Source organism: Marmota monax, unplaced genomic scaffold (assembly GCF_021218885.2).
Source record: "Marmota monax isolate L192 unplaced genomic scaffold, Marmota_monax_Labrador192_F-V1.1 WCK01_AAM20220418_F8-fsc00181, whole genome shotgun sequence".
Classification (NCBI taxonomy): domain Eukaryota; kingdom Metazoa; phylum Chordata; class Mammalia; order Rodentia; family Sciuridae; genus Marmota; species Marmota monax.
In genome coordinates this window covers 2,304,497-2,448,675 of record NW_026694276.1, presented here as the reverse complement: position 1 = coordinate 2,448,675, position 144,179 = coordinate 2,304,497, and the positions used below count along the sequence as shown (strand labels likewise).

At 37.3% G+C, this 144,179-nt stretch overlaps 3 protein-coding genes, 1 non-coding gene and 1 pseudogene across 4 annotated transcripts; 4 read left to right on the top strand and 1 right to left on the bottom strand.

Moving 5' to 3' along the window:
- The first annotated feature begins 8,606 nt into the window (after positions 1-8,606).
- Positions 8,607-17,618, top strand: Prpf38b (pre-mRNA processing factor 38B). The gene is made up of 6 exons (XM_046467169.2): positions 8,607-9,176; positions 11,879-11,947; positions 12,236-12,387; positions 12,696-12,756; positions 15,012-15,235; positions 15,575-17,618. Exons 1-6 carry the CDS (start codon positions 8,892-8,894, stop codon positions 16,434-16,436), a joined length of 1,653 nt encoding a protein of 550 aa, XP_046323125.1. The 5' UTR covers positions 8,607-8,891; the 3' UTR covers positions 16,437-17,618.
- A 12,495-nt stretch (positions 17,619-30,113) lies between these two features.
- Positions 30,114-62,485, top strand: Fndc7 (fibronectin type III domain containing 7). The gene is made up of 12 exons (XM_046467110.1): positions 30,114-30,176; positions 30,674-30,692; positions 36,310-36,564; positions 37,519-37,779; positions 45,313-45,570; positions 46,976-47,230; positions 49,573-49,830; positions 51,016-51,270; positions 52,575-52,829; positions 55,073-55,333; positions 58,148-58,177; positions 62,454-62,485. The coding sequence occupies exons 1-12, from the start codon at positions 30,114-30,116 to the stop codon at positions 62,483-62,485; spliced, it is 2,202 nt and encodes a 733-aa protein (XP_046323066.1).
- Positions 62,486-66,758: 4,273 nt separating this feature from the next.
- Trnav-cac (transfer RNA valine (anticodon CAC)) lies at positions 66,759-66,831 on the top strand. Its single transcript has one exon. It is a non-coding gene; the product is annotated as a tRNA-Val (tRNA).
- A 1,843-nt stretch (positions 66,832-68,674) lies between these two features.
- Positions 68,675-137,283, top strand: Stxbp3 (syntaxin binding protein 3). Its single transcript, XM_046467162.2, has 19 exons — positions 68,675-68,846; positions 83,838-83,887; positions 84,429-84,510; positions 88,859-88,935; positions 92,116-92,194; positions 93,502-93,605; positions 98,327-98,481; positions 101,335-101,425; positions 105,000-105,124; positions 109,396-109,491; positions 109,627-109,684; positions 120,944-121,009; positions 122,315-122,395; positions 124,298-124,436; positions 124,767-124,873; positions 126,372-126,464; positions 128,587-128,672; positions 135,100-135,251; positions 136,858-137,283. The coding sequence occupies exons 1-19, from the start codon at positions 68,798-68,800 to the stop codon at positions 136,950-136,952; spliced, it is 1,785 nt and encodes a 594-aa protein (XP_046323118.1). The 5' UTR covers positions 68,675-68,797; the 3' UTR covers positions 136,953-137,283.
- On the bottom strand, positions 118,241-119,368 carry LOC124108656 (eukaryotic initiation factor 4A-I-like; annotated as a pseudogene).
- Positions 137,284-144,179: the final 6,896 nt, after the last annotated feature.

Below are 144,179 nucleotides of genomic sequence, written 5' to 3'. Positions count from 1 at the left end.
AGTCATTCAAGCTGACCTAACTTTCCAACCTCCTGCCTCAGTCTCCTAAATATCTGGTTACAAGAGTGTGCCACCACACCTCAATTCAAATTCCCCCTCTGAATTAGCTTTATAATTGAAAGGAAAGTGACCACAACACTCAGAGTAACCAAGAGATCTTTATTGCAGCAGTGCAACAGAGGAGAAAAGAGAGAAAGAGAGAGAGAGGAAGCCCGCGCAAGAGAGAGACAGAGAAAGCAAGAGAGAGCAAAAGAGATAGAGAAAGCAAGAGAGAGAGGGGCCCGGCAGGAGGGAGTTTTTATAGCCCAAATCTAATGAGGTCTCTGGGTCTGCAAGCTGCCTTGTTGGCACAAGGGGGGTAACGTGTTCGGCCTTGAGCAGGGGGCTGAGTGTTCAGCCTTGAGCGGGGGCTTGGGCGTTTGGGCTTGAAGCAAACAGGTGATAAAGAGCCAGAGGGTTGGAGTGACCAGGTCACCCTGCAGCTAACTTTGTTTGGCATGCCCTGCAGACAACTTACTCAGCTTGTCCTGCACCTAACAATAATATTACTTTAAAAATTGTTTTTTAGTTGTAGAGGGACATAATACTTTTATTTATTTTTATGTGATGCTGCGGATTGAACCCAGCGCCTCTTACATGCTAAGCAAGAGTGCTATCACTGAGGTACCAGCACAGCCCCATGTTACTTTTTCCTTTACTATTAAGCTGAATAGTTGTGACATGTGTTCATTCCCTATTTATGATTAACTTGTTTTGTTTTGATTTGTGTGGGTGTTGGAGATTAAACCCAGGGCTTCATGCATATTAAGCACTTGCTCTATCGCTGAGGTATACCTTCAACCTGAGTTATGCTTTTTAACTTCAAGTGGAAGTTGAAGTTAACAGACATGGCTTAACTTTTCAGCAATAACAGACTTTTTGTTTTCTTGTTGTGATATTGTAGATTGAACCCACCAGTGCTCTATCACTGAGCTACTATATCTTCAGCCCTTTTAAAATTTTGAGACAGGGTCTCACTGAGCTGCTGAGGCTGGCCTGGAACTTGTGATCCTTCTGCCTCAGCCTCCACACCTGCTTGGATTATAATTGCCCACCACCGTGCTCAGATAAAAGCGTATTGTTTATTTTTATTTATTTATTGGTACTGGGGATTGAACCCAAGGGTGCTTAAACTCTAAGACACATCCCAACCCCTTTTTATTTAAAAAAAAATTTTTTTTAGTTTTAGATGGACACGATATCATTATTTATTTATTTATTTATTTATTTATTTATTTATTTTTAATGTGGTGCTCAGGGCCTCATGCATGCAAGGCAAGCACTGAACCACTGAGCTACAACCCCAGCCCCCCCTTTTATTTTTTAACTTTGAGATGGGATCTCACTAGGTTACTTACAGCCTCACTAAATTGCTGATACTGGCTTCTAACCTGAAATCCTCCTGCTTCAGCCTCCAGAGCCACTGGTATGATAGGTGTATGTCACCCCTCCTGGCAAAAGTGCATTTTTAAAAACAATGAATTCTCAAATATGTTGGGGGGGGAATGATGAAAGGCCCAGGTTTGCATTAAAATAAGATATGGCTTGGGGCTCAGTGGTAAAGCATTTGCCCAGAATGCAGGCAAGGCCCTGGGTTTGATCCCCAGCACTAAAAAACAAAACAAAACAAACAAACCTGCAAAACAGAAAAACAACTATCCTTTTTCTCCACCTGAAATCCCATTAACTGTCTCATTACAAGATAATGTCTGTCTTTGATTCATTCAAACTCCAAACAGAATCATTTTAGCCAGGTGTAGTGGTGCTCAACTGTAATCCCAGCTATTTGGGAGGCTGAGGCAGGAAGATCATTTGAGCCCAAGAGTTCAAGATCAGCCTGGGTAACAAAGTGAGACTCCTGTCTCAGGAAAAAAAAAAATAAAAGGCAAACCAACATTACAATGCCTCAAAATTATCTACACTCCCCATTCTGCCCCTCTTCTATAAAAAGGGGGTATAAAAATAGTGAATTATGCTCACTTAGTGGTCATTACACTATGTGATGTTTCCTATGTGTCCTTCTCCAATCAATCTATCTTTGTCAGTTTATTCCAGCAAACCTTCAGAGGATGGCCAGGTGTGGTGGTGCATGCCTATAATCCTAGCTACTAGAGACTGAAAAAGGAGAATCACAAGTTTAAGGCCAGCCTCAGCAATTTAACAAGACCTTGTCCCAAAATAAAAAATAAAAGGGGGTGGGGTGTAGCTCAATGCTGTAGTGCTCCTGGCTTTAATGCCCAGTACCACACAAAAATAAATAAATAAATAAATCATTTGATCTTTGTACTAGGTTTCCAAATCCTCAGAATTTCCTGATTGATAATATTTTTGTTATTCAAATTGGATCCTGAGTGTTTATGCTAATTAGGCAGCTCTTGGTTGGCTTGTAAATAGCAAAAGCTAATAAGATGACTCAGGATGGAGGAAGACCACAGTAAAATAATCAATCCTCTGATTAGAAAGGGTTGGAGCTTTGGGTTGGGATTATGGCTCAGTGGTAGAGTGCTTGCCCAGCATATGGGAAGCACTAGGTTTGATTCTCAGAACCACATAAAAATAAATAAAATAAAGGTGTTGTGTCCATCTACAACTAAAAAAATTTAAAAAATTTTTTTTTTAAAAAAGAAAGGTTGGAGCTCTAAGTCCTGAGATATCATGGAGGGGCTAGAGCAAATGATCCAGTCAATTGTGATTACTTAATGAGACCACAATAAAAACCCTGGTTACCCCAAGCTCAGGTGAGCTTCCATGTTTGGTAACTACACTGATAGGGTGTACTATCCTGAGCACATTTGAGACTCTTGGAGATTTGGCCCTCTCTTCATTTAGCTGGTCCAGATTTGTGTCCTATATGGTAAGTTGTAAGTACTACACTATTGAGTTATGAGTTATTTTTGCAAACTACGGATTTTGAGGGAATTCTAGAAACCCAAAGTGTATAATCATTTCCCCATAAAAGCAAGTAGTCCTATAATCCGAAGGAATCTTGTTTCATCTTTTTATAGTGTCAGAGATTAAACCTAGAGACTTACCTGTGCAAGGCAAAAGCTTTATGGCTCAGTAACATCCCAATCATATCTCATTATTTATTATTATTGTTTGCTATTTTTGCAGTGCTATGGATCAAACCCAGGGCCTAGGATATGCTAGCCAATCACTCTACCAGAAAGCCACACCCCAGCTCCCATTCTCTTTGTTTTAATATGCAATTCCCTAATGACATATGATGAATATCTTTTCACATGGTTATTTTTCACCTGTAAGGTGTCTGTTAGGTACTTAGCCCATTTGGGGAGGGGATACTGGGAATGAACCCAGAGTCACTTTACCACTGAGCTACATCCCCAGAACATTTTATTTTCTATTTTAAGACAGGGTCTCGCTAAGTTGCTTAGAGCCTAAGTTGCTGAGGATGGCCTCAAATTTGCAATCCTCCTGCCTCAGCCTCCTAAACTGCTCAGATTACAGGTGAGCACAGTGGTGCCTGCCTGCCTGTTTAGCCCATTTTTAAATTGGCTTATTAATTTTCTTTTTTGGTACCAGGGAATTGAGCCCAAGGGTGCTTAACCACTGAGCCATATCCCCAGCCCTTTTTATTTTTTGAGATAGGGTCTCGCTAAATTGCTTAGGACCTCACTAAATTGCTGAGGCTGGCTTTGAACTTGTCATCTTTCTGTCTCAGCCTCCTAAATTGCTGGGATTACAGGCATGAGCCACCAAGCCTGGCTAGAGGATGATTTAACCAGAAATTAGAGACTAGTTTATGCCATATAGCAAGACCCCATCTCAAACAAAATTTTAATTAGTTGTAAAGGATCTAATTTGTTATGCATTACAAATATTGACATTTGAAAATAATTTTTTTTTTTTTTTGGTAAGGAAACTTTATTTAGCTTACAGTTTGGGAGGCTGAAAGGTCACATGGCATGGCATGGGCTTTGTGAGAGCCCTCTTGGCTGCATCAGGATTGAGTGGGCCCATTGGTTCAGCTTCTGGTAGTGTTATTCATGCTGACAGAATTCCAGGGTGGCACAAGGCATCATATGGGAAAAGAAGTATATCTGTGTGTATCTGTCTGCTCCACTCTTTTGAAGATATTCAGTGAAGGCTGTTTCCTCTTTTGGAGGTGGCCTGCTCCACATACCTCAGAGCTTTACTTCTATTTCACTGAATAAATCCTTTATGCTCTTTCTTTTTTTTAACTTTTTATTTTTTTAATATTTATTTTTTAGTTGTACTTGGACACAATACCTTTATTTTATTTATTTATAAATAAATAAATAATCGATCATAGGTGCTAAGGATCAAACCTAGGCCTGCATTTGCTAGGCAAGCACTCTACTGCTGACCCACAACTCCAGCCATATTTTTTATTTTTTGATACTGGTGATTGAATTCAGTGGATGCAGTCCTTTTTATTATTTTATTTTGAGACAGGGTCTTGCTAAATTGCTTAGGGCCTCATTAAGTTGCTGAGGCTGGCTTTGAATTTGTGATCCTCCTGCCTTAGCTCCCAAGCCTCTAGGATTACAGTCATGTGCCACCATACCCAGCTCCAGACTGGTCTTGAATTTGCATTCCTCTTGTTTCAGCCTCTCAAGTAGCTGGGATTACATGCTCAGGCCATTGTGCCCCTACACCATTCATTTTAAATGACAACGCCCACCCCCTGCACCCCCAATTTTGTGTTTTGGATTCTGGGGAATCAAACCAAGGGCTTTGACCATGCAAAACATTGCTGTTATCACTGGAGCTACACCCCCAGTCCACAAAAGAAAATTCTGGCTAGTCTTCAGAGTCATTCATTTTTCTGAACACCAATGCCAACACTTAGGAAATGGCATTTTGCCTGGCACAGTGGCACATGCCTGTAATTCCAGGGGCTCAGGAGGCTGAGACAGGAAGATCACAAGTTCAAAGCCAGTCTCAGCAATTTAGCAAGGCCGTAAGCAATTTAGTGAGACATTGTCTCAAAAAGGGCTAGGGAGGCTGGGGATGTGGCTCAAGCGGTAGCGCGCTCACCTGGCATGCGTGTGGCCCTGGTTCAATCCTCAGCACCATATACAAAATAAAGATGTTGTGTCTGCCAAAAAATAAATATTAAAACTCTCTCTTTTTAAAAAAATTTTTTTTTGAAAAATAAAAAAAAAGGGATGGGGATGTAGCTTAGTGGTAAATTGTCCCTAGGTTAAATCCCAGTACCAAAAAAAAAAAAAAAATATTGCATGATGAGTTGCGTACCTTTTTTTTTTTTTTTTCAAAATGGGAGATCTATGGGAAAAGGAGGAGGCAGGAACAGAGAACTAGTATTATACCACTGATCTTAGGCAGACTGATTTTATTTATTGTATTTATTTACTTTTTGCAGTACTGGGGATCAAACCCAGTATCTCACACATGCTAAGCAAGTGCAAATTATATGCAATGTTCTCATAGGCTACATGAAGTACTTTTATTTTTGATATGTGGGTCTTGCTATGTTGCCTAGTCTAGTCTGGAACTTGTGGGCTCAAGTGATCTCCCCATCTGGCTGCCCAAGTAGTTACATACACTCCCTGTTTAAAGAGACTTTTTTCATTTTTATATTTTTGCAGTTATGGGGTTGGAGCCCAGTGCCTCACACATACTAGGCAAGTGCTCTGTTAGCAAGGGACTTTATTTACTTATTGGTACTAAGGATTAAACCAGGGGTCTCATGCATACTGGGCAAGAGTTCTAACACTGAGGTACATGCCCTGCCCTTTTCACTTTTTTAAAAAAATATTTTTTAGTTGTAAATGAACACAATACCTTTATTTATTTATCTTTGTTTAAAAAATATTTTTTAGTTGTAGATGAACACAATATCTTTATTTTATTTTTTATGTTTTGCTGAGGTTTAAAACCAGTGCCTCATGCATGTGAGGCAAGCACTCTACCACTGAGCTACAACCTCAGCCCTTGTTTATCTTAATGTGGTGCTGAGGATTGAATCCAGGGCCTCACACATGCTAGGTGAGAGCTCTACCACTGAACCACAACCCCAGTCCCCCTTTTCACTTAAAAAGAAAAAAATTATTCACTTTTTGTGGTACTGGGGATGGAATGCAAGGTCTCACAGAAGCTGGGCAAGTGCTCTACAACTGAATCACATCCTCAAACGTTCTTTTTTTTTTTTTTTTTTGAGACAGTGTGCCCCCCAGGCCTTGTTCCTTCCCTGTGTATATGCTGTTGAAATTTAAGATTGCTCCCTTGAAACTTCCCAAGTCAAGTTTCTAGTAAAAGCCAGGTGTGGTGGTACATACCTATTATCCCAGGTACTCTGGAGGCTGAGGCAAGATCAAAGTTTGAGGCTAGATGAGCAACTTACAAAGATCCTGCTCAAAATAAAATGAAAAGGGGTGGGGATATAGCTCAGTGATAGAGTATTTGTCTAGCATGTGTGAGGATCTGGTCTCCATCTCCAGTACAACAACAACAAATAAGGGCTAGTGGATTTTGGCAATTAGGATTCCATAGTAAGCCATCCAAGGTTTTTGAGAAGGATGATGATACATTTTTTTAAAATTATTCTGACAATTTATGAAATATGACTATAATCAGAAAACACTGTCAATATTAGTCTTAAAATTAGATTTTGAGATCATGGATGTAATCATGTATATGATTTTCCCCCCCAACACTGGGAATTAAATCCAGGTCTCTTGCATACTAGACAAGCACTCAAGCACTGAGCTGTAGCCCCAGCCCCTGTTCAACAATGACATTTGGGGTAGGGGTGGGGTGCTGGGATTGAACCCAGGACCTAGCAAATGGTAAGCACAAGTTATATCATTAAGTCACACTGCTAGCCTGACTTTTCCTAAAATCCCTAACTGGCCTGTTTTATTGGAAGCATTTAGCAACCCTTTCCAGGCACTTCAGTCATTACTCCCTATTAATATACCTCTTAGCTGCTGTCAGTTGAATATTTATATTTAGCACCTATAAGTCTGATCTTCCCTGCTTCTGTGTATGCTCAGGCTGTTCTCTGCCATTTATAAAACTGCCTGTCTGGATTTCACCTGAGAAACTTCAGTGCTCTCTTTAGCCTTCTTTTTTGCAAATTGACAAATATTCACAATCTGTAGTTACATTCTCCTTATTGCCCCCACTTTGGGAGTAGCCAAGAAATTCAACAAGTCTTTAAAATGTCAAAATGTGGAGCTGGGGTTAGCTCAGTGATAGAGCACTTGCCTCATACATGTGAGACAGTGGGTGTGGGAGGCACTGGGTTCCATCCTCAGCACCACATATAAGTAAATATATTTTTTAAAAAAGGAAAAAGAAACATGCAGAAACAATTTTTTGTTAAATATATTTATTTTCTAGTTATAGGTGGACACAATATATTTATTTTATTTTTACGTGGTGCTGAGGATCGAACCCAGTGCTTTAACGCATGCTAGGCGAGCGCTCTACCTCTGAGCCTCAACTCCAGCCACAGAAACAATTTTTTAAAAATGTGGTAGTCTGCAACATGAACGGTGTACTCCAAGAAATAAACTATTTGACCGGTATCTTTATATCCGTGTGGATTTTTAAAAAATCATTTTCATTCTTCTTACCCTAACCACTAAGTTCTTAACAAAACATACCGTTCGAAGTAAATATTTACAGTCTACAACACAAATCTTTATACCTGCAAGCATGAGAAAGATCTTTTCAGTCTTTTTATGGGTAAAAATAAAACCCAAAGGTATTATTCTGTGTATAACCTTCTCTTAGTTCTCAAACACTAGGAGTCTTCTGTTAGCAGTGGGTTTAAGAGCTGAAACTGATCACTTTTACACCGTTTGTTCACTTCCTCTGCCTCATTCCTTGCCCGAGACAGGGGCAAAGGACAGGTAGTCAGTAAATGATCAGGTCAGAAAGATGAGGGCTTATTTCGAGGACCCGATCCTCCCTAGATACACATCACCCCTATGTCTAGCCCAATACATTCGTTAAAACTGAAAGATCTGGAGAAGAAAGCAATGGCTTGAGCCAGATGCCTGAAACATTCTACTGGTAGCTTCAGGTATGCTAAGTAGTTCCTTTAAAGGTCACAACAGCCCAGCAAAATGTTATCGCAGTCTTATGTTCAGGCTTAAACATTAGACCTCAGGTCATACACTACATCCCTGCAAAGGACAGAAACATCTTTTATGGGAATCACATGGGGAAGTAGAGTCACTGATAATCTTTGAAGAATCTTAAAACAGCGAACTCGGCGAAGACCTCCGACACTTCCCCAGAGCTAGACACTAATTGAAAAGCCCATTGCAGTGATGCAAAACCGTTTCCTGCCCGACTCTCGCGAGAAGAAACTAGGTCCCCAGACGAAACGCTAAAACATACAGATTGGGCCTAGAACGTCCTTCCCCATCGTCCCCAAATCCTCCCGGGAAATCTAACAGTCGGGCAAAGGAGGCCACCTCGATGAGTCCAGCGCGCAGAGAACGCGCGGAACCAGGAAGAGGAATAGCTAGCCCACCCAAGTGTTTCTGATTGGCTGCCGGCTTAGCTTGGAACACTGGGGCGTATGACGTCACATCCGCCGAGCCCGCCATCTTGTTCCCAGGGGCAGTTGGCGGAAGAGATCGCGCTCCCTGGCCACCGGCTTGCCTTCTTCCTTGAGTTCTCGCAGCCCGCATCTCGGTGTCTGCTCTCCGCCCGGGGTCCATTTTCGGGGTCAGGGTTGCCCTCTCTCGCCTTGCTGGGGCACAGCGAGGCGGCCCCCTCTTCTGACGGCATTCCATGGAGTAGGGTCCCGGACCGTTGTCCCGAAGAGCGAGATCGAGCTTCGCCCCCTCCCCCCTCCCTTCTCCCTCCCTCCTTCCTTCCGTCGCAACATGGCTAACAACAGCCCCGCGCTGACAGGCAACTCGCAGCCGCAGCACCAGGCAGCCGCGGCCGCGGCCCAGCAGCAGCAGCAGCAGCAGTGCGGCGGCGGCGGCGGCGCCACGAAGCCGGCGGTCTCGGGCAAGCAGGGCAATGTGCTGCCGCTGTGGGGCAACGAGAAGACCATGAACCTCAACCCCATGATCCTGACCAACATCTTGTCGTCGCCTTACTTCAAAGTGCAGCTCTACGAGCTCAAGACCTACCACGAGGTGGTGGACGAGATCTACTTTAAGGTACGAAGCCTCTAGGCCTTGGGCTTGGGGGTAAGTTCAGAAGAGGTATGGAGGAAACCGGCGGAGGCGGCCCCCGAGATCTGAGGATTTGTGGGTGGGGGAAGGTCGGGCGGAGGGGGAGCTGTCGCCTGTAGCCTGTCAGGGAGGGGTCGGGCTGGGGCCGCCCTCTCGTTTCCTTTTCAGATTTTAGAGCCAGGAGAGCCCGCCACTTTCGATATTTCTCTTCCCCCCAACCTCCTGCCTACCCCTGGGGGATGTTGGGCAAGAGGGATAGGGGAAAGGAGAAATGAGTAACAAAAGTCTCTCCAGTTCACAGCTTTAAATTTGTTCCTTTTGACATGGATCTATTAGGCGCCAACTTGGTGCTTCTCCCGCTCACCCGGGCCAGGGCATGTAGTGACTTCAATATGGGCCTCGTGTTGTTGGTACTGTCCAATCCAGACAGGGACATGGTCAGTGCGTGTGTCGGTTGGGGTGGGAGGGATGGGGGTGGAGAGGTGCCAGTGCAAGATGTGTACAGAAGGCCTGGAAATTTTCCCAGCAGGAAGTCAGGAGTAAGCGGTCTCAGCCACCTGTGCATTGGGCATATTTAGAATTATCTGGGCCCTGGGCTTCTGCGGCAGGGTCGGTGCTGGCTTGGCTGTGCTGGGGAGCTCACCTGGCGCCTCCTCACTGCACTCTTGTCTCAGTTCTTGTTTCGTTAGCAGGATTGACTCAGTCTTGCAGCGAGGCTCGGAGCAGCCCAGGGTCGCAGGTAGAGGTATGCACTATTAATCATGCTCAATCGCCATAAATGCATTTCCCTGGTTAAATGAAAAGCTAATTAGACTTTTTATTTTTTTTTTGGGCCATTGGTTTTGGTCTTCATCAGTAGATAGACTTTTTCCACTTCCCTGCAAATTATGTAGTATTAAAAATACCTTCCAGGCCTCCAAACATGGATTTGTATTTTAAAGAGAATTAATAATAGCCTCAACAGTTTTTACAAACGTTTTAGCTAGAGCATTTACAATCTTTTGTCTGTAAAGTTTGAGACAGATCACGTCTTTTCTGTCATCCGAACATGTGTGGAGATGTTAACAAAAGGACATTTCTCTATTTGTTTTGCTGCCTTTCCCCCCAATAATTGTTTAGATTATTTCAAGATTTTGAGATATTAGTTGCTTTTTTATAGAAAACATTTTGAGGAATACAGTTCAACCCTGGGCATGTAGAGTACAGAAGTAAATTTAATATTCTCTTACAAGAGTCTTGAGAAGGTGTAATTGTTATACTGTGAACTAGCTTTTTTTTAAAAAAAAAAAAACTAGCTTTTTAAAGGTAAGACCTTTTCAACATGGATGCAATATGTCGAATAATATTTAACATACTATTCTATTCAGTAAACTTTGAAAAGCTGTAAATTGGATTTCTGCTCCTTTTGTGGCAGTTTCTGTTTTAAAATCTAGTTTATGTAGTAGGGGGAAAACTTTCATACGTTGTGTTTTGAAGCAATTAAAGATCTACCAGGAATTATTTTTAAGTTTAAAACTAAAGACCCAGATTTTGTCATTAATATGGTTGTATCAAATAATCATTGAAATATGTAGACCTCTAATTTTTGTACTTATTTTTTATTTATTTATTTTTGGTACCAGGGATTGAACCACTTAGCCACATCCTCAGCCCTTTTATTTTTTTTATTTTGAAGTACTTTAATTTTGTTTTGTTTCTATCCCTTGACTAGTCTTTGAGGAATTGAAACATTAACACAGCAAGCTGGGGAAAAGAAATAGTTAAGTACTCCAGGAGTTGAGCAAAACAGTGTAGTACTTGAGTACCACTAAAAAGCAGTATAAAATAATACCATGTGTGGGTGGAAATACACTTTCAGAAAGATAATAGAATGAAAGAACAGAATTTTTTTTTTTTTTAAACAACAAAATGAGATCTTTCCAAAAGACTTCTTGGCTTCTATTTTATAGTTAAAATTCTTTTTATTGCTATTTTAGATAAAGCTATTTTTGTAGGGTGGTCCTTTAGCAAAAAGAATACTGTATCATGTTTGATTTTACTTAGTGTATATTAATGGCTATTCACACTCCATTTCTGATACAGTTTATATTCTTGGGGGGAAAATTAGATTGGTTCACATAATTAGGCTGAAAATGAATTGTAAGTGACTGAAAAATCTCTGTAAAGTGACTTTTGTGGTTTTATCTTTAATCAGGAATAAACTTGATTCTTGTGGAAAAAATGTGCAAATAAAAGTTCTGTTATTTTGCATTTTATTTTATCATGTAAATTTTTTAAAATCATAAAGTAGAAATATTGAGGGCATTTTTTTCAAACTTCATTTTAAAATGAGTTTTTTTTTTATTTTAAGCAATTTATAATTAAAAGGCTGAATAGTATCAAATATATTGTGCAAATTGATGAAGACTGTAGACATTTCCTGACTCCCACATATGTAGAAATTAGCTGTGCATAAAGCTAGTTTAATGGGATTTCTGCTCTGCCAACACATTAAGGTTTTATTAAATCCTGGTAGTTTTATTGGTATTCTTTAACTGTCTAAGCAGTTTTTCCAAAGGTAATTTACACACTTAATGTGAGTAAACAGTATTTTTGGAAGAGTTGCTCTGTTATGGACTTGGGCTTAATCAGAATTTTAAAAAATTCAGAGTATGAATGTTTGTTGTCTTCCTCTTTTCTATTTTCAGGTCACGCATGTTGAACCTTGGGAAAAAGGAAGCAGGAAAACAGCTGGCCAGACCGGGATGTGCGGAGGGGTAAGTAGAAGTACGTGCATTTTTTCAGTTTTTCTGTGTCTGATAATTAAGTTTATTAGAAAACTAAAGTCTGTCACATTCAAGTGACAATTTGTTGGTGGATCTTAGAATTTGTAAAAAATGTAAACTCAAGGGTCCAGTGAATTGGGTTACAAAAAGTGTTACTGTTAATACTTCATTCTTATTCTGGATTATGTCTTGGTTATTAATCCTAACATGACTAGTCAGTGGATGCTAACTGAGCATCTGTTAATTATTATACTTTTTTCTTAACTGTTTCTCCTAAAGGTTCGAGGTGTTGGAACAGGAGGAATTGTTTCTACAGCTTTTTGCCTGTTATACAAATTATTTACTCTGAAATTAACTCGCAAACAAGTGATGGGTCTTATAACACACACAGATTCTCCATATATCAGAGCCCTTGGATTTATGTATATAAGGTGAGCATATATTTATCTGTATTTTTAATAAATATCTCGTTGTAATTCACATAATTTTTTTTGTTGTTGTTATTGTTGTTTTTGTACTGGGGATTGAACCCAGAGGTGCTTTATCACTGATGTATCCCTATCCTTTTTATTTTTCATTTTGAGATGGGTTTTGCTTAGTTGCCTAGGAACTTGCTCAGTTGCTGAGGCTGGCCTTGATTACAGTTCTCCTGCCTTAACCTCCTGAATCATTGGGATTACAGGCATGCACCACCTTGTCTGGCTCACATAAGCTTAATAAATCTTCCTTGCAATTCTAGGTATACGCAGCCCCCTACAGATCTTTGGGACTGGTTTGAATCCTTCCTTGATGATGAAGAGGTATGTCAGCAAGGGTAATAATTAATTTTTTCTAATTACTTTTATTTTTAATATCTTTCCATTGGAGATTTAATGTCTTCAAGAATTTTCTGTAGTTATTTCAGTCATACTTTCAGAATTAAAGTCCTTTCACTAGGACTTGGTGGCTTTTACATATCTTATGTTAAATTTAGTATGTTTTGTTTTTAAATTACTTAAATGTTTTTATAACTATTAGAAAATTTCTCTTCCTAATTAGTTTCTGTATATTGTATTGGTCCTAACTTGTACAGTTGATAGTGACTTTGAGGTGGGCTGTGGTCCAGATTGAGGTGATAAAAGACATGTAACAGAAAATTAAATGTATCCTTTTTTTCTTGTGGAACTTTTAGTTCTTCACTCTAACCTCTAAATACAAATATTCCCACTTGCATAGAAATGCAAAATTGTAGAGCTAGGCTTGACTTAAATAGGCTGAGAGTTTGGATGGTTGGTTGAAGGTGACAAAACAAGAACTTTTAATTCTGAATTTCTCATTTTTTGAGACGGGTCTTGCTGTATTTCCCAGGCTGGCCTCATACTCTCCATTCTCCTGCATCAGCATCTCAGTAGCTGAGATTATAGGCATTTGCCACCACCTTGCCCTGCTAAATCTAGTTTTCTGGCTCCTGGTACAAGACAATGCTATTCTAGATGTTTTTAAAATTCTAAATCCAGTTTGCCATCTTGAGTTTGTTAACATGTTTAGAAATTACTTTAGGAAACTTGACTAAGTTATACTAATTTGCTTACATATTAAAGTCCAGGATATCAAAATGTACCCATGTATTATGCCATGTATCTCTTCTCCCCATTACTTTGTATTTTAAGGTTCATAAAGTAGACTCTGATATAGCAGTAGTCATATTTTAAAAGTTCAAAGAATTTGTTGAATTAAAAGATGGTTCCAATGGAAATATTTTTGTTTGCCATTATATTCACATCAAAAAAATGACACATTTAGACATAGAGGATTTAGTCTTTCTCTACCTTTTTTTTTTTAACCTGTTTACTGAACTGCTTGATAATTGGAAGACACAAAAATTATTTTAGGTGATAATCACAACCTTTTAAAGATTTTTTTTCCTCTTTATAAAAGCTTTTTTTTTTTTTGGTTGTAGATGGACACAATACTTATTATTGTTATTATCATTATTATTTATGTGGTGCTGAGAATCGAACCCAGTGACCCATATGTGCAAGGCAAGAGTTCTACCACTGAGCCACAACCTCGGCCCAATAAAAGCTTTTTAAGACCAAAATGCTTCTCCCTTTTGACTATAAAAAAGCATGTCCTTCTTTTTAATTGTATTAGGTTTGTTTTTTAATGGTTCTATTTAATCTGTTTTTTATTGTGCCTACAAACCTGAGGTCCTCTGTTTAAGCTAACTTATGTTTTCTTCCTTAGATATCTGCAGCGATTATATTTGGAAATACTGTATATCTGAACACTTAAATGTGTGTGAGTGCAAGCAGTTTTACCTTTAGCTCTTGTTTTCCTGTTTAGATAACAAATCTCACTTTCCTTGTGTGCTTGCACTATAGGTTTGGGACTGACAATAGCTGACTAACATGTCCTGAGCTGTGAGAGGGCATAGCAAGAAGGCCTTCATGCGGTAATGACCCTTTTCAGAGACAATGGTCATCATGGATTATGCGTTTCCAATTATTTGTTCATTTATTTATTTTCTACATAACTAAATTAGAAACCTCACTGCTTCATGGCAGTTGGTTTGCTATTGCTTCCAGTTTTATTAGGGCTTCATTTTTATATTACAGCTGTTAAAAAGATAACCTTTAGACAGAAATTGTGTGAAATAGTTCATATGTAGCTAGGTTACAGTGCTAGGTATGATGTGTGCAAATGTATCCACAGAAATATGTACTTAGTAGGTATGTGGAATGTAAATTAAGTCCTTTGTTCCACATAGTTTAGTAGTATAAGGTGCTTTTTCATATTATTACCTGAGTGAGATCAGTTCCCTTTATGCCCGTGAGGCTGCAGGATTTGTTCTCACCTGCATGTATACACTAAGCCCAAATATTTTGCAGTGTGTCATTCATTACCAGGTTAGGATACAAAATTGAAAGTTTTCTGTTAGAATTTTTTTGTATTTGATTCCAAAGATGGTAATGTGTTTTTTTAGTATTCATGTTTGTGTTGAAATGCCTTTTTTTTCTTTTTGCTTTTTTATTTTTTATTTTTTGACCATTAGGGTATCTTTTGTGTTTCATAGGACCTAGATGTGAAGGCTGGTGGAGGCTGTGTGATGACCATTGGAGAAATGCTGCGGTCTTTTCTCACAAAACTGGAGTGGTTTTCTACCCTGTTTCCAAGAATTCCAGTTCCAGTTCAGAAGAATATTGATCAACAGATTAAAACGCGACCTAGAAAAATCAAGAAAGATGGAAAGGAAGGTGCTGAGGAGATAGACAGACATGTTGAACGCAGACGTTCAAGGTAGACGTAACAAATTGTAAATTTATTCCTTTTTATTAGGGATTGAATCCAGGGATGCTCTACTACTAAGCTACATCCCCAGCTTTTGGTATTTTTTTATTTTTAAGTTGCCACGGCTGGCTTGAACTTTTAGTCTTCCTGCCTTAGCTTCCCAAGAAGCTGGGATTGTTGTAGACGTATATCACTACACCCAGAGTTTTGTTTTGTTTTTACGCAGTCTTGGGAATTAAACCTAGGATCTTGACTATGCTAGACAGTGCTGTCCCACTGAATTACATTCTCAGTCCTTATAATACGTTTTATTCATTGGAATTTCCTTCTTCCTTCTCCATTTCTTAGATCTCCAAGGAGATCACTGAGTCCACGGAGGTCCCCAAGAAGATCAAGAAGTAGAAGTCATCATCGTGAGGGCCATGGGTCTTCTAGTTTTGACAGAGAATTAGAAAGAGAAAAAGAGCGCCAACGACTAGAGCGTGAAGCCAAAGAAAGAGAGAAAGAAAGGCGAAGATCCCGAAGTATTGATCGGGGGTTAGATCGAAGGCGTAGTAGTAGGAGTAGGGAAAGACACAGAAGTCGCAGTCGAAGTCGTGATAGAAAAGGGGATAGAAGGGACAGGGATCGGGAAAGAGAGAAAGAAAATGAGAGGGGTAGAAGACGAGATCGAGACTATGATAAGGAAAGAGGGAATGACAGAGAAAAGGAGAGGGAAAGATCAAGAGAACAGTCCAAGGAACAGAGAAGTAGGGGTGAGGTAGAAGAGAAGAAACATAAAGAAGACAAAGATGATAGGCGGCATAGAGATGACAAAAAAGATTCCAAGAAAGAGAAAAAACATAGTAGAAGTAGAAGCAGAGAAAGGAAACATAGAAGTAGAAGTAGAAGTAGAAATGCAGGGAAACGAAGTAGAAGCAGAAGCAAAGAGAAATCAAGTAAACATAAAAATGAAAGTAAAGAAAAATCAAACAAACGAAGTAGAAGTGGCAGTCAAGGAAGAACTGAAAGTGTTGAAAAATCAAAAAAACGGGAACATAGCCCCAGCAAAGAAAAACCTAGAAAACGTAGCAGAAGCAAAGAACGTTCTCACAAACGGGATCATGGCGATAGTAAGGACCAGTCAGAAAAACATGATCATCAGAGGAGCCAAAGTGTAGAACAAGAGAGCCAAGAAAAACAACATAAAAACAAAGAGGAGACTGTGTGAAAAATTTTGTAAAAGTGGATCACATTGAATCCTATAAATGTTTGATTAAATCTGCTTTTTTTTCCCCCCCGAGTTCAGATTGTGCAGTAGTTATGCACTCTTCAAGCTCCCTGTAGGCTGCATTTTCATTTCTTCTTTTGTGTAGGGAAGTGCCTTTGTAATCCCATTTATTGCATTGATGTTTTCACCCAGTTGTTGAGTTTGATACATGATGCACAAGATTGTTCTTGCATTTTTATTGTTTGTTTTTAAAATGTACAGTCTGTACATATGTCCTAAAAATGTTTTAATTCCTTTGGCATGGTTGCCATGTTGGTTAAATTTGTATAAGGCAATAAACTGCCACTAATTCTATTTTTGTTTTGTAGGTGTGGGATTATGGTTTGTGTACTGAAGTTAGCATGGCTGTGCTTTTCGTAATAGGATGCTAAAGACTTTGGGAATGGATCTTGGATATCTTATAGGAGAATTGTGTGCTTTCAATGTACATGAAGGCAGCAGTTGTAGGATTAACATTCTTGTCCACTGTACATTATCTTGGAAGACTTGTTAATATGTTATACTTAATTATTCTCCACAGTTAACTTTAGAGAGAATTTATGAGAGGTTAGTTTCTGATGCAGAGGTTTAAATTAGGCTGTGATTTGATCAAAAGTCCTTTTAGCATTCTACCTCAAAGGGACACTGTTAGTATGCCTAAAATTTCTTCACTTAGTTTTCCTTTTTTATTTGGGGGAAAAAAAAAACAACATGACATGTAATCTTTTTTCCTTGAATTCTTTCTCAGATTTTTAAAGTACTATATTAAAGAAAAAAATAATGTCTAAAGCCTAGCATTCTTGCAGCAACCCTATACTAACTTGTAATTGGGAGAGGGTGGGGCAGATGAGTAGAGAAACAGATTCAAGCTCAAGCTTCCAAAGCATTTTTATAAATGGAAAAATACTTAAGTTATGAAACAGCTTGATATAGTGTCCTTTTTTAAAAATTTAAAACTTTTTTATCAATAATGAAGATTGCTATTTGAGTTTTTAAACAATCTAGAAGGGAGAAGTATTAAAAGTAATGCTGTGCTGCATTATTTAAGACTATCAGCAAATTATTTGATAGATTGTTCTTATGACTTGTATTCTGATTACAAAGAACATCACGAGTGGAATAAATACTGGATTAAATCCTTTATCCTGGGTGTTGGCTTTTCCCCCATTTGTTAACATTTTTTAAAGGTATTTTTGTTGTGGAAATTGATAAAATGTCAATAGAGTTACACTTTGTGCAGAGAGAGATCTTAGTGCCCAGACAACAAGTGGATTTTAAAGAAACTCAGGGACATGTGATAGTTATCCTCATAGTAACGGCAGTTCCCTTTCAGTGGATGTTATGTGTCACTGGGATGATCTTTTGATTGATTAATTTGTTCCACATAAAGTGTTTATTGAAATAATTTCATTTGGATTTTAAGTATCACTTTAAAATATGAACTTAAAGGACATTTTTATAAGACAGCCCATCTACTTCTTTTTAGAACAGAAAATAGAGGCCCAAAGTGATAGGCTTCATCAGTGCCAGGACTAAGAGTATTCCTGACAAGTCTAGTGATCTTTCTGTACACATACCAACATTTTTTATAACCCACTGGTTATATTGGCTAACTGAAGGGTGCTCAGAGCCACCTTGTGATAGTGTTAAGTTGAACGAACAAGTCCGCTTGGAAGAGCCTTCCCTAGCCAGGCATGGTAGTGTTCATATACTTTGGAAGCAGAGGTCGGAGGATCTCGAGTTCAAGGCCGGTGTTGGCAATTATAGGGAAACCCTATCAAAAATGACTGGGGATGTAACTTCGAGAGCACCAATGGGTTCAGTCCCCAGTATTGTGAAACAGAAAAGATGTTCCATATGTGGGTTTGTGCCTAATTTAAGAAAACTAAATGAAGGAATTAGCTATAAAAATCCTGTTTGGGGTCGGGGGTTGGTACTGGAGACTGAACCCAGAGGCATTCTACCTCTGGATCTACATCCCCAGTCAGTTTTGGAGACAAAGAGTTTCACCAAGTTGTGATCCTCCTGAGTAGCTGGGAATATAGGTGTGTGCCACCACTTCCAGCTTTCCCCTTTCCCCCAAGAGTATCAAACATACTAGTATAGATAATCTAGAAATTAGAAAAACCTACTTTTGAGTAATGAAAGCCATTAGGGTTACCTTAAATTGAAAGTTGGTTTTCTAGTATACCTAAATTCCAGTGCTATTCCTTTGGATATAATTTCACTTGAAGTGTTCAGTGGTATATTTTAAGTAAGTAAAACGTGAAAAGTATTTCAAATGAAGATGAAAGTACTACCATAACCTGCATTTTTATTTTGATTTTTAATGTAATTTTGCTTTTGAGGAACATTTTGGTACGTGTAAGATCATCTAAGTACTATTAATGCCAAGCATATGCGTGTTTTGTTTGGAGAGTGGCTTCCTAAGACTGTGAGAGATCTCCATCATTTCTTGCAACATGAGATCAAGTTTGAAAAGATTTTAAAGCTTAGTATAACTAGAAGCCTCCATCCAGTTTTTGTATACACCTGAAATGATTTTACCTTTCCATGTATTAATCTTGGCATCTGTTTTTTAGTGTTCCATTTGCAATTAAGCCCTATACATGGGTTAGAATATTATCAATCAAAATTTTAATATAAAGTGTCCATTTTAATGCCATTTAATTTATAACCATTTGAGTCTGGTTTAGTTTTAGTTTGTTGTAAGGCAATGATTGTGTGTGTGTGTGGGGGGGGGGTTGGGATCAAACTCAGGACCTTGCTGGGCCAGTACTTTCCAACTGAGCTGTATCTCAGCTCCAATTACAGGACCTCTTAATTGGAGCTGATTTTATGGGGAAGGAAATGCTTCCTGAAAGTCTCTGCAATTTCTCCTCCTGGTATTCCATCTTTAAAAATTCCACAGAGCTTTGCAAATACTTCCAAAATGACATTTTTCACTTTAGGATCATTGTCTATCAACATTTGTTATAGTTGGGAACATGACAGCATGAATATAATCAACTGAAAATATTAGCATTGTAGCTAACTTAAAATCCATTTCATTCCTCGGCATCTAGTCACATTGTGGGTCTGGGGTTGTTACTAGGGATTGAATTCGCGTGTCTCACAGTTAAGGCAAATTCTCTTCTATTGAACCACATACCCAGCTTTTTATTTTCTGGGATGGTCTTCCTAAATTGCCCAGACTAGCCTTGAATTTGTAATGCTCCTGCCTCAGCTTCATAAGTACTGAGAATATAGCCATGCACCACCACTCCTAGCAAGAGAAAATCTCCATTAAGTAATATTTACTGTTAAGTAATAATTAAGTTCACAGGTAAAATGTATTTAGATGTATAGGGGAGTGCTATTTCAGCCTATTGCAAAAGTGAGTTGAAAGCATTTTATGTGTCTTAGAAGCTGTGAGATTTTGTCACAAGGATTGAGACACACACATATATACATACATGTATGTATATATTGTAAGGTAATCCTCACATAAACTTCCCTGATCCATAGTTGCCTTTAAATTGTACCAATCTTCAAGTTGATTTTCCATGGTTTGTGTTCTGGCCATCTCCCCCCCCCCGCCCCGACCCCCAACTCTTTCTTTTTAAGTACTGACAATTGAACCCAGGGGTACTTCACCACTGAGCTATATCACCAGCCCTTTATTTTTTGAGACTGTCTTGCTAAGTTGCTTAGGGCCTTGCTAAATTGCTGAGGCTGGCTTTGAACTTGCAATAGCTCTTTCTGCCTCAGTTTCCTGAGCCACTGGGATTACAGGCATTTGCAACTGCATTTAACCTGGCTGACCATATGAGTGCCACCTCATTAGGCTGGATGGTGACCTCTGATTTAGTCGAATAAAGGGATCAACCAAAAAAGTTTGCTGAGAATTATATAAGAGAATTAGTCTGTTCCCTCCAGTTTTTTTTAATTCAACATTTATTATTTATTTTTAAATATTTACTTTTTAGTTTTTTTTTTAAGGTGGATACAATATTTTATTTTTATGTGGTGCTGAGGAGTGAACCCAGTGCCTCACGCATGCCAGGCAAGCATGCTACCACTTGAGCCACATCCCTAACCCCTATGTATTTATTGAGATGCCAAGGATCAAACCCAGTAGCTCACCTATGCTAGGGAAGCGCTTTATCATTGAGCTTCATTCTAAAGCCGAATTATTTATTTCTTGGGTCATTGGAATTAGTCATTTCTACCCCCCACTCCCCCCACACACACAAATGGCATCAGCCCTGACCCCTAATATCTGAAATATAACTAAATGAAAACAATGTTTCAAGTCACCAGTATCCTGAATTTTCAACTACCAATAGAAGATATTTCTGAAGTGCTTGACTTATCCAATCAGTCCAGATAATACTGGTTTGGTGAACTTATTTTTTTCTGAAGTATTCCATATCTGATCCAAGTCCTGGGAATGGAGTTATGCTACAGCTTATTCAGGAACAGTCAGTTATTGGTTTGTGCACAAGTGTTATACTGTTGTATTTTTTATTTTCCTCAGTACTAGGGATTGAACCAACGGCCTCACATACTAAGCAAGCACTCTACCACTGAACTATCAATTTTTATTGGCTTCACCCAAAAAATTTATATCTACTCTTCATGACCCTGCTTTGTGATTCTGGGGCTGAGCCTTTTAAATATTTCTCCTTTGCTAGCTGGCATAATGTTAGGCTTGTTGGCAGAGGATGCTTGAGGGATGCTGCAAAAGGAAGGAGCTCTGGTTCCATGGTTTTATTGCATCTGCATTGTGTAGCGACCAGTATGTCATCCAGTGGTACTCATCCAACAAATTTCAGTGGCATTTCATTGAAGGAAGCAAGGGGAGTTCCTAGCAAATCTACAGGCTGTCCTGCTGGTGCTCCAGTGAATCTAAAGCAGCATTCCAATGAGAAGTGTCGTGTCTAGTTTTATTGACATTCCTGTATCTCCAGTCCCAGCCTTCAGTATCTCAGCAAATGGAAGGCCACAGCTGCACTCTCTCCAGAATTTTCTTTACTCTTAGTAATAAATCTGTTACTGATTAAGAATTCATTATGTCAAATGTCCCTTGTTGGAATTACTGTATTTTCTGAATACTGATCGAACCCTAAAATATATTATTAAGATGATTGGTATTAAGATGATACCAATAATATGAGTACCACCTCATGAGGTTGGATGGTGACCCCTGATTTAGTCTAATATAAAGGGATCAACCAAGAAAGTTTGCTGAGAATTATATAAGAGAATCAGTCTGTTCCCTCCAGTTTTTTTAAATTGATTAATTAGTTAATTAATTTAATGAGGTGCCAAGGATCGAACCCAGTAGCTCACCTTTGCTAGGGAAGCACTCTATCACTGAACTATAATCCAAGCCCTCCCCTTCTGTTTTGACTAAGAATAAGTAAGAATTGACTGGTCCTTAGAAGCCCAAACCAGACTTGCATAGTTGTGGTTTAAGGATGGCCATGTGAAAGAGATACCATGATGCTTAAGTCACTGTACTTGAAGCTGCCTGGCTTCCTGATGGTTTTCTAGTTTAGTCTAGTTTTGTTTTGTTTTCCAGTCTGGTTAAGTGAAAATTCTTACAATTTCTTTATTTTCCTTAAGATGACCTGAGTTTCTCTTCCTTGGAACTAGGAGCCAAACTCTAATTTCTCTATTATAATCATCAGGAATACCTGATCAGTGAGATTCTTCCTGATATTTTCCTGAGACTGAAGGGGCTTTTTGTTGTTGATTGTTTGTTATTGTTTGTTTTTAATTTTCAGACAGGATCTGACAAGGTTGGTCTCCCACTTGTGACCCTCCTGCTTCAGCCGTCCAAGTCACTGTAATTACAGGCATGAACCATGTGACTCTGAGATTGAAATTTTATCTATCTTCAGCACCAGTATCATCCACTTGATTTGACTTAACAAGTCAAAAACAACTTTAGCTGCAATTCCTTTTCCTTGGCAGAAATGATCTGCCCATGGGCAGAAGAGAGATGCAGGAGTGTGATGGAAGACAACAGTATGAATCAGGGCCACTAAAAATCATGTAGTTTTCCATTTTTTTCTTGGACAATCAATCCTACTCCACATTCCTTCTGTATTTTTTAACACACACACACACACACACACACACGCCCCCAACTACCACCATTAGTACTGGGAATCAAATTCAGGGTCTCTAGAATGCAAGGCAAGCACTCTACCACTGAGCTACACCTCCAGCCCCTCTGCATTTGGGTGTGGAGAGGTGGTTCTGGGGACTGAACCATATCCCTGGTCCTTTTCATTTTTAAATCAGGTCTTGCTGAGTTGCTGAAGCTGGCCTCAAACTTATGATTCTCCTGCCTCAGCCTCCCAAACTGGTGAGAATACAGGCATGTGCTGCTGCACCCAGCTGCCATAATTCTCAATGATTTCAATCTTTCTAATACTCAGGCCTCTCAAAGTTTTTTCTGGTGCGAGGGATTGAACCCAGGAGCACTCAACACCTGAGCCACATCCTCAGCTCTTTTTCTATTTTAAGACAGAGTCTCACTAGGTTGCTTACAGCCTCGCTAAGTTGCTGAGTCTGGCTTCAAAACTTCATGCCCCCCAAGCCGCTGGGATTACAGGTGTGTGCCACGGCAGTACCCAGCATGCCTCTGAATTTCTTGATCCTCTGTCCTCCAGTGGTATTTTTTCCTCCACCAACCCTCAGCTGCCAATTCCTATGGTATCATCACAGAATCGGCCATTTTCAATAACTGAAACTTTTCCATATTTTCCATTTTAAACATCCCATTCTCTTATCACCAACTCCTATTTTTCCTGCTTACAATATCTTGTCCAACAATTTTTGGGGTCTTTCAGTCTACTGCCCCTGCTGCTCTCCACTGCAACCCCCTCAGCCTCCACTTACAAGTCTCACTTCCTTGCTAGTTTAGTTTCCACTGTCCAATATTATAAATCACTTCCTTGTAAACATTCTCAACTCCCTCATTGCATTCTCTATCACACTTGTCTAATAATATCCCCAATCCAACTTACATATGACTCTTAGCCTACTCTGTGCTTGCACACAAATGAACATGACTAGAGAAAGGACAATCATGCAGACTGGCATCTTTTTAAATTCTTGACCATAACCTCCATGGTGACCTGTTGAAGGTGCAGCAAAGGTAGCAATGGGAGAGAATACAATGAGTCTAGGATTCTGTCTTTCAGGTTACAGTATATACTATAAGTCAATAAGCATTATGTGGTGTTGTCTCCCTCAAAAAGGGTCCTGGAACAAAGGGTGAATGTGACTGCAGAGGTGGCCCTGTTTACCATCATTCCCAATGACCCACTTAAGAGACCTGAGCTCCCACCTCTCTAACTCTGGACTCCGTGAACGGACATCTTGTATCCTAACGGAATCTTGTATCCTAAGTGTGTTTCTGGCATTTCCTTCATCTCAGCCCTATGGGTACCATGGTACATCACCCAGATATCTCTTCCAGAGTTATCCTGAACTCAGGCAAGGAGCACTGGTATTCTTTCACCCATTAACCACTGGATGTGACTGCCCCAGAGGGGTGTGATTTTGAGCAAGGACCCTCTCATCAGCCAAGGGCAAGTTAGAGAGAGACATTGGCAGTCACCAATGTTCCCTGCAGTTGGGGTGATGAGTGCTCATACTGTTCTAACCTTTCCCTTTGCCCTTCCTCTTCCCTCTACCTGTCATACTCCTTCCTAGATTTTCCAAAGGACTCCCTCCCTGCCTTCCTTAGGGCCTATGTCCTGCTTGCCAGAGAGGTCTTCCCTGCTGATGTATGTAAATTAGCGCACTCTCCCTCCATATTCTCTCCTGTCTTTCTGCTCTATTTTTCTTCATGTCTTTCTGCTCTATTTTTCTTCATGACACTTAGCAACACCTGATAAATTGTATTACTGCAGCTGCTTACTTTGGTCTTCCTCTACTAAAGTTTATGCTCCATTGAGTGTAGGACTCTGGTTTGTTTATTTATTTTTTTTTAAGAGAGAGAGAGAGAGAGAATTTTTAATATTTATTTTTTAGTTTTTTAGTTTTCGGCGGACACAACATCTTTGTATGTGGCGCTGAGGATCGAACCCGGGCCGCACGCATGCCAGGCGAGCGCGCTAACGTTTGAGCCACATCCCCAGCCCATATCTTCCATTCTTAAGAGTTTTCTCTTGCACTTCTACATTCCCTTCTTCCCACCCTTTTCCATTTCCAGGCAACCATTGATTCGCTTTCTGATTTTGAATAGTTTGCATTTTCTAGAAATGTATATAAGTATATCAAGCCATCTGTATTCTTTTTTTGTTTGGCTTCTTTCATTCAGTATAATAGTGCTTTATTTTATTTTATTTATTTTTTTTTTGTACTGTGATTGAGCTCAGGGATGCTTTTTCACTGAGCTACATCCATAGCCCTTTTTATTTATTTATTTATTTGGGGGGATTGAACTCAGGGGCACTCGGCTACTGAGCCACATCCCCAGCCCTATTTTGTATTTTACGTAGAGATGGTCTCACTGAGTTGCTTAGTGCCTTGCTTTTGCTGAGGCTGGCTTTGAACTCAGCAATCCTCCTGCCTTCGCCTCCCAAGCCACTGGGATTACAGGCATGCACACCATGCCCCATAATTTTTTAAGACAAGATCTCTCTAAGTTGCTTAGGGCTTTTCTAAATTGATGGGCTGGCCTCAAATTTAGAACCTCCTGCCTTGGCCTCCTAAATCGCTGGGATTACAGGTGTTCACCACCACAGCTTAGTTCATACCTCCTCCTCCTCTTTCTTCTCCTCCTCCTCCTCCTCCTCCTCCTTCTTCTTCTTTTTTTTTTTTTTTGACAAATATTCCATTTGTTGATCATTTATCTTGATTGTCAAACATTTGGTTTGGTTTTGGTTTGCTTGTAGTTTGGGATTGTTAAAAATAATACTGCTGTGAATATACATGGTTTTCCATTTTGTTTTGTTTTTGCCGATTGAATCTAGGGCCTCAGGCATGCTAGGCAAGTGCTATACCACTTAGCTACACTTCAGCCCTTTTTGTGTTTTTTTTTTTTGAGTCAGGATCTCACCTCTTTGTTCAGGCTAGCCTTGAACTTGTGATCCTCCTGCTTTAGCCTCCTGAGTCACTGGCTTTACATGTGTGCACCACACCTGGCTCAATTTATCAATTTTTAAAGTGAATCAATGCTTTCAGTGTTGTATTTAGGAAATCACTGCTTAACCTGAAGTCACAAAGATTTTCTTCTATTTTTTCTTCTACATTTCATAGTTTTTAGCATTATATTTAGGTTTATGATACACTTTGATTAATTTTTTTTTTTTTGAGACAGGGTTTTCCCTATATTCAGGCTGGTCTCAACTTGTGGGCTCAAATGATCCTGCTCCAGCTGGTACCACAGCATACACCACTACGCCCAACAGTTAATTTTATTTATTTATTTATTAATATTTATTTATTTATTTTAGTTTTTGTCGGACACAACATCCCTGTTTGTATGTGGTGCTGAGGATCGAACCCGAGTGGTACACATGCCAGGCGAGTGCGCCACCACTTGAGTCACATCCCCGCCCATGAGTTAATTTTGTAATATGGGGTGATGTATGGATCAAAATCCATGTTTTGTTTTGTTTTTGTTTTTGTTTCTGGTGATTGAACTCAAGTACTTGAGAATGAAACACCACTATGAGTCAGCCTCCTTATATCAGAGAAAATATTCGGCATTTGTTTTTTTGGGATTGGTTAACTTCACATAGCATTATCTTCTCTAACGCCATCCATTTACCTGCAAATGCTATGATTTTATTCTCTTCTAATGCTGAGTAGAATTCCATTGTGTATATGTGCCACATTTTTTTTATCCATTCATCCACTGAAGGGCATTTAGGTTGGCTCCACAGTTTAGCTATTGTGAATTGTGCTGCTATAAACATTGATGAGGGGGAATATGGTAGGAATAGATAAATTCTAGATAGGGAAGAGGGGTGGGAGGGAAAGGGAGGGGGCAGGAGATTAGCAAAGGTGGTGGAATGTGATGGACATCATTATCCAAAATACATGTATGAAGAATCGAATTGGGTGTCAACATACTTTATATATAAACAGAGATATGAAAAATTGTGGTATATATGTGTAATAAGAATTGTAATGCAAAAAAATAAAGTACATGTATTTGGCATGAACATCCTCTATATACAAAGATATGAGAAATTGTACTCTATATGTGTAATAAGAATTGTAATGCATTCCGCTGTCATGTATTTAAAAAAATAAAATCAATAAAACTAAAAAAAAAATGGTTGTCCAATTTTTCCAGCACCATTTGTTGAAAAAGTGTATATTTCTCCTTTCATTTATGAAGAAAACCAAAATAAACCCTCTAGTTTCACTTGCTCTTTTTTGGGGGGTGGGGGTGGGTGTGGGGGTGGTATTGGGGATTGAATCTAGGGACACTTTACCACTGAGCTACATCCCCACCCCTTTTAAGATTGGGTTTCACTAAGTTGCTTAGGGCCTTGCTAAGTTGCTGAGGTTGGCCTCAAATTTGCAATCCTCCTGCCTCAGCCTCCTGATCCGCTGTGATTACAGGCATTTGCCACTGTGCCCAGCTTCACTTGTTTTTAATTGACTTAAAAATCAGTAATTTTGGAGGTCACATAGCTGGCAATACATTATTAGTCTCCCACTAACTCTGCTGTAGATAACCCTTCTGACGTGGGTATTATGGTAATAACAGTTGCCTAGGTTACTCTCCAGGGACATGAGAATTCTTTTACTGAAAACATGGATCCTTCACTTGGGCCTACAGATATCCCATGTGCGACTGACATGAGGTGGAAAGGCTTGGCATCTCAGTCTTCATATGGAGTCTATCTCCTTTGTTTCTTAAACTTTTGGATCAGATTCTACTCAGTTCTGCCTGTGGACCTGTTGAACATATGAAAAATGTTTTGTCCAAAATTATAACACAGGGTTAACTTGACCTCAGCTTGTCTAGCTCCTCTCAACTACCATAAGCAAAACCACCAGACCGTGAAAGGAGTAAGAAAATGTGGCGCTCCAGTTCCTAGAAGGTCACCATCCTAACTGAGAAGACGAGAATATTTCTTCCTTTTATTAGTCCGTCCCTCTGATTAGTCCGACCCTATATCTATCTGTAACTCCCTCAGTCCCCTGAAGTCAGGAAAATGATTTATGAACAAAGTTCCCTCTCTCCATTCTTAGGTTACTGAATAAAGACTTTCTCCCAAACACTCATCCCTTAGACATTGTTTTTTTCCGTGGGATGAATGAACCTCCAAACCTGAGTTCTGCAACATTTTTGGAATGACTTTGCACCTCTGTTGAAAGTCAGTGTATGGGTCTATTATTGGATTCTCTGTTCCACTGACCAATTTGTCTATCTTAATGCCAATACCATCTTGTCTTAATTACTGGAGCTTTATAATACATCTTGAGGTTAAAGAGGATAAATCCAGTCCCTTTCAACCTATCTTTGTTAGAAGCAGAGATCAGACAGATTACTTTTTGGTTTGTTAGGCATGTGTGGTGCTGAGGATTGAACTCAGGGCTTGTATGTGCTAGGTGAACAAAAGCACTGAGCAACTCTCCCAGTGACGATGAATTTTAATCCCAGCCCAACAATTTAATACTTGTGTGACAGGAAACTCAGTTAATGATGCTTATTATTTATTCATGCACTTGTCTTTTGCTAGAATTAAAAATTACAGTACTTAGATTTAATGCTAATTATTATTAAAAACCCAAATTGAGCTGGTGTTGTAGCTCAGTGGTAGAGTGCTTGCCTGGCACGTGTGAGGCACTGGGTTTGATCCTCAGCACCATATAAAAATAAATAAAATAAAGGTATTGTGTCCATCTACAACTGGAAAGTATTTTTTTAAAAAATTTAACTGGGAAGATGGCTTTGGAAATAAAAGGTACTAGGATGGCAGGATGGCACTGGAGATGGGAAAATTTAATATGCTCAGCCGAGTCCTTTCACTATCTTTTCCAGGACATGCTCCTGCCCTTTCATCTTCTTATTTTATTATTATTATTAAAAAAATTTTGAGACAGGATCTCACTAAGTTGCTGACTTTGAACTTGAGATCCTTCTGTTTCATATTCCTGAGATTACAGGCATGGGTAACCACACCCAGCTATTATTTTATTTTATATTTATTTATTTATATTGATTTTTTAAAAATACACAACAGCAGAATGCATTACAATTCTTATTACACATATATACCACAATTTTTCATATCTCTGTTTGTATATAAAGTAGGTTGACACCCAATCCGTGTCTTCATACATGTACTTTGGATAATGGTGTCCATCACATTCCACCATCCTTGCTAATCCCCTGCCCCCTCCCACCCCTCTGCTCTATCTAGAATTCCTCTATTCCTCCCATGCTCCCCCTCCTTACCCCACTAGAGTCAGCCTCCTTATATCAGAGAAAACATTTGGCATTTGATTTTGGGGATTGGCTAACTTCACTTACTATTATCTTCTCCAATGCCATCCATTTACCTGCAAATGCCATGATTTTATTCTTTTTTATTGCTGAGTAAAATTCCATTGTGTATATATACCCCATTTTTTCTTAATCCATTAATCCACTGAAGGGCATCTAGTTCGACTCCACAGTTTAGCTATTGTGAATTGTGCTGCTGTAAACATTGATGTGGGTGTGTCCCTGTAGTATGCTGTTTTTAAGTCCTTTGGGTATAGTCCAAGAAGAGGAATAGCTGGGTCAAATGGTGGTTCCATTCCCAGATTTCCAAGGAAATTCTATGCTGCTTTCCATATTGGCTGGACCAATTTGCAGTCCCACCAGCAATGTATGAGTGTTCCTTTTCCCCCACATCCTCACCAACACTTATTGTTGTTTGTCTTCATATTTATTTATTTATTATTTATTTATTTTGGTGGTACTAGAGCTTGAACCCAGGGGTGCTATATCTACTGAGCTAGATCCCCGTCCCTTTTTATTTATTTATTTATTTTTAATTTTTGAGACACTGTCCCACTCAATTTTCCCAGGTTGCCTTGAATTTGTGTCAGCATGGTGGCACACACCTATAATCCCAGCTACTCAGGAGTCTGAGGCAGGAAGATCACAAATTTCAGGCCACCCTGGGCAATTTTGCGAGACCTACAAAATAAAAAGACAAAAAAAAAAAAAAGTAAAAGGTCTGGAGGTGTAGTTTAGTGGTAGAGTACCCATGGCTGAGTTCAATCCCCAGTTTAAAATAAAAATAAAATGATCATTCCACCATATCAGTAATTTTCTGTACAATTTGTAAACTTTTACTTAGAAAAAAAAAATTTTTTGAAGAAAAAGGACAGCATTCTACATATTACCTTGAAACTAAGGTTACAAAAGCTATTCGGTCTGCTTGGTGTGGCTTTTTCCAACACTCTTTTTTCAGTCTTTGCAATACTTGTCCCTGCCAGTCTCCAACTGTCCCTGGTTACAGGTGAGTGCCACACTGAAGGGGAGGGGCAGCTTCCCAGGGTCTATTCCCAGCATCACAGCCCCACATCGGAGTGCCTTACTGTGGTGCTGCCCTCCTGGGGGCCAAAAAGGACCCTGATTACTGTGTTTTGTGTCATGTGAGTGCTATGCCCAACAGGATGGCTGGTGGATGGAAGAAATGTTTGTTTTTGATTGGATTCAGTCTCATCTGTCTTAAACCGGTGAGTTCACCTTCCGACTACCTGCAGCTATTCAGAGAAAACAGAAACACATTCATTATCTTTCTCTTTCTTTGAAGGGCCAGGGATTGGGGGAGACAGAAATTGAAACATTTAAGGATCATTCCAAGATTGTATATGTTTGTATATTGGAAACTTAATGTGATACATTGGAGAAAATAAACAAGATTATCATTTTATTTTAAGAACAAAGATTTTTGAAAAATCTGTCATTGACTTCTGACTCAGTTCAATAGGCAGATTCAATGGAAAAAATGAAATAGTAATTCGATATGCTCCCAGCCTCGAAATTCTACTCAGGATTGCTTTGTGGTAGGTTTGAGCGCTGGGAAGAGTTGTGCAGATAAATACTTATGTGGACTGAAAAATGCTCACGTGATGTATAGAAATATGATTAATTTATTTCTGATTTATGTTTTTCATTTCCCAAAATGATGTTTTTTCTTCATGGTTCTAATTTTCTAAAATTTCCTTTTCAGGTTGTTTCAGCCAAAACAGGTAAAATTTTCTGACATGCAAATTTCCCTCCTCATGTTTGATTTTTATTGTCATTATTGATTCGTGGGCTACCGTGAAGTATAAAGGTTATGCTGACAAAAGAATCCAACGTTTTCTGAACATTACATTGGGTGAAAACTATCTCTCAGGTGCTGGGGAGACAATAACTGGTAAGACAAATAAATGGATCAAACTTAAAAGACAAGACCTTATAAGGTATTCTTTTTTGAGTACTGTACTGTGTACAGGCATGTAGCAAAATGCATTTTCTCATAAACAGCCATGAGCAAAATATTACAGTGATCATCATTCTAGCCAAAGAAATAAAAATCTACAATAGAGAAGATCTAATTTATGTACGTTTCTTATTTGTCTTCTGGGAAATTAGAAAAGAAAATTAGAAATGTTGTACTTGATTAAAATTTCAAGATCCCCTACTTTAATCAAAAGGAACTTTATACTTCTAAAATTGCATGTTTAAACATAGACAATGGTAACTCAAAGCTGAAAAAGGGATTTCTTTTGAAAAGATTACATCAAGCTGGTGTGATGGGCCTGCGCCTGAAATCCCAGTGACTTGAGAGTCTGAGGTAGGAGCAAGTTTGAGGCCAGTCTGGGCAACTTGGTGAGACCCTGTCTCAAAAAAATAAAATAAAATAAAAATATTTAATCACCATTTTTCTTAATATTTATTTTTTAGTTTTCGGCGGACACAACATCTTTGTATGTGGTGCTGAGGATCGAACTCGGGCCACACGCATGCCAGGCGAGCGCGCTACCGCTTGAGCCACATCCCCAGCCCAAATAAAAAGATTTAATCACCATTTTTCTTGAATAATTGACGGCAAAAATAATTTCTCTAAAAGCATATCTTGGCTTATCCATTCCAGAAATCTAAGTCCCCAGGGTGGAAACTTACGTTTAGTAAGAGTTAGCTTATCTGTAGGAACAATATAACATCAACTATATGAGCAGTAAATTCTCATAGTGAGGTCCTTAACAACTTAGCAAGACCCTGTCTCAAAATGAAAAATAAAAAGGGATGATGGGCTGGGGTTGTGGCTCCAGAGGCAGAGCACTTGCCTAGCATGAGTGAGGCACTGAGTTCGATCCTCAGTACCACATAAAGAAAAATAAAGACATTGTGTCCACCTATAACTAAAAAATAAATATTAAAAAAAGGGATGAGAGTGTAGCTCAGCAGTAGAGCTACACTCTACTGGGTTCTACCCTGGGTTCACTCCCAGTACCGTTTAAAAAAATTATTATGGCCTGATTTATTATTTCTTACTCACCTTATACTTGAGAAGCATTTAAGATTGATCAGGAAGCCATGGGAAAGACCGGCCACATTCAAAATGATTTTTAAATTTTTTCTACTTATTTCTTTATTTTGTTTGTGATGAGATCTCACAGTATTGTCCAGGCTGGCCTTGAGTTCCTGGTCTCAAGTTATCCCCCTGACTCAGCCTCCTAGGTAACTGGGACTATAGGCATGTGCCACTGGGCTTAGCTTATACGCGAATTTTTTTTTTTTTTTTAAGAAAAACTGGTCTTGTGGATAACAAAATCTAGCTTTGCTGTCTCTTACAAGGTCCCAGCACACCTAGGACATACTGAGTCGTAAGAAATGGCTCACTTTTAGTCATCAAGTATCCACCCTATTCAAGAGAAACAGCGACTCAGACTAAGATACTCATGGTGCTGTTAATCGATCGATTCTGGCTTTTCAATAGATGGGATATGTTTGATTTGTACTGTACAAAAGGCTTCATCTTGGGTATGTGTGTTCTGATTTCATTTGGGTTCTAGGATCAGCTATTTATTTATGTGTGTCTGGGGCCTCTGGGCTAATTTAGATTTCTGAGTTGGTAGAATGAACAGATGATGAGAATCAAAGGGTTTCATTTCTGACTGATCAGAGTGGTTAGATGCACATCTAGGGAACAGAGTTTTCTCTTTCATCCATCCAGTAAAGTAGGCTAAACATAAAAGCAAGAAAGAGCGAGGATTGTTGCTACTTTATAGAGCCCAACAGCTGTCACTCAAGCTCCTCAGCCACCCCACTTAGAATGTGGAAAGGGTTGAAGGGTGGAACTCTCATAATTTCTATCAGCAGTCTTTAATAATAATAAGAATATGAACCTTTTCTCAATCACATGGAAAGTACTCTTAAAAAGGCAGCTTCAATACCAGCTCCCTGCTGGGCTGGAGGTGTGACTCAGGAGTCGAGTCCTTACCTAGCATGTGTCAGGCCCTGGGTTCCATCATGAACTCTAGAAATCTAAAATCCAGGCTGGAAATTTATGTTTAGTGGGATTTAACTTATCTGGAGAACAATATTTATCAACTATATCAGCAATGAGCTCTCAGAGTGACTCAACATAAACTAGAACAGTGCTTACTATTTTTATTACGCCATAGAAAAGGAAGTAGAATTAAGACAGTTGTAAAATTTGATATGAGACTAGAGCTAAGCCATAAAATTTTACAAAGTCCATGCATATAGGTTTTAAAAAAGTATTACCTCCTGATATTATAATTATATAAGCCATGAACTCTGGGACTACAGGCATGTGCCACTTTTCTCAGCTTATAAATGATTTTTTAAAATATCTGTTCTTTGGGTAACAAAGTCTAGCCCTGTTGTCTCTTATAGAAAAAAAAGAAAGAAAGAAAAGACTAGATCTATACAACTGGAATGCCCCCCCAGAGACCCCATCCCTTCTGCCAAACAAATGTCCCCAGAGGCTGGACCCATCTCACCAGGACTTGCCACACCAGGACTGGGCACTCAGACTCATTCCCTCCACAGCTGGTGTTCTCTCCACTTGCTCCTTGCGTCAGGCGAACCAGCCACTGAGATACTTGAGTTCTCCCACTCAGATTGTTTAAAAAATTTTTTTTAATTGTAGATGGCACAATGCCATTTTTTTTTAATATGATGCTGAGGGTCAAACCCAGTGCCTCACATGTGGTAGGCAAGAGCTCCACCACTGAGCCACAACCTCACCCCCAGGTTCAGAGTTGTTTTTTTTGTTGTTGTTGTTGTTTTTTGGGGGGGGATTCAGAAGTTTTGATCTGCTCTCATGGATAGTGCTGCTCAGAGTCTGTTGAGCACCAACTGTAAAACAGGCAACCAATGTCCAGCCTTTGCTTGTCCCAGACTACCTAGAATCTCAGTGTCTATGGCACCCTCACTGTGTGTCAGTGTCATGGTCTGGCTTTTCCAAATGCATCACAACATCCCTAATCTTTTTATTATTATTATTATTTATTTATTTATTTTGAGACAAAATCTCCCTAAATTGCTGAGGGTCTTTCTCTGTTGCAGAGGCTGACCTCATACTTGTGATCCTCCTGCCTCAACCTCCTAAATCACTTGGATTACAGGTGTGCGCAACCGCACCCAGTTCTTAATTTAACAGGGCGAGTTGTGTAGAGTCCTCAGATCCCACAGTAGTCTCTGACATGCTAGCCTTTTATATCCACTCTATGAATTCACTGTCAGGCCTCCTATGTCTGTGGCTGGTTTGATCATCATTTTCCCAGGAAATTGAGTCCATTCCAATGGGAGGACTGGCTGCCATAAGAGAGAAGATAAACTGTGGGGACAGGGGCAACAAGAATTGAGAGACACCAGAAAATCAGAGAAAAGGAGGCATAGACCACAGGAAAAATGACTGGAGGAGGAGAAGTGGGATGTGTGGGGGATTGAGTGAAAGGAGGACCCCCTAATGGGGCTTCTTACTTTTCAGGATTGGGAGGGGACAGAGGTCCTTCCTACAGAATCAGCTTCTACTGGCAAATGGCTATGAGGTCTCCATCTTCTGCCAGCATATTTAACTGTCATGATTTTCTTTCAATGGCAGAAGAGACAGCCCTGGGTGATGTCCCAGGAATGTCTGGCTAGTGCACAGTGGAGACTTTGTTCGTTTTCAACATGGTTATTTCTGAGGTGCTGCCAAAACCGACTCTGGGTCATTGGTAAAGAAAGAAAGGTTGTCTGTATCACGCACATAGAGATTTGGCTGGAGGGAAAGGGGAAGAGTTGATACCGGCTATCACTTGTCTGTATTTATTCTTTCTCCTTGCCCTTTAGTTTTGCTTGTTTATTTTGCCATTTGGTTTTGAATTTGACATATTGTGACGTTGTATATCAAATGGAGTATATTAAACATAAAAAGCCAAGAGTCGGCTTCAAAGGGAAAGCCCAGCTATGGCCAGGTATAATGGCATACACCTGTAATCCCAGCAATAGGTGAGGCTGAGGCAAGTTAGAGTCTAGCCTGGACCACTTAGTGAGACTGTCTCAAAAAGAAAAAGGAGGAGGAGGAGGAAGAAGAGGAGGAGGAGGAGAAAGAGGAGGAAGGGGGACTGGGCACTCTGTGGTAGAGTGGCCCTGGGTTCAACCCTCAATACTACAATTAACTAGTTAATTAAAATCCAGTTAATGTTCTTATTTATGACTTTATTTCCACTTGGATCTCCTATATCCCAAACGTTTTTGCGTCTGTGGATTTGGTAAAGGGGTAAGTATGGTTACTGTTCTATGTCTCCTATCCCATACCCAAAATATAGGAATGCCTTGTGTAAGCTCAGGATGCAAACATTTACATCCCATGGCAAACCATGGCCAGGCCCACAGAAGAAGGGGCCACAGCATCACATTTTTATGCTGAGACAGATTTTTTTTAATTAATTAATTAATTAATTAATTTTATGGTGCTGAAGATTGAACCCAGTGCCTCACACATGCTAGGCAAGAACTGTACCATGGAACCACTACCCCAGCCCAAGACAAATGTTTTCATAGAGAAAAGGAGAATAAAGTTTTCTATTTTACGTAAAAGAATCTGGAAATGGTTATACTCCTGTGTTAGGAACATACTATGAAGTAACCATAACAAAGGACTCAATACTCCCTCTTTCCTCCGTGAGAATGAATGCCAGTGGGGACATGGGCAGAGTGCATAAGTGACACGACAGCCACCAGAGAGCTGGAGACGGAGGTGGTTCCAGCTGGAAGCAGTGGAGCCAGTTTCAGGACTGGGAGGGAACATCAATGGTCAAGCATCCTGGGAAAGTCTCCTTTCAGAGCTCTACCCACAATCACTTCCCATGCTTATTTAACTTATTTAAAAGGGCAAGTGGTACATGTCTGTAATCCCAGTGACTCTGGAGGCTGAAGCCGGAGGAATGCAAATTTGAGGCCAGCCTTATCAATTTAGCTAGGCCCTAAGCAATGTAGAGAGAGATATGTCTCAAAATAAAAAAATAAATAAATAAATAAAAAGGATTGGGGTTGTAGCTCAGTGGTGAAGTGCTCCCAGGTTCAATCCTCAGTACAAAAAATGAAATAAAAAATAAGTACAACTGGGGGTGGGGGTGGGGGGACTCTGAAATTTCGTCCCTGAGTGAGAGGTTTGAGCTTCTGCTCTCTTCTGGCGAACAACCGTAGCTTTCTTTCTCTCTGTCTTATCATGATCTGGAAAATGAGAGCAAAGCTTATGTATAAAGGATGGCATAAGAATGATTTAGTTTGAAGAGGAAAATGATGAAAGAAGTGACCCTTCCAGATATCCTGGCTAATGTACAACTTAAAAATCTCTTTCAGCTCCCCAAATACCCACTATTGATCAAGCATATTCAAAAATCAGCAACAGTATCACTGTGGAATGGGCTACAGTGCCAGGGGCCACCAGTTACCTGCTCACAGCTGAAGATGGGGACACAGTCATTGAAACCATGGTGGCCAATTCCCCAGGCACTGTAACAGGCCTGAAGGCTGCGACCTTGTACCAAATCACCATCAGATCCATCAGTGCTGCTGGCAGAAGCCAGGCATCACCTCCAAAGCAGGCAAAGACAGGTAGCTGATGCTCATCCTCTGTGACCTGTGACCTGGATCAATTATAATGATGCTGCAAATGCACAAGGCAGTTTGGTGTCACATGGGTGCCACAATTCAGGGCCCAGAAGTGAAAATCACCAAATGATATTTTCTGGCAACTCAGGTGTCTGTGGAGGAGGTGGTATTTAAATGCCTCATGTTTTTGCTTTGAACATAAAGCCCTTCTGGACATCTTTAAATGTATCCCTGCTTTTACATATCTGAAAAGAAGTTCTATTTTTAACTGTACTGAATAAAGGATACATACAAGGCAAAGAGAGATCAGTAGAGGAAAGGGATTGGGGGACTGGAGGAGGGAAAGGTGGGTGGAAGTGCCAGGAAGTGATTGTCCAGTTTATATTGTTTTGTAGTATGCATGAATGAAAATGTAACAAGTTCCATCATTACTGTACATCAATTAAATTTGCGCAACTATAATGCACCAATTTAAAAAAAAAAGAATACGTAGAAGGGTTTTTCCACATTTTAACCACATGGTATACCTGTTAACAAAAACAGTTGAAGTTTGCCATCAGCATTATTTACACTGATTTGATAAAGTTGTTCCTAGGCATATTTCTAAAAAGTTGTGTGCACATTGAAATGGTATAAATCATCATTTTTATAATTGATTTATATTATGATTATAGGAATATTTGTCTAATTTCTGGCCAACTTCCCGCTGAAAGTAGTGTCTAATATTTAAAGTTTTCCTTTGTCTCTGCCACATCATTTATGATTAATACACACTTAGATAGTGATTATTTAAGGGAACTCTATAATTAATAACTTTATAAATCAAATAATTATAAGATGAAAATCAATCTCAATAGATAATCAACCTGAACTTACTTATTCCTAAATAATTTGAATTATCCTCTATTGGACTTTTAAACACAAATGCAGTTTTTCATTTTGCTTTTGTCTCCTTAGTGTTGGCTGCACCAATTCTGGAAGTAAGCTCTCCAAGTCCAGACTCTATCCTTGTGCAGTGGGAAGCTGTATATATGGCAATCGGATTCTCTGTGTCCATTATGCAAGCCAATGGCTTAGGTAGAATTTGGAAGGAGAATACTACAAATACCTCCTTGACCTTCAGCAGTCTAGATGCCGGGACTCTCTACACCATAAAAGCCTATGCATGGAACGCTAATGGAATCCCTGGGGATGACTCCACCTGCAATCAGAGAACAAGTAAGGACTTCTCAGCTCAGCCTCAAACAATCTCATTTTTGATTAATGAGGGGGGCTGTGCATTGCAACCATCAAGAGCAATGTTAAGTGATAAGTACAGAGCAGCTGGCAGCAGCTGTTTAAATTTATTATGAAGTTATTTATAGTGCCTTGACTATTCCTCCGTGGCAGTTTAAATGCTTACTGCATGGATAAAGAAATGCTGCAGAGAATACAAGGAGCATGGCAGCTTCCCCTCTGAAATCCAACTCAGTTGCTGCATATGCATTTGATATCACGATTTTTGTTAGGTTTACCAATCGCCCCTTGTCTCTTCCTGAGTTCAGCGATAGTCTAGACAAAAAGAATTGGGCCAAACAGGAATTCATTTCTTCAACAGACATTCAGTGAGCATATGCTGGCTTCAGTGCAGAGATACAGCAGCAAACAAGACAGAGTTCCTGCTGTCCTGGTGCTTCATGCTGTGACAGATGTGTTTCCCAAAGGCCTCCACCTAGGCCTGAGGCTAACACCTGCTTCCCACCACCTCTCCTCTAGTTGTAGGCAGAGAAGCTGCATTGCCGGGTGCAGGTTGTGTTCTCTCACCATCCCCACCCCAGGGACACCTGGCTGGGGGAATGCAGTTTAATAACTGCAAATCCAAACGGAACTGCTGGGATGAGCCAGAAGAATGAGAGGGTGGGAGGGGGGAGGGGGAGAGAGGGAGAGAGAATATGACAGTTGAATATGACAGTTTTCTTCTCTTGAGTAAGCTATCTGCTGGCAATATGACCTAAATAGATGCCAGACTCGCACCAACCAGATTAACAGGATTAGCTGTTATATCCCTTGGGGGAGGACCAGGAAAGATTAGGAATAAACCAGAAATGTTCTCTTTAGTTTTTGGAGGGGAATGATCTATGGCCAAGACAGAAATGTAGAGAGAAGAATTTGCCTTGCATACTACTTCTCTAGGAGAAACCATAGCAAGTAGCCCCAAGGTGATTTGTGATGGGCTTGGTGAGTCAGGATATTTGTGACAAACAGCCTAGGCTAGCTGGTTTGCTTGCTTGCTTCCTTGCCCCCCACACCACATCCCCCCCACCGCACCACCCACCCTCATCTTCCCACAAAAAATTATTGAGGGTTCACTCTGAGCTGGGCAGAACCTAGCTGATGGGAATACAACATCAAATAAAGCATGCTCCCACTCAAAGATATGATTATATCTAAAGATGCATAAATCCACAGTCATGGTTCTGTGTAACAAGTGCTTTGATGGAGTCATACAAACACAGTGTGGCACAGGAGAGAGCATCTGTATCAGGTTGGGGGACTGAGAGAGCCATCTGGTTTCTTTCAGGCCTTCTCCTTTACTTGTTTCCCCATGTTTTGAAAAGTCTTAGAGCCCGGCGAGGTGGTGCACTCCTATAATCCCAGAGGCTCTTCAGGCTGAGGAGGAGGATCACGAGTTCAAAAGCCAGTCTCAGCAACTTAGCGAGGCACTTAGCAACTCAGCAAGACCCTGTCTCTAATAAAATATTTTTTAAAAAGGGCTGAGGATGTGGCTCAATGTTTAAGTTCCCTTGTGTTCAATCCCTAGTACCAAAAATAAATAAAGTTTTAAGAGTTTGAATTTAGCCTCTGTATTAGATTGCTAGGGCTGCTCTCACTAAGTGCCTCAAACAAGCTGGCTTAAACAATAGAAATTGATTGTTTCACAATTGTGGAAGCAAAGTCTGAAGTCTAGGTGTTGGCAGGGTTGGTTTTTTTTTTTTTTTTTTCTTAAACCAAGGATTGAATGCAGGGGTTTAATTGAATCACTGAGCCACATTCCTAGCCATTTTTATTGTTATTTTGAGATAGTGAGGCCCTAAGTTGCTGAGACTGGCTTTGAATTTGCGATATTCCTGCCTCAGCCTCACTGGGATAACAGGCAAGTGCTACCCTGCCCAGTTAGGGTTGGTTCCTTTTGAGGGCTATGAGGGAAGGTGTCGCGACCCCTTGCCCGCAAGGAAGACGCAACTCAGGAATCTTCTTTCAGCAGTTTATTCAGGCCCTTGATATTTCTTCTTCTTTCCCTCCGATGCCCCTCCCAGCCTTAATAAAGCATCCCAAGCCCCAATGCAAAGCTGCCGCGTGGAGCTTTCTCACAGGGTGGTGAAAAATCATGTGCCAACTTTCCCAGATAAGGAGTTGTTTGTCACAGACCACAGCGGAGCCAGCGTCATCTTGTAATGGCGACCATAGTCTGCAGAAACGGCAGAAGCGGCTCACCACAGTTCCCCCTTTTCTGTTTTCTTAAAACAATACAGGCGAGAGTAGAGGTCCTATCCCACTGTGCAGAAGTGGCTGCATAGTATGGCTCAGTCCTAAGGAGGCGCCTTCCCCAGATCTGAGGCCATATCAGCCGACGCCTTTTTTCGTGGGGCGGGGTGTGAACGCGTCTAACCCGCATGCAATAGGACATGCTCTCCTTGAGGTCCTTGTCAAGGATCACTCAAGTGCAGTGCCTTGCCTCGCATCCTGTATCGTGACGATGGTGGACGAAGGGGGATAGCTGAGGCTGAACTGTGGCTGTTTATAAGGACAAACAAGTTGACAGCACCCTGAAAGAAAGGCACGAACTTCAAGGCGATAGAAAAGCACTAGTGTGGAAACCCATCTGCGTGCAATGGCAGTAAGACCGGCAGAGTGCAAGGGCTTTCCAACACTAAGAGAATAACAAGGAAAGTCATGTCGATCCCAGTGCAATGTTATAATAACTTGGGGTGTAACGACCATGACAAAGGTTTACTGCTTAAGATGCGCAAGCCAGACTTGAGGCGAGTTGCCATTTTCTAAAGCTGCAAGAGCTTGTATGATCATAGCCTTTTCTTGTGCATGGCGAGTTTTAAGGCGACAGAGAAGCCACAAACAAAGTACAACACTGAAGCAACACATTGCACCAAAAATGCCTACTCCCACCCACTCTTTGAAGAAGGAAAAAGCAGAAGATATCCAATCGGTGAATTGACCCAAAGTCACTGGTTCGACACGGTACTATTCAAAACAGCAATCTGAGTTAGTTGAGACTGGATCAAGTTTTCTGCTTCCATGGACCAGGTTCCGGATAGATACTCTCCGATGATGCGGGAGGCATTTCTGGAATCATTAAATCTGACAGAGGTTATACATAAATGTGCACGTTGATCAATACAACCCAAATGTACTAGGTCAGACAATTCCTCAACTTGAGCTTGAAGCAGATCTATCCTTTGATTAGCAGCCAGAATCCCAGATAAAATGTGTTGATTAATTCTACTTTGAGATTCAAGTATGGTGGATGTTTGTTGAATAACCTGATTAATAGTGGCAGCAGTTTGTACCTGGCTGGCCATGGCTACTCCAGCTGTAACTGCTGCAGCAGCAGATACCGCCACAGCTGTCACTATGGCTGCCGTAATTCCAAAATCTCTACGGGCTCTAATCAGTTCAACAATAGGAAATGACTCTGGATCTGCAGTAACCGGGATCGGGACAAAAGTTGGAATTTTCATAACCATTGCCATAGTCCAGGAGCCATTCCAACACTCAGACAAATAACAGGTAATATTAGAGCAATTAAGCATCCCCTGTAATGTAACATTAGCCAAAAGAAACAGGAACGGAGATTGGAGACGGACTGCTGCGGAGGGTAATGTAGCATTAGATAATTGTGAATTATTTGCAGAAATTTTAAGCCTCCTACCTCGCTCCGAGTCTTGGGTACTGCCAGAAACATTAAACAGCCAACTTTGGACTCCTAATATTTCCCTGGGGAAACACAAGCGCGGACTAGACTAGCCCAATCTGAGGGAGTCATGCAAAATCTAGTAAGTCCCTCCACCTGAGTGAGAGTGAAAGCGGCATCTATGCCATAAGTGCGGACAGATTCTGCCAAGGTTTTAATTATCTTAAAGTCTAAAGGCTCATGATATCTTCCCCTGTTATTGTCCTGAAATACAGGGTATGCAAGTCCCATATCTGTATTAACTGTCCTCCAAACTTGTGCATGAAAAGATCTCCCGGAACCTTGGCTCCCCCCACATACGGAGGTGGGGCAATCGGCACCATATCTTCTTCTAGATATTCTACCTCCTCCTCCTCAGAGTTTTGTTGACCGATGTTAACTCCCTTCCCCTTCTTACAGTAGGCCTGCGTGCCCTGTGTCTCCTTTTTCTTCTTTTTCATTTTTATCTTATGTAGTTGTTGTAACAATATATCAAGGTCCTCAGAACTCTCTGAGTCGCTTGTGTTCTCAGGCGTTTTTAATTCGGTCAAGTCTGGGTAGAGCCTTCTCCTATTTTTATCTTCAGGCTCTTTTGCCTTCTCACTACTGTTACTTTTAATACTCTCTGCCACTTCACTACATGATCCTTCAGATTTTTCCTCATGCAATTGCTCAAGAATAGCTTGACCCTCACTCACAGCTTCCTGGCATTTACCATCTGTAAGGCAACCACGGACCATTTTCCAAAGGGGTATCACCCCACCCTCTAATATGCCCTGCTCAGAAGCAAAGTCAAGATCTTTGCCTAATTTATCCCAACTAGGCACAGTAAGGCTGCCCGAAAATGCAAACCACGGTGCAGCGATATCTATCTTCTGTAAAAATCTCTGTAAAGTACTATGTTTCACTTCCAGTCCCTTGGAACGTAACAGGCCATCTAGGGCCAGGAGAAGCGGACTTGAAAATGCGGCACCCATGACACAACAACAAAGGAAGCACAAAAAAAAGAAAGCGAAAGTAGGAGCGAAAGTACACAGTGCAGCTGCAATAAAATGTAAGGCTCTCTCTTTCATTACAGAGGAGCTGCCCCGCTTTGGTCGCAGATCCCACTTACTAGGGACTAACCCCGCTTTGATCGCGGATCCCACTTATTGGGACTAACCCCGCTTTGGTCGCGGATCCCACTTACCTGGGACTAACCGGTGCACCACCCCTGACTGTTGAAAGTTCTGGTTCCCGGGTCTCGGCACCACTTGGCGCGACCCCTTGCCCGCAAGGAAGACGCAACTCAGGAATCTTCTTTCAGCAGTTTATTCAGGCCCTTGATATTTCTTCTTCTTTCCCTCCGATGCCCCTCCCAGCCTTAATAAAGCATCCCAAGCCCCAATGCAAAGCTGCCGCGTGGAGCTTTCTCACAGGGTGGTGAAAAATCATGTGCCAACTTTCCCAGATAAGGAGTTGTTTGTCACAGACCACAGCGGAGCCAGCGTCATCTTGTAATGGCGACCATAGTCTGCAGAAACGGCAGAAGCGGCTCACCACAGGAAGGATCTGCTCAGAACATTTTCCTTGGCCTGTGAATGTGCATGTCTTTGTCTGGATCTCTTTTCATAAGAACATCAGCCATATGTGGGCACCTTGGCACACTTATAATTCCAGTGACTCAGGAGGCTAAAGCAGGAAGATCACAAGTTTGAGGCCAGCCTGGGCAACTTATTGAGACCCTCTCTCAAAATAAAAACTGTTGGGGATGTGGCTTAATGGTAAAGTGTCCCTGGGTTCAATTCCTAGTACTAAAAAATAAACATAGAGATATAAATATACCTGGAGAGCTGGGGACATGGTTCAGTGGTACAGTATCACATAGCATACTAGGCCCTGGGTTTGAGGTAGTAGTGGGGGAAACATTGATCCTATTGAATTAGATCCTATCCTATGACCCTATTTCCAAATAAGGTCACAGTCTTGATGGCACTAGGGATTAGGATTTTGACGTACATGTTTTGGGAGGAATGACTTCAACCCGTAACAGTTTCCCACTATCCTACCTATTTTTCCTAGTTCTCCCATATCCCTTATGGGAACTACATTGTCCTAAACTTCTGTAGGGTACACTTAACAGCCTTTGGCCTAGCACTACCTACCCCAAAGCAGACCTTCCTTTGTAGATGAGTTGACCCTGCAGTGAGGGAAAGGGACCTGTGGAGATGACCTATAAGGAAACACAGCAGGTACCTGTCTTGTGGAGAACGAGTTGGGTCCCCATGTCCTCAAATAGGGTCTTTCCTGTACTCCAGATGTGACCAGAGGATGCTATCCCTGCTCAAGTTCTGCTGGGTGGTCTTCATTACAGTACAGATTCCAAAGGTGATCCGAAGCCAGTTTCTCTCCCCACTTGGCCCAGTGGACATATGTCCCCCAACTTTTTTAACAGGATAGCCCAGAAGAAAAGGAGGCATATTTATAATATAGGGGAAAGTACTTGGGAGACACTGAGAGTGCGTAAGGTGTCATCGCTCTCTATATTTTCCTTCCTTCCCTTTAATTTACAAAGGAAATGTTTGCTCCTCCAGAAACAATTGTGACTAGCAGGGGTCAAAAGTAATGAAGGGATATGTTTGCTTCATCAATCAGTAACAAAATATTTGGCCTATCATGTAATGATAACATACTCATATGGCACTTTTAATTCTTCATATTTATTTTTGGGGTGCTTGGGATTGAACCCAGAACCTCACAGTGCTAAGCGCATACTCTATCACCAAGCTATATCCACAGTGCCCCCATTTATAATCTCATTTTATTCTATAATCATTTGCAGTTTTTGTTTGTTTTTGAAGTCCTGGGGATTGAACCCAGGGCCTCGTACATGCTCGGCAGATGCTCTACCACATCCTGAGACCCCTTTCCGCACCATATTTATTATTGGTGCATTACAATTTTACATAACGGTGGGAATCATTACATATCTGTTTATGCATACAATATAACAATACAATTTGGCCAAAGTCATTCCCCAGTATTTCTCTTTTTCTTCCTCTTCTTCTTCCTTCTGCTTCCTTCCCTCTATTCTACAGGTCTCCCTTCAATTTCCATGAGAACCCCTGCCATTGTTCTTCTCTTTTTTCTACTCTAGCTTCCACAAATGAGAGAACACAAAAGACCCTTGGTTTTCTGAGTTTGGCTTATTTTGCATAACATAATGTTCTCAAGTTTCATCCATTTTCCTGCAAAATGACTTAATTTCATTCTTCTTATGGCTGAATAAAACTTCATTTTGTGTATATATCACATTTTCTTTATCTACTCATCACTGATGAACACCTAGTCCATCCCCTTCTTAAATTTTGTTTTCTGACAGGGTTTTGATAAGTTGCCCAGGCTGGTCTAGAACTTGAGAGCCTCCTGCCTCAGCCTCTCAAGTAGCTGGGATTACAGGCCTGTGCTGCCACACCTGGCTACTTGTTAAATAGTATATTCATATATGCATGCATGCATGAAAGTATATTTTTTGCACCTGTATAGACACTGATCTTATTATATCCATTTTGTAGATGGGAAAAAAAATTAACAAACAGTTGAAATAATATGGCCAGGGTCACATAGATATATGAGTTCACATAGTTAATGGCAGATGTGTTACCAGTTCCCAGGTATCCAAAATCCCAATTTTACGCTTTAATGCTTGTATTTATCCAACTATTGGTGTACTTTATTATCCACTGAGCTCCTTAACATTGTTAGGCTACGTCTCATTTGGCTTAAGGTGGTTATAAAATCTTAATTGTTTTTCAAAAACATAGGTCCTCGTGCTCCTGCCAACATTCAAGTCTCTTTTGACAGTGGGGCTCTGAAGGCATCTGTTTCATGGACACCGACAGAAGGAGCCTTCAACTATACTGTGATGGCTTTGAGTGGTTCTTCTGAGCGGAGCTGCAGTACAACTTTCAGTTCCTGCAGCATCTCTTCCCTCCAGTGTGGAACTGAGTACCTGATTTCCGTTTTAGCAAGTAATGATGCTGGATCTAGCAAGTCCTCTTCAGCAGGGACCCTGAAGACAGGTATGTAAACAAGAGTGAGAACCCTGCAGGGCTGGCAAGTCAAAGTCCCTGACAATATTCCAGAACACTCTGGAAGCAGTCAAAACCAAAGCCTGGTCTAAATGAAAGCATTGAGTTGGACATTCTCATGAGTTTGAATAACGTGGATAGGGAAACCCGATTTTGTGAATTTTGAAAAAGCACTGCTTTGAATATGTGGAGGCCTGGCTTTTATTCTAGATCTTCCATTAGTTAGTTTTTTTCATTTTTATTATTTTATTTTTGAGGCAGAATCTTGCTGTATTGCTCAGGCTGGCTGAATTCTTGGGCTCAAGTGACCATCCTGTCTCCGCTTTCTGGCTTCATCTTCATTTTTAAAGAAAATCCAATTGGAGGGATTTTGTTTTTGTTTTTGTTTGGTACTGGAGATTACCCAGGAGTGTTTTGCCACTGAGCTACATTCTCACCCCTTTTTATTTTGAGACTTTTGAGACAAGATCTTGTTAAGTTGCCTAGAGCCTTATTAAGTTGCTTAGGCTGTCCTTAAACTTGAAATCCTCCTGCTCCAGCTTCCCAAATCATTGGGATTATAGGCATGTGTCACTGGGCCTGGCCAGCTGGAGTTATACACACAGCTCTAAATGTGAAGTACAGACAACTGTCTCTTATTGACATTAAGTTTCATGACAGAGACTTGGTGGGAGATTTTTTTTTTCTTTTGGTACCAGAGATTAAACATTCAACCACATTCAACCAGAGGCATTCAACCATTGAGCTACATCCCCACCTTTTTTTTTTTTTATATTTTATTTCCCTGAGTTGCTTATGACCTTGATAAATTGCTAAGGCTGGCTTTGACCTTGTGGTCCTCCTGCCTCAGCCTCCCAAGGTGGGAGATATTTTTTTTTTAATGTTTTTTTTTCTATATTTATTTTTTAGTTCTCGGCGGACACAACATCTTTGTTGGTATGTGGTGCTGAGGATCGAACCCGGGCCGCACGCATGCCAGGAGAGCGCGCTACCGCTTGAGCCACATCCCCAGCCCAAGGGGAGATATTTTTAAAGATGAAGATATTTCTAGTTCTGAACCCAAGTAGCTGGTTTATAGGCCTGGGTCACCATGCACAGCAAAATCCCCGTATTTAAAAATGACTACCAAACTCTGGTGGCCCATTATTTCTCTCATATAATGAGAGAATGTGAATAGGTCTTTGTGTCTTTGTGGTTTGCTGTAGCATAGACTTTTGTTCTCTAAGGAAAATCTTCTAATGTTTCTGGTACATAATTTTTCATATTGTACACCAAATTCAATCTATTACAAAACTTATAGTTGCTGATTTGGGTTGTCCTTGGATAATTGCAAAGATGCAAAAAAAAAAATCTCCTGCAATAGTCTTACAACTGGTTATTATTGATTACTTCTTAGTGGCTTGTGCACCTGGAAGAGTGATGATCCAAGAAGATCCCCCTGGCCATCTGTCTGTGGCTTGGTCCAATGTAGATCTGGGTGATTACTACGTGGCTTTTGTGAAGAGTGATGATGGCTGGGAAGTACACTGTAATACATCCACCACCCAGTGCAGCTTCTTATCTGAGTGTGGCTTCACTTACTTTATTAGTGTTTTTGCCTATAACAAGGCAGGGCAGAGTCCTTTGGGTGATGTATTCAATTATACAACAGGTAAGTCACATTTGATGTTTGTAAAGGGAGTCTGAGTTCACTAAACTCAGCAGCAGAGTAGGTCACCACCTGGGAGTCATTCTAGAGCCAGGAATGCAAAATGAATGTTTTGTTTCATTCTTCCCAGACTAGGAAAATTTTACTTTGTGAACCCAAACTTTACAAAAATGCAAGGTTAGCTAGGTGTAGCACTCCATGCCTGTAATCTCAGGGACTTAGATTGCAAGTTCTAGGCCAGACTTGCCTTGGCAACTTAGCCAGATCCTGAAAAGCATATAGCTCTAGCATGCTCTGAAAGTTGAATCGTCCACAAAGATCTAGTTACTGTTCAGGCCTGGATGCTGAAGAGGATGCAGCTCTCCATTTGAGGAGTTTACTCTGTTTCTGGGACCAGAGAGACAGATGCAATAGCCAAGATGCTACATGGTTTGGAGGGCTTTGGAGTACAACACCTGGTTTTAAGTTCTAACTCGACCATGCCAAGGGACGATGATGTCTACCTTGCTAGTTCCTTAGTATCCTTCACTAAAAGTGGGACAAATAACAATAACATAAATGTGAAAAGGACTTTGTATGTAATAAAGCAGAATGCAAATATTTTCATGATCATGATTATTACCATGACTACTCTCCTCCACTAGGCTTGGAATTTGTATTGGGCATAGATTATGTTTTATTTATCTGTCACCAGTGCTTATCATAGTGTGATCAGCATAGGGGAGATGCTCAATTTTTGAAGAATGAATGGAGTGACTTGGAATTAATTAACTATATTTACAAATAAGAATAATATAGTTATATAAAGTATTTGCTTGATTATAAAAAATTTTACCAGTTTGAGGGGTCCAAATAATTGGTGCTTTGGGAATTTGGAATTTGAAGTAAGCGGCTATCATTAAGGTTCAAGAACACAGGAGGGACTTCCAAAAGGAGTGGCCTTGAGCTGGAGTTTAGAATGGATGGAATGTAGGTGGGGCAAGAACTTCTCAGAGAAACCCCAATCCTAGTTAGACATTTGTTAGGCAGGCTTTTTAAGGTCTCTTCTAAGACTTACTAATACAATCATGCTCCCCTCTCCCACACCCCAGCTTTATCCGGTTTAGTGTCTGGAAAGAGTGATAGCATCTGAGAAGTTAGGATGATGACTTTGTTAGGCAGAAGAGGGAAAGGCTTTCTTGTAGGGGGTTTACAGTCTTCAAGGCTCTTGTAGTGAGAGCACAAAATAGACAGAGTATTGAGAGGTCTGATATGTGTGGAGGGGGGGACATCTGAATATTACAGCTTGTAATGACCTTCAATGTCATACTGAGAATTTATCCTATATGCAGTGAGAGTTAGGCCAAAGTTGGAACTGAATGCATAACTTATTATTATTATTATTATTATTATTATTATTATTATTATTATCATCATCATCATCATCATCCCATCATCATTATTAATTTATTTTTTGGTACCAGGAATCGAATCCAGTGGTGCTTAGCCACTGAGCCACAATTCCCAGCCCTTTTTATTTTTTTATTTTGAGACAAGATCTGACTAAGTTGCTTAGGGCCTTGCTATATTGTGGTAGCTGGCCTCAAACTTGTGATCCCCCTGCCTCAGCCTCCGAGTCACTGGGATTACAGGCATGTGCCATTGTGCCTGGCCATGTAACTGATTTTTTTAAAATATTATTTTTAGTTGTTGATAGATCTTTATTTTTATTTACTTATTTATATGTGGTGCTGAGAATCAAACCCAGTGCCTCACACATGCTAGGCAAGCACTCTACTGTTGAGCTACAACTCCAGCCCCCATGTAACTGATTTTTGAGCACACACACAAAAAAAATGGGTCTCTTTTCTCTCTTGAAATTATAGAACCCATAACAATATGGGGCACTGATTGAGCAGTGAAGGAGATTTTGTTCTTGGCCAGAAATAGAAGTGGGGGATAAACTCACAAATCAAGTTCTCATCCCTTGGGGGTCAGGAAGTTATAGGGTAAAAGAAATGAGGAGGAGGAATACGCGTGTCTTTTATTCTGAGGTTAGAGGTTGTCTAGTGGTCCCTCTGACAGCCAGCTTAGATGATCCAACTGGTGTTTCAGCCAGTCCTGCTGAAGAGGAATTTCTGGCCTTCAGAAAAGAAAGGCTAGAGCATGGTAAAAATTCTGTTAGGTCACCCAGCAGAACAGGACTGGGGTGGGGTAGATGACAAACATACCTGTCGGAGGATATTGCAGTAGTGTAGGAGTATGGTGACAAAGGCTGTGGCCTTGAGGAAGTCAGGCCACCCAGGACCCTCTCTGGTGGCATTGCTCCTGCATTGACCTCATTCCCTCTGGGATCCTACTTTCAGCTCCCTGTTGTCCTAGTGACATTAACCCAGTGCTGGTGTCCAGCGAGAGAGTAGAGATGGTCTGGTCTCCTGTCCGTGGTGCCGAACTCTACGAAACCAAGGCTGTGGCTGGGTCCAACGTGGTAGAGTGCAACGACACTGCCCCTGCTTGCACTCTCTCAGCTCTGGAGTGTGACACCAAGTACAGCATCACAGTATATTCCTTCAGTGAAGTCCGGGGCATCAATATGTCATGCCGTTCACGCTTTATCACCACAGGTATGGGAGAGCTATGCTTTCGTTCACTGCAGCTGTGTGCCTCAGAACAGCCACTCAGCAAGACCTAAAATCCCACTAACCACTATTTGTAGGGACCAGTAGAATTCCTAACTGTATTAAGGAGAGATGGAAGAGAAAGTGGAAGAGGAAAGTGGGGGAAAGGAAACAAAAGGAGACCACAGGGAGAGAAGGTTTTGCCAATGACTATCTCCGCCATTCAGTTCTTTCTGCCTTTGAGGGACGTGCCTGTCCATACACCCATGGTGTACAAGGGCTTGTCTTACTTTTGATTTCAGAATTAAAAATGCTCTTAAACCTCTTCCAGTTGATTCTACACTCTAAAAACCCAATACCTTATGTCAATGTCAACAGTTTTCCACACAAAGTCTCTAGAAATTTGGTCTATGTGCAAGATATTTTTGAAAACTATGATGATGTTGTTGTTGTTGGTGGTGGTAGTGGTGGTGGTGGTGGGGTATGTGTGTGTGTGAGGGGGGGGGGATTGAATCCTGGGGTCTCTACCACTGAGCTACATCCCCAGCTCTTTTTATTCTTTATTTTGAGGTGTAGTCTCATTAAGTTGCTGAGGTTGGCCTTGAACTTGGGATCCTCCTGCCTCATCCCAAATCACTGGAATTACAGTGTGTGCTATGCCCAGCCTGTTAATTTTACTTGGGGGGGAGGGGAATCCTTTTTTTTTTTTTCTAGTACCAGGTATTGAACCCAGAAGAACTTAACCAATGAGCCACATCCCCAGCCTTCTTTATATTTTATCTTGAGACAGGGTCTCACTAAGTTTCTTAGAGCTTTGCTAAGTTGCTGGGGTTGGCCTTGAACTCTGATCCTCCTGCCTCAGCCTCCAGAGACACTGGGATCATAGGAGTGTTCCGCAGTGCCTGGCAAAAAAATTAATTTTAGACTAAATAACACATGTATCCCCTTTTCATTCCCCCAACAGGGAGGCTGGAACCCAGGGGGCACTCTACCACTGAGGTACATCCCCAGCTCTTTTTATTTTTTATTTTGAGACTGAGTCTCATTAAGTTTCTTAGGCTGGCCTTGAACTTGTTGTTCTTCTGCCTCAGCCTCCCAAATCAATGGGATTATAGGCCTGTACCACCAGACCCAGTCCACTTGTGACACTTTTGACTCAAGCTGTTTCAGTTAATAATTTTAAATTTCTAGGTCCTTGCAGTCCTGAAATAATAAATATTTCCAAGGATGCCTTCTCCATGATTCATGTGCACTGGCGATCCACCAACGACGATGCCACTTACACAGTGACTGCCCAGGGGGAGAAGGGACTGTATCAATGCAGCAGCACAGGAGAGTCCTGTACCCTGGGAGACCTGCCCTGTGGCTCAGTGTTCTCGGTCACTGCTGTGGCCGAAACACAGGCAGGATGGAGTCTGCCCAGCTACAGCATGCCCCTGGAAACAGGTATGTAGCAACCACCAGCTCAAATGCTGACTTCAGGAGGTCTCTAGGATATGTTTTAAGACATGGACTTTATTTTCTACCCTACATGTGGTGTAAATGCAGTACACTTAGAACTCTTTTCAAGAGTCCCAGACTTTAAAAATCAAACTTTCAACATTTTATATGCTCTGTAAAAATATCATCAAAAGACTCTAGAATCATTTTACATTGGCATCAAAGGAGCAATGCATTGACTCTACAGAAACATTTATTAGAATTTATATTCTCTCCAGGTACAATCTGTCAAAACAGCTAACAAGTAACCAAATGAACTGATTTATTTTTTGTCTCTTTAGTTGGGCTCTTTTATATCTTTCTCTAAAAAATGCTTTCTGAGTTTCAGTTACCTTATCAGTAAGAGGGGGATAATAGCCTTAGATGGTTGTGTGAATTAAATTAATGGTGCAGAGCACTTAGCATATGACCTAATCAAAGTAAAATCTCCATAAAAGGAAAGTGCTATTGCTGGGCACAGCAGCACAGACCTGTAATCTCAGCAACTCAGTAGGCAGAGGTGGAAGGATCACAAGTTCAAGGTCAGCCTAAGTAAGTTAGTGAGACCCTATCTCAAAATAAAATATAAAAAAGGCTGAAGATGTAACTCAGTAGTAAAGTGCCCCTGAATTCTATCCCAGTACAAAAGAAGAAAGTTTCTATGTCTTATATAAAGGGTCTCTGAAAAATTGAAAAATTGAGATGGCATGGTATCTTAGGAGGCTAAGAAATCAAGTTTTTTTTTTTTTTTTTTTTTTTAATTTCAGGGCATGGGGGGTGGTGTTTGTGCCAGGGATCAAATCTTAGGTAAGTGCTCTACCACGGAGCCATAACCCCAGTGCAGGAAATCAAGTTTTTATATCAGTAATGTACTACAAAGTGCTCAGGAAAAGCAAAATACATTTTCTTGCAAATGCTATAAGATGTTATATTGGGAGAAGAGGTGAATGGATCCGTTGCTTTGCAGTCTGTATCTAGAATTTTTCATGTTGAGGAACAAAAAGGATTATTCTGAAAGAAAAGGGAAAACCTCACACTAATCACAGCCTGTTAGTGCTCTGCATTCTTGGGGAAAGTACTCATTACAAAGAATTGATGTTACAAGAGGTAACAGAGGGTGTGACCCATGGAAAATTTTGGTTAATAATAGTAAGCTTGAGAAATTTAAGATATTGAGTGAAATGCAGACAAAGTACAATTATTAGTTGTTTTTCACAAAATCATCTTCAGTGGAAATGAAACCTAATTCTTTCTCTCTTTCCCCACTTAAGTGCCATGCTGTCCAACTGGTATGACTGTAACTCAGGTCACCCAATCAGTAATCAATGTGAGCTGGGCTATTGGGATGGCAGCTCAAACCTACGTGACAGTTCTGGAATCACACATTGGACAGTCTAAGTGTCATACCCATCAAAGTCACTGCCTCCTGGGGTGCATCACATGTGGCATCAACTACACAGTAGCATTAAAAGCAATTAGTGCCACTGGGTTGACTGCAGACTGCGCCTACCAAAGTTATTCCTCTAGTAAGTGAATTCTTTTTTTAAAAAAAATTATACAATTTATATAAATCAATGGTGCTCAGCAAGATAAAATAAATATGTGTCTATGATGTATTAATGATTCATTGGCTATGCTGATTATTCAATTTCTACTTAAGTTTCCAGGGGTATTCATTATTGTTATAGAGAGGGAATATTTTTATACAAGAACTATGCTTGTAGTGCAGTTTACATTTTGTAAATTCCTGGGGGAAAATGAAATAAGAATCTCTTATTGACTGGGATTAATCTGAGTTTCTCTTCCCATTCTGCCTCTCTTCTTTATTTTGAATGATACACAGATATCAATGAACTCAAATCCCACACTATAGTAAGTAAATAAATTCTCAATTCTACAACTGAAGTATCAGTGAGGACTCAGCACTTCCAGGGCCAGGCACAACCCTTCCTTCTCATTTATAAAGATGCTGCATTACCCCCCCCCCCCGTTTGCATTATAAATGCAGATTACTTTCTAAAATGTTTACAGTTTCCCCTTGACCTCAGAGCTTCAGATGCTTCTGTGGGTAGTTGGTGAATCGCCTCTCCTGCTGACCACTTCAGGTGCATGTTTGCTGAAGGAATGACATATTTTTATGACACAAAGACTTGCAGCTGAAAGTAACTCAGGATGGCAGAGTTTCCAGAATGCAGTAGATCATACATTCTATTTGGTTTGCATTATTTTCTTATTTTCTATTATGCTACCACCTCTCTCTCTTCTAAACCACTCTAGCTCCTCCCAGGATTTTTTTATTTCGACAGGCTAAGAGAGCAAAGATATCTGTCTACTGACAATTTTGTTCCTTATCATCAGAAGGACCAAACCATCAGGGAATAACAGGGGGAAGTAAAAATGGGGCAGGACTAGCAAATTAAGATTCATAATTCACTTAAGTGGCTGCTTGGAAAGAAAACTCTTTGAAAAACTCCTGAGGATGCCTTCCTGGCCTGAGAAAAAAAAAAGAGTACCATGATCAATTAGTTATGTCTGCCTGGGGCATGGGATAGGAAGGTTGAAATGTAATTTTTGCATCCCAGAGATAATAGAAAAAGTCTTCAACTTGGAGTCTACATTAAACATGATTTCTGATAAGCTGTGTTGGCCTTATCTTCCAGGCATCCTCACTGGTAAGAAAAAATAAAAATTAGCCAGGCACAGTGGCACACAACTGTAATCCCAGCTGTTCAGGAGTCTGAGGCAGGAAGATTGCAAGTTCGAGACCAGCCTCAGCAACTTATGAGACCCTGTTTCTATAAAACAATAAAAAGGGATAGAGATGTGGCTCAGTGGTTAAGTGCCCCTGGGTTCAATCCCTGATAAATAATAATAATAATAATAATAATAATAATAATAATAATAATAATATTATTATTCTAGCTTATTCCTCAAAGTTGTTTTGAGAATCAAATCATAATATGAAAGCATGTGCAGTATGCTTCAATTTATGTTAGCTGGATTATACTTTGTTTTGACCGTCTTCCATTAATTTCATTAATTAGTTTTGGGAATATGGCCCATTGCTTATCTTCACACCTGAAAAAAATCCTTTTGAAGAATAAATCAAATGAGACTGCTTATCTGTAACAACTTTTACAAAACATACAATAGTCTCTTTATTTAGTTATTGAGGACTATCATCTGGTGTCCTCATCAACATCTAAGGTGTGGCCTGCTCAAGGATTTTAAGAAAAGATCAAAAAAGTACCTAATCAGCTTAGCATGGATAAAATGTGGACCAACCAACCTGGCTACCAGCCTGTCATGTAAGTGGCTGCTCCCAAAGTGTCATGCCACTCAGTTCAGCAAAATAGTGTTTTTCAACTAGAGATGAATGCAATGAATTATATTTAAACTTTGTCCCACTAAAATCAAATGAAACTGGGACCCATTATCTTGACAGGGATCTTAATAGGATTCTGTGCATTTGACTCATAGTTTGAGTCATGTACAATACAGCATATCTCTGCCAAGTGTGGAACTTTTTGAATCACCATTGTTCTATGTTAAAAATTTATACCCCATACCACCCTCACACACAGATTTCTGATCATGTGGCTCAGCATTAAAAGAACTTCGACATCCCTTCAAATCTTGCTCTATTCTAGTCAGTAACTAATCATATTATTTGGAATAGTTTACTTGCATTTTTTTCCCCTGAGTAATAAAGGCCATGTTTGTGTGTGAAGATAGAATAAGTGACTTTGTATTTAATTTTATCCTGCAGATGCCTGCTGCCCTTTGGGGGTGAAATTATATAGGCTGGGGCCTAATGGCATCCGGATCTACTGGCAAGCCTCCAGGGGTTCTGCCAACTACAGCACTGACCTCTATGGCTCCAAAGGCATTTTCACATGCACCCCAAGTGCTGGCTTGAGTTTTTGTGATGTTACTGAAATACCCTGTGGGGATGTATATACTGTGGTGGTCTCACCGGTTGCTGAAACAGGACTGAAGCTTACTTTTTGCCCCAAAAAAATATATTCAGGTAAAGCAAGTTATGACCCCTTATTGAACCCTCAACTCAGATCTGTGAATCATTTGCTACCTGTGAAATTTCTACAAGCTTCAAGGGACCCCCAAGCAATTTTTGGAATTGTGGTCTTATTATTATTCAATTTGAAGTGCTCTTCCCTTCTCAGTTCCTGCCTTACTCTTCAGGGAAAACACCAGATGCTTGTTGCTTAAATAGTAAAGAAAATTCAAAAAGATTTAAGATTAGGGGATAATTTTAACATGGTCTTAGAGATGAGGCTAGATACCCTGGTATGTTGAAAATTAAGAAACTTGAACTTTCAATTGCACAGATTGAGAATTATGACTGAGGAAAAGTTGGAAGATCAGGAAAAAAATGAATTTATAAGTTGTAAACTAGGTTTGGATATATGAGTGGGCAGACAATCTGATCACAAAATGTGGCAATCAGTGATGCCATCATTTCCACCCTCATTGGTGGAAAAACATTACAATTCTCCAGCTCTGTGTTCCAGCAAACTCTGCTACCTTGCCCAGGGCACAGTCATATATTTTTCACACATTTCTAGAAGAAAAGAAAAGAAATGATGAAGCCCAGGCTTCACAGGCAAAAACAAGACGAGGAATAAATGGTTCCCAAACCTTTACTGATACCCAGAATTCAAATTTTCCAATTAAAAGTAGGTGGTGACAAGAAGTCTGAGATGGCTCCTGGTGATGGAACAAGGCCAGCTCCTCCTGAAAGGGTGTTCTCACTGTCCTTGGATGTCACGCTCTGATTCCTTGTTTTTTCATTATCTTTTCCCCAAGACAAGCTGGCCCAAGGCAGGGAAGAGATAGGAACAGGTTCTTGGGGTAAGGGTGAGCTCTTAGGAAGAGGAGCCTACAGCTCAATAACAATACTTCATCGATTTGAATAATGATTTACAGTTTATCGAGTGTTTTCACATTCCATATCTCAGTGAATGATCAAAATGTTCCTAAGAGGTTCAATGGATTTTATTGTCTCCAATTATTAAACGAGGAAACCGGTGCACAGGCTACTGAAGCTTCATCTGCAACCCTTCTCTTTTCCTAATCTCTAAATCCATCTTCACATATTTTTAATTTGTTTAGGGTTTAACACCTTTTTTTTAATTCTGAGTCAGGGTCTCGTTCTGTTCCCTAAGTTGCCCTCAAATTCCTGGGCCCAACTGATCCTCCTGCTGAAGCCTTCTGAGTGCTGGGACTACAAGGATGTTCCTGGCCCAGTTGTCTTATGATTCACTATCTTAAAAAGGTTTTTCATTGCTCCGTGGGATGAAATCTGATCCTCTAAGCATGGTGTTCAAGATCTTTCATGCTCTTTTCCTTATCTGTCTATGTATCTTCATTGTCCAGTAGTAATTTAATGTGAATCATTAATGAAAATTTAAAATTTTCTAGTAGCCACATTGAGAAAGTAAAATGAAACAGGTAAAATTAATAATGCATTTTAGTTAGGCCAATGTGTCTGAAATATTCCAATATCTAATCAATGTGAAAATTAAGATATTTTACCTTTTTTATAAATCTGGTGTATATTTTATGCATATAGCACATCTCAGTTCAGATTAGCCACATTTCCAGTACTCAATAGCTATGTGGTAGGTAGCTACTATTTGGGTAGGCTCATTCCCCAGCACCCCTCCTGAGAGGATTCCCTTTTTTTAATGTTTTATTAGTTATTGATGGACCTTTATTTATTTATTTGTGGTGCTGAGAATCGAACCCAGTGTCTCACACATGCGAGGCAAGTGCTCTACCACTGAGCCACAACCCCCAGCCCCTCCTCCTGAGAGGATTCTAGTCTCTAGTCTTATGGCATGGAATTATTCACACATATGGACCATGCTATATCACGTTTCTGAGTAAATGCAGTACTCTTCTCTTTGTGCAGAAGAGCATTCTATTCCATCCCCATCCAGAAAACAGTCCAAATTTTCTGTTGACCTTCTCCACTTCTCCTAGGCCAAGTTAGTGTTGTCCCTTTCTCCTTTATGACCTCAAGACACCCTTTACCACAGCATATAACTGTGATTTGAATGTGTGTCATATCCCTTAATAAATGATCTCTCTGACTCTTAGTACTTACTTAGCATATAACTGTTGCTCAATATGTTTTAAATTAAAAAAAGAATGAACAAGCCAATTGATGCACCCATGATCACACAGCTAAGTGAATGAGTAATGAAAGCCTTTTGTTTTTTATTTTGTTTTCCTGATCCAGGCTTGCAAGTCAACCCTTAGAGACTCACTCCTCTGATGGCTTGTTAGCTGCCAGAAGTCCTTGTTAGAACTCTTTGGTGGGGTGTCATCTCAAGCCTGCTGCCATTTCACCTTAATAAGGACCTAGACTCTGGTTAGGAAATTCACCTTTTCTCAGTCTTTCTGGAAAGAAAAAAAAAACCAAAAAAACAAGTTTCCACGTTTATTGCAACATCAGTGATGCCTTATTCTGATAATCAGGACAGTATCATAAATGAAGTAATAAATACTGAGTGCTTTGTGCCAAGAACAATACTTTATGTGTATTAATTCCATTAACCCTTATAATAAACCTGTGAGGTTGGCATTCTTATTCTTATTCACTTTATTGATAAACTGAGACACTTGCACACACAAACTGAAGTGACTTGCCCAAGGTCATACTGCTAATAGGTGTCTCCTCTTATCATCCAAATTTCTTCTTATTCATTTTTTGGTTCACTTTCCTCTTATTTTTTCTTAACTTATATCTTTTTTAAAATTTACATCTTCTTAAATACACCAAGGAATGTATTTTCAGTGTTTGTGTTTTTATTTACAGTAACCTGCTCTGGAAGTACCCTTGGAATGGGTAAGTCATTTTTCTCATGGATAAAACAGAAAGAACTTTTTGTTATTGCATTTGGGTCACTTAATGAAACAGGGTCAAAGGTGATGCTCCAATTAGTTAGGCAAACGATTTCTTTCTTTGATGCAAGAGTGTCCTGCCCTCCCGTCCCATCACATTTTCTTTCCCATTATACTGCCCTTCGGGTTCCACCAATTGAAATAAATTCCTTTGGATTCTGGACTCTGAAGTCTTCTGGGGTCCCCCAGAAAAACGCAAAAGTTTTTTGGAGGGTCTGCTCCTTAATCTCTCCTACTTTAAAAGATTGTTCTCTTCCCTGCTGTACATTGGCATCCTTGGAGGGCTTAACATTAACTGATGCCTGGGCTCTATTCCTAGAAAGTCTGATTCAATTGGTAGGAAGTGGAGGCTGGGCAGCAGGACTTTTTTCCTTCAGTACTGGGAGTTGAACCTAAGAGCACTTTACCTACTGAGCTGCATCCTCAGGCCTTTTTGTTATTTAAAAATTTTGAGGCAGGGTCTTGCTAAATTGCTGAGACTCTTGCTAAATTGCTGAGGTTGGCCTCAAACTTGTGATCCTGCTGCCTCAGCTTCCCAAATTGCTGGAGTTAAAGGCATGTATTATTGTGCCCAGCTGGATATCAGAATTTTTAAAAGCTTCTTAAGTGATTCTAAAGTGTAGTCAAGACTGAGAACTGCTGCTTTAGAGCAGTTTTTGTTTTTGTTTTTTGGTACTGGAGATGGAACCCAGGGATGCTTTCTCACTGAGCTACATTCCCAGCCCTTGTTTTAATTGTTTTGAGACAGGGTCTTGCTAAGTTGCTTAGGGCCTTACCAAGTTGCTGAAACTGGTCTTGAATTTGCAACTTTCTTGCTTCGGCCTCCTGAGTTTGACAAGCATGCACCACTGTGCCCAGCTTTCTCAAACTTTTATGTATACAAATCACCTTGGCCTTGTTAAAGTCAGATTCTGGTTTGTTAGGTATGGAAGGGTGCAAGACTTTGCATTGCTAACAAAATTCAGGGCATTCTGGTGATACCCAAGCTAACTGTTCTGACAGCACTTTTAGTCATCAGATGGGAATTTGTTAATAGCCTGCAGAGAGCTAGGATGTTTTGCATGGGTGGTATCCCCAGTGGAGAAAAGGAGATGTTGAAAGGGAGTTGGAATAAAGACAACCCTCAGTGCCTTTACACTTTTGCTCAGGGCTGATGCTGTTTAGGACATTTTGGTTGCCCCCATGAAGTTACTCTTGGGTAGGACAGTGGAGATGATCACACACACACAGTCCTGGGCGCTGGCCTAGTAGGTAACCTAAACTGCTTCATGAGGAATCTTTGCCACACTCCTCTAGGGAACAGCTTGCCGTGGGACCTTAGGAAAACCCCTCAGGGAATATAATCAATTCCAAAATACAAATTCTCCTGATCCCAGTCAGATAGGGCTGGCTTCAGAGGGTGTAAGTGGAAATGAAGCCTCCCTGTCAACAAGCAACAAAGGACAGCTTCCCAGTGGTGGTCAACTCCCCACCCAACACCTTCCACTGCCAGGGCCTGGGTGGTCTAGAGTCTCTCTCCATTGCCTGTCCTCTGCCTGGCCTCCTTTTCTTCTCCCAGCCCATTGCTTCTCTGAGCACAGCAGTGCACATAGTTTCCAATTCCTGACCCACCTGCAGGTCTAAAATAAGCACAATCCCTATTAATTTTTCAAGTCTTTTTGTTTCCCATAGTTAGAGAGAAACAGGCCTTGCTTAGTGAAAACAAACTGAGGAAACATCTAGTTATAAGAAATTGCTTTAGGGGTTGTGGATGTAGCTCATCAATAGAGCATGTGCTTACCATGTGCAAGGCCCTGGGTTCAATCCCTAGCGCATCCACAGGAAAAAAAAAAAAAAAAAAGCTGGGCACAGTGGTACATACCTGTAATCCCAACCACTGGGAGGATGGCAAGTTCAAGGCCAGCCTGAACAATTTAGTGAGGCCCTAAGCAACTTAATAAGAACCTATCCCAAAATAAAAAATAAAAAGGGCTAGGGATGTAGCTCAGTGGTACTGGGGATTGGGTTCAATCCCCAGTGCAGCAAAATGCAAATCAAATTTCATTACACCTAAGCATTGCTACTCATCAGCATTCCCAGAGAGTTTGTCAAAAATATACATGCTCATGCCCCACTCTGACCTAACAAATCCTTAGGTTTTTGTATGTGTATTCAAGTCTGAGAAGGCCTGCTTAGGTAGTAGTTCTTAAACTTTGGTGTGTATCAGAATCTCAAAAAAAAAAAAAAAAAAAAACAACTAATAAGAAATACAGGGGTCCAGGCCCTATGCCCATTGAAATGCTGCTGTATTTTATTTTCTTTTTGAACCTCATGATTTTACTGTCTTAATAAGAAAATGAAAAATGAAGCTTAGAACTGGATCACTTGGCCTTTCTCTTCTTATTTCCCACCAGTTCAAAATGCTTGACTCTCTCAATAACGATTGTTCTCTTAGATCTGCAGTTGGGCTCAACACACTCAGACTCCAGCACAATCTTCTCTGTAGTTTTAGTATTTGGGGTGGGAAATCGGTTTAGTCTGCCCACCATAGCCACTGTTTTCCCTTTTCATATGGAGAATTCTTGCTTTCTTGTTCTGTGTTGCTTTATGGTTTGGTGCTTGCCATACTTTCTACAGTACGTCTGGTGGTTTTAGGAATATTTAGGATGATCGCAAGAGCATTAGCATTGCAGAAAGCGTGCTGTATTTTCTAGCACATTCCTAGGTGATTCTGACCTACACAAAGTTTGAAAAGTGCTGCTGAAGATCACCACTCTTTTCTTTTCTGTGTCTTTGGGCTGCGACTTATCCTTGCAAGTCTGTCATCAACCTGAAATAGGCCCTTCTCATGAAGTAAATCCTTGTAGAAATCCTGCAAGATCTTTAAAAACCTTTAAGCCAGGTCCTTTGAAGACCTCTATAATCATATGGAAATTGTTGTATATAGGAGGAAGTTCTAAATTGCTGTCTCCAGTTTTAGTATTCTCCCAGTACACAGGACAAGTCAAATCAGAACCCTGGCTTATGTGGAGCCTCTGGATATGATCTGGGGAGCCTTGGGAATGTTGTTGATCTAAGACTTTTGGTCTTTCTTGACTCCTGGATTATCCTAAAGCTTGTCACCTGCATGAATTGACTTTCTAAGAGACAGATCTAGATTCAAATTCTGCTGATATTATTTTATATTTACATATATATTATATCAAATTGCTTCAGTTCTCTCTAAGCCCATGTTTTCTCAACTGAAAATTGGAATAAATCATAATAATTTCATAAAACCTAATGAGAATTAAATGAAATGTAACTTACTAGATACAGTGCTCATCGTAAGTAATTAATAAATGGTAGTTACTAATTCAGAATCAATTTAATCTCGTATTATACTCTATTATAGTATGTGCCAGTTATTAAGATTTTAACATGCTACTCTTAACTAAGGTAATTATATTTTAACCTAAGCCCTCATAATATTTTTATAACACCTTAACTCATTTATTCTCAAAGTGTGGTCCTGGAGCCAACAACATCATCATCATCTGAAAAGCTTTCAGAAATGAAATTTCTGGGTCTCCACCAAAGACCTACTGAATCAAAAATTCTGGGGCTGGGCCCAGTCATCTTTGTTTTAACAAGTCCTTCAGGTGATTCTGATACAACTTAAAGTTTGAAAACCACAGCTCAGGTACTGGAAATTAGACGCATCTTGAAAGGAAGAGGAAAATAACCTATTTGAAGTAAAAAGTGGAGGGTTTGTGTCTGACATCACCCCATGGGGCATCCTTTATCCTCACCATGTGGGTGTCACCTGCACATACTGGGGAAACTTTGAGGAATATTTTTGTCCACAACTGCTTAGCAATTGGACAGGTTTATGTTCCCCCTGCACAACTCCCTAAATGAATGAAATATTGGGGCTCCCTGTGGAACACAGCCATTTGGCCTGTGGATGGAAGAAAGTTCCTTGTCTTGAGCCAGTAGTCTGAGTTCAAAAAGACTCTTCAGATGCATTTATTTCATAAAGCCAGAGAGATAACCCTGGTTAGTCAGAAATTGCTGGTGAGTTTGAACACTTTGCCTTTTGAACAGTCAGATTGTCTCAGTTTCCTCCTTACTAGCTGTGAATTGCTGCATTTCAAATCAAAACACAAATAAAACCTCAGGGACATTTGTGCTCTTTAGTTTAAAAAAATGTCTGCATATTTAATGTGTCTTACTGCTTCTTCCCTTCCTGTCCTTTCCAGTGATTTACAGAGGGAAAAGGAATGCAGAATGATACAGTAAGTCCCAGATAAAAACAGAGACTTGACCAAGTGAGTAATGTAAATTGATTTGGTGTGAATCCACAGCAAACTTTTGTGTTTATTTAAAAAATTCTTCCCATTTCTTTTTTGCAGCATTGTTTCAACTGTTAGAGATGGAAAAGATCTATTAGAATATTAAATTCCTCTAGGATAGATAAAGCTCTTCTGGCCTTTACAAAAGTAACTCTGACTGCTTCCTGAGGGCAAGGTCAGGTGTGTCATCACCTGCAGAGGAATTCAATGTCAGCTGTGGAGAGGACTCTGAAGATAAAGATCCAGAAATTCCTCTGGAAGGCTGCCAGAGTGCACCAGAAGCATAAAAGAGCCCTGGAAGCATAAAAGCTCTATTTAGCAGAAATTCAGTGATTTCCTATCCAGACACACCATAGACTTCAATATGTCCACTTCAGTGTTTCATCAACACCAGCACTTGCCATGCAGCCCCCTAGCAATTCAGGGGCTAGAAACATTCACTTCCAGAGAAGTCAAGCCACCTATGCAAGGACAGCATTCATCCCAGAACAAACCTCCATCAGGACTTCAGCTTAGGTTGGATAGCAGCAGCTTTCAGGGCAAGCTGTGGTAACAAATGCCCTTATTGCAAGTTAGGGGAGAAGCTGAGCTGCTTAAAGGGTTTGCTGAGCCAAACCGTCACGTGATTTGACATCTGCGGGAGCATCTGGGAAAGCAGAGCTCCTGGGCTGTTGCGAGAAGGATTTTGCTCATGCTTTCTGAGTGAGCAAAGATGTCAGATGGAGCAGCAGCCAACGGCAGAGACTCAAACTGTGGCAGAATGACACAGATATATCTTTTCGGGGAAGTAACATCAATCCTGTTGGCTGTGTTCCCCACTCACATTGTAACTGCTTTTTTTCATCTTTGGAGGAGAAAGTCTATGGTATAGAACATAAATCTGTTGTACCTAGAAAAATGTTTGTCCTTTTAATGTCTGTCACCTAATTGAAAAACAGTGTGAGTAGAACTTGTATAACACACATATGCACACAACTAATGTTTACTCCCCCAAAACATGGCTATGGTTGGGAAAGAATGTCTATGGTTGGGAACAACCATAAAACACTGCCCAGACCAGGCATGGTGGTGCACACCTGTAATCCCAGCGGCTTCAAAGCCGGCCTCAGCAACAGCGAGGCACTAAGCAACTCGGTGAGAACCTGTCTTTAAATGAAATACAAAAAAGAGCTGAGTATGTGTCTTAGTGGTTGAGTGTCCCTGAATCCAATCCCCTGTAACCTCCCCTCCCCACCCTATAAACACACACAAAAACTACCACTGCCCAGAGGGAGTTGGGAGTATGGAGTTAGCACTGAAGAAAGGTAAACTTCCTTTTCTATGTCTCCTTTCCCTTTCTTTTTGTTTTGGTGGGGGGGGGTGGGGGTTGGGGGGGTTGGGGGCAGGAGGGGTACCAGGGATTGAACTAAGGGTGCTCCGCCACCGAGCCACATCCCCAGCCCTATTTTGTATTTTTTTTTTTTTTAGAGACAAGGTCTCACTGAGTTCCTTAGCCCGTTGCCATTGCTGAGGCTGGCTTTGAACTCTTGATCCTCCTGCCTCAGCATCCAGAGCTGCTGGGATTACAGGCGCGCACCACTGTGCCCTATTCTCCTTTCCCTTTCTGAATTAACCTATCAAAACCAAGGGAGAAGGTGACATGCTTTTTCTGAAAGACTAGTTAGAGATATATAATGTGTCAATGATAAGAGATTGTCACTATTCTAGCTGGTGACCTAATGCTGGGTTCACAAAATCTGACTATTCCAGTAACTCAAGAAAATGACAAAGAAAGCATGCAACCACACAGAAATATCTTTTCAGTAATTCGGAGATGGCTCTTCGACCTTAAGTGTCCTTGGAAAGAGAGAGAACCACTGGAATTCTTTATTCTTATATATAGGGAACACACAAGTTTCCATGGAACATTCTATCCCCAAAAGGGCAAAGGGGTCAGGGAGTTGAGTCTAGCTTCTTGACATCTGCTGTCAGCAGATTGGCTGACATCTAGGAAGGCCATGCCCATCTTATGAGCTGTGTGGGCATCATAGGCAGAGCCAGCGAAAAGACCAGAGTGAGGACTACCCAAACAGAGAGGTGATGTCAGTTCAGTCCACTTTGTGTTCTCACTGCTCATAGTTCACACACACACACAAAGCCCATGGCTGGCTTGCGACATCTCCACATTCTCATCACTCAGGGCTAAGGGATGCTCTCAGTTGCTATGTGGCAGCCCCGACAAGAAATCTTTCCTAGAGTGTTTATTTGCACATTAAAGGGAAACAAGTCAAAGGCAATGACCCCTAAAAGTGGAGTTTGATGCATCGAAGAGCACACATAGAGGAGGATTGAGTTTAGTTCACTTTTATTCCTAAACACCAGTGAGTGAACAGGAGGTGGGTTGGGCTAGGTCCAAGAGCTCATTACTCATATAGATTCCTGGGAATCACCCCTGGAAGTTCAAATTCACTATATCTGGGATGTGGCCTGGGAATCCATACCTTTAAGGCCTGGGATTCCATATTTTTAACAAGTTCATCAAGTGATTCTGACTAGCCGGGTTTGGGAATTATTAGTTTTTCAGTGCTGGGAATCAAACCCCAGGCTTTAGGCATGCTAGGCAAACAATCTATCATTGAGCTATTTTCCCAACTCCAGGTTTAGGAGCCGTCAGAAGTTTGCCATTGTAAGCTCTTCCTTGAAGCAAAATTTTAGCAATGGAAGGCTGGTAAAATAGAGGCCTGTGCCCTGTGATGAAAGACTGGTGAGATCTGGAGGATTTGGAGAAGGCCCATACCCTGTGAGTGCAACCCTGATGGTATAGAACTGGGGCTTCGTGGTCCAGATCCCACTGAAACCATGTACTGAGCCAGTCACTAGCAAGGTATGCCTTCTGAATGGTGTTGTATTCTTGGCTGACTGAAGTAGCCAAAGAGCCCAGGCAAAGGCCAAAGAAGGCCAGAATCTCTGTCCCATATCCTGCAAATATCAGAGCACAGAAAATTAAATGGCCATCTAATGTTGAGCTACCTTGATCAGAATTCCATGGAAGACAATGTGGTCCACACTGAGCAAAGATAAAACTAGTTGACATGTGGGGGCTGAGGTTGTGGCTCAGTGGTAGAATGCTCATCTAGCATGTGTGAGGTCCAGGATTCGATCCTTAGTACCACATAAAAATAAATAAATAAAATAAATGTATTGTGTCCAACTACAACATATATATACACACATATATATATATATCCATATATATAACCATATATATAAATGTATATATATAATCATATATATAACCAAATATATATATAACCATATATATATATAACCATATATATATAACCATATATATATATCCATATATATATAACCATATGTATATAACCATATATATATATAAAACCATATATATAACCATATATATATATAACCATATATATAAAACCATATATAACCATATATATAAAACCATATATAACCATATATATATAAAACCATATATATATAACCATATATATAACCATATATATATATATATATAACCATATATATATAAAACCATCTATATCTATATCTATATCTATATATATCCATATATATATATATATATAGTTGTTGGGGCTGGGATTGTGGCTCAGTGGTAGAGTGCTTGCCTAGCATGCATGAGGCACTGGGTTCGATCCTCAGCACCACCTAAAACTAAAAAATAAATATTAAAAAAAAACTAGTTGACATGTATATGGCCCAGATTATGTGCTCCTAAGTGATTTTTACAAACTTATTTCATTACTCTGTGAATTATATAAAGCAGCTTTTGCTCTGTGAATTATATAAAGCAGTTTTTCATCTTTGGCCAATGTTAGTGGATTTTACCTTCATTTTGCAGTGTCATGTTCAGGGAAACAAAATTCATTTTTTGATCTGCCCAGGAAAACCAACTAAGGGAGATTTAAAGAAACCACCTAAGGAGGTTATGCAAAATTGGAGGAGCATGGGAGGATAAGCAATGAGAGAAAGGGCGATTGTCTTGGAGCCAGATCCAGATTCTAGCTCATCTTAATATTTTACATGATGTAGTTAACCTTTCTTATCTTCAGTTTCCTCATTTGTGAAATGGCAACAAAGATTGTCATCTTGCTGGGTTGTTATGCTGTTTGAGATAATTTAGCACACAAGTGCAATGTAACTGAGGTGTTTGAAGTCACATTGCTAGTAAAAAGCAGAGCCAGAGCTGGGGATATAGCTCAGTTGGTAGAGTGCTTGCCTCACATGCATATGGCCCTGGGTTCAAACCCCAGTATCACTAAAAAAGAAAAAGTCAGATATAGCTAAAGCCTATTCTTCCTTCATTATTTCACACTTCCATCCTGGAATCTGGCCTTTAGGAGCATAACCACAACTTTATCCCTTGTGTCCAAGTCAAACTTCCAACACCAACGAATTTGTGTGTGTGTGTGTGTGTGTGTGTGTATTTTCCCCTGACACTTAAGTTATTTTCCTCAAAATTGAGAGATGGAAGCGTCATACTTTCCTCTTGTTTTGACCTCTCAGGGCAAAGAGCTCCACTTTAGAAGAGTCAGTCTGCATTGTCCTGAAATTTTCTTATGGTTTTGGTTTTCACCCTCTTATACTAGCAGAATCTGATTTAAAATTGAAAAGGGAGGGGCAAATAATATGTGCATTTATATAAAATTCTGAACTGAATCTATTTAAAGTAGGTTTAAGAGAGGCCGGAGCTCCACCTTCTATTCTCATATAAGCCTCAAACAGAAAAAAAATTCATGTCATAGGTTCATGTCATGCACCTGAATCCATATTATGGCTGTTTTTATTTTTCATTCTCATTTTCTCTCTCCAAAATTATAAGTTATCCCACAAACTGCTCTATTGCTTTCTGATTCCCCCTAGCACTGGATGTGCGTCCTTGGCAATTAATTTAACTGCATTAAGCCTGTTTTTCTTTTTTTATCTGTAAGGATTGTTTTGAGGATCAATGAGATAATCCATTTTGCATGGTGCATGGCATATAGTGAGCACTTCCTAAATACTGGACATTATTAGCAGTAGTCTTCCCTAATCATTTCACTATGCAATCAACTTGAATGTTTAAAACTCTTGTTTCTTTGCTTATTCCTCTAGGAAGGCCTACTATCTGCCAATGTATACAATGGTTATATGATAGGGCTCTCAGCAATTTAATTGATCTAGTACATATTTGCTTACTTTGATTTCAAGTTCTCAAAGAACTATCTCAGTAAATAAATCTTCAAAGTTGAGACTGGGGTTATGGCTCAGTGGTAGAGCACTTGCCTGGCATGTGTGAGTCGTTGGGTTCGATTCTCAATACCATATATAAATAAAATAAAGGTCCATCAGCAATATATATATATATATATATATATATATATATATATATATACACACACACATACACACATACATATTTAAAAATCTTAAAAGTCTAAGGTCAAATCATCTCTGTTAATCAGCTTTCAACAACAATTTTGGGTCCTAAAGCATTGAGAGCCCCCTCCCATACATCTTTTGCACAAATTCATTGAATAAATGACTGTTTTATTGTTTCATTTACTTATATTGTATCCTTAAGGCATTCAGTTTTCAACCAACTTTTGACTATCTACTGCATGACAGAAATTGTGATCCTTGATTAGATTATAAAGTCTTCAGATAAACAGGTCTCTCATTCCTTTGAGTTTCCTGAAAGCCTAGCATAATTCTGGGCTCACTGGAGAATACCTCATAGTTCCACACAACCTCTTATGTCCTTGAAATGTGAATTAAAAAAAAAAAGAAAAACCTTTGAGGTGAGAGTGAATTATCCATTTGTAGTTGAGCTGGCTACTGAGTGACGTCTATTATGGATCGCTTTGCAAAATGAAGAATCCTTTTGTAAGGCGAAGCGTTCCACCTTCTTCATGTATGTTCGCATTCATCATTTTGTAGATTAAGTTGGCTCACAATCTTGCTCATCCTTGATATCCGTCGTCCGAACCCAATCTTGAGCTAAAGCGGCCTTCCGCAAGGAGGCGCGCGACAGCCTACTGACATTCAGCCCACAGTGCACTGCGCAGCCTCCGTCCAGGCAGGGGCGAGAATCCCCGCGCTGACGCGCCTGATGTCACCGGAGGGCGCGGTCCGTGGAGGGGCGAGGCTTTCCCCGCAGTGAGGGGCGGGGCCATCCGGGCGCCTCTTACTGGGCTAAAGTGGGTTGCGAGTGTGAGGCGTCGGTGCAGCTCTGCGGCATTGGGAAGATGGCGCCACTGGTGACCGAGAGGGGGCTAAAGAGCGTCGTGTGGCAGAGTGAGTGGGATCGGGTAGGGGCTGAGAGAAAGGGAAGGCCAGGACGCCGTCGCGCCGGGCCTTTTTTTCCTGCCTCCGCCCAGCAGCCTAGTTTGGAGCCCCCACTGGCACTTGTTGCTTCGGACCTGCGTCCGGCTTCGGACTTCTTCCTGCTTTCATGCCCAGCCCGGTTTCTGGTTTGCACCCGGAATGGGCAGGGTGCGACACTGCGCGGCCTTCGCGCTGGTCTTAGGCACCCACTTACCTTGGCGGGGTCTTGCCCCCAAGCCCCGCCCTGCTTAAGCAGCCCGGGGCCGCTTCACTCCAGCGGCTGCCGGCGTACTCGGCCGCGCTCCCCTCTCCTCCGCCTGCGCCGGGGCCCTACCAGTCGGGGATGTCTCTCCACTGGGGACAATCTGGGCTCTGTTTTTCTATCCCGTCCCCTCTTGCCCGCACTTGAGTTTCCAGAGAATGCTTATTCTCCTTATTTGTGTTAGTATCAAGGAGGATTTTTATTACTGTACTTTCCAATGTCCTTTAAAAACAAAAACAAAAATTCACTGTTAAACAGATCCTTCTTCCACGATTCCTAGAGGAGCCTACTTGATAAGTTTTTGAGAAGGGACCATTGGAATAATTAAATCTCCACCCGTGACAGCGGCTTGCGTACCTGGGCAAAGATGCACCTTCACCTTTCCTTTTACACTCTGGGGCGACTCTCTGTTGTTAGAACTTTGCTACTTGTTGGTTATTGATGTTCTGCCCTATCATCCTTGGCTTTCATAAAAATTACTCCAAACCTAGGCCAGGCATGTTAGGGAAGGAATGAACCCACCAAACAGGAAGAACCATCATTGTTTGGCATCTTTGGGTTCAAAGTAATTATGGTCTAGTAGTGGAAAGGGAGTAACTTCTGATTAGTAGTTCTTACTCCAACTTGTTGAACAAAGAACAGAAATTGCTTGGCAAAAATCTGGGAGTTTTAAGTTCTTGTATAAAATGAAAAATCCAAATCAGTAACTGGGCTAGTGTTTCATATATAGCAGACGCTATGCGAGTGTGTAAAGAAGAAGTAAGAAATTATAGTTTTAAAAAAATTAGTTAATTTTAAGGTTGTCATTTTGTTTTTCAGGATTAACATGCTTAACATGGTAAGGATTTGGAAATGGTTAAAAACAATGGCATTTAAATACATTTGTATAAAAATGGGTAGTAAAGTGTGTTGTATAAAAATTTCCAAGATGTACATTTTGCTTTACATTAGCATTTATGAGAAAAGATTAGTGATGGTAATGCCAATCTTAATAGCATGAAACTAGGTAGGAGGGAGAGTGTAGGGATAATAAAATTTCTAATTTGTGCTGTTAACTTAAGGTTAACACCAGACTTTCCAGATGGAGTGTAAGATAAAGACAGACAAAATGAAAGGAAAAAGATGTAGGGTTGTAAAGTAATTCTTTGAAACTTTTTGTAAATAGAAACATAACAAAAGACAATAGTCATTCAGCATTTATTGAGTAAAGTATATATATTAAGAAGAGGGAGCCTCTGAGTTCTGTTAGCAAAAGATGCAACTTGTTGGGTGTGGTGGTGCATGCCTATAATCCCAATGGCTGGGGAGGTTGAGGCAGGATGGGAAGTTAGTTGAGGCTAGTCAACAATTTAGCAGCACTCTGTCTCAAAAATAAAGAAGGGGTGTGGCTCAGTGATAGAATACCCTGAGTTAATTCTCCAGTACCACGCCCTGCCCCCCCCCCCATCCGGGTGTGGTGAAACATATCTGTAGTGTCAGCTATTGGAGAGGCTGAGTCAGGAGAATGATAAGTTCAAAGTCAGTCTGGGTGACTTAAAGATCCATGGCCCAAAATAAAAATTTTAGAAAAGGGAGGATTATAGCTCAGTGGTAGAGTACTTGCCTAGCATGTGCTAGGTCCTATGTTCATTCCACAGTACTGCAGAAAGGAAAAAAAAAAAAAGAATCTGAGAGAAATGTTGAATGAATTTTTGAAGAGATAAGAGATTCAGGGGTTGCAGTAGTGGCTCAGTGGCAGAGCGCTTGCCGGGCATGTGTGAGACCCTGGGTTCAGTCCTTGACACTACATATAAAATAAATAAATAAAAGATCCATTGACAACTAAAAAATTTTAAAAAAGAGATAAGAGAATCAGAATCATATTTTTAGAGAAAATGTTTTATTAGGTTGATGATATAATAGGTGAGGGTAGAAAACTAAATAACCTTTAGTTTGACTAGACAGTGGTAAGCAAAGAGAATGGAACCACTATTTCCTTTTTCCCGTCCTTTTTTTTTTTATTGTTGGTTTTGAGGATTAGACCCAGAACCTCATGCATGCTAAGCAAACACTGTACAGTTCAAATGTCCAGGGACTGATAGATGGATAAATAAAGGCAGTAAGAAAAAATGAAATACTGATATATTTTACAGTAGCACAAAATATTGAAAATGTTATTATGCTAAGAAACCAGTCACAAAGGGCCACATTCACACTATATGACTCCATATATATGAAATGCCCAGGACAAGCAAATCTATGGAGACAGAAAGTAGATTAAATGAATGCCTATTTGGAGGGATGGGTTTTCTTTTTGGAATAATGAAGATGTTCTCACGGTTGTGGTAATGCAGTGATAGATGCATGACTTTGTGAATATGCTGAAAACCATCGAATCACACATTTTTTAGTGGGTGAATTGTATGGTATACAAATTGTATCTCAGTTATGCTGTTAAAATAAACCTTGATATGGGGCGTGGTACTGTATGCCTGTAATCCCAGTGATTTGGGAGGCTGAGACAGGAGGATTGCAAGTTGGTCAACTTAAGCAATTTAGTGAGACCTTTAGACCTATCTCAACATAAAAGAAATATAATGGTCTGGGGATGTAGCTTAGTGGTAAAGCACCACTGGGTTCAGTCCCCAGTACCAAAAAAATAAATAAATAAAAATTAAAAATAAATGCTGATAACAGCTGTGAAATCTAGACCTAGGATTTACGCTTAGTTGTTGTTTTTTTTTTCACCCTGCAAAGTTAATGTTTGAGCTGTCCGTGGTTTTCCATGTTTAAACCTTTAAAAAGGTCTTACTTTTTGCCCAGTCTATTGCAGGAGGCTCCTAACCAATCTCGTAACTAATCCTCTAAACTCTTACTTTTTCTCATTCTAGTCCATTCAGCAAGTAGCTTCCATATTAATTTTCCTGTAATAGTAAAATTAGTTGCTCTGTGCTTGTGTGTTTAGAGACCTGTTTAGAGACCTCCAGTTACCTAAAGTTCATTTCAGAGTCTACTTTTGAAGATCTGGCCCCAGTCTACCTGGTTATTCTTATTTTCTTTCACCTGTATACTTTGATTTTTCCATCTAGTCTATATTATTTACTCTTCTTGAAAAAAAAACATTTTTGGGGGGTACTAGGGATTGAACCCAGGGGCATTTTACCACTGAGCTACATTCCCAGACCTTTTTTTATTTTTTGTTTTTTGAGACAGGGTCTTGCTAAGTGCTTACTAATTTTTGAAGCTGGCCTTCAACTTGTGATCCTCCTACCTCAGTATCCCAGGTTGCTGGGACTATAGGCATGCACCATTGCATCTGGCTTATCTTGAAATCTTTTACTGCCATATCTTATTTTTAAAATTAATTTAAAGAGTTAGTTTGTTTGTCTGTTTATTTATTTACTTTTGGTACTGGGGATTGAACCCAAGGGTATGCTACCACTGAATAGGTCCCCCAGCTCTTTTTATTTTTATTTTGAGACAGTGTCTTGCCAAGTTGCTGAAGCTTGAATTTGGAATCCTTTTACCTTAGCATCCCAAGTAACTAGGATGCCATCACACCCAGCTTCCCTTATTTTTATCCAAAATTTAGCCAGCCTTCAAGTTTCAGTTCAAATGAGCTACCACCTTCTTAGTGGCTTCTAACTTTTACCTGCCCTTTTAAGTTTCTGTAGCATTTAGTTTACCCTTCTTGAATGTCACATCTCACAACTGCCTTGATAGTCTTTTGTTAAGCTTCTTGAAGGTAGGTCCACTGTTGTTTTATAGGACTTTAAATTCCTAACAGGGCTGGGGTTGTGGCTCAGTGGTAGAGCATTGCCTAGCATGTGTGAGGCACTGGGTTCAATTCTTAGCACCACATATAAATAAATAAAATCAAAGGTCCATTAATGACTAAAAAAAAAAATTTTTTTTTTTTTTTTTTAAATCCTAACAGATCCTAGCAGAAAGTGATGGGTAACAATGCTTTTAAAAATAAATGACTCTGCTGGGCATGGTGGCACACATCTGTAATCCCAGCAACTCAAGAAGCTGAGGCAGGAGGACTGCAAGTTTGAGGCCAGCTTTAGCAGTTTAGTGAGATTCCCATCTCAATATTTAATATTAATGGGGATGTGATTCAGTGGTTAAACACCCTCTGTTCGATCCCTAGTAACAATAGATAGATAGATAGATAGATAGATAGAGATCGATAGATTGATCTAGCTGGGCAGGTGGACTGCTATGGCTTTCTTCCTTTTAAACAACATTGACTCAACATTTTGCATGTCCTTTTTTTTTTAATTTTTATTGTTGGTTGTTCAAAACATTACATAGTTCTTGATATATCATATTTCACATTTTGATTCAAGTGGGTTATGAACTCCCATTTTTACCCCGTATACAGATTGCAGAATCACATCGATTACACATCCACTGATTTACATATTGCCATACTAGTGTCTGTTGTATTCTGCTGCCTTTCCTATCCTCTACTATCCCCCCTCCCTTGCATGTCCTTCTTAATCTTTGTAATTAACTTTTTTGTGTGTGTATGTCGAATGTGAGCATCCATTTGTAATTAACATTTTAAACTATTTAAAATCTTGAGGCAGCAAAAAATTTTAAGAGGAAGAGTATAAAATAAAATTAATCTTCCTCCCAACCCAGATTTCCAGCTTTTCTCTCCAAAACAACCAGCTTTTAGGTTTCTTATAAATCTTAAAGTTTTCTGAAAATAAAGTCCACACAAAGAATTGTATTATTTTGTTTGTTTTTTCAGTATGTAATTGTTTTTAGGATGGGGAACCAAAAAAAGGGAACAGTTTTTTTTTGTTGTTGTTGTTTTGCTTTTTGTTTGGGTACCGAGGATCTAATTCAGGGACACTTACCATTGAGATATTTCCCCAGCCCTTTTTATTTTTATTTTTTATTTTGAGACAGGGTCTTATAAAGTTACTGAGGGACTTGCTGAGGCTGGCCTTGAATTTGTGATCCATCTGTCTCAGCCTCCTGAGTTGTTGCTGTGCCACCATACTCTGCTGGAACAGTTTTTTTTTTTTTTTTGACTGAGTATGGGGGTATTTGTTGCAGGTGAAGGGGGATATAGACCTAAAGGTAGATTGGAGCCAATTAGGAAGGGTCCTGGATGAGCTGACATAATGGTATACACCTGTAATCCCAGTGACTCTGGAGGCTGAAAGAAGGATCTCAAATTTGAGACCAGCCTGAAGCAACTTAGTGAAACCCTTTCTCAAAATAAAAAGGGATAGGGATGTAGCTCAAGGGTAGAGCAACCCAAGATTTAATCTCCAGTATTAAAAAAAAAAAAAAATCCTGATGCTTTGCTAAGTAGTTTATTCTCTAGGCTATGGGGAACCAATAAAAACGATCCCCCTGACCCCTGAAAAGCAGTCACCAGCATTTTGGGTACTCAATTAAATATTGTCAAAAGTTGTTTTTTTTTTTTTTTTTTTTGTACCAGGAATTGAACTCAGGGGCACTCGACTACTGAACCACACCCCCATCCCTTTTTTGTATTTTATTTAGAGACAGGATCTCACTGAGTTGCTTAGTACCTCCCCATTGCTGAGGCTGGCTTTGAACTCACGATCCTCCTGCCTCAGCCTCCCAAGCCGGTGGGATAACAGGCATGTGTCATTGCATCCGACCCTTTTCTTGTTCATTTTTGAAGGGCAATGACTCAAGATATATTATGGTGGTGAAGTACACTAACGCAAAAAGTACAGTGGATGTGCTGGGCGCAGTGGCGCACACCTGTGATCCTAGCAGCTGGGGAGGCTGAGACAGAAGGATCCAGTTAACAGCCACCCTCAGCAAAGGCGGGGCACTAAGCAACTCAGTGAGATCCTGTATCAAAAGGGCTGGGGATGTGGCTCAGTGGTTGACAGTGCCCCTGCATTCAGTCCCTGGTACCAATAAATAAATACAGTGGATGAAATTTTTGCTGGTGTAGCTTTCACCCAAATCAGTGTATACAATGTTTCCAGCACTGCATTACTCCTCCCAGTTCTAATCTAACCCCACTTTCTTCCCCAGCATAACCACTATTCTGATTAATATCATCCCCAACCCATTTTGTAATAGTGACTTTTGCCTTTATGCTGTTATGCTAAGAGAGAAACCCTCCAGATCCTTTATTATTATACAGTTGGAATAAATAAAAATAAATATAGTACAGTTGGCCTTCTGAACCCACAGCTTCCACCTCCATGGATTCAACCAAATGCAGATCAAAAATATAAGAAATTCTATCATTCAGCATGTTTGTGCACACCTGTAATTCCAGCTAATTCAAGATCCTGAGGCAGGGAGATCAAAAATTCAAGGCCAGACTTGGCAATTTAGTAAGACCCTGTCTTTAAAAAACAAACAAAAAGTAACTGTGGAATGAAATTGACCACACTGTGCTATGTGCATATGTGAGTATGTCACAATGAATGCCACTTTTATGTATAACAATAACCAATTAAAAAAATAGAAGACCAATAGAGTAGAGCAAAGGGATCAGAGAAGGAAGGAGGGAAGGGAAGGAAGTAGTACTGAGAATTGAAATGGAGTAAAATATCTCATGTGCACTTATGAATATGTTAAAAGAAAATAGGCCAGGTGCAGTGTGCATGCCTGTTTTGCCAGTGACTTGGGAGGCTAAAACAGGATCTCAAATCCCAGCAATTTAGGGAGACCCTGTCTCAAAGTAAAATATTAAAAGGGATAGGGATGTAACTTAGTGGTTAAAAGCACCTCTTTTTCCATCCCCTATGTCAAGTGTAAATAAATAAATAACATTTTTTAAATGGTTGTTTTATGAGAAAAAAAAGTAATGATACAGATATATGTTTAAGGATCCTTATTGCAGCACGGTGGCAAAATTGGAAACAGAATGACAATCTGTAGATGAATAAATTCTGTATTAAGGAATATTTTATAACTGTTAAAGGAGTTATTGTATGTTCATACTCTACATGGAGGTTATCCAAGATGTAAGTTTAGTGAAATAAAGAAAGTGAGTTATGTTGATTCACTTTTTGTAATAATTTGGTTATTAAACTCAGAGGTTAGAGGGAAGGGGGCATTTATTTGAAAGAGAAATGGGGAATGGGAGGCAAAGAGACTACATAGTCATTGGATTGGTCTAGAATAGAAGGCTGAACTGTCACAAGGGAGGTAAGGAGAAGATGAATGAGGAAAGGAGAAACTTAAACAGTAGACTCAATAAGATATAATCTAAGGGAGAGTCATCCTAGACGAAAATTCCAGTCTAGACTAGACAGTGTTGTTCCTGTTTATCAATGAGGGGGAAAAAAGGAACAGGCTTGAAGGGAAAAAATAGTTTAGAATTAGAACATAGTGAATTTTCAGTGCAAGTCAAAGTGTCCAGTAGCAGTTGGAGATAAGTAAATATACATTTACAGAAAAGGGAGCTGAATGAAGAGATCAGGATTTAGGCTACAGCATATGGTGGGAGTCATTTATTTAGGGAAGGTAGGGTAGATAAAAGAGAATAAGGTAACTTTTCCAGGTCAATATTGAAATTATCTTCTGGTAGTGGTAATTTTTTCCACTCATTTTCTTGATTATGATTTTCATATTTTCTGACTTTTAAATTTCTTTTAAAACTGATATTCATAGATTATTTTCTATTTTCCAGGCAAATCAGTTTCTATTGTATTATTATCAGGTTTATTAACAATTTCTCTGTGATTTAAGATAGTTGTGCAAATATACTTTCAGCTTTGCTCATATTGTTATGTACTATAGTAGTTCTCTTATTTCTCCTTTCAGTGTTTTCACTTCTTTGTTTTTTTTTTTAATAATTTTTTTTGTAGTTGTAGATGGACAAAATACCTTTATTTCATTTGTTAATTTTTATGTGGTGATGAGGATTGAACCCAGTGCCTCACGCATGCTGGGCAAGTGCTTTGCCACTGAGCTACAGCCCCAGCACTTTACAGTTTTAAATGTATTTCCTTTTGTGCTTCAGAAAAACAAAATGAGCAAAGATAGGATAGTTGGTATTGATAGGTAATTATTTGGGTAGTATTTGGACTAGTGGAAGATCAATATAGAGATTAGGTAGAAGCAGTTCATGGAGAATATTGAATAATAGATTTTTTTTATTCTGTAGGCAAGAGTGAACATTTGAGACTTGAGATATATAGTAATCTAAACAAGGAGTTGAGTTTCGGGAAGGTAATTGACAGCAGTGTGAAAAAATGAATTGGAAAGGTAAAGGGGTTGGAGGTGGAAAGCAGGAAATCTAGATAGGGGTCTGTTGCAGTAGTTCAGTGAGTGATAAGAATTAAGGTATTGCTGGTGCCAGTGGCAGTAAAACATAATGGTCAAATACCAGAAAGAACAATCAGTACTGCCTAATTATTGATTGTGGGGGAAGGAGGAAATAGTCAAAGAATAAGAAAACAACAGACTTATAGAAATGAAGTCTAGAGCAGTTTTTAGGAGGCATTAAACCTGCATTAAAGTGCTTAAACCTGTATTGTATAATTGAATGAAGTCTAGGAGAAATGAACTATAAGATGATTGGAAACTGAAGGATTGATCTGATAATCTGATAGATGACTAACTTTGGTGATATTTATCTTTGAGGAAGAGTAGATAGAGTAGGCAGAGCAAAGATAAAAGTGTTATGAGAAAACCGCTTGAGAAAACACTGTAAGTCCGAATTAAAAAAATTTTTTATGTATATTTTTTAGTTGTAGATGAATCACAGTATCTTTATTTATTTTTATGTGGTGCTGAGGATCTAACCCAGGACCTCACACATGCTAGACATGCACTCTACCACTGAGCCACAACCGCAGCCCAGGTGAAATTAATTTAATAATCAATATTTAGTTTAACTTGATATATTCAAAGTGTTATAATTTAAACATGTAATTTAAAAATTCACAGAATATTTAATATTCCTTTCTTTTTCTTCAAAGTCCCCCACCCCTTTTTTTTTGTTTTGGGGTTCAAACCCAGAGCCTCATACATGCTAAGCATGTGCTCTGGTACTTCACTACACTCCAGCCCCCTCATATGTATTTTGTTTGCAGGACATCACAGTGCAGACTAGCCACACTCCAAGTGCTTGAAAGCCTCATATGGCTAGTTTCTATTATCTAGAATGGTGTAGGTATAAAATTTCAAATATTGTAGAGATGACTTCTGTTCAGGGACCTCTTTTTTAAATAAAATCTATAATTATTAATATATGTTATTTATACAGGTTAATGGTATTCACTGTGATATTTCCATACATGCATACATTGTGCATTGATCATGTCTACTTGCCTTCTACCCTCAAACCTCCTTATCCTGTACCCTTTCTAGTTTCAAAGGTGTCTTATTTTCTTCTATACCCCTAACCGTTACATTTTCCTATCACCAGTTACCACTATTCTGTTCCATACTTTACCATATTGGCTTACTGGTTTCTGTTTTAGTTAGCTTTGCATCACTGTGACCAAATTACCCAACAAGACCAACTCAAGAAGAGGAAACGTTTATTTTGGCTCAAGGGTTTCAGAGGTTCAGTCCATGGTCAACTAACTCCAGCACTTTGGGCCTGAAGTGAGGCAGAACACTATGGCAGAAGGGCAGCACTGGAAGAAAGTTACTCATCTCATGGTGGCTGGGAAGTAGAGAGAGAGAGGAGAAGCCAAGGGGACAAGATGAAATCCCCAAAGGCACACCTCCAGTGATCCAGCTCTTCCAGCCAACACCTCATTTGCCTGTAGTTACAATGCAGTTAATCCTTTCAAATTACTAATCCATCAAATAGATTAATCCAATGATTAGGTTATAGTTCTCATAATCATTTAATTTCTGATTTCCTGCATTAACATGGGAGCTTTGGAGGGATACCTTATATCCAAACCGTAACAATTTCTATAAATAAGTGAGAACTTGTGGTGTTTGTCTTTCTGTGTCTGGCTTATTTTACCCAAAAAATGTTCTCCAGTTCAATCCATGTTGCTACAAATAACAGAATTTCATTCTCTTTTATGACCAAGTGGTAAATATACTCATCCTGTGAGGGGCATTTAGGTTGATGCCATATTTTAGTTATTTATAAATAATGTTGCAGGGAACATGGGTCCCAAGTATCTTTTTGGTATTAAGATTTCATTTTTTGGTATTAAGATTTGGGTATATACCCAGGAGCAGAATTGCTGAACCATATAATAGTTGTACTTTTAATTTTTTTGAGAATCTCCATACTGTTTTCCATAATAGCTGTACTAATTTGTATTGCTACCAAGTGTGTAAATGTTCACTTTTCCCAACATCCTCAGCATTCATTATTTCTTGTCTTTTTGATGATAGCCATTCTAACTGGAATGAGAGGACACCTTACTGTGATTTTTGATTTGCATTTTTCTGCTGAATAGTGAAGTTGAGCATTTTTATATATTTGTTGGATGTTTATGACTTCTTTTGAGAAGTGTCTGTTTAGTTTTTTAGCCCATTTTTTTATTTGGACTGTTTTTGGTGTTCATCTTTTTTAGTTTCTTACCATGTTTTGGTTTTCAGTCCCTTATCAGGCGTATCTTTTGCAAATATTATCTCCCTTTCTGTATGTAGGTTGTCACTTAATCTTGTCACTTCCTTTGATATACAAAAGCTTCTTAATTTAAGGTAAGCCTGTCTTTTGTTGTTGTTGTTGCCTGTGATTCTAGGGTCCTATGTGAAAAAAATCATTGCCTATACCATTGTCTTGAAGTGATTCTGGTATGTTTTTATACAGTAATTTCATAGTTTTAGGTTTAAGATTTAGGATTTTGATACATATTTTTGTGTATGAAAATAGATATCAGAGAAAGATATCTATTTTCATTCTGCAGATGTCTATCCAGTTTTGCCAGCATTATTAATTGAAGAGACTGTCCTTTCTCTACTCTATGTTCTTAGTGTCTTTGTTAAAAACCAATCCGCTGTATGAGTGTGGATTGATTTCTGGCTTCTCTGTTCTGTTCCATTGGTCTATGTATCTGTTTTTTATACAGTACCATACTTTTTTTAGTAACTAGAGCTTTGTAGTATATTTTGAAGTCTGGTGCTGTGATGCTTCCAGCCTTGTGTGATGTGTGTGTGTGTGTGTGTGTGTGTGTGTGTGTTTTCAGGATCTCTGGCTATTCTGGGTCATTTGTGATTCCAAATGAATTTTAGGATTGGTTTTTCTATTTCTGTCAAGAAAGTCATTGGGATTTTGATGGGAATTAACATTGACTCTATTGATCACTTTGGATAGTGTGGTTATTTTAACAATATTGATTCTTCTGATTTATGAACATAGGCTATCTTCCCATTTTTTTGTGTGTGTATCATCTTACTTTCTTTTACCAGTGTTTTCACTTCCTAAATTTGTAGTATTGTGAATGGGATTGCTTTCTTAATTTCTTTTTCTGTAAGTTCATTATCTGTGTATAGATATACTACTTTTTTATGTTGGTTTTTTTATTCTGCTACTTCACTGAATTTATTTGTAAGTTCTAACAGTTTTCTGATGGAGTAATTTATGGTTTTCTATGTGTAGGATCATGTCATCCTCAAACATGGATAATTTATCTTAATTTCTTTCAAAAGATGCTATTTCTGTCTTTTGCCTAATTGCCGTTGCTAAGACTTCCAATATTATATATTAAATCAGAGTGGTGAAAGTGGAAAGCCCTTCCGTGTTCCTGATTTTAAAGGAATTGCTTTCAGGTTTTCCCCATTTGGCCATGGATTTTTTTTTATATAGCACTTATTATTTTGAGGATTGTTTTTTCTACACCTAATTTGTTGAGTTTTATCATGAAGGGATTTTTAAAAAAAAAATTTAAAATTGTAGATGGTCACAATACCTTTATTTATTTGTTTTTATGTGGTGCTGAGGATCGAACCCAGTGCCTGACATGTGCCAGGTAAGTGCTCTGCCACTGAGCCACAACTCTAGGCCCTTATGAAGGGATGTTAATTCTTTTTGTTGTTGTTTGTTCATTTGGTTTTGGTGGTATTGAGAATTGAATCCAAAGGCACTCTACCACTGAGCTGCATCCCCAGCCCTTTCTATTTTTTGAGACAGGATCTCGCCAAGTTGTCTAGCTAGGCTGGCTTCAAACTTGCGACCCTCCTGTCTCAGCCTCCCAAGTCACAGGTTATAGGCATGTAGCACCATGCCCAACTTGTTGAACCTTTTTAAATCCTTTTTATGCATCTATTGAAATGATCATAAGAGTTTTGTCATTCATTCTGTTAATGTGTTGTATCATGGTTTTTGATTTGTGTATGTTGAACTGTCCTTGCATGCCTGGGATGAATCCCACCTGATCATGATATATGATAGTTTTGATATGTTATTGAATTTGGTTTGCTAGTTTTTGTTTGTTTGTTTTGTTGTTGTTGTTGAGAATTTTTGTATCTGTACTCTTGGGAATATGGGTCTGTAGTTTTCTTTTTTTAATTCTGTCTTTGTCTGGTTTTGCTATAATGCTTGCCTCATAAAAAGAGTATCTTCTATTTCAGTGTTTTGGAACAGTTTAGAAAGAATTGGTATTAATTCTTTCTTAAATGTTTTGTAGAATTCAGTTGTAAAACTATCAGGTTACCCCTTCTCCAATCTGCTCTGTCATTAATTCCATTTTCATTTCTTAAGAGAAAGACAACAAGAAAATCTGCTAAGAATAAACAAAATGTCTTCAATTTGAGCTTATTTGAGGTATCAGGAAGGAAGCTAATTTAGAAAGGGAAGTGGCATAATATTTCAGTATCTGAGCTCTAACTGAGAAAATCCTTTGTTTATTTGCCTATAGGGTATTAGAAACTGGTGCTTTGGATTAAATTATAGTTAAATATTTCTGTTTTTTTTACTATAATTCTTCTCAGATAACGTTATAATCCTCCTAGCAAGCAATATATAATTGTGTTACCTAATTTTTCTCAGCAGTTTCTCAGTCACAGTAAAGCCTTCCACTTCACAATTCTTAATAGTAATTAAACTTTTTATTTACAATACTTCTGACACCAAATATGATACCCTGCCCTATATTAATTCTTTAACTTGTGAACACCAGTAGGGTATCCTGCTATTCAGTTTAATTCTGACTCTACCTAGTATTACTTAACTATGTCAGACTGTAGGTTTAAGGGTTCAGTCCCACAAGACTGCTCTCACTTCAGATACTGTTAGCAAATACTAGGTCCTCAGGTTATCCATGCTTCTTCCTGGATTGGGTACAAATCAGAGGTTTCCACAATCCCTCTTCCCTTTCAGGTTCAATAATTTACTGGAATGACTCACAAAACTTTAGAAAACACTTTACTTCCTATTATCAGTGTATTATAAAGGATACAAATAAAATAGCCAGATACAGAAATATATAAGGGTGAGATCCAGAAGGGTCTGGAGCATAGTTGGGGTACACCACTGTTCTTGTATGTAGATAAACATTCGATTGAAGCTCTCCAAGGTCTTCCTTTAAATTTTTTTTTTCCTAATGGAGATTTCCTTATGTAGGCCCAGTTGATTAAATCAAGTCATTGGTGATTTAATTCAATCTCCTGCCCCTCTCTCCTCCATGGAGGTCATGTCTTGGTCTTTTCTGTGACCAACCTGAGTCTCAAAGCTATCTAGGAGCCCTTTAGCCAAGAGTCATGTCATTAATATAGCATAGATCCTCTTTCACTCAGTAGATTTCAAGCACTCTAGAGGCTCTATGCCAGGAATTAGGAACAAAGACCTAATTCTTAAAAATTATACCATAGTAACCCTTATTAGTTATATCCCATCCGTTACAGAAGCTATTGTTTTTTAACATGGTATGAAGAACTTGATGGTAAATTTTCCAAAAGGATTAGCTTAAAACAATTTTAAATTATGAAATAGAAAAATTTAAATGAATTGTATAACTATCTCATTTATAAGAATTAGTGAAAGACAGAAGACTTACCATAATTTACATTTTAGTTATATTTTATGCATTAGGTACAATATTACTACAGTTTTCAAATTTAATTGACTATCAATAAAAACATTAAATATAGGAGATTGTCTTATTATAAAATAGAATTTGTATGTATTACCTACATGTATTCTTTATTATGTAAGGGATTTTGTAAATCCATGAACTAGTTTATAAAATATTTAATTTTGAAAATTATTTAAAAGATCATATAATATTTCTTGATAAATCAAGGCAAAGTTTTTATCCTAATTTAATTATATATGGGCGGGAAGAGAAGGGGAGGGAGGGAGGGATGCAAAACATAATGTCAGTCAGGATGAAAAATGTTTATGCAGATTCAATTGTTGAATATAATTTATGAGTAAATTATTTTAGGATAAATTATAAATTAGTTTAGGATTGTCCTATGGATTTTTTTGTTTTCATCTTATTTACTTAAGATTTAAGTAGAACAGAAAAAACCAAATTAGATAAAATTTTCAGAAATATTTTCATGTACTTATATGTTTATATACTTAAAAATATTAGCCCTTTTTATAATTGTTATCTCAGTTTAAAAATATAGTTGAAATGTACTTATATGTTAGGTATTAAATATATTGGATTTTTTACTTAGGGTACAACAAATATGTATGCTTTTAATGTAGTTTTTCTTATTTTCAAATTGGAATTTTCCAAGTCATTTTGGACCTCTTGAGTAGTTGCTATTATTATTTTTACAAACTGTTGATTTAGATTCCTAAATAATCCCCCCCCTTTTTTAAACAGAGATAAAAGCAACAGTGTTTGATGACTGCAAGAAAGAAGGTGAATGGAAGGTAAAATTGTATACTTTGCTCTTATATTGAGGACTTCAGTATGTTGTACTTAGGATACTTCTGTAAGGAAATAGGATCTGGACTTACACTGTTTGCCTTCAAATCCTAACTTCACATCGTAATGGTTGTTTCTGCCTCTTGTTTTCTTGTCTATAAAATAAGGATGGTAGTAACTCAAGTGCTACTTGTAAATATTTAAGTGAACTAAGTGTCATATTTCAGTAAGTGATGATTCGTGATTTGAAGAAAATCTTATGTTAAATATAAGACATTTAAAATGAACAAGCTCCTGCATCAAAATAGAAATATTTCTATTCCTGTGCTTATATATAATACTGTGTGTATGTCTAGTGATAAAATTAATTTTCAGATCATGTAAGTTAAAACATGAGTTGAGATCATTTTGCTAACTGTCCTGATATTTTAATTTTATGTTATAAATGATCTATAAATCTGAGTAGAGTTAAGGGCCAAAATTCTGTCTTTTGTGAATTTTTGGTGTTCAGATACTTATAATATATTAATTTGTATTTCTTTTAAGATAATGCTTTTAGATGAATTTACCACTAGGCTTTTGGCATCATGTTGCAAAATGACAGATCTTCTAGAAGAAAGTATAACTGGTAAGTGTTACAAATTTTTCTTATGAATGCTTTCTTATACTGATTGGGAAGGTCTGAAGTATTGAGAAATTTTAGTGCTGGGAGCCTGACACAGTGGGCATACCTGTAATTCCAGTAATTTCAGAGTCTGAGGCAGAGGATTACAAATATGAAACTAGCCTTGGCAATTTAGTGAGTCCCTGTCTCAAAAGAAAATTTAAAAAGGGGCCAGAAAGGGTTGGGGTTGTGGCTCAGTGGTAGAGCACTTGCCTAGCATGTTTGAAGCACTGGATTCAATTCTCAGCACCATGTATAAATAAATAAAATAAAGATCCATCAACAACTAAAAAATATATATATACATATATATGTGTATATATATTAAAGGGAAGTGCAGTTGTAGCTCAGTAGTAGAGCACCTCTGGATTTAAATTCCCAATACCACCAAAAAAAGAAAAAAAGAAGAAAGAAAGAAATTTGAGTGCTAGGGTTATAGCTCTGGTAGCTCATGTGCTTTGCATGTGTGAGTGAGGCCCTGGGTTCAATCCTCAGCACTATAAAAAAATTATTGTAATTTTATTTTTGAGGACATTATGTTTCATTATGACTCTACCAATAAATAACCTCTCTAAATTTTTACCTTGGAGACATATAATTAAGTGCCCTGACCAAGACTTAAGTCAATTACTTTGTTGAGGTGGTTCTTTAATTTTTTTTCCTCTTACATATTTAGTAGTTTAGTTTATTGCTACACTAGGTTTACCTCAGTGGTTTCATTAATGTTTCTGGGGTTTTTGTTTTTAGTGTTTTGTTTTGTAGTGCTGGGTATTGAACCCAGAGCTTCACATGTGCTAGGTAAGCACTCTACCACTGAGCGACACCTCCTGCCCTTGTCATTTATTTGTATTCTTTTTCAATGACTATTAAGATGTCATAAAATCAACCTTTGTGCATATTTTAAAATACATAATGTTGATTCGAAGTTATGTTGTATTAATCTGTATTACCTTCTGGAGGAAGTACCAACATCTTATAACATTCATGATCATGTTATTTTTAACTCATCGTCCATTAACTCATTTATTTATAAGTTTGATCTTCATAATTCCCCTGTAGAGAGAGATTAAATACCCCCATCTGCAATGAAGAAACAGACTCAAAGTCAAATACAGTTCTTTTATATTTTGCTCCTAAGTATATACTCAATATTTTTTAGAAAGCCTGACCATAAAATATTTATGGGCTTTTTTGTTTGGTTTTTGGTTTGGTTTGGGGGCATTAGGGATTGAATCTATAGACACTCTACTACTGAGCTACAATCCCAGCCCTTTTTTATTTTGAGTTAGGATCTTGCTAAATTGTCCAGACTGACCTCAAATTTGCAATCCTTCTACCTTAGCCTCCAGAGTAGATGGGATTACAGGTATATGCCACCACATCCAGCTAATATTTGTGTGTTGATAGTCACATATAAATTAATCTTTATCATTGATTATATTATATATTCAATTTATGATCTTTATGGAAAAAGTTGTAAACTAGAAATTAGATTAAAGCTTTAATTTCTTTTACTATTAAAAAAGTAAATTGTTGATTAAGGCTATGTAAGTTTTTCAAGTTCCCAGAGGATATTTTGGTCTGAAACTAGGATGAGCACCATTTTATAAATGTGTGAAAGCACAATGAAACTGTAGAGCACTATAAAGAGTTTTTAATTACCTTTTTCTGTAGACCATTGTTTTTCTTACTGTGGCCTGGTCTTGTAGACCAACACATATATAGATCCCCTGGGTAAAATATTAGTATTCCTTTTTTAAGCTTATTTGACTACAGCTTTTCTTTTCTTTTCCTTCCTTCCTTCCTTCCTTCCTTCCTTCCTTCCTTCCTTCCTTCCTTCCTTCCTTCCTTCCCTCCCTCCTTCCTTCCTTCCTTCCCTCCCTCCCTCCCTCCTTTTCTCCTTCTCCTCCTCCTCCTCCTCCTCCTGGGACTATATCTTAGAGCACAGTGCAATGGAATGTTCTCAATATCTTCCAGAGTCATGTAGGTTTAATCACAGTCATTATCTATTAGTTTAAACTTATGGTCCTTTCAAATTTTATATTAGCCCTTCTAAAAACCTTTATATGAGACTTGGCATTGGCATATTCACTGGTCAGACTTTATTTTGTCATGCAGGTCATTTTGAAAATGTTCAGTAGTGTCTTGTTATTTATCTGTTTATTTATTTATTTATGGTACAGGGGATTGAACTCTAGGATACTCAACCACTGAGCCACATTCCCAGCCCTATTTTGTATTTTATTTAGAGACAGAGTCCTACTGAGTTTTTAGCACCTTGCTTTTGCCAAGGCTGGGTTTGAACTCAGAATCCTCCTGCCTCAGCCTCCCAAGCAGCTGAGATTACAGGCATGTGCCACTGTGCCCAGCATGGGTCTTGTTATTCTTTAAAAATCAACGAGGGAAGAGGCTCAGGCTGTGGCTCAGTGGTAGAGCACTTGCCTAGCATGCGTGAGGCACTGGGTTCGATCCCCAGCACCACATTAAAAAAAAAAAAAAAAAAAACTAAACAAAATAAAGGTATTGTGTCCATCAACAACTAAAATAAATATATATATATATATATATATGAAAAAATATATATATATAAAAATATATATATATATATATATATATGAAAAAATTTTACTTCAGTGCAGATAAAGTCAAATAAAAACCTTAAAAAATAGATTTAGAATTAGACTTTTGCATTATTGAAGACCTTTCTTTTTTTTTTAAATATTTTTTAGTTGCAGTTGGACACAATATCTTTATTTTTTATTTATTTTTATGTGGAACTGAGGATCGAACCCAGGGCCTCACATGTGCCAGGCAAGCTCTGTATCACTGAGCCACAACCCCAACACCCGCCCCCCAAGACCTTTCTTTATCATTTAATAGATATACACTTTCAGTGAATTGGAGAAGTAATACTTTTCTGCTCTTGTTAAACAGATATTTCATTTTTGCAATGTTGTACCTGTACATTATTCACCAAATTATAATAGTATGTACAGCACAGGATGATTGTTAGATACTTCATTTTGAGTATTAACTACTAGAAGTAAATTTACATTGAATCTTAATCATTTTGGGGGGAACTGTGGGGATGGAACCCAGAACCTCAGGCATGCTAATAATTAGTATGTGCTCAACTAGCAAAATTCACCCCAACCCCCCTGAACCTTAATCTTTTAAAAGTAAAAATCATGGTTGTTGGAATTGTATAAAAATTACAATTTCCTACCTAAAGTATTTGAAATTTTCTTTAGAAATTTTATTTGATATCTAATAACAAATTGTACATTAGTAATATTAATTTAAGAAAATGAAATTTAATTTGAGAAAATGAAATCACCATATTTAAGAGAGAAGTCCAGGGTGTGTAGGGTTGTAGCTCAGTGGTAAAGCACTTGTCTAGCATGCACAAAACCCCAAATTCAATCTCCACTACTGGGGGAAAATAAAGTCCAACAGTAGCCTTCATTGCATGTCACATATGTTGATTCTTAATAGTCCTTTGCCAACACAAGTCTTGAAATATGGTTCTTTTGATTTGTAGGATACTTTTAGTTTTTTTTTTTTTTTAAGAGCTTTAAGTAATTTGACAATTAGAATTTGTTACATTCACTTTGTTTTATTGTTGAAAAAATATAAATGTTAGTATGTGGTTTTAAAAGATTAGTGTCTTCAATTTTAAAATACTCTCAAAATAAACAGGTATGGTGCCCCATGCCTATTATTCTAGCTACTCCAGAGGCTGAGGCAGGAGGATTAAAAGTTTGAGGACAGTCTGAGCAACTTAGCAAGATCCTGTCTCAAAATAAAAAATAGAAAGTTAAAAAGGCATGGGGTTGTAGTTCAGTGATAAGAGCACCATTGAATTTAATCCCCAATACCGAGGGAAAGTACTCATAATGTGGTTATAAGGTTTCATAAATAATATATGTAAAGTCTTTAGTGTAGTATAACTGGTATCATATTTGCTATTATAATAGAATATTTTTAAAGAAATATATTTTTAATTTTTAATGCATTTTCTTTTTTTTCATGGCATATTCTTTGCTTATGCTGGTAAACCTACCTATGAAATCACTGTTTTATCTTTTTTTCTCACAATGAGAAAGCAGTGCAGCCTATGATTTAGACTCAGGGAAGACACACTTTTATGATTTTTAAAATTTATCAAATGAAAAAAAAAACATAAACCAAGTGTGTATAAATCTGTTTCTCTATTATTGTAAATGGAAAGTACAGTAAAATTTATTTAAAATTTGTTTCAAATGCATAAATATTTGCTTATATAAAGTGACCTTTTTGTTATTGTTGTTAGTTGTGGAGAATATTTATAAGAATCGTGAACCTGTCAGACAAATGAAAGCTCTTTATTTTATCACACCAACATCAAAAGTGAGTATATTGTCTTTAAAAAGTGGATTCCTGGGCCCTGGGTATATCTCAGTGGAACAGTGAGTTCTTAATATGTATAAGGTACTGGGTTCAATCCCCAGCATAAAAAATGTAAAATGAAAAGTATATTCTTTAGTATATAAAATTAAAAAGTATATTTTTCAGTATTGTCATGATTTGCTGTTAGAAAATTAAAAGTAATGAAATACTCCTCTTTAGAAAAATATTTCCGTAAATTATTTTGTTTAGTAACCTTCTGTTAGAAGGTTGTTTTATTTGTTCTTTTCCCAATGGAAACAAAAATGAAAGCTTTCCTTTCTCATATATATATATATATATATATATATATATATATATATATATATATAGATGAAAGCAAAATTTAATTGTATAAAGTGGTAGAGTTTCTTTGCATAATTTGTTGTTCATGCAGTTTTTATTGATCCATAATTTTGAGGAAAATGGAAATATAGGTAAAAGAAATAGATCTTGGATTAATCCTTTATTTATCATTGTGACTTTCCTGTACTGTATGTATGTGTATATGTGCATAGGATATGTCTGTGTGTTTTTGTATTTTATTTCAAAATAACTTTTTCCATTTACAGTCTGACTATATGATTTAACTCATACTTTAAACCAAACTTAGAGCCAAATAAAGTTCCTTCCTATATTCAGAAAGTATCTGAGAATGTATTTTCCAACACCTCCTCTCACTCATTTATACCTAGAATATTCATCATTTGGGGATCCCAATTTCATTTCACTTCTAACTCTAGCAGATGATAGGGAAAAAAATCAGATAATCAATATTTAGCCTCTACATATTACTACTGGTACAGAAGAGGTTTTAATGGCAGTTTATAATTTATCCATGATATAATTCCACAGAAGAAAATTCATGATTAGAGAAAAATGCAAGTTAAAAACCACTGTTGTTTCTGATGTACTGGTGCACACACACCTGTAATCTCAGCTACTTTTAGAAGGTTGAGGCAAGAGAATTCCATGTTTGAGGCCAGCATGGGCAACTTAGCCAGAGACCATATCTCAAAATAAAATTTAAAAATGCTGGGAATGTAGCTCAGTACAAGGCTCTGGGTTTAATCAATCCCCAGTACTACAAAAAGCAAACCATTCTTTACGTAGCAAATCAGTCAGTCATTCAGTCAATCCATCCATCCATCCATCCATTCATCCATTCATTCATTCATACATTCATACACACACAGTATACATACAGACAATATCTGTGTACATATGTATGTTACATTTTAGCTATTTTATCTGTTAGTAATGAAGCAGAAACTGCCATATACTGTTAGTGGAAATACAAATTGAAATAGCCTTTTTCAAAAACAATTTGCCATTCTTTCTTAAGAATCTTATAAGGGTGCTCTATATTTTAGAATTAATAGTAAGAAAATAATCATATAAATGGTCAAATAAAGTTCCTATGAATAAATAAGACCAGTTAAATTACTAGAATTAATAAAACATAGAATGAGTAATTATTAAAAATGAGGTTGTGGGAATTTTTCATGACCTAGGAATTCACTTTTAATATTAAATGATAAAATCAGGATATAAGATTGTATATTCAATAAAGGATTAAAGGATTCAGAGAAGATGGTGCTTGGATGTGCCTCCCCTCCCTACCACAGCCAACTGAAGTTTCTCCTCTTGTCCTGAAACAAATGCCTGCTGGGTTCTATAGACCTCTGGGTATGTGAGGCATTGGGGTTCTTCGGAGCTCTGGTAAAGAAACATAGTATGAGACTTGCATCCTCATGAACTGGGAGTACTTGGAGACCAACACAAGAGTTCCCAGACAAGGATCCTAATGTGACAGATTTCAGAAAGAGTTTGCTGTAAGAGATCTGTAAACTCCAGGGGAAAAGTCAATTGAATGTCTCAGAAAATCCCTAGTGGTCTATATACTTTGCTTTGGTGGTTTTGCTGTGGGATGAGAAACCTCTTTGTCTTCCTTCTGTTGTGGAACTGTCTCTATTTAGAATTTTTCAACAACTAAGTCTAAGCCACAACTGAGTTGACAAAAGAAAAGTTGGCAACTAAGTTGTCTAGATACCAAAGAGAGGAAATTCAGTGAAATGAAGAAAACACACAGCTAGCAAAATCTAGCTGCTTGAAGAGAATGCTAATCTAAACAGAAAAAATAGTCTACATAAAGAGAGTCTAGTATAGCGCCTTAAATAGTTTCTAAAGCTCAGAGTGTGATTTCTTTAAATTTTTTTAAAATATTTTTTTTAGTTGTAGATGGACACCATGACTTTATTTTATTTATTTTTCTGTGTGTTGCTGAGAATCAAACCCAGTGCCTCACACGTGCTAGGCAAGTGCTCTATCACTGAGCCACACCCCAGCTCCTTAGAATGTGACTTCTTATTTTTTTTTTTTTTTTTAATATTTATTTTTCAGTTAGAATGTGACTTCTTAAACAGTCGGTTGCACTTTTGAAATATGGATTAATGAGCTGTAAGATCAAAATGGAATGTCTTCAAGAGAAAAAAAGTCGGGGAGATCATGAGGAAAAGATAAAGATCCATGTGATCTAACAGAAGTACATTTTTGGGATCTCCAGAAGTAGAAAAAGGAACAGAGAGATAATAAATTCATCCAGATGATTTTCTTTTTTAAAATGACTACATACTACCAACCACATAACTACTGCCTATATTACCTGCTGTTCCTCCTCAAAGTCATCTAACAAGCTCTGAGCTTTTATTTTAATCACATGACAATTTTAGCTCCTACCTCACCATCGTGTTCTTTAATACTTTTGTCATAAGTCTTGGTGGTTTCATTATCCATGTAGATGATACTTCTAGTACCTTGGCTTTTCATTTCCTTGGTCTGTTATCTTTCAATAATATTGTCTCCTGTGTTGCTTCAAGCTTAGTTCCTAGACTTCTACATTGCCAATAAAAGCACCTTGTTCATGCATATTACCTTACTCTTTGTTGCATATTAGCTGTCACTGGCTAGAGAACTTCGCATCTGTAAAAATCAGTTTATAAATTAAACTTTTAGCCAATAAACTTTTATTTTATCATTGAAATAATTTTAGTTATTTCAAAAGCTAGCATACTTTTTTAAAAAAAGCTAGCATATTTAAATTAATATTAATAAAATGTGTATTAACATCTAACCTGTTTTAAGTCTGTAGATTGTTTCTTACGAGATTTTTCAAGTAAATCAGAGAACAAATACAAAGCAGCATATTTATACTTCACTGACTGTAAGTATCTTTTTAAAAGTTATTACTTCATTGTTTAAGATCCTGTTAATTTTAAAGTGTCTGCTTTTTATACTGTTTAGGTACTAGTGATTTTTTTTATCATTAATCAGTTTCAATTGAGAATTTGATTACACTATAAAAAATAAGAACCTTTGGGAAAAACAGCCATCCATTTCTCCCAGTAAGAGAGAAAGTCTGTTACATTTATGTTCAAATAAAGGAAGCTAAAGTATTATAAGAAGTTCAAAGACACGTTTCCGTTTTATGTTATGTTATATAACTATATTTTCAAAATAAAAATACCATGAATTCAGTTACGTCTTGGTCTCTACTATTAGAGATTGCTTACTTTAAGGAGCATATAATTTTCCTTGCCCAGTAGTAGTTTTTTTTTTAAAGTCATATCATAAATATTTGTTATTTAAGTAACTTTATTATACAGAACTTCATGATATGGAGTTGATAAAATTTAATGAATGTGAACCTTCTTCTAACTTAAGGAATCCATCTTTCTCCTCCTCCCTCCTTTCCCCATCCTTGTTGATGCAGTTCTAACCCAGGGCCTTATACATGCTAGGCATTGTTCTACCACTGGGTTCTATCCTTAGCCTAAACTTAAGGATCTTGAGACTGAAACATATATTAAAAGGCATTAGGAAGCCAGGCATGGTGGCACATACCTGTAATTCCAGCTACTCAGGAGGCTGAGGCAGTGGGATCATAAGTTCAAGGCCAGCCTGGGCATTATAGTAAGACCCCCATCTTAAAAAAGATATTAAGAGCCAATGATTTTTATCTCTTATCAATCTTAACAGTTTATTATTGATATTGCAACCTAGATCTAATGGTAAAATTATGGCCTCTAAGTTTTAGAACTGACTAGTTAGAATCTTAGAATTTCTGGACATTAGAAAAGTTTCTTTAATTCAAGGAATAATTAACAGTTTGTGTGGCATTGTATTTCACTTACTGGTTGGTCAACCTGGAAAAGTAAAATTATAAGCAGTTCTGAAAATGCCAATTTTATTAAGTCATGAATTTGGATGTAATTTTCCTTTCTAACAATTTTAGTTTGCTCTGTTAACAGATCTCTAGTAGAGATTATGGTGAGTGTGAATGGGAGAAAGTGGAATTTCTGTTACAGTTCTTTTGACTTGAATATACTTGTCTGTAAAGAACACTTACAGTAAATTACTTTGTGAAAGCCATTAATTATATATAAAAATATTCTTAAATGTTGGGATGATTTATTCAAAAGTAATAAAGAGTTAGATGGAGTTATGTGCTTTAATTTTTTTTCTTCTCAGTTTGCCCTGATAGTCTCTTTAATAAAATTAAGACATCTTGTCCCCCCAAGTCAATAAGAAGATGTAAAGAAATAAATATTTCCTTCATTCCACATGAATCTCAGGTACTTTCTCTTTTTTTTAAGTTCATAATGGATTATAAATTTGATTTTATGAGCTTAATAATAAAGCATATTCTAAAGATGTTTTTATTTATTATTTGTGAATTTTGTGCCTAATCCATAAATAAGGACTCCCCTTGATAAAGGGAAAAAAACATGAGCAAAAAATTGGAATATGACATTAATAATGAACAAAGGAGACTTAAGTTTCATATCTGCCACAAAGTCAAATTACAGCCTTCCTGGATTATGAAATCAAGAGATTTCTAAGCATAAATTTTTGTTAGATAAGACCAGAAAAACATTTGTAGCCATTGTGGTATTCAAACAAATGCTGCTGCTTTTTTGGGGGGTGGGTACTGGGGATTGAACCCAAGGACCTTTACCACTGAGCCACAGCCCTTTTTTTATTTTTTTATTTTGAGACAGGGTTTCTCTGAGTAGCTTAGGGACTCGGCCTCCCCATTTGCTGGAATTATAGGCATGTGCCACCACACCTGGCAAAATCAAATGTTCTCTAATAAAATTTTAATTTATACAATAAAGGTTTTCTATTCATTTTGCCTTTGGAATAGTTAATGAACTTTTGATTAATAATAGTAATGGTGAGCTGAGTGTGTTGGTATACATCTATAATCACATCTACTCAGGAGGCTGAGGCAGGAGGATCACAAGTTTGAGGCTAGTCTGAGCAACTCAGTGAAGCTGTATCTCAAAATAAAAAGGACAGGTGATGTAGCTCAGTGGTAGCGCCCTTTTCTAGCATGTGTGAGGTCCTGAGTTCAATCCCCAATACTGCAAAATAAATAAATAAATAGAATAATAGTAAAGGTGATAATAATAATAAATTTTGTATAATACTGTGTGTCCAGTACTTTCTTGGATGTTTTAATAAATTTAATCGTTTAATTCTTACAGTAGTTTTATGAAACTATTTTAAAGATCAGAGATCAAAGAGGATAATTTATTTAAACAAGTCACACAGCTAATGAATTATTCAGGTTTGTTGTGCTCTGTTCTTTGTGTTTGGATTCTAGCATTTTACAGAATTGAAATTGTTAGTTCAATTTTATTTGGAGCTGAGAGGTTCATTATTGAGGTATAGAAAGGATCCTAGATAAGGGATTTCTCTTTGAAGCAATTGCTTTTTTTCAACAAAGATCATGATCCAAATTGAAAACTGTTCAGATATCTGCTTAGCATTAAACTGTTTTTGAGAAGTTAGCTTTATGCTTACTTCTTTAATATGACATGTAAATTTTAGTATAGAATAAAAATAGGTTTCCTAAAATCCTGTGGGATATAAGCAGTAGCATAAGCATTATAAATGTTTCCAGAACATCTTGTTTCACAGCAGATAAATATAGTTTTAGCCCCACAATTCATTAAAAATTCTGCAATTGCTATATTTGAAGGAGGGATTTATGTAGATATCTGACTAATTTGATAGTTTATGGCAATAACCTATCTGCATGTATACAGAGAAATCTCATGAGATGTTTTTACTCAACCAGTATTTGTGAAATGTTATGATTTTATAAAGTCTTTTTAATTTACTTCCTTAATAAAAATCTTAAGAGAATTTGCTTAATAAGTTTAACTATTTTGGAGAAATGACAGAATATATGGGATTTTTGTTTGTTTGAAATAAAGATATAAATGAAATATTGCTAAGTGCTTTGCACTATAAGCAGAGACCTCTGTGAGCATTTATCAATATCATGTTCAGTGGACATAATTTGCTAGATTCAAAGCAGTCTGCTATGAAATGATAAGCAAAATATGTGACTTACCCTCATTTGAATACTACAAAAGAGATACAAATTATTATGTAGCTTCAAAAAACTATCAATTATGATTATGTTCAACTGCATACAACAGAAAATCTAAACAACAAGAAAATGTGTTAGTTTAAACAACAAGAGAATGTAGTTTTTGCTAATACTAAAGAAAGTGGGAAATAAGCTATATAAAGCTTATATGCTGACTATACAGAATTGTCAGGAACCTGGTCTCCTAGGCATGGCCCTCATGATCCAAGATGACTATAGAATTATTTTTTTTTTAAAGATAGAGAGAGAGGAGAGAGAGAGAATTTTTAATATTTATTTTTCAGTGGACACAACATCTTTATTTTACTTTTATGTGGTGCTGAGGATCGAACCCAGCACCCTGCACATGCCAGGCGAGCGAATTGCCGCTTGAGCCACATCCCCAGCCCGACTATAGAATTATTATATTCTCATTTGAGGAAGCAGGATGAAAGGGAGAATGAAGGAAGAGTTTTCATTTATATTTAATTAACCAAAGTTTAATCACATATCTAAGTTCATGGAAATGTAGTCTTGCCTGAACATATATTGCTGTTCCTCCTAATGAATTGGGGTATAGTTACTGAAAGGGAGAATATGTTTGTGGGGGAGGAATCTCACAGTTTGCCACAGAAAGAGAGATTGGGAAAACATCTGAAGAATGGATAGAATTTCATAAAGTAGTAATGAAAAGGTAACAGTCTCTAAGATGGGAATCTGAATGCAAAGATATGGAAGCAGAAAATTGTAGGGGAGCAGCAACAATACGGATTGTGAGGAGCAAGAGTATGAAGGCTCTCTCTAGTTAGGTTGGGACTATATAATAGGAGACTCCCACCAAGTTTAATGACAAAAAATGTTGGGGGACTGGTCCTAAAGTTTTTAAGGAGAAGTAGAATCCTAGAAGTCAGACAAGATCAGGTATGTTTAGGGTGAGATGGCCATAGACAAGAGGCCCAGAAGTCAAAAGATTATTGAGGAGCAGTTGATAATGTCAGATATGATAGTGCCTCAAAGAAGTAAAATTGAACATGTAACACATTTAGAAGTTAAACCTAGGAGGTCCATATAATTTAATGAGTCAAGGGATCAAAGAAAGATCTCTTTCCCCTTCAGAAGGTTTAAGGTAAGTAATGCTCTCACATATACATTAAGGCAAGTAGATGGAAAGCACTCAAGAAAATGGGAGAGGGCTAAAAGATATCTAGATAGAAAGTCAACTAGCTGAAGAGTAGAGAAAGGCAGGGGATCTATAATTAAGAAACTAGTTGTGAGTCATAAAGATGAAGAAATATGGTAGTGGTCTAAAGGAACTTTTAATGATGGTGCTAGAAAGTGGAAAGGAAGAAGAGAGTGAGGGATAAAGAAGAAATGTGAGTATAGAATGAAAACCAGCCCCTAAATCCTTTTTGATGCACTGAAATATTAAATGGCTTGATTTAAACAGTATAAGATCCTCCTCTGCAATCTCAGTGCGTTATAGCAAAGATTTATTTCTCATTCATGTTATTGTCCATTGTAGTTTGCCTGGACTTCTGCATTTTCTACATTCTGGGACTAAAACTGAAGGGATGCTCTGGGACATAGCAGAGGGCAAAGAGGAAATATTGGAACCACACAGTGGGGTTCTGTTGTTGTTGTTGTCATGGGTTTTGTTTTAAGGTTTTAATTATTTGTTTTGCAGTGCTGGGGATCAGACCTAGGGCCTTACAGATGTCAGGCAGGTGCTCTATCATTGAGCTATATCCCAACCCCACACAATATTTCTTAAAGCTTTTTGTCTCTATATTCACATTCCAATGATTATAGCCAAACCTGCCATCAGTGGGTAAGAAATGGGGAGAAGCCTTCTAAGGCAGGGCAATAAATACTTTTGAACAAATAATATTTACTGCAGTGGGATAATATACTATGAGAAAGTTGCAGTTCAAGTGTAGGGTGCTTGTTGATAAATTAATACAGCAATATAACCTTTGGGCAGCACAAAAAGAAGTGGATTGGCCATAGCTGAATCTCAGTCCATGTTCATTCAGGCTGCTGCTGCTGTTGGTCATGGTTATGTTCAGAGAAATGAATGGTTTCCAGAAGGAAATGAATGATGTGGAAGGAAATGCAAGGTAGATTATTCATAATACATTATTTAACTTATACTATTTATTACTTGCCTGCTCTTACACCTGGTATATTATTATTATTTATTAATCCCACCGTGTAGTTTAATGGGGAATTCTCAGTACTGATAGGGAGCTGCTGCCTTTGTATCTTCAAATAGTATAATAATAACAAGCCTCCAATCCATTTTTTTTCTATATCAGTAAATGCTTTAGTTAGTCAAATGGATGAATGTATCTGTAAGGATTCATTGCATTATGGTAAGACTTGTTTCTGGCACAGTGGCATGTCATTTTGGAAAATATTTATCTTGAAGACATGAAGAATCTAAAGAACTGAAGACATATGTCAACTGTGGGAAATTTCTAGGTTTTTCTCTAATGGGCTAAGATTTTAAATCTTTGATATGTAGGCAAATTTTGGCTTTGTTGTATTTCTTTCTACCAGGTATTAGATTTTTATTTTAGTTTGACTACCTCAGATTCCTTCATCTGTTGCACAGGTAGTGAAAAGCAAACTGTACAATCTCTTTATGAAACAAGAATTGAAGGAGAGAGGTAGTCTAAGCAGGAAAGGAGAGTGAGAAAAGAAATAAAGGATGAAATCAAGATGACAGAATGATTTGATTGAGGTAAAGACACAGTTGTTTCAGGAAACAGCATGGTTAGTGCAAGTATTTTTTTCTTTAATGTCTCAAATCACAATTGCGTTTCTCTTTTTTTCTTCTTTTGTATTTTTCTTGATACATTTTAAAAGTCAAGTCTCTAGATTGACAGTATAACTTTTTTTGGCTTAACTTAGGTGTATACTCTTGATGTACCAGATGCATTCTATTACTGTTATAGTCCAGACCCTGGCAATGCCAATGGAAAAGATGCCATTATGGAAGCAATGGCTGAGCAGATAGTTACAGTATGTGCCACTTTGGATGAAAATCCTGGAGTAAGATATAAAAGGTAAGACATAATAGTGTTTGTACATTTTATGCTTCTCTTTGCTGTCCAATGTAGAGGCAAGGGATATCTCTTGTGACTTTTTTTTTTATTATTTTGCAAAATGTATTTTTCTTATATATTTACCATGCTCTGCATATAGAAAATCTAAAATTTAAGGCTTAAATTTCAAATTACCTATTTAGTAATAACCTCTGCTACTGAATTTTAAAGCTTAAACGTGGTACTATTTATAGACATGGTTTTTCATTGGTTTAAGGAATACTTGAGGAAATGTCTTTATTTCATATAGGGAATAGACTTACATTTTTTATGTCTTATCATTTTTACTCTTTTGGAATTTTTTTTTTAAGAGAAGGCCTAAGTTTCATGCTATATAACTTTATTTTCTTCTTTATGAAAATGAGTTTACTGTAAAATGTTGTAATTATATGTATATGGCTTGATAGTTCATCCAAAATGATTGTACCCATTTAACCCCCTACCAAGATAAAACATACAACATTAATAGCATCATAGAAGCCCTTCTCATGACCCCTCCCAGTCACTCATCCCTGTTCTTCCTAGAGATAACCTCTATCCAACTGCTAACATATAGTTTAGTGTTTCCTGATTTAGAACTCATATAAATGGAATCATGATTTGTTTTTTTAGCTCTTCACTCAACATTGTTTTCTAACTCATCCATGTTGCTGAGTGTCACCAGACAGCTTGGGTTTTATTTCTGTATTTGTTGTTGTTTGTACTGAGGATTGAACTTACAGGTACTTAACCGTTGAGCCACATCCCCAACCCTTTTTATTTTTTATTTTGAGACAGGGTCTTGCTAAATTTCTCACAACCTAAGTTGTTTAGGTTGGCTTTGAATTTATAATCCTCCTGCCTCAGCCTCCCAAGCTGCTGGGATTACAGGCATATACCACTGCACATGGCATAAATCACTTTTTATACAGGCTGCTTTGCTTATTTAATAAGTATAAAACCTAAAGGTTCAGTCGAATGCAGTGATGCATGCTTGTAATCCCAGCAACTCAAAAAGCTTAGAGAGGAGGATGGTATGTTAAAGGCCAGCCTGAGCAACTTAGCAAGACCTTGTCTTGAAAAATAAACAAGACTGGGGAGGTAGCTCAGTGGTAGAGCAGCTGTGGGTTTAATCCTCAATGCCAAAAATAAAGTAAAATAAATAAAATAAAAAATGAGCTTGATGGGGGCTGGGGTTGTGGCTCAGCGGTAGAGCACTTGCCTAGCATATGCGAGGTGCAGGTTTGATCCTCAGTACCACATAAAAATAAATGAATAAAGGTATTGTATCCAACTACAACTAAAAAAAATATTAAAAAAATAAAATATTGGGGGGCACATGGGAGGATTAGATGAACTCTAGATGGGGCAAAGGGGAAACAGGGAAAGAGAAGGGGGTATGGGGGTAGAAAAGACAGTGGAATGAAACGGACATCATTACCCTGAGTACATGTATGAAGACATGAATGGTGTGATTCTACTTTGTGTACAACCAGAGATATGAAAAATTCGGCTCTATATGTGTAATATGAATTGTCTCGAATGCATTCTGCTGCCATGTATAACAAATTAAAATTTTTTAAAGTTGTAAAAAGAAGAAAAAAATGCTTATCTTAAATAGTCCTTTTTAAAATTTAATTTCCTATTTGATATTAGGATGATAATATAGATTTATAATTGTATTTTATAAATTTGTATTTTACTTCATGTTATAATTTTGGAGTTTTATATTGGAAATGGATTAAGTATTTAGTTTCATTAATTTGTGATATAAATGTGAACATTGTGACTTACTATTATAATTCAGTAACTATCTTCAAAAATAAAATAAAAAGAGCTTGGGGTGCTGGAGTTGTAGCTCGGTGATAGAGCGCTTGCCTAGCATGTGTGAGACACTGGGTTTGATTCTTAGCACCTCATATAAATAAACAAAACAAAGGTCCATTGACAACTAAAAAAATATATTAAAAAAAAACTGGGAATGCAGGTCAGAGATAGAGTGCTCTTGTGTTCAATCTTCAGTACCCCAATAAAAAATTAAAAATTGAGGATGAATTATGAAATAAATGTCCATCTTTTTTAGATGTTAATGGACCTTTATTTTATTTATTTATTCATATTTGGTGCTGAGAATTGAACCCAGTGCCTCACACATGCTAGGCATGTGCTATACCACTGAGCCACAAACCCAGTCCCTTAAATGTCCATCTTTAGGGAAATGAATATATAGAATCCAGTGTAATCATATGATGGGATACTAAATGATATAAAATGAACAGATGTTGTATATGTGTCAATAGATGTTGCACATGCGTGCGCACATGCACACACATACACAAATAACAGAAATGACAAAGGATACATCGAAATTTGTGGTAATGATGCCCTTGAGTATTGGGATAGAGACAAGGGAGAGAACTGATCAGGACTTGGGTGGGGGATAAAGGGAACTGCAACTTATATGTAATATTTTTTCCCTGTATATTGAAAAAATCTGAGACACAGATGATAAGATTTGCATTTGTAAATTCTGGATACATTATGTAACATTTGATTTATTATCTGAATTTTCCCATGCTTATAAAATTTTTCATTTTATAAATAGTTTGGTTTCATTTTTAGAATTCAACTTTAAAAAAAATTTTTTTAGTTATAGTCAGACATAATATCTTTATTTATTTTTATGTGGTGCTGAGGATTGAACCCAGTGCTTCATATGTGCTAGGCAAGTGCTCTACCACTGAGCCACAACCCCAGCCCAGAATTCAACTTTTTGATATGTAAAGTATGTCTTGAAAGAAAAATAATTGTTTGAATATTCTTTTCCAATTCTAGTAAGCCTCTAGATAATGCCAGTAAACTTGCACAGCTGGTTGAAAAAAAACTTGAAGACTACTACAAGATTGATGAAAAGAGACTAATAAAGGTAATGTATAAAAGGCAAATAGTGACTATACATAAAATCTGTATTATTTCTTTATAAGCCGAAGCAGCTTGTTCATTCATTTTCTAGTATTGTTTTGGGAATCATTAACATAGACTTCCAATACTGATTAAAGAATCATTAACAGAGAGAGTAGTGCTCAGTGTGGTTTAGAGGGGAAGATATGGGCTTTGAAGTCAGCATTGTGTCCACAGCTTGGCTCTGCCATTTAGTTCATAGTTATATTAATTTGGGCAAATTATGTAACTTCTCTGTACCTAAGTTTTCTTTTCTAGAAAATAAAAGCTAAGAGAATACCTGTTTTTTTTAAATATTTTTTAGTTGTAGATGGACACAGTAATTGTATTTATTTATTTTTATGAGGTGCAGAGGATCGAACCCAGTGCCTCATATGTGCTAGGCAAGTACTCTACCACAGAGCCATAACCCCAGCCTCAGAGAGAATACCTATTTTTTTAAATTAGTGAGAGAATTAAATAAGGTAATACATGTAAATTTCTTAGAATAATGTTTGCCATTGAGTTAATATTTAATAAATATAAAATTTCTGCTGTTATGGGCTATGTGACCTTGAGTTTTGTTTTTTTTTTAAATCTATTAAATGGATGAGATAATAAGTACCTTGCTTGATTGGTATAAGGATTAAGTTAACATGTAAGTATTCAGCACATATGGGAGGTTAATAAATAATAACTATTGTAATAAAGATAACATAGTGTAATCAAGGCTAAGGATATAGGTCAGTTGGGAGTCTCCTGCCTATCATGCATGTGGCCCTAGATTTGAGTCCCCAGCATTGAAAAAAAAAATGCAATTAAAGATTAAAGTTGGAACCTGGGGAATACCAGCATATAGGTGTGGTTAAAGAATGAAGAGCTTGTGGAAACTGACAGAGGAGGTGCTAGAGAGAGGCCATATTTAATAGCTACAGAAAGAAAGAAAGGAATTGTCTATAGTTTAGGAGAGAAGATATTCCAGGAAACCATCAATTACAGTGCTATGTAGTACAACGTGGAATGAGAGAAGAATATATAGAGTACAATGGGAGTATGAATTGGGACTTACTTTATTCTCAACTGGAAGCTTGGAAGGCATTCTAGATGAAGAGGCCCTTGAGGTTCAAGCATGAATACACCAGGCTGGGGCTATAGCTCAGTGGCAGAGCACTCCCCTAGAACAGGTGAGGCACTGGGTTCAATCCTCAGAACCACATACAAACAAATAAGTAAAGTTTAAATTCTTAAAAAAAGGAAAAACAACATCAACAAAACTCTTAGAAAAAAAAATAAGAATGAGTACACCATAATAAAGTAGGAAGTCTGTTGCATGATTTTCTTGCAAGGAACAGGATTCCTTAGGTTGAGGCATAGAGAAAAAGGCAAAATTAACAACTGAACAACTTGCCTGGAATGGAGGATGTAAGTTTAGGTATGGTGTTAGTTGCTTTTATAAGTTTTTGGTTTGGAGGTCCAGTGAAAGCTGTTATTCTGGTTGTTATGAAGATAGAATGACTTCGTATAAACAGTATACTAAAACTTGTTGAATGAAGAGATACACAAACAGTATATTAGTAAATCTGTTTAATCTTTGATAATTTCAGTGAAAAAGTGGCAACATCCACAAAAAACAAATTTGTGCTTTCTATTCTAAGTAATTACATACTCTTCAAATGCTTGATACCTTTTATTCAAGAACCTGATAAATGTTACCTCTTTTTGGAAATCTTTCCTGACTTTTCATACCAAGCAATACTTCCCCCTACATACTGTCATAAGTCCTAAGCCCTGATATAGCACTTAGATTGTATTTTTTCTGATTGACCTTTCCAAGGACTTGTAGCTCATATATATTGAGAACTTAATAATTGCCAGGCAATGTGCTAAGTGTTTCATGGTATAAATGTATTTGATCTGCACAACAATCTTATAAGGAAGATGTTATGTGATAATATTTTGTTTTATGAAGAGAGAACTGATATATAACAGGCTAAGAAATTATTCAAGGTCGTACATCAAGAAACTGATCAAGGGCTGGGGCTGTAGCTCAATGGCAGAGCACTTTCCTAGCATATATGAGGCACTGGGTTTGATCCTCGGCACCACATAAAAATAGACAAATAAAGTAAAGGCATTCTGTCCATCAACAACTACAAAAAATAAAAATAAAATAAGAAGAAAAGTGACCAAAGATAAATTCAAACCCAGATCTGATTCCAAATGCTGTGCTCTTAAATATTGTACATTACCATCTCAAAGTTTATTAAGAGTGATTTAGTCATCTTTTTGTCGCTGTGACCAAAATATCTGACAAGAACAACTTAGAGGAGGAAAAGGTTATTTTGGCCCACAGTTTCAGAGGTCTCAGTTTATGGTCATATTGCTTTGGGCCTGAAGTAAGGTGAAGAAAAGCAAAAGGGCATGAAGAAGATAACTTCTCAGCTGGTAGCAGCCAGGAATCAGAGAGAGAGGTAGGGGCCAGGGACTAGATAAATCCCAAAAACTTCACCAGTGACCCTACTTTCTCCAACTAAGTCCCATCTCCCAGTAGTTCATTTAGCTGTCAGTGGATTCATTCATCAAATTTTGGAGCCCCAGAACCATTCATTGCCTAAAAGCCCTATCTCTGAACCTTTCTGCCTTAGGGATCATGTTTTCAACACCTGAGTTTTGGAGGGGACATTCCAGATGATAAGCCATAACAAGGAGTGAATTTAATTTAAGTACATTTATTGAAGTTTAACGTATATGATTTACTTCTGCCTGATATATGTAAATAAATAGAAAATGTTTATCTTATCTTTTTTTGCTTTGAATAATAAGCCAAAGAATTTACTACTTTTGAAAATGACATAAAAGCAATACTAACAGTGAATTTTCCCAATACTTGTTTGCCATTGAGTGATTAGTGCTGTTTGTGAATTAACAGTCTTTGTGATTTATCATCTTAGCTGGCACCAATGTATTTTAAGTATCATAATGATTAAAAGCACAATCATTGGAATAGAACCAACTTGGATTTTAAACTCCATTGTGTGATTTGGACAAATTATTTAACTTTAAGCCTTAATGCCACATTGTCAAGTGGAGATAACAGTATCTGTCTTATAGGGTTGCTACAAGAACCTGAAATATTTTGAATAGTAAATGAAATAATGTATGTATTTCTTACTTAGCAAAATGTCTAATACAAGAGCTTAAATAGTAACAACTCTTCATAATTTACATCAGTTTTAGTGTTTATCAAGTTGAATTCTTAATAGATTTAGTGCAAGCTAAATATTACTTTTTTAAAAGAAATTTTGAAAATATTAAATGTAGTATTTTAATCTAAATATGAATATGTATTTTTTCCATAGTGTACCACTCAGATTTTTCTTGTCTTACTATAACTTCACTCTTTGAGGAAATTAACCATTTGTTTTGTTTTGTTTTATTGTATATTTTTGGTGGGGAGGATCAGAACTTAGGAAAAGTCTGCTTTTATTTTCTAAGTATATTAAAAATATGTTCCCCCCAAAATTAAAATTTCTTAAGATAAATTTATCTTGTTATTCTAGGGTAAAACTCATTCCCAGCTCTTAATAATCGATCGTGGCTTTGATCCTGTGTCCACTGTCCTGCATGAACTGACCTTTCAGGCAATGGCATATGATCTACTACCAATTGAGAATGATACATACAAGCAAGTATAACTTGAAGGGCATATAAAGGGCATATACAAACAGGATAGCATATGAGCATTTAATAATTTATGAAGGATCAGAAATTTGAAAAACTTGTAAACTTTCTTACTCAGAGACTACTTTTACACCTATAATCATAATCTTTAAAAAAACATATTGACTTTGTCAGCTTTTTGAATGTGTTTGCCTCCTTAACTAGTCTACAGCAAAGCTACATTTAAACAGATAAAATTTGGACTTTTTCATTTATGTTAAAAGTAAACATCAGGGCTGGGGATGTGGCTCAAGCGGTAGCGCACTCGCCTGGCATGCGTGCGGCCCGGGTTCGATTCTCAGCACCACATACAAACAAAGATGTTGTGTCCGCCGAAAACTAAAAATAAATAAATAAATAAATTTTTTTTTAAAAAGTAAACATCAAGCTCACTGTTATATTTTTGGAAGCAGAAATGCTATTCAGAATGGTTTGGCAGTGATTATTCTGAATCATACACCCAAAAGTGTCTTGTCAATGAAATGTATTTTAAAAAATTAAGATATTAGAAAACAAAGTAGGATGGCTATTAATAATAGGCACAATTTTTTACCTACTTACTCTTAAACTTAATTTACTTAACCCTTGATATAGCATATGTACCTTAAAAGTAATATCAGTTAAAAAGCCAATGAAATATGAATAGCTTTTCTATCATGCAACCATTTCACTTATTCTTGTATATCATTTATGGGTATGTGTATGTATACATTATATATGTTTTTTCTAATTGGCATTTTCAGCTAAGATTTACTACTTGAGTATAATAGTAAAAATGAAAATTAGTCTTCTGAAATTTTATGCTTAATTTTGTAGTTTTATTAAAAAGATACAAACAGCTTTCCTCCCAGTACCGAGGGTTGAACCCAGGGCTTTGTGCATGCAAGGCAAGCACTTCACTAAACTACATCCCCAACCCTTTACAGTCTTTGATAATTATAGTATTTAATAATTTTTCTCAAACAAATATTGGTAAAATAATTTTGTATTTTCTATTGTATTTTTAATTTGCATTCTGGTCACTCATATTTCTGAATTTTTCTGTGTGATTTGCGTTAATGTTAGTTAACAGAAAAAGCAATATTTTTCTAATATGAAAGTCATTTTTAGCTGTTTACTTAGAATTTTCTGAAGGAGTATTATTTACCTTGGTTTTTCATTTAAGTCTATAAAACTGTACTCAAGAGATTTAAAAATGAATTAATAAGCTGATGGATAATAAAGAATTTTGACATATGTAAATAATATAGATATAAATTCTAACCTTGCTTTTAAAATATATATCTCTATAGGTTTGCTGGCAAGCACGGCAAGGTTTAGTTTATATTTTTTGTTGTTTTGTTTTTGTTTTTTTAAAGACACATGGCCTTTCCCAGAATTAAAAAAATTCACAGATTAGCATAAACTCCAGGTGCTCTGTCACAATTTGATTGATTGATTGACTGGAATACTGGGTATTGAACCCAGGGGCACTCAGCCACTGAGCTATAGCGCCAGTCCTTATTTTTTATTTTAAGACAGGGTCTTACTAAGTTCCCAGACTGGCCTCGAATTTATGATCTTCCTTTCTTAGTCCCCTGCAGACCTGGGTTTACAGGTGTGTGCCATTGCACCAGCTGATCCTGCCCTTTTATTTTGTATTTTTTATTTTTGAGACAGGGTTTTGCTGAGTTGCTGAGGCTGTTCTTGAACTTGATATCCTCCTGCCTCAGCCTCCCTGAGTAGCTGGGATTACAGGTGGGTGCCACTGTTCCCAGCAGTTTTCTTTCTTTCTTCTTCTTTTTTTAAATATAGGACATGATTTATTACTAAAAATAAAAAATATTTTAGTTACCTTTGTGTTGCTAAATCCAGAAGTCAGTTTTCATAGCCTCCTTTCTCAGTATTATAACGTTCTAGTGTTCAGTTTTTGGAACTTATCCCTGTTTATATTCTTTCAGAAGCACACTCATTCCCAAGATTTTTCTGTTCTTGGATCTCAAATTTATGTCTATTCTAAACCTTCCTGAACTTGAGATTTATATATCCAACTGCCTTATTGAATATCTCATACTTGGAATGTCTAATAAACATCTTAAACTTGTATGTCCAAACCTGAGCTTCTGATATTCCACTTCATACTACTTTAACCAGTTTTCCCAATCTTAGTAAATGGTGGGTCCAGTTTTATAGTTACTTAAGCCAAAATTTTCAGTCATCTCTCTCACATTTTAACAGCCAGTCAAGTTCAAAAACATTGGATTCATTGGCAAATCTTTATGGCTACATTTTCAAAACGTATCCAGAATTAAAGCTAGTTCTAGTCCATATAATTTTTCCTATTGTTTATTGCAGTGTGCTTCTAAATGGTGTCTATTGCTTCTTTAGCCCATCTTCAGTTTCCCTTCAACACAGTGTTTAAAAAAAAAATCTTGGTAATACCTAGGTCAGTTTGTATGAAATCACTTCTCAAAACTTTTAAATAGCTTCCCATTTTCTTTCTTTCTTTCTTTTTTTAGTTGTAGATGGACTCAATCCTTCATTTATTTATTTATTTATTTTTATGTGGTACTAAGGATTGAACCCAGTACCTCATACGTGTGAGGCAAGTACTCTGTCACTGAGCCACAATCCCAGCCCAAGCTTCCCATTTTCCTCATAGTAAAAGCTAGAGCCCTTGCAATGGTCTTCAAGGCCATCATTTATGCTCTCCCTCCATTATTATTTGACCTTATTGCCTTTTATTTTCCCCCGTGCTCACTTCATTGTAGCTAGATTCACCTCCTTGCTGATCCCCCACCCAAATTTTAACAGAATCAGAATAATCAGTAAATTCTGAATATCCAGATTCTTTTGTTGTTCTTAGTCACCTCTTTAAATTTACTCTTAAGGGATTGTCATTATCTTTGAGTATTGAGGCTTGCTGATAGATTAATCTTTGTAAATCACTTAAAAGTCAAAGGTATTATTTAACATTTCTATATGTCATGTCATGCATACATTGGAAAAATAGACAGATGTGTCTTAGGATATATGTGTATTAATGTGCATACATATAAATAAAGATGTGGGCATAAAAAAGGGTATTATTTAAGTACAAAGTGGCATTTTAAATGACAAAAGTGCCCCCTGTCCTAAGTGCTGTCTTGTAATAAAGCACAGCCATTTTATCTTTGGGCATCTATAATTAAGACCACACAGGGGAATGATTTTATAGGTTGGACCTATAATTTTTTTGAGCTACAGAAAGTATTGTATTCACATAGCAGACAACTACAGGTATTGTCTGCAGTCCGAGCTAGGAAAGCTTAATGCAGTCCTTTCTAATTTTGGCTGAGGAAATTGGCAATCCCAAGGACAATGGATTCTTCCCAAGGGTGACTAGAATTAAAAGGGAGAAATTCCATTAGGAGAAGCTGTTTTGAATCTCATTTTGAGTGCTTTATGAACCCCTTGAGTTGCTGGTCACTTAAATAGAACTCATTAAAGCTATCATAGTGTTTTTATGACTATCTTATCTTTCACTTCTTTTCCCATTCATTAAAGAAGATATAAGTTACAGGATTGTGGAAGAATAAAGAAACAGATGTTAGATGTTTGTGAATTTTGTGTCAACTCTGAAATACCTTCCATAGGATTACATTGGGGTGACATTTCTGTTCTTAATGAATATTTGATAATTGTGCTATGATCTATTAACACATTGCAGTAGTGTTTTAAGCAGTTAGAACACAAATGGTTAGTATATTCAGTCTTGTTCTTAAAGTTGTTTGTAGGACATTGAATTTTTGCTTTGTAAATTTTATAAAATTTTGCCAAACTTTATAAACCTAACATTTAAGAATAAAAATATCTTGCTAGGTATAGCAGTCTGATTTTTAATGAAAGGAGAGCAGTATGGCTATACGTGGTGGCACACCTGTAATCCCAGTGACTCAAAAGGCTGAGGCAGGAAGATCACAAGTTTGAGGCCAGCCTCAGCAACTTAGTGAGGCCCTGTCTCAAAATAAAAAACAGAAAGAACTGGAGATGTTACTCCATGGAATTACCCCTGGGTTTAATCCCTGGTCAAAAAAAATAGCAATGTGCCTTAGTTTTGAGTAGGTATTCATCTTGAGTAGGTATTCATTTTCCTCCTTTAGTAATAGTCTGAGTATATTTACTTTTCAGTTTTTCAAAAGTATTTTTCATGAAAGTGTTTCTCCCACTTTTATGGGAAAAAAAATCCAAAAGTTTTTTGCATTTGTGTTCTTGTAGATACAAAACAGATGGAAAAGAAAAGGAGGCAATCCTTGAAGAAGATGATGATCTCTGGGTGAAAATTCGACATCGGCATATTGCAGTTGTACTAGAGTATGTGAACCCATTTTAATTTTTATTTCATATTTCTTAGGTATTCAATATGTTGTAGTACATTTTATAAATTTAAAATAGTTCTGTAAAAATATTCCACCTTAGAAGTTACAGAATTTCTTCACAATTTTACAGGGAAATTCCAAAGCTTATGAAGGAAATTTCATCAACAAAGAAAGCAACAGAAGGAAAGGTAAGCTCTTATTTAACTTTCAAAATAATGGTAAAGGTGAATTTTAAACTTTGTTGAATTTTTGTTTTATTTATTTAAATTTCCATTTGGGGAACATTCTAACACAGAAGTCAAGAAAATAAACACCTATGTACCTAAGTCTCACCAAAAGTTAGCATTTTGGGGCTGGGGATGGGGCTCAGCAGTAGCACACTTGCCTGGCATATGTGAGGCACTGGGTTTGAGTCTCAGCACCGCATATAAATAAATGAAAGAAACATCTATCAACAACTAAAAAAAAATTTTTTTTTAATTACCATTTTGTGGGGCTGGGGTTGTGGCTCAGTGGCAGAGCACTTGCCTCACACATTTGAAGCACTGGGTTCCATCCTCAGCACCACATAAAAATAAATAAACAAAATAAAGATATGTTCACGTATAGTTAAAAAAAATTTTTTTAAATACATTTTGTTTGTCTTGCTTCATTAAAGTTGATTTTTAAAAGGTGATTTAGTCAATTTCAGTTTACTGTTGGGATTTTTATACTGGAGTATAATTTACAGAAGCAAAGCAAACAATTTTTTTTTTTTTTTTTTTAATTTTTGGTATCGAAGACTAAACCTAGGGATGCTTAACCACTGAGCCATATCCCCAGCCCTGTTTATAGTTTATTTTGAGACAGGGTGTCAATAAGTTGCTTAGGGGCTGGGGATGTGGCTCAAGCGGTAGCGCACTCGCCTGGCATGCGTGTGGCCTGGGTTTGATCCTCAGCACCACATACAAACAAAGATGTGTGTCCACCGAAAAAAAAATATTAAAAAAAATTCTCTCTCTCTTTAAAAAAAATATATATATATTAAAAATAAATAAATAAGTTGCTTAGCGCCATGCTAAGTGGTGAGGCTGGCTTTGAACTCATGGTCCTCCTGTCTCAACCTTCCTGGGATTACCAGTTTGCGCCACTGTGCCCAACAAGTATACAAATCAATGTACACTGGATAACTTTTTACTGATGTATATACCTATGAAACTACTACCTAAACAAGATTAAAAACATTTCAAAAAGTTCCCTCTGCCTTTTCCCAGTCAGCAGTCTGCCAGAGGTAAACTATTCTGATTTCTATCACCATAGATTAGTTTTGCCTTTACATAAATTTCACATATATGGAATCTTATGGTATATGATCTTTCTGTTTGGCTTTCATTTAACATGATGTTTTTGTGATTTACACATTACATCTTTCAATAGTTATTTCATTTTTGTGTGATAGTAATACCATTTTTATAAATATACAGATATGCTTTGCTTAACAACAGGGATACATTCTTTGTGATACTGAGGCTTGAACCCCAGGGCACTCTACCTCTGAGCTACATCCCTACCCCTTTTTCACTTTTTATTCAAATGAGGTCTTGCTAAATTGCCCACAGTGGGCTGAGGTGAACTTGAGATCCTCCTGCCTTAACCCCCACCCCTCAGTAGCTGGAATTATGGGGTGTGTCATGGCACCTGACTATAGGGATACATTCTGAGAAATGTGTCATTGGGTGATTTTGTCACAATGGGAATATCATAGAGTATAGTTACGCAGACTAAGATGGCTGCATAAGTAGATAATATAAATCTTCTGAGACCACCATTGTATGTGTGGTCTATCATTGACCAGAACATTTTATACAGTACATGACTATACTGCACTTTGTTTATGTGTTTGTATTTCTCCTTTTGATGGATATTTGGACTGTTTCCAATTCAGGCAAATTTTGAACAAAGCTTCTCTGGATATTTTTTTTCATATTTTTTAGAGAATAGATGTCCTCTTTTTGTGGGATATGTTAAGAGCAGAATTATTGAATTATAGGGAATATACTTAGCTTAATAAATGACAAAAGATAATGCCAAACGTTTATAAAGTATTTGAACCAATTTACACTCCTGTCAGCAACATATAAGTGTTCCAGCTGCTCTGTATTCTCACTATTCCACAATATTTTCAGGGTTTTTCTCCTCGCCCAGTTAAAATTTTCAACACTCAGGAGGCTAAGCAGGAGGAGTGCAAGTTCAAGGCCAGTCTCAGCAAATTAGCAAGGCCCTAAGCAACTTAGCAAGACTCTGTCTCAAAATAAAAAGGGCTAGGGATGTAGTTTAGTGATAAAGTTTTTTTTTTTTTTTTTTTTTTAATATTTATTGTTTAGTTATTGGCAGACACAACATCTTCGTTTGTATGTGGTGCTGAGGATCGAACCCGGGCCGCACACATGCCAGTCCAGCACGCTACCACTTGAGCCACATCCCCAGCCCCTAGTGATAAAGTTTAATCCCCAGTACAAAAAAAAATTATTTGTGAGGTGGTATCTTTTTATATATATCTTTATTTTATTTTTATGTGGTACTGAGGATTGAACCAAGGATCTCACACATGAGAGGCAAGCGCTCTACTACAGAGCTACAATCCCAGCCCTATGAGGTGGTATCTTATTGTATTTTTAATTGATTTTTTAAAATAAATGATAGCGGAATGCATTACACATATAAAGCACAATTTTTCATACCTCTGGTATATTCACACCAATTCGTTTCTTCATACATGTACACATTCCACCATCATTGCTAACCCCCTGCCCCTTCCCTTCCCTTCCCTTCCCTTCCCACTCCTCTCTCCTTTCTAGAGTTCATCTATTCCTCCCATGCTCCCACTCCCTATCCTACTATGAGTCAGTAACCTTATATCCAAGAAAACATTTGGCATTTGGTTTTTTGAGATTGGCTAACTTTACTTAGCATTATCTTCTCCAACTCCATCCATTTACCTGCAAATGCCATGATTTTATTCTCTTTTATTGCTGAGTAATATTCCATTGTGTATGTATACCACATCTTTTTTTTTTATCCATTCATCTATTGAAGGGCATCTAGGTTGGTTCCACAGTTTAGCTATTGTGAATTGTGCTGCTTTAAACATTGATGTGGCTGTGTCCCCATAATATGCTGTTTTTAAGTCCTTTGGGTATAGACTGAGGAGAGGGATAGTTGGGCCAAATGGTGGTTCCATTCCCATTTTCCAAGGAATCTCCTTACTGCTTTCCATATTGGCTGTACCAATTTGCAGTCCCACCAGCAATGTATGAGTGTATCCCTTTCCCCACATCCTTGCCAACATTTATTGTTGTTTGTCTTCATAATAGCTGGCATTCTGATAGGAATGAATTGTAATCTTAGTTTTGATTTGCATTTCTCTAATTGCTAGAGATGATGGACATTCTTTCATATATTTGTTGATTGATTGTATATCCTTTCCTGAGAAGTGTCTGTTCAGGTCCTTGGCCCATTTATTGATTGGGTTATTTGTTTTTTTGGTGTTTAGCTTTTTGAGTTCTTTATATACCCTAGAGATTAGTGCTTTATCTGATGTGTGAGGGATAAAAATTTGCTCCCAAGATGTAGGCTTTCTATTCACCTCAAAGATTGTCTCTTTTGCTGAGAAGAAACCTTTTAGTTTGAGTTCATCCCATTTATTGATTCTTGCTTTTAATTCTTGCGCTATAGGAGTTTTATTAAGGAAGTTGGGGCCTAATCCCACATGATGAAGATTAGGGCCTACTTTTTCTTCTATTAGATGCAGTCTCTGGTTTAATTCCTAGTTTCTTGATCCACTTTGAGTTGAGAGATAGGGGTTTAATTTCATTTTGTTGCATATGGATTTCCAGTTTTCCCAGCACCATTTGTTGAAGAGGCTATCTTTTCTCCTACGGAGGTTTTTGGCACCTTTGTCTAATATAAGATAATTGTAATTTTGTGGGTTAGTCTCTATATCCTCTATTCCTTACCATTGGTCCACCAGTCTGTTTTGGTGCCAATACCATGCTGTTTTTACTATTGCTCTGTAGAATAGTAGAACGTCTGATATAGTGATGCTACCTGTTTCACTCTTCCTGCTAAGGATTGCTTTAGCTATTCTGGGTTCTTACTGTATTTTTAATTTATGTTTCCCATATGTTTTTAAGCTTATTAGCTGTTTGGATCTCCTATTTTAAGAAGTGCCTGTTTAAGTATTATTTCCATTTTTAATTGAGTTGTCTGTTTTTCCTACCAATCTGTAGAAGATATTTTCTGGATGAAGTCCTATATATAAGTCTTTTCATAAACAGAAGTTCTTAATTTTTATCAGTTTTTCATAGTGCTTTTGTGTTTTGATTAAGAAGTCTTTGCTTATCACAAGATCATTAATATATTCTTCTGTGTTTTCTTTTAGAAGGTTGATTAACTTTTACAAATCTATAATTTACTCAGTAATTTTGTTGTATATGTGAAGTAAGCATCTAAGTTCATTTTATTTCTATATAAAAAACCCAGTTACTCAAGCACTATTTATTGAAAAGACTGTGACCATAAATGCCTAGGTATATTTCTGATCTCCAGTTCTTTTCCTTGTTCAGTGTGTCTGTCTTTGTGACAATACTGCCTGTCTTAATGTACTTTGTATTAGTTTTAAAACTTGATATTGAAAATCTTTCAACTTTTTCAGGATCATCTTAACTTTTTGTAACTTCAGCATTTTTATGTATATTTTAGATTCTGCTTGACAATGTCCACAAAAACATTTCACTGAAATTTTTATTAAGTTACATGAATTTGTACACCAATTTGGGAAGAACTAATTCTAATGCTTATTTATAGATTGAATTTTTAAAAAAAATTTTTTATAGTTGTACACAATAACTTTTATTTATTTTTATGTGGTGCTGAGGATCGAACCCAGGGCCTTGCACATGTGAGGCGAGCACTCTACTGCTGAGCCATAACCCCAGCCCCTGAATTTTTAATATGTACAATAATGTCATCTATGAATAAAGAAAATTGAGTTTATTCCTTTCTAGATAATCTTTATATACATTAAACTGTTTTTCTTAGTAGTTAATATCTCCTGCCTCTGGCTCATACCTCCAGTATGAAGTGGAATAGAACTGGTAGTAAATATCCTGTCTCATTCCCAACCGTAGAGGACATGTGATCCATGTTTCATTATTGAGTATTATGTTAGTTTTAGGTGATTTTAGTTGTATCCTATATGAGACTAGAGTAGTTCCTTTTTATTCTTAGCTTGCCAGCAGGCTTCTTTTTAAATTTTTCTGTGTTTTGTGTTTTTTTTTTTTTTTTGACTGGTGCATTATAGTTGTTCGTAAGAGTGGAATTTGTTACATATTAGTACATGCGTATCATATAACAATATAATTTCATTTCACCAATACCCCTCTTTGCTTTTCATGAGATCACTATCCACCTTTCTTTTCCTTTTTCCTCTCTAGCTTCTACATATGAGAGAAAACCCTTGACCTTATAAATTTGGCTTATTTTGTTTAATATAATGGTTTCAAATTCTATCCATTTTCTGCTTACAGGTTTTTAAATGTGTGTGTATGTTTGTGTGTGTTTTGCTGGGGGTAGAACTCAAGATCTCTCACATTCTAGGCAAGCACTCTACCACTGAGCCACATCTCCTATACCTGTTGTTTTTCTTTTAATAAGGAAACATTGTTGGGATGATTCAAACCTTCTTCTTCTTCCTCTTTTTTTTTTTTTTTAATTTGTACTGGGAATTGAACTCAGCAGTGCTCAACCACTGAGCTACATCCCCAACCCCCCTTTTTTAATATTTATTTTTTAGTTATAGGTGGACACAATGTCTTTATCTTACTTTATGTGGTGCTAAGAATAGAACCCAGTGCCTCACGCATGCTAGATGAGTGCTCTACCTCTGAGCCACAACCCCAGTGCTCCCAACCCTGTTTTTACATTTTTAATTTAGAGAGAGGGTCTCACTGAGTTGCTTTAGTGCTTTGCTAAGTTGCTGAGACTGGCTTTGAACTTGCAATTCTCCTGCTTCAGCCTCCCAAGCAGCTGGGATTACCAGTGTGCATACTACACACAGCTCAAGTGCTTTTTCAATATTGTATTTTTTCTTCTTTGTTCTATTAATGGGGATGAATTACACTTAAATATTTTCTAACATTAAACCATCTGTGCTTTACTAAAATAAACTTTACTTGGTCAAAATGCATTATCCTTTTTCTGTATTGCTGGATTCTACTTACTAATATTTTGCTTAAAATGTCTGTCTCCATGTTTATTTTTCCCTGGCTGGGCGCCATAGCGCATGCCTGTAATCCCAGTGTTTCAGGAGGCTGAGGCAGGAGGAACATAGGTTCTTTTTTTATGAAATTTTGTATTACTGTGTCATGTTATCTCCAATATACCTTTGAGTATCCTTTTTTGTTGTTATTATTTTTGTTTTTGTACTGGGGGTTGAATCTAGGGACACATAACCACCAAGCCAGATCCTGTCCCTTTTTATTTTGAGACAGGGTCTCTCACTAAATTGCTGAGGCTGGCATTGAACTTGTGATCTTCCTGCCTCAGCCTCCTGAAACGCTGGGATTACAGGCATGTACTACCATGCCTGGCTAATATACTTCTTTTAGTTATTGTACTATGTATTTTTAATGTATGGCTATTTTATAAAGTGTATTACCTTATAGTACACTTTTTGCATGTCATACATAATTCAGAAACCTTATAATAGTTTGGCTCCATTTTCTCCTTCCTTTTCTGTGCTTTTGTTTCATGTGTTTTACTTCAGTGTGTATTTGTTTTAAACACTCAGTGGACTTATATTGCCCACATATGTATCTAGACTTGTGTTGTTTATTCTCTATTGCTCTCTAGTTTTTTCTTCTTCTGGGCTGGGTTAAATTCTCTCAACATTCTTTTTGTCTAAGGACATCTTTGTTTTGTAAGTTTTTCACATACTTTTGCTGGATTTAGAATTTATAGTTGGGAAGTTTGTCCCCCTTCCCTCTTTTTATCAATTTAAAGATTTCAGTATATTACTTTCTAACTAACGTAATTTCTGTTAAAGAAGCCAGCTGTCATGTATCATTTTTTCTCTGAGTGCCTTTAGTAATATTTTCTTTGATTATTAGCAGTTTGACCATGATAATGCCTTTCTTTCTATGTACAGTTTTCTTGGCATTTATCCTCCCTGGGGTTTGCTGAGTTTCTGTAATTACTGGGTTGACAACTTTACTCATATTTGTAAAATTCATGGCCATTAGTTTCTCACATCTTGATTTGTTCTATGGCACTGAGGTTTGAATTCTGGACCTTCTATAGCTAAGCATACACTTTCCCTCTGCACTCTATTCCCAGTACCACATCCTGTGTGATTGAATATTGTCTGTTAATCTATTTTTTTGTTAACCTCAATAATTCCCTACTTCTGTCTTCTCATGTCCAGTCTGCTATTAATAAACCCAAATAATATAAAATTTATCCTTATAGTATACAGTTTTGACAAATGCATACTCTCATGTAACTTCCACCACAGTCAAGATACTAGAATAGCTCCATCACCCCCCAGAATTCCCTCATGCCCTTTGTAGACAGTCTTTGAACTCTACTTCCCCCATCCCCTGGCAACCACTGATCTGTTTCTTATCTCTGTAATTTTACCATTCCCAGGTTGTCATATAACTGAAATAACCTACTATGATTTTTTTCATTTAGTATAATGTACTTAATATTTATCTATGTTACATGTATAGGAGAGTCTATTACTTTTTATTCCTGATTAGTATTCTATTTGCATGGATGTTTATTACCAGTTTTAGAGTATTTGAGTTTTTTTCCCCTGAGTTTTTGGAATTCATGAATAAAACTGCTTTAAACATTGTTTTTTTCCCACAGTGGACATTCACATCTATGAACAGATATTTTCATCCTCTTAGGGAAATACTTAGGAGTAGGGTTGCTTTGTCATACGGTATACATATACTGAGATTCATAAGAAACTTCCAAGGTGTTTTCCAAAGATGGGGTACCATTTTGGAGTCCAACCAGCATGGTATGACTGTCATTCATTGTTTTCGATTTAAAGTCTTATAATTAGTTTTAGGATATTCATTGAATTTTTAAGAAATAAATTCTAATTCTCTGTTGAAATATTCCATTTTTGGATCTATGTAGTCCATCTTTTCTTTTGCTTTCTTCAGTATTAACATGTTACTTTTAAATCTTCGCTAACTCCAATGTCTAGATCTTCTTGGGACTACTTTTGATTGTGTGGTAGTTTCCAAGTCATTTTATTGTGAATTTGATGATTGTTTCTTGAAATAGTAAATGCTATCCAAAATAATATTAAAATAGCTACCATTTTTCCTCTCTCAATCTTACCTCCCTCCTTTCTGCTTCCTCCCTCCTTCTCCTCCCAAGAGACAGTCCACTGAGCAACCTCACTTAGGGATTCTCCCTGCAGATTTGAGTCATTTCCAAGGAATTCTGCTGGAGTGGGGAAAGCCTCTGGAATCTCAGGATGACTAGGTTAAGGAAATGGTATAGTGTCTGTGGGGGAGAGACAGCACCTGGGGCAAGAGTTTACCCCAAAGAAAAGGTTGTCTGAAATGTTCACAGTTCATTCTTTAGCCTCAAATTATGACATTTATTCCAAGAAAAAAAATTACAAAATATCCATCCCTTGGTTTCTTTCCATTCCCCCTTCCAGGATTGAATGCTGGCTGAGGCTATGTGGTAGGGCAGCCCTCACATGTGAGGTCATCAGCAACACTCAGATGCATCTTCTCAACAGAGGTATCTTAAAAGGTCATGATGTCCCAAAGAGTCCTCTTGTTGTTAATAGCCACATCCTTACTGCCAAAATCTTATAGCAAAACCAATTCTGTGTCTGTAGTTTTTCCTGTTGGTGGGAAAGTCATAGTTGATGACTAAAGAAAACTGTTGCATGTCAGCTTCTCTGGCCAGCATGTCACTGGTAACCAGTATTCTTCTAGAGCCTGAATGGAAATCCCTCATGATCACATCTCATTCTTGGTCTTTATCTCCATTCATGGCAGAGACAGTGAAGTTTTGGGCATGTATCTTCTTAGTGAGCAATCAACCTTCGTTCAGGTGTTGATGAAGATGCCTGCCTGGGTGATAGTCAGTTTCATAAAGTCACAGAGTGTGTTCAGCTTCCACTTCTCTCATTCTGTGTTGATGGAGAATTGGCAGACACCCTCCAGGATAAACTTTTCCTTTCGACAGGAATCGGGAATGGGGTCTCTCATGAACTTCTTGGTTACCCCAAGTACCTCAGAAGGCATTATAGCTGGACACCCCAAAATTACTTAGGTATTGCTGTTGAGCTTTGGGAATTTGTCATAAATCTGCTCCTTGAATCTATAGCTTTTAACATTTCAACAGCTTCATCCAATATAAACATATTAATATTGGGGAGCCAGGTATCTATGATTATAATAGCATATCACATAGTCAGGGGTACCCATAATGATATGGTCACCTTCCATCTGTAGCTTCTGCACCTCAATACATATATTGATTCCTCCAATAAGGATGTGATCAGAGGTATAGCCACCTGAGTTTTCTCATCCAATTCTTGAGTGGATTCCAGTACCAAGGCCTGTGTAGCCTTTAGATCTAATTCAGTCTGTTACAGAATCAAGATGGTAAATGTTGTCATTTTTCCAGAATGAGTTTGAACGTTCATGTTAAACATCATGGTAAAACTCTTAATACGAGGAATAATTACTTGCTATTGCATTTCAGAGAACTTTTCAAGGCCATTGGTATAGATGCCATGAATGAGGGACTCTTGAGAGATTTATGTCATCAAAGTTGTCAGCAGTCTTCATTCCAGTTACTTTTCTTTTTTCTTTTTTTAAATTATTATTATTATTTTTTGCATTACAATTCTTAATACACCTCCAGTTACTTTTTTTTATTAGTTGTTCAAGACAATACAGCGATCTTGACATATCATACATTTGATTCAAATAGGGTATGAATTCTCATTTTTCCATGTGTACAGATTGCAGGATCACATTGGTTATACATCAACAATCCTAGAGTCAGTTGTATTCTGCTGCCCTCCCTATCCTCTCCTCCCCTCCCCTCCCCTCCCATCCCTTTTCTCTACCCATTCTACTGTGACACTTATCTCTCTCTCTCTCTCTTTTTTTTTTCCCTTCACTTCCAGTTACATTTGATGATGCCTTCAGCCTCTCATAAGGCTAATGTTTCTGGATTAGGAATCCTGATTTGCAGGCATGATTCTTAGAAACTTATTGACTATTTTATCACTTGGATATTGACCTCTTTCCTGTTCTACTTACTAATTTTTAATTGTGTGTTAGACATAGTGTATTATACATTGCAGAGACTCCAGATAACGTTCTCTCTGCATTAAGTGTTAAGTTTCATCTGGCAAGTAGTTAAATTGCTAAAGAATAACCTTGACTATGTTGAGACTTCATGTTAGGTGGTGTTTATGATGAGCATATTTCACGTTTGCACTTAAGTCCTAGGTCATAGTCCTAGGACTAAATGTTTAGGGTGTTCAATTAGGTCTCTACTTTGAATCTGAGAATGTTAATATTTTCTTAGCACTAAAACCCCTTCAATCTCTGTGTAGTAATTAACCCAATAGTTGTCCACTAGGCCTCTGAGAGTTCTGCCCTGTATGTGTGCAGATTAGGGGCCCAAGGACACCATGCTATACATTTTGGGTTATATTCTACCTGGTTCCTTTCTCTCTGGCACCCTGCTCCCCAAATCCTACCTTAGCAGTTTCAAACACTAATCTTTTTTTTTTTTTTTCTTTTCCCAGAGAGATAATTGTTTTCTTCTTCTCAGACTTTACTTTCAGTGTGGTTTGGAAAACATCTCCAGGGAGAAGTCAGGGTGAATGCAAGAATCACCTTCTGTACTTTCCTTCACTCATAACTGTTTTTTATCCGTTGCCTAAAAATTCTTGTTTTATTTATTTGTCCATTCAATTTTGTTTGTAGGGGGAGAGTAATTTTGATATCATCTATTTTGTCTTGACTAAAATTAAAAGCTTCATAAAGTTTTCTTTTAAAAATTTGCCAAATGTAGCCAGATATGGTGGTGCATGCCTGGAATCCCAGCAACTTGGGAAGCTGAGGCAGGAGGATGGCAAGTTCAAGGCCAGCCTCAGCAACTTAGCAGGACCCTAAGCAACTTAGTGAGGCCCTGTGTCAAAAATAAGAAAGGCTGGGGATGTGACTCAGTGGTAAAGCACCCTTGTGTTATCCTCAGTACCCAAATATAAATGAATAAATAAAATTTTGCCAAATGTTTAGTAAATTAACTAAATTTAGTAGCTTAACTAATACTTCAGAATTTAAAAGTTGTAGCATAGAGTAAATTAATCATAGGTTTACTCAAAATATTTTTATTTTTCTTAGACATCACTTAGTGCCCTTACCCAGCTGATGAAAAAGATGCCCCATTTCCGTAAACAGATTACCAAGGTAAGCAATATTGTCTGTAAGGTATTGTATTGTTATTAGTTATTTGATCTAGCCAGTCCTGTAGTTAAGATTAGCAGTGACTTTCATGGAATATTTTTTGTGCATTGTCCTCTAAAACTCTTAAGATTGAAATATCCCAATATCTAAGCTTTCCAATAACATTTCTACATATGTCATTTAGATTTATTCAAATCCAGCATAGACTTTTTTGTCTTTATCTTGAACTGCTAAGCAGAATAATTTTAGTATTTATCAATCTCATAGGAATTCAGCAGTATATTGACCAGTGGTTGTCATTCTACATGTTACTTTATATTAGTAGTTATATATTAATAGATTAAGGAGGTTTTAAGCTGGTGGGGGCAGGGGGCTCTGGTAAACTTTGTTTTCCTCTGTTATTCCAGGTCTTTTTCCATATCACTGTCAGAATAACTTTTATATACTTTTATCATGTTGTACTCCAGTCAGAACCAATGAAACCTTTTCTGTTGGTCTTTAGGGGCTCACTGTTTTGGGGGGTTTTGTTTTTGTTTTTGTTTTTGTTGTAAATGGACACAATATCTTTTTATTTATTTTTTTTATGTGGTGCTGAGGATCGAACCCAGTGCCTCACACATGCAAGGCAAGTGCTTAGCCACTGAGCTACAGCCCTAGCCCCTCACTGTATTTTTTTGTCACCTTATTTTTATTCTCAAATTCATCACAAATTCAGCACTTCCATTCTGGTTTTTGTTGATTATCTCCCTTTATTCCCCCAGACATCTAGTTATTAATCTTGCCTTCATCTTCTGTGTAAAATCATAATATGAGGTAGCTAGGCGAACATTATCCCCATTGTGCAGACAGGGAAACTGAGGCTAAGAAGATGTGGTGGCAGTGGGCCGTGAGGTGGAGGTGTTTGGCTTGAAGCCAAAACAGTCTGATGGCAAGGTGCTTTACCTCCCTGAGCCATAGTGGACCTCACAGGCACTGGCAGGCACTGGGGCTGGTTGGGGATCCTGGCCTCAATGTGCTTTGCACACAAGGCCAGGTGCTGGCAGGCGGTATACAGAAAGTACACAGGTGACACACTGCTTGCACATTGCAGCAGAAGTTCACATGCAGCACTTGTAGCATGTGCCAGCGTGCCACCATAGCCTGCTTGTTCCCATTGATCACATCAATTTTCACTTCCTTTCTTGAGCTGTTTCCCTTACTTGTAGTTTACCTTCTTTCACAATGGTTTTCTCCATTGTTCTTTTAATATTATCATTTGCATAAAAATAATTAAAATGCTTTAAATGATTGATTTCTTCTGTTTTTCAGCAAGTTGTTCATCTTAATTTAGCAGAAGATTGCATGAATAAGTTCAAGCTTAATATAGAAAAGCTCTGTAAAACTGAACAGGTATGAGCAAAGTCAGAAATACTTATGTTTATAGATTTCCATAATGAACTTTGTAAGTTAAAATGTAATACTTTGCTGAATACAATGGTTGATTTTCTCAAAATCACAGACTCTTAGAAGGAGACCAACTTAGACAAGCATGTTAATACATATAAATCATTTCCCAATAGTGTTAGTCAACTTGCTGTTCCTGTAAGAAATACCTGAGACAATCACCTTATAAGGAGAAAAAGGTTATTTTGCTTCAGTTTTGGTTTGTTGATCAAAACTCAGTTTTTTAAAAATATTTTAGTTGTAAATGGACACATACCTTTATTTTGTTTATTTGGGGTTTTTAAATATTTATTTTTTAGTTGTAGTTGGATACAGTACCTTTATTTTATTTATTTTTATGTGGTGCTGAGGATCAAACCCAGGACTTCACACATGCTAGGCGAAGCCCTACTGCTGAGCCAAGACCCCAGTCCTGTTTATTTAGTTTTTTTTTTATGTGATGCTAGAGAGCAAACCCAGTGCCTCACACATGCAAGGCAAGCGCTCTACCACTGAGCCACAACCCTAGCCCCTCAAAACTCAGTTTTGTAGGTTTCAGTACATGATCAGTTGGCCTTGTTTCTTTTTAGTCCTATGGTGAGGCAGCACATGGCATCAGTACATGTCAGAGCGAAACTGCTTGTATTGCAGCCAGAAATCAAAGAGGAAGAGAGAACGGGTATGAGTTCTACTATCCTTTTCAAGGGCATACCCCCCCAGTGACCTAAAGATCTCCCAGGAGGCCCCACTTCTTAAAATTTCTACTACCTCCCAATAGTGCCATGTTGGTGGAGGTATCTTAGTAAACAGTCCTTTCTAATCTATGATTATGTATTTTGGTTGAATGGAGTGATTTAGGTTTGGGGAGCATTATTTGAGTACAGGATTAAATATAACACCCTGCAGAGAACTGCATAGGCACATTATATTTGTTTTAAGAAGCTTTATGTATAATGTTTCAACCAATTAGATCATTGTACTCTTCACAGAAACAGAATGCAAGTTGTATATAATATTAACTATTCTAGTAGCCACATTAAAAAGGGAAAAAGAAAGTACAATTAATTTTCACAATATGTTTGACTTGGGGCAGGGGTTATGGCTTAGTGGTAGAGTGCTCACCTAGCATACGTGAGGCACTGGGTTCGATGCTCAGCACCACATAAAAATGAAATAAAGATATTATGTCCACCTACAACTAAAAAATAAATATATTTAAAAAATATGTTTCACATAACCTGATATACCCAAAATATTTCAACTTATAAACATAAAATTATTAATGAAATATTTTACTTTTTTCACACCAATTATTCAAAATCTGGTATTTTACTCCCAGAGCATATCTTAATTCAGATTGACTACATTTCAAGTGCTTACTAGCCACGTGTGGCTGGTGGCTACCATATTGGATAGCATAGGTTTAGATTAATGATTTTCTTCTCTGATTTACTTTTTGACCTTTTGCGTTTTGTACAACAATAGTTTACAAATGATGTGCACATTTTCCTGTGAAATGTGTGTTCTGGGGGCTGGGGTTGTAGCTCAGTGGTAGAGTACTTGCCTTGTACTTGTGAGGCCCTGGGTTTGATCCTCAGCACCACATAAAATAAACAAATAAAAATAAAGTTAAAAAAAGAAAGAAATGTGTGTTTTGTTAAAATTTGATGACTTCATAATAGGTATTTTTAAATAAAAAATGAATTTGGTATATATATTTTTTTAGTTGTAGTAGGACACAATACCTTTATTTTATTTATTTTTATGTGGTGCTGAGGATTGAACTCAGGGCCTTGCACGTGCTAGGCGAGTGTTCTACTGCTGAGCCACATCCCCAGCTCAAGACCACTGACTTTTATTTTCATTAAGGACCTGGCACTTGGAACTGATGCAGAAGGACAGAAGGTGAAAGATGCTATGAGAGTACTTCTTCCAGTTCTACTCAACAAAAATCATGATAATTGTGATAAAATAAGAGCAATCCTACTTTATATCTTCAGTACTAATGGTAATTGATATTTTGTTTATTTTCATTAACACATTAAAGTACCCAGTTCTACAATGATTTTTTAATAAATAGTTTTCTACTAATCATAAGAGAATCTTTGGAAACTCAAAGGTAGTGGCTTAAGTTGGTTAAGATAAATACAAGGGAAAATAGGAATTAGAAGACTGAAGGGGACATAAATGGACTGTTTGATTTTTTTTGTTTTGTGTTTTTTTTTTTGGACTGTTTGGTTTTTCAAAAGCTTTATTTGTGGTATATGTAACCTAGAATTGATTGCAGTAGCAATTATGTAAATTGAGTACACACTAATATTTTTTTAACGTATCTAAGGAACTACGGAAGAAAATTTGGACAGGTTGATCCAGAATGTAAAGATAGAAAATGAGAGTGACATGATTCGTAACTGGAGTTACCTTGGTGTTCCCATTGTTCCCCAAGTAAGAAATCTTACATTGTGTGTGTGTGTATATATATATATATATATTCTTACATATATGTATGTGTGGAGTTTTTGAGTTAATCATGTTGGGTTTTTTTTAAATGTGGGAATTCATATAGACAGTCTTCTTAATTTCATACTATAGATTTTGACTAAGCAATTAAAACTTAAAAATCCCGATTTCTTGTCATTTCCATATGAGAGTAATTTGGACAGATAACGATTTTCTAGTGAATTTGTATTCTGTGGGTTCTGTTATAATTTGTTCTTTATTCTTTTCTCTTTATGATTCATTTATAGCAATTGTCATTTCAGTTATACATTTGAATTGGAATATAGCACAAAAAATAATTATATTCTCTTGCTTTAAAAATCTAGGCTCAAAGTTAAGTTTGGAAGAACTTCTATTTAGAATCCCATTCTTGGGCTGGGGTTATAGCTCAGTGGTAGAGCACTTACCTAACACATTTGAGGTACTGGGTTCAATCCTTAGTACCACATAAAAATAAATAAATAAAGTAAAGGTATTGTGTTCACTTACAACTACAAAAATTTTTTTAAAGATTCCCATTCTTTCCAGAATCCCATTCTTTCCTATTATTTTGATACTTTTATTTGAATAAATGTATTTCCTTATGCTCTCATAAATTTTAGCACTACAGCTCAAATTTTTTTTTACATTTTTTTTATTAGTTGCTCATGACAATACAATGATCTTGACATATCATACATTTGAAATCATAAATTTCTCATTTTTCCAAGTGTACAGGTTGCAGAATCACATTGGTTATATGGCCACGTATATACATACAGCAATACTAGTGTCTATTTTATTCTACTGCCCTTCCTATCCCCCCTTCCCCTCGCCTCCCCTCGCATCACCTCTCTCTACCCAATCTAATGTGACACATTTCTCTCTTTTTTTTTCCTTCCCCCTCACATCATCATACATGTATTTTGTATAACGATGAGGGTCTCCTTCCATCTTCTATGCAATTCCCCTTCTCCCTCCCATTCCTTCCCACCTCTCTTCCCTATTTAGTGGTAATCTTCTTCTCATGCTCTTCCTCCCTGCACAGCTCAAATATTGTTCAGTGAAGTTATGTGACTATACCTACTTCATTTTTTTTAAGGAAGTACTTCCACTCATGATTTTTTGTTCATTTGTGTTACTGGGGATTGAATACAGGGTTTAGTCCTGTACCACTGAGCTATATCCCCAGCCCACTCTTAGTTTTAAGTCAAATGCAATATAATATTTTCTGATAAATTAAATATCTTTGTTAGGAAGCATAAGATTATTATATTACTGAATAAAATTACTGGGTTTTTAAAAATATTTTTTAGTGTTGATGGACATTTATTTTATTCATTTATTTATATGCGGTGCTGAGAATTGAACCTAGTGACTCACACATGTGAGTGACTACCACTGAGCCACAACACCAGCCCCAAATTACTGGTTTTTAATTTTTTTTTTCCTCTATTGATATTAGTCTCAACAAGGCAAACCATTAAGAAAGGATCGGTCTGCAGAAGAAACTTTTCAACTTTCTCGATGGACACCTTTTATTAAAGATATTATGGAGGTAAATATCATTAAGTTTCTACTTACTTCTGAATGCCTTCTGTAGAGCACTCTTGAACTCTTTTTATGTTTAGCTGTCATTGGAGTATGTCTAATGGGGCAGGAATTTTCTGCAATGCTTGGTGGATTCACCAAAATAGGCTACATCTGGGTCAAAGGAGGAGAGGATGATCTTGAAGATTCTTAACTAAGAAAAACACACCACTGTATGTCTCAAAATAAATAAGTAAATAAAAATAAGCACACATCTGTTTTATGAAAAGCAATACCATTGTTTTAAATAACTATAGGTAGTAAGTGGAATTATGTGAATGAAAATTCAACAGAACAACATTCACATATATACCACTGTTAGAAACCATTAAATGCCAGTACTCTTAGTAGTATATTAGTGATTAAAATATAAACTTCATATAGTTGCTATTAGATCTAACATATGAATAATGCATTTAGAACTGTTTTTTTCCTAGAAAATAGTATTCAATTATAGGAAATTGTAAAATGAACTAATTTAAAAATTACCTTATGAGGGGGCTGGGATTGTGGTTCAGGGGTAGAGTGCTCCCCTAGCATGGGTGGGACCCGGGTTCAATCCTCAGCACCACATAAAAATAAAGGCATTGTGTTGTGTTCATTAAAAAAAAAAAAAAAGCTCTATGCAAAGCAGAGAATTACGAAGTGAACACAGTAGGTATTTAAAAAAAAATTACCTTATGAGCTCAATAAAATAGTAATTTATTCCAGCTTTCCTTTGACTTAAACTTCAATTTATACTTTCCTCTGAGTGCTAATTTGGTACATATTACTATGATTTTTTTTTTGTTTTGCTAGATTAATTGATACATGTGTAAACATACATGAAAAATCTAAAGAACTTAGTTTTCTGCAATGTAACTTTTTTCCCCTTCAGCAATTACAGAAAACTAAGTGATTTATCTTAAGCTAGTATTTTAAAAATAAATATTTAAAAATCACTTTAACAGTAATTTGCTTATTAAATCAGTGACAATCTTGGGCTTGTAGGATTTCTCCTGAAACACAATTTCTTCCTCTCTTATGATCTTATTGAAATAGTCTTGACTACTTTGTGCTCACTTCTTGTGCCTGCTTGTCTGTACCATTTGTATTGTTTGTAATACAGTGATGTCCAAAAAATTTATTATTATTTTTTTTACCAGAGGATGAACCCAGGGGTGCTTAACCACTGAGCTACATCCCTAGCCCTTTTTAATTTTTATTTTGAGACAGAGTCTTGGTAAATTGCTGAAAGCCTGCTAAGTTGTTGAGCCTGCCTTGAACTTGGAATCCTCCTTCCTTAGCCTCCCGAGTCACTGGGATTATAAGCATGCACCACTATACCCAGCTCCAAAATTTTGATCATATAGACCTAATTATAAAAAATGTGAACATGAATCTTTTTATAAGTGATAGATTAACATACTAATAAAGCATATATAATCTCTGTATAAAATATATTCATTATACTTAAGTATATCGTAAAATGCACCACTGAACAAAGGGAAAATTCTAGCAAATAAAGTGAAAAGAAAAACTTTCTTCATGACATTGGATTGTTTTGAGTATCTCTAAGCCGGGTGTGTGCAACCTACTTTAGAGTCATTGCTGTTAATGACAAAGTCTTGAAGGTATGTCAGAACTGGGATAGTATTTAGAACCCCTAGCACTCTGTAGTTAAAAAAGGTCCTTGTGCCAATGCAGGGACCTTCCTAATGAAGAAAGATAGGTCTGCAATAAATAGTAGTTGAATAAGTAAGTAAATGATAGTGTTAGTTTTTGAAGCAACTGAGTTTCAGAAAGGACCAATCTTGGGGATGGGGTAGTGGCTCAGCGGTAGTGCGCTTGCTTAGCATGTGTGAGGCACTGGGTTTGATTCTCAGCACCGCATACAAGTAAATAAAAATAAAGGTTCATCAACAACTAAAAAATATTAAAAAAAAGAAAGAACTAATCTTGTTATCTGTTTATATTCTTAATGTTTTGTTATCTGTTTATGTTCTTAATGTTTATTTATTATAAATACAAATTTTGTCCTTCACTCAAAACAAACAGAAATCTTCAACTTAAAATATCTTTTTAATGGTGTTAACTCTTTTCTTCTCTAGGATGCCATTGATAATAGATTAGATTCAAAGGAGTGGCCGTATTGTTCTCAGTGTCCAGCAGTTTGGAACGGCTCTGGAGCTGTAAGGTAAAACTTATAAATGAAAGTCAGTGAAATTTTCAGTGTGATGCTACAGACTAATAATTGAAAGTAGTAAATAGGTACTCTCGTATTTGGCAACTCTCTTTGAAGCATATAGTCACATCAGAGGTAGTTTTTCTTTAGCTGTAACCTATTTTAAATGAGTTCAGGTAAGCAATATGAAAACATAGTTTATTTTTAAAAATATTTTAATAAATATTTCATTTATTTAATAAATAAAAAGTCCCCCACCTTTCTTTTCAAATAGCAGAGGCCTTTTTGACAATTTTTATGATGGAATATTTGAAACATTCAGAAAGATATAGAAAATATTATAATGTATTCCCTTATACTCAAGTACCCAGCTTAACAAATAAATCATTATAAATATAATTCACACTTCCTATATATTACTCTCTACTTTTATTATTTTTCCTTTCTTCCCTATCCTTAATTTTGTGTTTTTAATCTGTCTTTATGCTTTTCCTATCTATATTTGTATCCTAAACAATATTTTGAGTTATGTTTTACAATAATTTTTTTTTTTTAATCTTTGGCTTTCAGCAGTTTAATTATTTTGTGTCTAGGTACAGTTCTTTGTGTTTATTCTACCTGCAGTTTGTTGAGTTTCTTGGATTTGCAAGTTAATTGTTTTTTAGATTTTTTAAAATGTTTTTTATTAGTGCATTACAGTTATACATAACATATTTTTGATTGTCTCTTATGATGATAAAACTCTTATTATGCAAAACATTGGAGGACTTGACACTGCCCCTAGGATCACAGAAACTCTGTTTTCTTTTCTTTTTCTTTCTTTCTTTTTTCTTTTTTTGTTGTTGCTATTCTTGTGATATGTAATACCTACTTGTCTATATTTAGGTTCACAGATTTTTCGGATATGTCAAATCTGCTTTTGAGACCATCTGCTGATTTTTTCATTGCACTTAACATACTTTTCACATTTGGTTCTTTTTTATTTTCATCTCTTTCTTTTTCCCCTTCTTATTTGGAATGCTGGGGAATCAAACCCAGGGCCTCACTAATGTTAGGCAAGTACTCTACCACTGAGCTTCACTTCAAATCCTAGTTCCATTTCTGTTGAAAAACCCTATTGGTTAGTGATTTTTTTTTTTTTTTTTTTTGCATTTTTGTAATAACTGCTTTGAAGTCTTTGCTAGATCCAACATATGGGTCTACTTATAGTCAGTTTCTGTTGACTTCTTTCCCCAAAACATGAACCACACTTCCCTATTTTTTTGCATAGCTACAAATTTTTGGTTGAAAATTGGACCTTATAGATAATATATTGAAGCAACTCTGAGTTGCTTTTTGTTGTAATTTGTGTAGACTTAAACTATGGACTCTTTCTCTTTTGTTTATATAGCCACTGATATCATTGCTGCATTTTTTAACCCTTTAGCTTGGCTCTTAATGGTTAGTTCTGTGTGATTTAGAGGTCAGCAATTTATCTGTGCAGAAGTTGTGCTTGAGCACTTTAAGCATGTACAGTCTCCATCCTCTGCTAATCAAGCTAAGGGTGCATTAAGGAATACATTCCATATAGCCAGTTCTTCAGTCCCCACTTTTTTTTTTCCATCTCACTTTTTTCCCTAAGTGTTCTCAGGATTCTCTTGCATGCAGAGTTTTAGCAGTCAGTTAATGATGTCTAGAGAGCTTTATCGTTGCCTTCCTTAGATTTCTCATTTTCAAGATTTTCAAGGTTTACATATTAAATTTCTGACTGATTTGCTGCCAAGCTCAAATTGAGACTACAGTATTAGGCTACCAAAGCTGTAGGTCTTCTTCCTCTGAAACAGTTCTGCCAGTTTAAATTATCAAAGCTACAGGGTTTTGTGTACTTTGTTTTTGTTTTTTTGTTTGTTTTTTATTGTTGTTTTTGTTTGTTTTTTTCAGTTGTAGATGGACATGATACCTTTTTTATTTATTTATTTTTATGTGGTGCTGAGGGTCCTAACCCAGTGCCTCACGTGTGCTAGGTAAGCCCAGTCCAGGATTTTGTACTCCTGCTACTACCACCCCACATTACTGGTTTTCACAGGCAGTTTTAAATCAGTAAAGCTGTATTTTTTCTTATCTGAGAAGGCAGAGCAATAGAAGTAGGTTGCAGTCCTGGGCTAGAAGACCATTCATAATGACTACCACCTTCTTTACCTGGTAATTTAGGATATATTCAAGAATAAATGCTTCTCAGTTTGTTGTCTGCCTGTCAACAATTTCCAGTTGACCTGAAATGTTTGGGTTCCCCACACACATACACAATGTCATCTAGGTTTATATACTTGTTTTCTCACAGGGAAATCTCCTGCCCACTTTGTTTCACCATGACTGCAAGTCCTTTCTACATTTTGTTCTTTTTATTTGGGTTTTTTGTTTTGTTTTGTTTTTTAGTACTGGGATTGAACCAGGGGGTGCTCTACCACTGAGTTACATACCCAGTTCTTTTTATTTTTTGAGACAAGAGTCTTGCTAATTTGCCCAGGCTGTCCTTGAATTTACATCCTCCTTCCTCAGCCTCCTGAGTTGCTAGGATTACAAGTGTGCACCACTGCTCTCAGCTTTTTTTTTTTTTTTTAAGTGGGGGAGGATACTGGGAATTGAATCCAGAGGTGCTTTACCACTGAACTGATCAACAAAGTCTGAAATTAGTGTTTCTACTCTCCCCTTGAACAATAAAAGAACCTTAAAACAATTTAATGCAAACCACATACCCTTAAATGTTATATACATTTTTTTTTCCTCCAGTACTAAGGATTGAACCCAGGAGTTCTTCGCCACTCATCACCAGCCGTTTTTATTTTTTAAGACAGAGACAAGCTGTCCTTAAACTAATAATTCTCTTGCCTTAGCCTTATAAGTAGCTGGGATTGTAGGTGCCTAGCTCATATACTTTGTTTAAGTTTACCTTATATCTTTTTTACCCCTCATATAAATGCCCAGCATTATTTTTTATTCAGTTCTATTTGAATGTTAACCAGTTACTTGCTCAGTGCTTTCTTGCATCCTCAGTTGTCTTCTTTCCAAACTATTTCCTGTTAGTTGTTTCAGTGGAGGTCTGTTAGTGGTAGAGTATTCATGGTTTTATTTGTCTGGAAATATTTTCATTTGGCCTTGTTCTTACATGGCAGCCTTAGATGGCTATGAATATTTAGGTGCACAGTTCTGTTTACCCAACACTTGTAGATAATATTTTGCTGTTTTAGGTCTTGAGATAGTTGTGAAGGAGGGTGTGTTTTCTCTCAGCCTTGTTACACTATTGTGGGTAATTTGCCTTTTCCTGATTGTTTTTTGTCTTTGGTATCCTATACGTGCCCTATACTAAGTCTATCTAAAGATTTATTTTTCTTTCCTTATATTTGTTTTCCTGAATTTGGGGATTCACATCTTTCATAAATGCTTCCAGTATTGCCATTTCTTTAGTCTTGGTTTTGTTTGAACTCCTCATTCTATCTAAATATCTCTTAATTTATTTCTGTGTTTCATTCTGGAAATTGTTCTTTGAATTTAGTTTTCTTTCAAATTTAGTTTTCAGGTCTTTAGTTATCTCTTAAATTTGTGCCTAATCTATTTAAACCATCTCTACAGTTTATTTTTTTGTTTTAGAAGTTCTTATTAATTTTTCAAATATACTTGTCACATAATTATTGTGAGCAGTATTATCTTCTTTTCTTTTGCTTTCTTAACTATTCCTCTCCCTTGAAAAATTTCTTAAGTCAGCCTTATTGTGTGTTGAGAGCTAAGAGTGTGTCTTGTTCCAATTTTCATTTTTCAAATCCAACTACCGATTTTTTTCCCTTAATTTACTACCATCATTCTTGCCAAAGGCTAGGCAAAAAACATTATTAAAAGTTTACTGTGGGATCCCATATTCCAGGGCCTTACAGGTCATCTGGAACAGTGACCCCCAAAGTGGTCTATTGGTTATTTATATTTATATATATATTTTTTTAAATATTTATTTTTTAGTTTTAGGTGGAAACAATATATTTATTTTTTTTTTTATGTGGTGTTGAGGATTGAACCCAGCGCCCCATGCATGCTAGGCTACCTCCAAAAGGAGAAATTAAGCTTTTTGTTAATATATACTAGTATACACATATAATTTATGAGTTAATGTTTATAAATGTATGTAAATGTTTATTTTTGAAATATGTACCTTTCAAATAGAAGCTCAGAATTTTTCTTTTCCATATTTTTTATTGGTGCATTGTAGTTGTACATAATAATGGAATTTTTTGGTTACATATTCGTACATGTACACAATATAACAGTATAATTAGAAGCTCATTTTTTCATTTTAATTTTTTTATATACATGACAGGATAGTATATTTTGACATATTATACATGCGTGGAATATAACTTAGTCTAATTAGGATCCCATTCTTGTAGTTTTACATGACGTGGAGTTTCACTGGTCATGTATTCCTATATGAACACAGGAAAGTTATGTCAGATTCATTCTACTCTCTTTCCTAGTCCCATCCCCACTTTCTTCCCTTCATTCCCCTTTGTCTAATCTACTGAACATCTATTCTTCCCTCCTTCCCGCTTGTTGTGTGTAAGAATCTGCATATCAGAGAGAACTTTGGCCTTTGATTTTTTGGGATTGCACCCAAGGGCAGGCAACCACTGAGCCACATCCCCAGCCCTATTTTGTGTTTTATTTAGAGACAGGGTCTCACAGAGTTGCTTAGGGCCTCACTAAGTTGCTAAGGCTGACTTTGAACTTGCTTTCCTCCTGCCTCAGCCTCCCGAGCCACCGTGCCCTATGGGACTGCTTATTTCACTTAGCACAATAGTTTCCATTAAGTGGCAAAGAGTCATAAAGTCATTCTTCTTTATGGCTGAATGATACTACATCATGTATATACCACATTTTCTTTATCCATTCATCTGTTGAAGGGCATGTAGGTTGGTTTCATAGCTTAGCTATTGTGAATTGAGCTGCTATAAATATTGATGTGATTGTGTCACTGTAGTATGCTGATTTAAGTCCTTTGGGTATATACTGAGGAGTGGGATAATTGGGTCAAATGATGGTTTTATTCCAAGCTTTCCAGAGTGGTTGCACCAACTTGGAGTTCTACCAGCAATGTATAAGTGTACCTTTTTCCCCACATTCTTGTATTCTTGATATTACTTGTATTCTTGATAATTGCCATTCTAACTGGGGTGAAATGGAATCTCAGTGTAGTTTTAATTTGCATTTCTCTAATTATTAGAGATGTTGAACATACTGTTGACCATTCATATTTCTTCTTCAGTGAAGTACATGTTCCAGTTCCTTTGCCCATTTATTGATTAGCTTATTTGGTTTTTTGTTTAATTTTTTGTAGAAGCTCAAAATTTTTACCAGTAGAAGATGTAAACAAAAAAATTAGTTCTTATACTCTAGAGCAGTCCTATCCACTAGAACTTTCTGCAGTGTTGGGAATGTTCTCTGTTTCACTGTCTAGCATAATAGTCACTAGCCATAGTGGATTTGGGTTACTTGATATGAGTGAGTGAGGAACTGAATTTTTTATGCTGTTTAATTTTTCATTAATCTCTTTGTGGTTAGTGGCTACTATACTGAACAGTGCAGATCTAGAAAAATCTGGGAGAAGAAATGACCAAAATAAGAGTTATTATTTATTCACTGCTTACTCAGTACCTGATTATATACTTCCTGTGTCCTATACAATACTTCATTTAGTTCTTAAGCAAATTTCAGGGTTTAAAGAGAGGCTTAGAAATTTGCTGAATATAATAGCTAGTCAAAAATAAACAAAATAAGGATAGAAACCTGTGCCTAACTTTACAACCCAGCCTCCTACCATCATATTTGCTGAATTCCAGGAATATATCAGCTCCAAATCCGTATGTGCCCCACTTCCCTTTCATATCTTCAAAACCTTACTGTTTCAATGCCAGTTACCAGTTTTTCTTTTTAATTTCAGTAAGCTGCAGACTTTTCAGGTACATTATTTCTTCGTATCAAATAAATACGGGAGGATGTTAGTTCTACTTTAAGGTTAAAATGCTAAGCTAGACAGGACTATCCTAGCTAACTCTGGGTGCTCTAGTCATACTGTAGTTAGGTCATTTCCTTAAAATTAATATATTTGGGTCAGGCAAGATATATGCCTATAATCCCAGCAACCCAGGAGGCCAAAGCAGGAGAATCTTAAGTTTGAAACCATTCCAGGCAACTTAGTGAGACCCTGTCCCCAAAATTAAAAAGGCTGGATAGGTGGCTCAGTGTTAGAGTGCTCCTGGGATCAAGCTCCAGTACTGCAAAAATAAGTAAATATTTTAAAAATCAATATAATTGGTATCACAGTTGAATTTGATTAAATTGGGCTTTTTAAAAGTCTTTAAAGTATAGGTTTGGAAATGTTTTTAACATGTTCACTTTTTCCTTTACTTTTAAGTGCTCGCCAGAAACCTAGAACCAATTATTTAGAACTGGACCGAAAAAATGGATCAAAGCTGATTATTTTTGTAATTGGAGGAATTACATATTCTGAAATGCGTTGTGCTTATGAAGTTTCTCAGGCACATAAATCCTGTGAAGTTATTATTGGTAAGATTTTTGTTTCCCTTTTTTTGTATTTTAAAACAAATACTATATACAAAAATGAATATGCAAAATTGTGTCAGTTTTCATCAATTAAGACTACATTGATGGGCTGGGGATGTGGCTCAAGTGGTAGCGCACTCGCCTGGCACGCACGAGGCACTGGGTTCAATCCTCAGCACCACATAAAAATAAAATAAAGATGCTGTGTCCACCAAAAACTAAAAAATAAATATTAAAAAGTCTCTGTCTCTCTCTCTTTCTCTCTTTCTCTCTCTCTCTTTAAAAAAAGACTAAATTGATGAATGCAAAAATAAATTTTCAACCATAAAATGTGTTTTATATGATTTGATATTTTTGATTATTTTATTTTGTTTATAGGCTTGGGGATTGAACTCAGACATCTCATGCATGCTGGGCAAGCACTCCAGTGAGCAACATCCCCACTTCTTTTACTTTGAGACAGTGTCTTGCTAAGTAGCCCAGGTTGGACTTCAATTTGTGATCCTCCTGCCTCGGCCCCTGAAGTAGCTGAGGAATTACATATTCTGAAATGCATTGTGCTTATGAAGTAGCTGGTCTTACAGGCTTGCACCACTGTGCCCAGCTTTATAATTTTATTTTTAAATATTCTGATTTGGGGGAAATAACCTTGTTCCTTTAAAATATTATATCCTATGATTCTGTTTGCTCTGATCACTAAGTAATTTTGGACACATAAATACATGTTTACTTCAGAAATATTAACAAATTTTTGTGGACATGAATGTGACATTTTGTGGACATTAATGCCACATAGGTAAGGCCTATGAGGAATTCAGTTTAAAGAATTTCAGTTAAGCTGGGTGTGATGGTGCATGCCTATAATCCCAGCAACTCAACTAAAAGTTGCTAAGACAGGAGGATCTCAAGTTCAAAGCGAGCCTCAAACTTTGTGAGGCCCTAAGCAACTTAGCAAAACCCTGTCTCAAAATAAAATGTAAAAAGGGCTGGAGATGTGGCTCAGTGGTTAAGTGTCCTTGGGTTCAATCCCTGATACCAAAAAAAAAAAAAGAACTTCAGTCAAAGCCACTGATGGGTAAACTCTCCTGACCTGTGGAGGTTCAGGATTTATATGTCAGTATTGCTTAGACGTTCTGTTACTAAATGACAACTATTGGGGTTCTGTTATGAGAATAGAGAAAAATTCTCAGTTTTGCTCTTTAATATGTGGTACAGGGTCTAGGGTTGTGGCTCAGCGGTAGAGCACCCACCTTGCACATGTGGGGGCCCTGGGTTCGATCCTCAGCACCACATAAAAATAAATAAAACAAAATGGATGTATTGTGCCCATCTACAACTAAAAAAATTTTTAAAAATGTGGTACAAAGTAGACAGAACACTAGGAATTGGCTGTGTTTCTGATGGATTACTGAGCATGTTCAGAGACAAGGAACAATTGAACTAGAGCAATATAGGCATATTTCAGGAAGATGTCTATAGAAATGTTGTTAATTTGCCCCAAAGCTATTGCACTTTGCGTATTTGAAGGATAAGACAAAATATTAAGCCAAGGAAAATCAATTTAATTGCTGGCCTCTGAAAATTTATCTTTTCTCTTTTCTTCTATCAGGTTCTACACATATTTTAACACCCAAAAAACTGTTGGATGATATAAAGATGCTGAATAAACCCAAGGATAAAGTCTCCTTTACTAAAGAAGAGTAGCTTCAGGGGAAGTGGTTTAGAGGTTTTTTAATTAATATGTTCAATTAAAAAAAGAAAATGTTACTATCATGTAATTTAAACAATATAAATATTTTATGGAACAATGACTTTCAAATACATTTCTTAAAGGACTGTTTATGATTATGTATTGTTGGATTTGCCACCTTTAATAATTTAAATATTGTTGCTGCTTTATAGGTGATAAGATATTAAAATGCTTTCTAAACTTTTGTTTTAACCTCTGGAACAGAATTTCTTAAAGTTATGGGTAATTTTTTCACAGCCCCTTGTGTATATATATTAATCATGTATTAAATACTTATCTATCTTATGCTGAAGTATAGTTTTTTTTTTTGGAAAAATGATTTTTAAATGAAGATATAAAAGTAAAAACTGTAAATGTGTATGTATGATAGAATTATTTCCTATTAATGTAGTTTTTCTTTCAACTGAAATTCACAGTTTTATTTGTAAAATAATTGAGTCACTGAGTGATTTCATAGTGTACTGTCTTGCTAGATACTTCTAAAAAACACAATTTTATGTAATTTTTAAATGATGTATGTTTAAACTAGAAAACCAAAAATAATCATGAATATTCTGAGAGAAAATAAAATATTTATATTTATATTTACAAAAATTATGGGTTTTTTTCCTAAGAAGGGGAAAGTTGGAAAGTTTAAAAATTCTAAATTACAATTACAAAAAGAAAAAGAAGGTACCATAAAATCCTACCAAGATAACTCCTAATGACCTTTTTAAAAAACGATGTGATAACTGCATAAGGTTACATCACATAAGAATGTTTGCAAATGTGTTTGTGTTATTCAAAGGTAACGTCTTCATTTTAAATATCTCCTTTTACTTGACCTAAGAGTGTTCTGTCATTTGATGGACCATAATTTTATGTAGTACTCATGTTCAGAGTTTTGCTCTTAGAAATAAAGCTTTTAAACGAAGCATTACTCTGTGTGTGTGTGTGTGTGTGTGTGTGTGTGTTGCTGAGTTTTGAACCCAGGACCTCACACATGCTAAGCAAGTGTTTTATCACTGCTACACCCATAGCCCTATTTTTTCATTTTTATGCAGATAGATCCATTTGTTTTCCTTTTTGGTTTCAGAATTTCATATTCTTATTCTAAGATAATAAACTCACTCATGGTTACTTCTAGAACATTTTGATAGATTCATGTTTTTTTATAAATAATTTTCATCTATCTGAAATTTATTTTAATATAAGAATATATGTTAGGTATTGTCTCTTGGCATTTGGTATTAGGTCCCATACCTCCCACCAATGTGAAGCTTTGCAGACTTGTAGGTTCTGAAAAGTTTAGATTCTATCAATAATATACATTTGGTCAAGATTTGGAAGATAGAAAGGAGGTAGAGGCCATCTTCTTCTGTGGCTGTGCAAGTGTAGACAGTTGTTTGTAGCAACCAGATTCCAGGTTAGTGTCTTGTCACCTGCTTCCTAGGTAAGAGGTAATGCTGTTGGTGGTGGCAGCAGCATTAGCTTTCTGAGTCACAGATGGTAGTATGACCTTGAGTCTCCAGTTTCTGCTCCTGCAACTTTTTTAGCAATTTAGTAAAAACCCAATTCTATTAAATCCCTTTCTACTTGAAGTATCTAGAGGGGTTTATTTCCTGCACAGAACCCTCACTCATGCAGAATTTAACACAGATCCAACTTTATTCCTTTCTAGGCAGATGTTGTACCACATTTTATTGGGTAATCTCTCTTTCCTCAACTAATCTGAAATACCATCTTTATCATAGAATAAATCTATTTCTGGATTTGTCTAAATTGACGTGTAGTTTGTGTTTCTTTTTCCCTATTTCAACATATTGTATGTTTTTTGTTGTTTTGTTTTGCTTTACTTTTTTTGTGTTGCTGGAGATTGAACCCCAAATCCAAGGCTTTGCACGTGCTAGGCAAATGGTCAACCATTGAGCTATATCTCCAGCCTTCATGATATGTTTTAATACGTAGTGGTAGTAATCCTTAATATTTAAAAAAAAAAAAATTCTGTTCTTCTAGATGAATGTTAAATATCATTTTGTTGAGTTCCCCAAAATGTTATTTTGATATTTTCATTAAATTCATAGATTAACTTAGGAAAAATTGAAATCTTTGTTATATTTTAACTTTGATACAAATAATGTGGATGTTAGGACTGAGAATGTAGCTCAGAGCAAGGCATGCCTAGCATGTGCAAGGCCTGGGTTTAATCCCCAGCATTGCAAAAAAAAAAAAAAAAGTAGAATGTCTTTAAATCTTTTTTTTTCTTCCATTTTTTAACATTGGTGCATTACAGTTGTACATAAAGGTGGGATTCATTGTTATATATTCATATATAGGCACAATATTTTTGTCTAAATCTTTAAAAAAATCAAAATTTTTCTTTATATAGGTACTGCACATAGTCTTATCTTTTTTGGTTCCATTGTGGGTTGGATCTTCTATTCTTTTTAAATAGGTTTTTAATATATAGAAATTTTTATTTATTTTTAAGTTTTAGAAAATTTTTTTGATATATTATTTTCCTAATTTGCTATTTAAGTACTGATAATAAAATAATATGTAAATGTTTACTTAGTGTTTTCTATATTCCAAACACTGTTGTTGTTGTTTTTAAAATTCTTATACAGTTCTAATATTTTTTCCTATTTCCATTTTTTTTTTTTTTTTGATACTGGGGCTTGCACTTACGGACATTCAACCACTACTACTGAGCTACAACTCCAGCCCATCATCTCCATTTTTAATTTGACAAAACTGAGGCACCAAGAGAGTTATGTAACTTGACAATAGATGTGAATATAGAGAGGAAAGTCTTGGCATTAATAAACAGCCCTTTTCTTTCAATGTCTGTAATAAGAATAGTACTTTTCCAGTGAGAGAATTATTTCTGACATTTTCATTTTACCTGAGAGTCTTGAATGCCTTGGTTACTCTCTGCCCAGAGTTGGAATCTGTGTGGAATATTTAGACTAACCTAATGGCCAGTGACAAATGGAATTGAAAATGTGATGCCAGCAAATACTGGCCTGTTTATATATACTTAAGTGTAGAATTAGAGAGATACTTTAATGATCTCATAAGCTCTTAATATTTAAGTTGACTTTTTTCCCCAGAGTATTAGCAATGATGGGTTCTGATATCAAGTCCATGAAAAAGACTTTTGTTACTGCAACTAACGGAAATTATTTATGCACTATCTCTTAATGCCATAATTTTTTATTATTTATTTATTTTTAACATGAGCTCTCTTTTATACTTACTTCCTGTTGAAATTCACTTGGTAGTTTTGCTTCCTGTTGAAATTCATTTGGTTTATAAAATACAGTGAATTCACATTGTTCATACATATTGGCAAAAAACAAATAAGAAAAATATCTTCAGTAATTCTGTTCTTAGGCCCTTGGCATCTACTGCCCCAGGATCAAAGAAGTAATTCACAAGGGCACAAAATTCTTGGATTTGAGCCCTAGAGGAGTTAATTCTAGCAGTTTATTGTATAAGATGCAATGCCTCCATAATTCAGTTCTGCACTAGATATTTTGTAACCTTTGTTGAGTCCTGTCAGGATATAAGGATTTCTTCTAAAACTGAAGGAGCAAAAAATGCCTTCCTCTTACAACAAAATTACTACCAAAATAATTGTGATTTTAAACATAAATATATATTCATAAGTATATATTCATATTTAGTGTAAATTAGGTCTATTTTATATAATTCATTAACAAGATTACAATAGAAAGGAATAACAGAAAGGTGAGTTTTCTTTTGCATGGTTTAATTATTAACTAAAGTAGATGGCCCTAACTTTTTCCTAGAAAAACTTTCTACAGATAATCTCTCCCTCTTGGCAGCCCAACAGGCAGAACACTGCTTACTCCGTGGAGTAAGTGCACAATGAAGACTGCCAGCTGTTTATATACAGCACCACTGCCCTTAGGCAATCCTGAGCCCCTTGGCTCACAGCAATAGGGATACAATTTTACTTAACAAGCTGGTTTTTCTGCTTTATTACTGGAACAGAATTAGAAGAAAGGTCTGTAAGAACTGACACACACATGCATGAGAGGAGACAGCCAAGGTTACAGGATCAGTAAGTATAAAATTATCCTTATAAATCAAGGCCTGTAACTTTAACAGAACTCCTAAATGACATTGCCCTATTTCTTTATTTCTTGAATTAGCCACATTGCAGTGATTGCTGGTAATGATTCACAGTCATCAAAAAGCTGTAAAATGACATTTAGAATATGGTTTAATAGGCATAGATGAGCCATGTTTTTAAATAAAAATGATTACACTTGCAAGTTTCTATAAAGGTTGGTTTAAAGAATTAGGAATATTCATCAATGGTAGTTATTTCTAACCATAGTTCCATGGGTTTGTTTCGGTGTAACCATGAACTTTTAAAAATTGTGTATATGCACATATTTCTATGGGAGGGCAGAACATGGGGGAAGGAGAACTCCATATCTTTCATCAGATTCTCAGAGATGAACCCAAAAAAAGATAAAGGAGTAGCTGGATGCAGTGGCAAGCACCTGTAATCCCAGAGATCACAAATTTGAGGCCAATCTCAGCAATTTAGTGAGAACTTCAGCAAATTAGCAAGACCCTATTTGAAAAAAAAATAAAAAGAACTGGGATGTAGCTCAGTGCCCCTGGATTCAATTCCCGATACCCCCCCACACACACACACAAAACATTAAGGACTAATGAATCATCTAAGAACACTTCAACCAAACCAAATTTGGAGATAGTGTTTTATATACTAAGTATCACTATCAAGTTATGATTAAGTTTAATTATGTTATGAAGCTAGAAGTCTGTTAGAGCTACTAGAAAACGAAATTCCAAGAAATTGAATTTATATACATTGCCGGTGGGACTGCAAATTGGTGCAGCCAATATGGAAAGCAATATGGAGATTCCTTAGAAAACTTGGACCAGAACCACAATTTGACCCAGCTATCCCACTCTTTGGTCTATACCCAGAGGACTTAAAAACAGTGTACTGTAATGACACTCCCCCATCAATGTTTATAGCAGAACAATTCAAAATAGTCAAACTGTGGAACCAACCTAGATGCCTTTCAAGAGATGAATGGATGAAGACACTGTGATTGATATATGTATATATAATGAAATATTTTTTAGCAATAGAAGAATAAAATTATGGCATTTGCAGTAAATGGATGAAGTTAAGAATATCATGCTAAGTAAAGTAAGCCAATCCCAAAAAACCAAAGGTCGAATGTTTTCTGATAAGTGGATGCTAATCCATAATGGGTGGCAGGGCATGGGATGAGTGGAGGAATTTTGGATCAGCCAAAGTTCCCCATAAAACTGAGGAGGGGGGGGACATGGGATAGTAAAGATAGTGGAATGAGATGAACATCATTATGCTAGGTACATGTATGATTGCACAAATGGTGTGACCCTACTTTGGGTTTAACCAGAGAAGTGAAAAATTGTGTTCCTTTTGTGTACAATGAATTGAAGAATATTCTGCTGTCATGTATAACTGGTTAGGATAGATAGATAGATAGATAGATAGATAGAGATAGTTGTACATTCTGCTATCATGTATAACTGGTTAGGATGGATGGATGGGTAGATAGATAGATAGATAGATAATTGAGTTTAATGATCCAGTTGGCCCCCCACCTCCTTTTATGTGGCACTAGGGATTGAACCTAGGGCCTCACACATGTTAGGCAAACACTGAGCTACCTCTCCTGTCCTATTTTTGTTTTGAGACAAGTTCTCAAGAGTTTCCCAAGGCTGGCCTGGAATTTGAGATCCTCCTGCCTGAGCCTCTGGAGTAGGTGGGAATACAGGCATACTCCACTGCACCTGGCTAGAAGGGACTGCTTTATGGTGCCAGCTCATGTTGACTGGGCCCCTTCTGACTAGTTACTGTGAATCTTCTGGGGTATTTGTTTTTAAACTGAAAAAAGAGTTTTGTTTTTTTATGGGGCGGGGGGGCGGGTATGTGCTGGGGATTGAACCTGGGGTCACTTTACCACTGAGCTACATTCCCAGTCTTTTTTTATTTTTTATTTTGAGACAGGGTCTCACTAAATTGCTGAGGCTGGACTTGAACTTCCAGTCCTGCTGCCTCAGCCTTCAAGTCGCTGGGATTATAAGCATACATGTACCACCTTGCCCAACTAAACTATCGCATTTCGAAGTTTAGTCTGACTACATGGCATCTAGCAGGAGTGACTCCATTCTAGTTTGGTTTGGTCTACTACAGGAGCTTGAAACAAAAGGGAGCTATCACAAATTTTATGTAGTAGAATATATACAGCTTAAGCTCCCTTTTCTCTTTTACAATACTGCCTTAAGTCATTGCTGTCTTCTTATATTACCACAGCCAAAATTAAATTTAGCCACAAAGTCAGTTACTTTCCAGTTGGCCTTTTCATTATCTCTTCCATTGTATCCTAAACCAAGATCCAAGCCCCAAAGTTAAAAATAACCCATTGTCCAGCCTGCTAGACAAACAGCAACTGCCTTGGTTGGCACAAAACTTTAAAGTGGGAGTGCATTTAACTCCTTCCTCACTGCTGAACCAAATTCTAGGGGTTGGGAAACTTTTTGTTGAATGTTAAGAGTACATGAAAATTTTCCTATGTTCATAAATGAATACATGGCCAGTGTAACTCCACACCATTACAACCACAAGAATGGGAAATTATACTCCTATATATATAATATGTCAAAATACATTCTATTGTCATGTATAACTAAAAAGGACAAATTAAAAAATATAGAAAAAATTTTTAAAAAGAGTGTGTGGAGTTAGGAGACCTCCCAGGAATAATCTGCTGCTTTGTCATTAGGAGGTAATAAATCAACAGCTTGCTGTTGTTGGGTGCTGTGGTGCACACCTGCAATCCCAGCAGCTTGGGAGAGGCTGAGGCAGGAGGATTTCGAGTTCAAAGCCAGCCTCAGCTACTTAGCAAAGCTCTAAGCAGCTTAGGAAGACCCTGTCTCTAAATTAAAAAAAAAAAAAAAGCTGGGGGATGTGGCTCAGTGGTTGAGTGCCCCTGGGTCCAATCCCCAGTACCAAAAAAAAAAAAAAGCTTGCCATAGCATTGTGGGGAATGTTATCAAATGTACTTAATTCCTGGTATGCAGTTTTGATTATCTTTTTCTAAAATTTCATTAATCTAGGACTTTTTTTGATTATTGACTTC

Coding starts and splice junctions, on each gene's coding strand:
- Prpf38b (XM_046467169.2), top strand. CDS start 8,892: ATGGCTAACAACAGCCCCGCGCTGACAGGCAACTCGCAGCCGCAGCAC. Junction 11,948..12,235: donor AGACCGGGATGTGCGGAGGG/GTAAGTAGAAGT, acceptor TTTCTCCTAAAG/GTTCGAGGTGTTGGAACAGG. Junction 15,236..15,574: donor GTTGAACGCAGACGTTCAAG/GTAGACGTAACA, acceptor TCCATTTCTTAG/ATCTCCAAGGAGATCACTGA.
- Fndc7 (XM_046467110.1), top strand. CDS start 30,114: ATGGCTGGTGGATGGAAGAAATGTTTGTTTTTGATTGGATTCAGTCTC. Junction 45,571..46,975: donor AGCAGGGACCCTGAAGACAG/GTATGTAAACAA, acceptor ATTACTTCTTAG/TGGCTTGTGCACCTGGAAGA. Junction 47,231..49,572: donor TGTATTCAATTATACAACAG/GTAAGTCACATT, acceptor TCCTACTTTCAG/CTCCCTGTTGTCCTAGTGAC.
- Stxbp3 (XM_046467162.2), top strand. CDS start 68,798: ATGGCGCCACTGGTGACCGAGAGGGGGCTAAAGAGCGTCGTGTGGCAG. Junction 83,888..84,428: donor AGAAAGAAGGTGAATGGAAG/GTAAAATTGTAT, acceptor ATTTCTTTTAAG/ATAATGCTTTTAGATGAATT. Junction 105,125..109,395: donor ATTGAGAATGATACATACAA/GCAAGTATAACT, acceptor GTGTTCTTGTAG/ATACAAAACAGATGGAAAAG.